Source organism: Pseudochaenichthys georgianus, chromosome 5 (assembly GCF_902827115.2).
Source record: "Pseudochaenichthys georgianus chromosome 5, fPseGeo1.2, whole genome shotgun sequence".
NCBI lineage: Eukaryota > Metazoa > Chordata > Actinopteri > Perciformes > Channichthyidae > Pseudochaenichthys > Pseudochaenichthys georgianus.
Window position 1 is genome coordinate 14,899,793 of NC_047507.1, and position 144,179 is coordinate 15,043,971.

The following is a 144,179-nucleotide window of genomic DNA, read 5'->3' on the forward strand; positions in this document are numbered from 1 at the left end:
GATAGCTACAGTAGACAGTATAAAAGAGAAATAGTGTGCAATGAATTATTGCCTGAGCTGCAGGTCAGGACAGATGTCTCAAACACAATATCTGTACTTGAGCATTCAGGACCTACCTGCAGTGCAAAACACAAGCTCACACACACACACACACACACACACACACACACACACACACACGCACACGCACACGCACACGCACACACACACACACACACACATAATTCACACAGCAAGAGTGAGAGAATCTCAGTGTCTTCACAGTCAATACCAGCTTGATGGTGAAGTGGAGTGACTTAGCGAGTGATGTACCAGTGATTTCATCTGATGGAGCACAGTCAAGTGTTTTGTTGTAGGTGACGGTTTTGCACAAACCTCTGCAAATTCTTCCTGCTGGGCAGTTAGACCTAACAATCATTGATTATGTTGTTTAAGGCAACTTTTCAGAACTTTTGCACGCTCAAATGCATTTTGGTCATCGTAGATGTGTAGGAAGTGCGCTCCTTTTCAGGGCGTGACCAGAGTGTGGTGGCTGTATGTTCAGTTGATCCATATGTTGGATCCAAATGTTTGGAAAACCATTCATTAGCTCTCATTCAGGGCACTATATGAGCAGTCAAGAAGACCTTACAGTAAACACATTCATGCACAATTGGGTATTTGTTAACTTTTTAATCCCAAATAAAGAACATGTTCCTTTCATTTTAAGTATTCAATACTCTGGTGTTCTCCCCATGTTCTTATATTCATTATCATATGTGTATGTGACACTTCGTGGATCTTCCATTCTGTTTGGTTGTGCCTCCTAATGCATCCAAAATCCAGAGTCATAATAAGCAGATTCTTTCATGTGTTGAGGTGAAGTGAGTCCCTGAGGGATTGATGCTCTGCTGCTCAAAGACAAGATTTCCTCTCACAGATGAAAAGGAAATGAAAGTGGGTGGGAAGCAGCGCAAAAGAGGGAGCCGGAGAGCAAACAGAGTGAGTTCAGGGGTAAAACTGAGAGAGAAGTGCCAAGTGAGAAACGAGCAAATGACTGAGTTGGAGGCAAAGAAAAAGAGAGCATGGGAAGATGGTTCATGAATTAGAAAAGGGGGGAGAAGAAAAGGGTGAAAGTGAAAGAAAGTAAAGCAGAGAGGTTAGAATTGTAAAACAGAATACCAACTTCATGTAAATGGGATGGACAAAAAATGAGAAACAAAACTATGTAATGTAATGTATTCCAGTGCAATACCACCTTTAACTATGCTGTGCTATATCAGTAGTAGATTAAGCTCCACGTTTCCAAAAAACATGATGAACTATAAATGCATTTGCAGGCCTGTATACTGTGTTTTTTATATTATTATTATATTCTGCAGCTGGACCGAGTAAAGTTGACAGTGAGACACTTTATTCATATGAAACCATTTTTTACACAAGTTCGTTCATTAACATTTACATTTAAAAACACATATACAAAGTGCAAATCACATACAAGAAAAACATTTATCAAGAATTCATACAAATACAACACACTTATGAATGTAGCAACCAGGTCCCATCCTGATCAACCCTTAAACCTACGGACTTTTTAATATGATGTGTTTATCTGATACGAAATCTTACTCAAAGTGTAAAGTAACCACTAGCTGTAGCTGTGATACAATTGCAGTGGAGTAAACAGTACAATATATCCCTCTTACAGTAAATCACTCCGCAGAACCATCATTATCGTATACACTAGCTGTGCCTGTGATCTTAAACTAGAACATCCTCCTGACACTAGACCATTCTTTGTAGGCTGGCCTTTCTACCCTGAGAAACAGAACAGAGAGAATGACAACAAATGGATCACGGCATCAAATGGAGATGTAAAAGTAATTCAACTGTGTCTATTATATTGAATAGGCAATACAATATCAGGGACACATGTCTAATAAACATAACAAATTATGCGGGTGCACATGCAATGATTTGTCTTTCCTTTTGTTGGACATTTTTCTCAGACATGTAATATCTCAGTACAGCAGACAAGACCTTCATGTTCTTTTATCTAATTAAATTAGTGTCGGTCCTCAGAGAACTGAACGTGTGTGTGTAGGTGTTGAAAAGTGTGTGAACAGAGAATAAATAACAATTAGGGACAGACGGATGGACAGATAGACAGACAGACGGATAGATAGATAGATAGATAAATAAATAGATGGATCGATAGATCGATAGATAGATAGATAGATAGATAGATAGATAGATAGATAGATAGATATACAGACAGACAGACAGACAGACAGACAGACAGACAGACGGATAGATAGATTGATTGATTGATAGATAGATAGATAGATAGATAGATAGATAGATAGATAGATAGATAGATAGATAGATAGATAGATAGATAGATAGATAGATAGATAGATAGATAGATAGAGCCCAATCCAAGTTATTTGGAGCTGTTTGTTTGAAGAATTATCAGTGAATAAAGTGAGATCATCTGGCTTCATTAAAAAAGATTTCACACGGATAACTGAGAACATATTCACAGATATTTTGCAGTACAGTATAAGCTCCCGCTCCCACACCAACAACACTACATGTGTGAAGAATCTCACAGGAAAAGGAAACCAATCCTCTCTTGACCACTATCAGAGCAGAAAGTATGAAATAACACATGTACCCAAATCTGTAAATGAATTAGCTGACCTGAGAATGAAAGGAGAAAGAGAAAGTTAGGGACTTGTTTACAAAAATCACTTGGTGTATGAACCAGTGTGTGTGTGTGTGTGTGTGTGTGTGTGTGTGTGTGTGTGTGTGTGTGTGTGTGTGTGTGTGTGTGTGTGTGTGTGTGTGTGTGTGTGTGTGTGTGTGTGTGTGTGTGTGTGTGTGTGTGTGTGAAAATATATTAAGTAAAATACTAAATATCAGGTAGACACCCACCAAGTAAACAATATTAGAAAAAGTAAGATATCAACACATATTTTAAGCAAAACATGTATCTTTTAGTCTAAATTACAAATGAATAATTCTAGATGATTTGAGCTAAATATCTAACACCAGCCTGCTTCTGTTTAAGGTTCATGGAAAATTAGTTATTGTGCAATTTTAAGTCAAAATCATGATGTCCAAATCTTCATATTTTACAATTCTGACTTTCAATCAATCAATCAAAGTTTATTTAGCCCACTATCACAAATGTTACATTTGTCTCAGTGGGCTTTACAGTTTGTACAGATTATGAATGATTTCAATGGGTATTTCAATCAAGTTTGATCAATAACTATACATGTGTAAGACTCATCCTTAATGTTTTTGTGTGTATGAAAGAGCTCTCTACTGCACATTAAAGAGTTAAGGCTTATATGGAAAGGAAAACAGCAACTAAGTTATGAGAGGAAAGATAGGAAGGATACAATTCTGTTTACATTGTGACATATCTTTTTGGATAAAGAGACACACTGGGGATCCCCTTGTGTTTGTACCCCTGAAAATTATTTATTAATTAATTATTTTAGTGAAGGCAGGTAAGATGTGTATACCTGTAATATATTGTGTTCTTTTTGCCACACGCACGCACGCACGCACGCACGCACGCACGCACGCACACACACACACACACACACACACACACACACACACACACACACACACACACACACACTGGCTGTCATATATGTGTGCACAGGGTGACATCATGTGGTCAGTTGAGGGCTCTCACCGGTAGTTCCATAAACCATCTGCAGGCGGCGCTGATCTCATAATCTTCTTCTTCTTCTTCTGCGGGGTCAAGTTTTCTTCCTTTTCCGGTTGTCGTCTGTTCGTGTGGCAGGTACAGAGTTTTCCCATCTATGTGCACTTTTAAAATCTTCATCAATCTTCGTGTATTTTACACTCAAATACACAAACAGCTACCGAGTGTGATACATCACCTTATTGTTCATATGTATATGGCAATATGTATAAGATTTGATCATCATTAATGGTTACATTTTACATTTGAAAAGTGCTAACGCCGCCGAAAGCCAAGCAGCTAGCGTTCAGTTCAACGCAGGGCACTACAATGCTCACTTGTAGTATAATAGCATATTTTTGGTCTTATATGTACATTTACAATTACACTTCCCTGCTATAATTGTTGCTAGTTTGTCTTTGAACCAACGCATCTGTTTATATGCTGCAAAGCTTCCTGTGCTACCGGCTAGCGATTCAAACATTAGCAAACATGCACAAAACATGCTGAATAAAGACTAACGTCTACTTTTTCCTTTCTTCAGATAAACAAGTGTCGAAATGGCCAAGTCAAAGAATCACACAACCCACAACCAGTGTAAGTATTATTGCAGTGTGAAGTTTACTCTTTGAGGAGCTTACTTTTGAAAGCTGTTACACAAATGTCTGACTGACTTTACATGCACCACCACCATCTTGTCAAGTGGTCTTTGCAGAAGTGGATGTTGCAAGGTTTGGTATAAACTGTTAGTGTAATTGTGTCTCCTTTTCTTAACAGCTCGTAAGGCCCATAGGAATGGCATCAAGAAGCCCACATCTCAGCGATATGAGTCTCTGAAGGGGGTACGTACTGTTTCTGTTGTATGTGAAATCAGGTTTTAGTGAGAACCTGGACATTTGAAGTGTTTGCATGAAAGGTGATTTGTTTGTGTATTTGGACTAACTAATCTGCGAAGCACAGACTCGTTGAGCAATCACCCCCGCCCTAGACCTTATTTTCAGTCCATATGTGGATTCCAGATTGATTGAGACTATTCTGTTGAAGTGGCTGTCTTGGGTCGTCTTTTTATTCAGTTATTTTTAAGTTGATGAGGCCTCCCAACAAGTTATAGGCTCATATCCATGTATCTTTTTTTAAACAACAAATCACAAGTCTCCTCACGATGCAATATTCTTTGAAAGGGTTGATCTTTACACTTCTATAGAATGGCAAACTTAGCCAGAAAAGGAGCTTTATTTGAAAGAAATGATGTTGGCGAAATCAATTATCTTAAAATTCTTAAATTAGAGAACGTGGGTTTTCACATACATGATATTAAGTGTAAGGAAGATCCTTAGTTCTACGTGTTGTTTAGTCACTATGATAATGTCAAACCTTGTCTGGAGAATTGTGAAAGTTACGTTTTCTTCCACTAAGCAAAAATATATGTTCTTAGTTGGAAGCTGATCTGATTGTGTGCTCATTTATAAGAAACTATGCTACTTCATCCATCTTCCATGTGGATAACATATTGCACACAAGTGCCTGGAAAATTCTGCTACTATTATTATCAAGGTTGTTGTCATTTATAAAGGGTTTAGAATGATTTGGCTGAAGACGGACTGCTGTGTCTGAATGAGAGTACGTCTGATCTTTGCCACTGGTCAGTCAGTGTTCAACAGTGGCAGCAACTGCAAATGATGTGTTAGGTCTGTAAGTTAAAAAGATCTGCTATCATGTCGTTTTTCTTTTTACCCTGATATGAACATATGACGAAGACTAAAATGCAAACTAACAAGTGTTTTGTTTGTTTTTTGTCAGCTTGAGCCTTTGTGTCTTTCGCTCCGTTTAATTATTATTTTGCTTTAAAACGCATCTTGGAATTGTTCATTACTTCAACACTATAATTCAACACTCACTTTAATTTTCTTTCTTTGCTGCAGGTGGACCCTAAGTTCCTGAAGAACATGCGCTTTGCTAAGAAGCACAACAAGAAGGGCGCGAAGCAGGGACAGAAGACAGAGAAGGCAGTGCAGTCTAAATAGTCATCCGGTCCCCGCCACGTTGTCAATGTTCCATAGACTGTTTCCACCATCACAATAAAGCTATGCTTTGTTAACAAACCAACATCACTTGTTTTCCTTTTTTATTGAATGTGCCTCACTGATTGTATGTAACAAGTCATTTGATTGGGTGCCTGGGATTTGGCTTAATTCATCAAAATTGGGAATGAAGATTTTAATTTACGTTTTTTAAATATCGTCAGGTAGCTAATTAATTATACAAATGTAAAAAGCTAAACAATATAACTGCTGCATCTCGACCATTTCTGGTTAGGATCCTTCTCACAGGGAAAAATCGATTGTTGAAAATAAACCATATATTTAAGTGTTTGACATCTCTTAGAAATGTGGTTCTCTAGTGCCCAACAAGCTCTTAAAATAAAGCCTGATACAATCTTAAATTAGCATAAGAGGCCTGCTATCCTCTACTTAATATTACTGGTTTAGAAATCCCAATCGATCTTGGTTTGTACCTTCCTGTAGGAAACATTGTGGGAAAGGCTGTTGCTGTGCATGGAGTGAACATTATTTCTTTAACAAAATCAGATTCTGTTGGTTTTCCTACTCGGCTGTGATCTTTAAGTTTGCATTACCACTTAGTTAAGCACAATTTTACATTCAAATAATAGAAAACAAGGTCATTGTTTTGTCCACTTTTATTTCAATTCCTTGCTTAGTTTAGTTGCATACTCATGGCTACAGATCTCTTGGTAAAATAAACACTCATCACTGTCAAGGTATAAATAAATTGGGGTTTCTGTCCCTGCAATCCTGCACAAGAAAATAAATAATGGTCTATCTTTTTTATCTAATAGTCCTCGAACAGCAAGAGTCTCACAAGGCAGTAAAGTGAGTCTAGGACAAAAAAGGAGACGCTACCATTAAAAAGAAATGGATTAAAAAGGTACAACGTTTTATTCAAAAAAAAAAGTAATGACTTGATTTTTAGATTCCCCAATATTATAAATAAATAGCCATTAGTAACAAATGAGCTCAGTTATCAGATATGAATAAATACAGCAGAAGTGCACCTGTGCATGTAGGTTGCATTAAGCCCCTAACATTAGTTTTTTTTTACATGTACTGTAAACGTAGTGTGTGCATTATGGACTCACTTAGGTATGACTGTTAGTATTGTTGCTTTGGTTTAATTGCGTCTGGACAGTAAGCAACACAGAGCATATTAAGCATGACAATACAAAAGAAAATTCTAATAAAAAAAATATTTTAAATAAAACGTTTTAGATATAATAATAATAATACATGGGGCTTTTATAGCGCTTTTCATGAAACTCAAAGACGCTTTGACAGAGAATTAAGAAGAGAAAAAAAGACAAGAGAAAACAAAAAAAAATAGACGACAAAGAAATACAAAAAGAGATAAACAAAACAGAAAATAGGGGGGAGGCGGGTTTTGAATGCTGTGAGGGAGGAAGAATCTCTGATGGATTGGGGTAGTGAGTTCCAGAGGGTGGGTGCAGCAACGGAGAAGGCTCTGTCGCCCCAGGACTTGAGGTTGGTCCGGGTGGGGAGGGACAGGAGGTTGGCAAGAGCAGAGGGAGCGAGTGGGAGTGTGTCTGTGGAGGAGGTCAGTCAGGTAGGATGGGGCCAGGTTATGGAGATATAATTTTAAATGACCATATGTACCCCTGTTGAGACAGGGAAAGAGTACACACTTGTCTTTTAAAATCTTGTAGAGTATTCTACTACTTGTAGACCTAGAGAACCTCTCCCACTCCTCCATGCAGAGCTAGTGAAGATGAGGAGCACGTTCAGCCACAGACTCATCCCTCCATGCAGAGCTAGTGAAGATGAGGAGCACGTTCAGCCACAGGCTCATCCCTCCATGCAGAGCTAGTGAAGATGAGGAGCACGTTCAGCCACAGGCTCATCCCTCCATGCAGAGCTAGTGAAGATGAGGAGCACGTTCAGCCACAGGCTCATCCCTCCATGCAGAGCTAGTGAAGATGAGGAGCACGTTCAGCCACAGACTCATCCCTCCTCGGCACAGCACCAAGCGCCTGGGACACTTCTTTGTGCCTGTAGCCATCAGGCTGCACAACAAGGGGTCAACAATGTAACACAAAGTACTGTTCATCAAATCTGCACTGTAACTGTTACAACTTTGCAGTGGAGTTTTTATATGTACAAAAGTGGTGGGGCACAAAAAACGTAGATGTCTATAAGCTTCTGCAGTGAGGTTCATGGCTGGTGAGGCACTGGCACTGACTCTTCAGGTTTACAAATATTATATTTTGACCTAAATCAAAATATATTATTATTTCCAAAAGCTTTTTTTGTCTGATGCTTCAATTAATTTTAAACAGACAGTTCAACAGAAGGATACCCAAAAAATGTAATTTTATCATTTAAATATTGAATTGTTCTCTCTTAGGAAGATCCCATTTTCAATAAAATTGCAGTCTTACCTTGACTTGAAGATTAAGTCCATTTGCCTATCCTTCTGGACAAAAATCTCTATTACTTTTTTGTAAAAGTCCTCCTTATGTTCTTGTAGTTTCAAAAGTCTATCATAAATCGAATCTAATCAATAGATTGATGATTCGAAAATTATAAAAGTAGGGTAGAAATGTGGATATTATCCGGCTGAACAAAACGTGCATTTATCTAACAGGTTTGTTTCCACAGATCTTATTTGGAGCTATTTTCTAAAATCCTATGGAGAAATCTCATTGCTTTTTTGTCGAGGGAAGCCATGCGCAGCTTACTTCCGGGTTTTAGGACGCGTCACTGCAGCTCTCTCGTCTCCTCTTCACACACCACACTTTTCGCGGCACACGTACTTACAGCCAATCAGCTCTGAATTATGTGAGATGACGTATGGTGGGGATGGCAGCACTATGCCCCTATGGTCATTATTTTTTTGCCACACACATTACATAGGAAAATATTCTGAGCATGCGCAGTGTAGTTTTTACAGTCACAGTCACCATTGACTTAGACCAGTGGTTCCCAAACTTGTTGTGCCCAAGGCACACCAAAGGACAAGTAAAAATCTCAAGGCACACCTATTGTGCAAAATAGCCCTTATAACACGTGTTATCACTCATATCATGTAAAATATCTGTAAATGTGCATAATTATTGACTAATGCCAAATAAAATGTGACAAAGACAACTATATTACTCATGAAATATTTATTAACGAAATATTTCAGAAATTAATTTGAAACGTTATCAAATTAGGCTTCATCAAAGCAGCAACACACTCATTTAAACCAGACAGGTCACAACATTAAAAATGAGACAAAGGAAATTCAGCACAGAGAACTGTCAATGCAAGGAAGCTGCATTGTCCATGGTCCTGAACTACAAATTATAAATGTAACATTTCAGCAGAGATGGGGTCGTTACTAAAAAAAAGTAATATATTACATATTACATATTACTTTAAAAAAGTAATATATTACACTACTTCGTTACTTTACTCGTTACTTTACTCGCAGGGCCGGCCCGCCCCTCCCTGCAAGCAGATCACGCAGACTGCTAAAGTTTCAAATGTTCTCTTTAGTTCAGTTTCCATTGTCGCATAAGACTGATCCAGATCCTGAATGTTTTCCTATCTGACCATGGCTGTTCTCTGTCTCCTGCTATCTGTATATTTTGTGCAGTCTATCTCTGCTCACTCTGTTGCGTCGGCGTGTTCTCCTGCGTGTTGGCCATGTGTTGCACTGGAACCAGACACCGCAAAGACTTCAGCCGAGCACGTACGAACTGCGCATGCGTGAGTGGCAATAACTCTCTTACCAGCAGGTGGCGGTAGTGTGTATTCGTCATTCAAAACAGGCAACAACCGGAAGACAGAGAAGAAGAACAGACTGTGATATAAACAAACAACAAATAGCGTGTGCGGTAGCTCCACCTTAGCATGTGTTCTTTGCAGGTGCTTGTTGAGGTTTGACGTGGTGTTTACAGCAGTGGATAACAGCTTCTGGCCTGGACACAGTTTGCACCTCACCGTCACATTCCTGTCTATTCTTCGGATGAACTCAAAGTAATGGGCATACCTCCACCCCTCGAGTTATCGCTGACTCAGCCATGTTTATGCAGCACTGCACGTGGAGATGTGGACGCGCAAATCGCGCAGATTACGTACATATAAACCTACAAAGTACTGATATAGTAAATTACATTTTTTTTATTTTTGTGTAGTTGTATATTGCAATAATAACGTATGGTTGTCACAAAATCCCACGGCACACCCGGACTTGCCTCACGGCACACCAGTGTGCCGCGGCACACCGTTTGGGAACCACTGACTTAGACAGTAAGAGGGAGGGGCAGGATCGGGTTTTGTCCCACATGGCTCTAAACCAGCGTTTCTCAAAGTGTGGGTCGCGCCACACTGGTGGGGCGCAGAGATGTGATAGGTGGGTCGCGAAAAAAAAAATTATTTAAAAGAATAAACAAGTTTAAATGATTTGTTGTGATCATATTCTAAAGATGTTTGGATTATTGAAAAGTATACAGCTCCCTTTCATCTGAGTGTTGAGAGCTGTATCCAAATTCATGTTGGGCTCGAAGTAGGGCTGCTCGATTATGGCAAAAATCATAATCTCGATTATTTGGGTCAATAATTGATATCACAATTATTAAAAACGATTAACCATTTACTTTGAAAAACATCAATTTATTGAAGAAAATAATTTGAAAAGTATGTTTTTAACAGTTGATTACCCTGAACTTTAAGTATAATTCAACTGAAAAACCTATTTAAAAAATAAATAAAATCGTTTTATTTCGATTATGTTGTTTTCATAATCGTTGAAAGCCAAAATCGTAATTGCGATTAAAATACGATTTAATTGAGCAGCCCTAGCTCAAAGTGCACCAGATTGATGCATTCAACTTCAACATTTAAAACAAATCTTCCTGGGGGTGCATGCCCCCGGACCCTCGAGGATGTGACGTCCACCACCAAATAAAGCAGGTTAAAATAATTAAATTGCATACATTTTATTTTAGTAAACACTGAAAACGGGTCCCACAGACCCAAACAGCACTCAAAGGTTAAAGGTAGCATATAATAATGTTAAAATGTGCTAAATATATACACTGCAAAAAAACAAAAAAGAGGAGTAAAAGTAGCTCACGACTTGTTTTATTTTTTGAAAGTAACCCTCATCCTAAAAAAAGTTGGAGACCCCTGTTATAGAACGATACATTTGACAATTTTAAGCTTGGCCTACCATTTTATTGGAGCGATGAGGAACAGGTGGGGCTTGAAAAGGCCCACCTGTTCAAAGTGGGGAATGACAGAAAAAGTTTGAGAACCACTGCTCTAAACAGCTCAATAGGCACACACTGTAGACACTAATTAGAAGAACACAGACTAAAACAGCAATGTACAGACGAATCAGATGATTAAACATGATCTTAAAATATATTTAATATATTTTTAATTTATTTTTTGCATTTTTTTTTGCATCATTATTTGTAATACTTAAACATCATGCAATAACGCTAAGACGTTGATGTGTTAGGTCTACATTTATTTAAATAATAATTTAAAGAAATATAAAGGAAACAGTGATAGAAACAAAAGGTAACATTTCAAGTAAAATATTAATTAAATACACATTTTGATTTGATGTTGCCTTCTTATTTTTATTTTTAATAGTTTGAATAGTGTTGCCATATTGGAATATTAGGTACAAATGTGCAAGATGTGGTCAATCAATATCTTCCTGTGAATGTGACATTTCCCCAAATAGTAAATTAGTTGTATTTTATTCTGTAGTAACAAATCAATTTGCGTCGCATCGTCACTTCCGCTCACGCTGTCTCCAGCTTGCATCATTTTTTGTCTCTCTCTTGCACCCGGTGGCGTACAACATGTGAGTAAATCCATTCAAACTGAAAATGAACAACACAAAAGTTTGATTACAGGCTCACTTCAATGAACACCTGATAGAGGGTGTGAGCAAACACATCTTGCCTTTAACAAACTTTTCTGTCCGATTAGCTACAAGCTAACTACCTGAAGCATTGACCGGCTAGCTTAGCCTGCTAGCTAACAACAAGGAGACGTCATTCTTGGGAACTCACTGCTATGAAAAAGTGATTTATTGGACGCTTTGTGTTAGTTTGGGCATACTTTCTCGGGTTGTATGTTTGTCATGGAAAATCAATTTTAAATAGCCGGATTGTAGCACAGTAAAATGTAAGAAAGATTGCGTGTTCTGTTGCCAAAGTATCGAGCACTGACTGTTTTGACAGCTATTAATAACATCTGAAAGGATCCGAGGAGGGTGTGAGACATTTACTGAGACACATGTTGCATATAATGTAGGTTAAACTTGTCCCTAACAATACTTAGCATTGTTGTTCAACGTGCCAACATTAGATATACTCATGCAGTCTTGGTTCAGTTGTTTGTATCAGCGCCAGTGGTGCAAGAAGTATTCAGATGCTTAACTTGAGGAAAAGATACCAATACATTATTGTCAAAATACTTTTGTGACTTAAGAGTGAGTCCACTAGTTTAATTTTGGAAAATGCATTTTGTTAAAAGTAGCTGTTTAATAAATCGAGTGGAGTAAATGTACATGATATCTATACAGTAGCATTACATGGAAATACTCAAGTAAATTACAAGTACCTCAGAATTGTACTTTAGTACAGTTCTTGAGTAAATATAATATAATATAGTCACATCCCACCTCTGATTAGGGGCCATTTTAAATACAGTATACAACAAGTAAGCTTCATTTATTCTAGTTGGGGCTTCAAAATATGAAACTGTGTTAAAAATATTAGACCTCTGGGATAATGTAGTTCAGAAAAACTGAGACTGTTTTAAAGATTATCTGGCTTCTCTGTCACTATCTTGACCAAGTTGGGTCTTGGTATGGAGGTTTAAAAAAAAAAAAACCTAAATACAAAATCCATTGAAAACCTTTTTATAATAAAAGTTTCAAAAATTGGTTGGTTACAGACAGCATTACGGCTTTACCTAAAATGTCTAACACTCTTTCACAACAATAAGATGTGCAAAAAATTGAGGATTGGTTAATAAGCAATGTAGTTAAGATATCCATTATTTACCCATTAACTGAGCAACCAGAAGCTAATTTAAGGGTTGTATAGTTGAATGGGTAAAAGTCCTACTTTATTTAAATATCAAAGCCATTCATCACATGATCTTTGACGCAGACACTGTTATTTATGACATTGTCTTCCTGGGGCCTATACTACGAAGCTGGTTCAACCTAACCTGGATATGTTTGAGTTAGCTGGTTGGCCTAATCCAAAACATACGCGCTGTCGCTAAACTGTACTACGACGCGGGTTATCAAGTGGATCGCTCAAGCCAGCCGTGTCCTATCTAGTTAGGTGCGCGTTCACATGAAAGGGGTGGTATTTGGAGCATTCGACCAATCACAAACATGGAGAAGCGTACTGACAGCGCAGCGTCATACTTCCTGAATGAAAAGTGAACTTTAATACTAGTCAAATATGAAGAAGTTAAACTTTAAACATCCATGACTTAAACACTTTATCCAGGATAAAAGCCACATAGCTGCACCTGCAAGGTGAACACAGCTGGAACAGAAAAAGTGTTTGAATGCGTACATTAACAGGTTTATGATATCACTGCCCCGTCTAAAACACGAGTGGATCTGACTTTAATTACATTTGTCTCGAGTGTTTCGTCAACTTGATGTGTTGCTTAAAATAATACTTCTGCATACAGTATGTGAGACTGTGAGTGTTGCACGGCCAGATACGGCTCAGCTGACTCAGATAAGGAAATATATCATACATTATGATGTGATATGATGTGATATGAATGATAATGGGAAACATCGACGTCTGCACTCGGTGTACTTATGTTGTGGCAGATATTTAATTAAGCTTTCTTAACGCTAATGTTATAATAGTCAGATTGCTCTGAAGATTGGAGGTGATATTCTATTAATGTTCACGTTCACAAAGTCGGTGATTTTTGCCGGCCGTCTTTCCTGCAACGGCAGCTTTTCTGTATTTCCTTTCTCCTGTAATATGACTTGATCGTAGGGCTGTGCGATTATGGCAAAAATCATAAACACGATTATTTGGGTCAATAATTGATATCACGATTATTTTGACGATTATTCATTGAACTTTAAAACAAATAATATTTTACCAATAAACAAGATCAACAAATATGTTGGAGCGCACTTCCAAAACCATACTAAACATATATTATTAATATGATAAATAAAAATAAATTAGACCAAAATAAATTAAATCAAATATGTTGCAGTGCACTGTCACAACCTACTGAAAACTCCTTAACATATAGCCAACATTTTGGTAAAACATATTCAACATATTCCACTCAGTTAAACGTTGAAGGCTGGCCAACCGTCATGGTCCAGAAGTAACAGGAAATAAATGTTGAACTACAATTTAAGACCAAATAAAAATGTTTAGGCCACCATGGCAAATGCTGGTAGGGCTGCTCATGTCATCTCTTAAAGATTTTTTGCAAGAAACACCAGCCTGTTTACATGGTCTGGTCTCAGAGATGAGCGCAGGCAGGTGACAAGCCACCTGTACTGAAGACCCTCAGCCACGCCCCGACACATGGGGTGACGCCGGCCAATCACAAAGCTTTGATGCGTTCAAGTGCATTATTCTGGCACAGGAAGATTATGTTACAGGACATTAACGATAAAACAGAATATTGTTGTTCTATTTTTAGACACATCTCGCGATCGACTGGTTGGGCACCCCTGGGCTAGACCATAGGTCTGTTGTGGTAGCAAAGTAGTCAGCTGAAGCCACATCTCTCTCAACTTCCCCACGGCATTTGTCATATAGTGCAGGCAGCGCAGACCTGCTGAAATAATACCGAGACGGCATCGCGTAATGCTTGTCCAACGTGTTGACAAGTGGCTTGCAGCCCTGGTTGCTAACAGTGCTAACTGGGCACATATCTTTAGCGATGTGAAATGTAATGACAAAGTACTTGCAAATAGTGGAAATAGTTTTACCCTTCTTTTTAACGAGTTGCTGCTCTTGTTCTGACATCTTCGCTCGCGCTGAACACTCACAACACATGTCACTCCCACGTGGCCGAGTGGGCTTTTAGGGAGGGGCGAAAGCGCACCCAGCAAAATAATCGTATTTTGTCAATTATGCTGTTTTCATAATCGTCGCAAGCCATAATCGTAATCGCGATTAAAATACGATTGATTGCACAGCCCTACTTGATCGCTTTAAACTCCGCACACTGAGCTCTGATTGGTCAGCAGGCGGTGCTTTCACTGAGTTGAGCTCTTAGCCTGCAACCTAACCTGGTCCCGACCAGGTTAGCCGCTAAGTATAAGTTACCATGGAGATCTAGCCTGCTAAAAAGAGAACCAGCTTCGTAGGACCGGAAAGCCGGAGTTTTCCCTGAATTTAGCCGGCTAAGCGAAAATCCTGCTTCGTAGTATACCCCCCTGGTCCACAAGTCTAACAACAAAAAAATGTTCCTGTTGTTTTGCAGACACCATGGTGGAGCGAGTCCCTGAGTCCATCAACTTTCCCTCTGAGGAGGAGAAGATCATGACGTTCTGGAAAGATAAGGACTGCTTCCAGGAATGCCTCAAACAGTCCAAGAACCGGCCAAAGTAAATCCAACTGTTTCTTCTTTATATTTGTTTTTTATACGAAGAATGTATCTCTACAACTTGTTGTTTAAGTGTGAGATGAGTTGATCATATTTGTTAAAAATGTACTTTAATGAGAAATGATTATGAACATTTATTCAGTGGTTCAGTACAGTCACACCTTTCTACATCTTTCAATTCTGGCAGTGGTTAGGAATTTTATAAGGGATTATTAGTCAAGCTATTCTGCTGCCAAGTAAAGAAGTGGCTTCTCCTGACCAACCGGTTACCATTTAATACGTTCAGAATTTGATCATCATGACTATCAGTACTTGTTTTTTCACAAGTTTCAACACAATACAGTTTTTTTTATTATCTATTATGTTTCCTTTCAAGCCATCAACATATTTAAATGTGTTGATGACATTTGATCATTTTCAAAATGGCAGTGAATAAGCAAACCCTCCCCAACACTACAATGATTTAACACGGTATTTGCTTAATAACACTTCCAAATCACCTGCTCTGAAATGAACACAGAATCAAACCACTGATGTGACAGTGTCAATAAAAGGGAACAGCATGACCTTTTTAAACATGGCAAACACACACGGCTTTTCTTCATTTTTCTTGCTGCAAGCTAAAAACAAAGATGGCAGTGAATGTAATTTTCTATACAATGAAACCATGAATAGACTTCATAACTTGACTGAAAAGGTTTACAGTCATCATCGTCATATTGCCTTAACCTCTCACATTCACTTTCAAGCTTTTTATTCAAATAAGGCTACATCCCATTTCCCGACCAGGTACACCTTCTACGATGGCCCTCCCTTTGCCACGGGTCTCCCTCACTACGGGCACATCCTGGCCGGCACCATCAAGGACGTCGTTACTCGCTTCGCCCACCAGAGCGGCTTCCATGTGGACCGGCGCTTCGGCTGGGACTGTCACGGCCTGCCTGTGGTAAGAATCTGTCTCTCTGAATACTGTTCAAATCACTTACTACTGAAAGTTTGGCGTGGATTATCAGATGTATTCTTGGGTTTCTGTTTTTCTCATTCTCCTTTCTTTCTTTGTAGGAGTATGAGATTGACAAGACTTTGGGGATCAAGGGGCCTGCCGATGTGGCCAAGATGGGCATCGCTGAGTACAACAAGCAGTGCAGAGGCATTGTCATGAGATACTCCAGCGAGTGGGAGGTGAGCATTCAGGAAGGAACAATGTGTGAACATGTTTTTTTTAGAAGTGTGAAACTTTTAGAGTCTCACAATTGTAAATCAATTTAGATTCAAAACTGATTCTTGGATTCAGTTAAAATATGTGATAATTTTAGAAACTGCTCAAGACTGTGTTCCAATGAAGGCGGTGTGGGAAATTATGGCTTTGAAGCAGCTTCGATGAGCATTAAGAAGATAGTAAAGTTATAATATTTGAAAAAGTGATATCAACAATATCAAGTTGTATTAATCAAGAAAAACCTAAGACAAGGTTATAATTTATTCATTCTAAACTTGCAAAAACCTTTCAATTCTCAGTGACTTAAAGGTGGGGTAGGTAAGTTTCAGAAACCGGCTCGAGATACACTTTTTGTTATATTCCATGGAATGCTCTTAACATCCCGATAGCAATGAATATCTTAAGTGCTTTGACAAAAAATCCATAAAAAAGTCATCTGTGGAAGCCGTAGTACTGTAAAAAGTACAACCAATCGGCTAAACGGATTGGATTGCCGCCTTGTCTGTCAGCCTTCCATCTCGTGCACGCACAAATGTATCTCGTGCCGTCATTGGGCGTGCCGTCATTGGGCGTGCATTGCAGCAGTACTTCAATGACTCGCCAGCAACAGGCGGCCACTTTCACCAGTCTGCTGACGTCATGTGCGCGTTCATGTGTGTTGGAGGAGGTGCTCTGTAAGGAAGTCTGAAGGAAAGGGCGGATTCTTTTCAGCTGTGTACTTTCAAATTTTAGTGCACTCGAGCCGGTTTCTGAAACTTACCTACCCCACCTTTAAGGTATAACAAGGTCATCTTTTTATATATTTTTAAGAAACTTGCCAATTTTAAAGATAAATTGTAAACAAATAAAACGGTAAAACTGTTTGTTTTTTGTGATTTTTCAACAAATCACACAATAATGCTCAACATTACTTTGAAATGGGATTTGGGGATTTAAGTCCATCAGTAGCAATATCAATTGAAGAATGAAAAAGTTATGAAAATAAAGATATTCTTGGATGTTGTGAGTGAAACAAAAAAAGAGCAATTTTTGTTGTTTTTAATTGAGTTTCATATCCCTTACCCATTCAACCAATGCTTATTATTTTCCTTTCCAGACTGCAGTGAAGCGAATGGGAAGGTGGATTGACTTTGACAACGACTACAAGACTCTCTACCCATGGTTCATGGAGACTGTCTGGTAAGAATTTGGCATTTTACATGTACAAGTGTGCGCCTGAAGACACATCATTTATATTGTACTTGGATACAAGGAATTCAATCAAGGCAAAAATGTGATCTCTAAGAAACACAAAATCATTTTTATCTGAGATTTCTTTAAATTTAAAGTATTCATTACGGCAGATTTAACTTTGTTATCCAAAAGTAAATATGGGTTCCAGCCATGTTTTAAACAGTGAGGTCACATGAGTTCAGAGATGTTAATGAAAATCAACATCCTCTTGCAATCTACGCTTCATGTCTCCAGTTTGTCCTCTTGTCTCTCCTTCCTGTCTAAATGTTTAATGTGTATTTTAATCATTGAATAGGTGGGTGTTCAAACAGCTGTACGACAAGGGTATGGTTTACCGAGGAGTCAAAGTCATGCCTTTCTCCACTGCCTGCAACACCCCCCTGTCCAACTTCGAGGCCCACCAGAACTACAAGGTTTGCACACATCCCACCTAGAGTGACAAAGTGCAGCACCACTAACACAATTTACTGTCTGGATGTAAATGCTGAATTGACTTCATCTCTGTTTTTATTTTTGTCTCCAGGACGTTCAAGACCCGTCGGTGATTGTCAACTTCCCGTTGGTGGGGGATGAGGATGTGTCTTTGATCGCCTGGACGACCACACCCTGGACCCTGCCCAGCAACCTGGCCCTCTGTGTCAACCCGGAGTTCTTCTACGTCAAGGTCAAAGGTGAGAGACCAAGACTGACGAGTGCTGTGTCAGTGTGAGCTGCTGCTGCTGAGCTTTACACTGTGCTGGTTATGGATGACATTTGCATCATTAGACGTCAATCAAACTCGGACTTTACAATGCTTATCCCAATTAACTTAAGCTTAGGGACAGCATTTTACCAACAGTTACTTGCAACTTGTTTTTTTATCTTACATGGTCTTGTAGCTGTTTCCCCACAATCCACTATAAGTATACATTTTTGTAAGACTTTATGATTTTGTACAGCTGTTCTTGAAAATCAGTGATTGTTCCCCTGAGCAAACACAAAGGTCCCCTGATGTGCTGATTGGGACTGATTGCTGCTCTGTGGAGCTTGTGTGTTTGTGTTTGAGAACACGTTTTTGTACAAATCTGTTCCCAGTGTTATCCTGTAGTCAGGATACTTTCAGATTATTGCAAGAATTATTGCTGTTGTCTGTACTTTCATGCCATTATAGGGAAACAGCATAACTATTACACATGCTCACACATCCTGCCACAAACATGTTTGTGTTGTGGATTACTAGAGTTACCAGGATGAATTGTTTTGTTTAATGATTCTGCTTGAATTGCCTAGGGCAAACGTTTTATTACTGAAACCCTCGTGAGTGAGTGTTCTGGACTAAAGTATTGGCTGAAGGGCGATTTTAATCAGAAAGAACAAACAAAAACAAATTAACTGCACATTTGCACCACGAGGAAAGGATTTTTAACACAATGTGTTGGCAGAGCTTCCAGCCTTTGGCTTAGTGCTAGCTGATGAAATAAAAAACTTTTGTTGTTGTATGTTGAGGGACTCTGTCACTGGTTCTTTGTGTTATTGTTAAACTAAGAAGCACTTCACATTCAGCATCATGCTGAAGCACAACAGGCCCATGGTTAAATCACCCTGTCGGATTCAGACAAAAGACAATTACATTTAGTTACTTGCTTACAGTTACTACATGCATAAAGGATGCATCAGTGTTTTTGTAATTATAAGTAATGACTTCTTATAGAACTATTCTTATATCATTTTTAAATCATAAATCTATCGATCATAAATCTATCGATTAGATTTATGATTAGAAAATTATAAAAGTAGGGTAGACATGAGGATATTATCCGGCTGAACAAAACGTGATCCGTCTCTTAAATGTGTGTCAACCACAGACCTTATTTCGAGCTATTTTCCAAAATCCTATGGAGAAATTGCATTGCTTTTTTGTTGAAGGAACCCATGCGCAGCTTACTTCCGGGTTTTAGGACGCATCACCGTGGCACTCTATAGGCTTGATCCGAAATCAGTGTTTAATCTGTGATGGAAATCTTGCCTGAAACCTGCAAAATGTCTTAAAAACACACAAAATAAATTGAACATCCTTTTAATACTATAAGAAAATAAAAGTATTCTATCATTGAAATCGACGGTTTTATTCATGTAAATGCACGTCCTCTACATTAGTGTGTGCTACAGACTTGAGAAAATGGGGATGAACCACAAATCGGGTCACGTTAGAATCTGTTGTCCTTGTTCAAATATATAAATAAATGACTCCAGAGAGGTGGCTATTGTTTTTGTGTCGTGCTCCTGCTGTAGTCTTTGGTTCCCGAGGAACTGGTGGGTTTTTAGAAAGGGTGACCTAGATTCATCCCAGCATGCAGCAGCCTCTGTGGGCCTGCAGGGGGCACTGTTGAAGCACACACTGTCGTCTCACTGCACCGCCTGTGCTGTGCTGCATGAGAGACCGCCCCGGAATACCAATGAAGGGTTTTTTCAGCTCAGCCTCTCTTGTTATCTCCCCTCCTCTCTCTCCCTCCATCTCCATCTAATTCTTTCCCTCTCATTTTCTTATCGCTCTCTTTGCATCCACATCCACCTGTTTTTTGTCCTTGGTTGTTCTTATTTTCTGTCCTTTTCTCCTGTCTATCTCTTCCCCTCACTGCCTTTGTCGCTGTTTGAGTTGAGGGCTGTCAGCAGGTCTGAGCTGTGCAGTCATTTGTCACACCACTGAGGGGAAGAAACATCCTGTATTGATGCTGCCCCCTCCTCTCTTGTAATGTGTCTCCCTCCCTGTCTCAGGCCCTTTGGTATTCGCCCTCTTCACAACAGTTGTCCCTGTTCCCAACTTTCCCTCTCTTTTTTCTCCTAAAATCCCCATTTGGCCAGTTTTTTCCGTAGCGTTCAGTTTCCCAAAATGTCAGACCGTTATCCTACATGAGGTGGCAACTTTTCAATAAGCCCACATGCTGGGTGACATGAGAGGGTCTTTACCTGACCTTGACTTTACGTCTCCCTGTATTATTATGAAGCAGGACTTGACCTTGAGCTTTAGCAGATGTGCATGTAGCGCGGCTATTAGATACCTGGATTTGAACCAGGTAGGATGAGCTGTTGTTTATCAAACATGAAATTCAGCTCAATAAACATAAATCATTCTGCAGGGGCTATTTAAGTGGCAGACTTTGAAAAATGGCCCGCACCTCCTTCACAAAAAAAAATCAATCAATATTTATTTTTCACACCTCATTACACATCTGTGAGGTTTGAAGGAAAAGAAGGGAAAAGAAAAAACACAGACACAGTTTCTGCTCCATGAAACACTAAATATACAAAGGCCAATGCAGCAAAAATAAATAAAACACTCAAGAAATATAACAGTTTGCATTAAAAAAGACAATGAATATGCTCAAAATAATGTAAACATAAGTTGATACCAAGAATAATTCAGTGATGCTCTATTTTTTGCAGATTTATATTTGACGACACCTTTTAATGTATATAATGCTTTAAAGCAGTGAAACTAAAGATTTTCATTCTCGTCGCGTCAGTGCATTTGAATTTGTCTTCATGTCATTGTTCAGTGTGCCTCCATGTTACAGAAGCTAGGGTTTCTTTTAGGAAGCTGTGGGATAATTCTGTCCCCTTAACGCAGGCAAGCAGCAAAGTGTGAAAACTCAGTTATTTTTCTCCTCAGATAACGCCACAGAGAAGACCTACATTTTGATGGAAGCCAGGCTGGGAGCTCTGTTTAAGTCGGAGAGCGAGTACACTATCCTGGACAAGTAAGCACACATAAACCTATTGCAAAAATACCCCGTAAAGAATGAATACCTTAAATACTTTTAATTTTAGGTCTGTGTGAAATGTGACAAATCTTTTGATATATTGCCATGACAGATTTATGCTCCCCTCACTTTTTATCCAGTTCAATCAGGTTAAATTAAAATGTGGTTTATGAGCAAATACTTTCTTAACTGATGACACTACCGTCACCCATTGGTTGTGCTTGTGGGGGCTACTTTGCCAATGTTACCCCATTAAAAGTTTAAACTAATACATGTTAAAGAATATACCTGCTGACGTCGCCATGCTAGCATGATTTAGACATGAACCTTTAAGTTTGATGTTATTTAGGTTTATTACCCTCAAAACATGCAGATGAGTTGTTGTCAGTACATTTCTTAATCTCAAGTAGTATCTGCAGACTTCCTTTCATTCTGCAACAGCCTCCTCCAGAGACATTTTGAACAGCTGAACAGTCAGAGGACACTGTTTACGAGGGATTGAATCGTGATTAGATCAAATAAAGTGTGAATGACAGATAATGAAACAATGATATGTTGTGTTGATGTGATCAGATTCCAAGGCAAGACGCTGAAAGGGAAAAAATACAAGCCTCTTTTCCCGTACTTTGCCAAGGTTAGTAGTTTGTGTTCTTGTTCCTGCCTGCTGCATGTGATATATATTGTTTGCCACAATATGAAGACAGACCTATGTCTCACTTTAAGTACCTGTCTGACCACAAATTGGCATCTCAGTTTACTCTCTCTTCATCTGTCTTTTAATCTTTCTTTCTCTCACTATCTGTGGCTCTATTTCTTCCTCACCACTCACCGCTGTTCGTCTGATTCTCCTCTTCCTTGTTCCTCTTCAGTGTGGAGAGCAAGGAGCGTTTCAGGTGGTGTTGGATAACTACGTCAAGGAGGAAGAGGGCACAGGAGTTGTCCACCAGGCACCTTACTTTGGAGCTGTGAGTGTCCTCTTTTATGTTGTCCCACACTGCATGTATTTATTTATTTAGATCAAGAGATGGATCTGTTGGTTTATAAGATATCACAAATAAACAAAATTCACCATAGACATTCTCTATGTCAGGGGTGTCAAACTCAAGGCCCGGGTGCCAAATCTGGCCCACGACTTCATTTCATGTGGCCCGCAAGAGCTTGCAAAGAATATAATATGTTTATTATACGGTTACATGCCACTTTACAGAAGCAGGTTGCCCATAAACTACATGTCCCACAATGCATCTCGTTTTGTGACATGCGCACTGAAGAGACTTACAATTATTTGCCCTGGACTTCTGCTTTCAGACGTAGTTAATTGCTAAGTTATTATCCTATCCGATAATAATCAAATTCAGAGGCAATAATGTAATATAATTATATATATATTATATATTTATATATGTATATTTATATAGTTACAACCGGCCCTTTGAGTGCAACCATAATGTTAATGTGCATGGCCCGCGATGAAATTGAGTTTGACACCCCTGCTCTATGTGAACAAAAAGGCCCAAAGATATTGAAGTTATGATTTGAAACAGAAATAATATGTTTGAGGCACATACTAGCAAATACTTAAGATTTTGACTTGATACATGACTCAATAGTAGTAAGAATGCAGTTTATTGGCTGATAGTTTCAGTACCACTACTGCAGTTTAACAAAATTAGCACCTACTAACAAGTGTTTTTGACAACAAGTTTTCCAGACCAGTCAAATAATAATATAAAATGGATGTAATCTAACAGTTTAGTTTTTAGCTGCACTAGAATAATTGGTTAACAAGATGAGTGCTGTTTTTAAAAAAGGCAATAAGTGAAGGAACAGACAAACCAGTGACACATTTTCCTTTCAAACAAGTGTTTGGTGTTCTGTTTTCTTTATGACAATGTGAAGAGTGGTTCAAGTGGATTTAGAAATTGTCAGATGAATATTTGAGTGACAGTCACCGGTTAAAGCAGTCAACCTCGGGAAACACTGCAGCCTTTGCTGTTGATCCTGCTCCCCTGTCACTGTCATGAGATCCACCTGACTCTGGTGAGCCTCACCCACCTCCTTTTTAAATACTATGTACTTCGTTGAGTGATTTGGAATGAAATTGAGAAACACTTCTGAAACGTTGCTACTAGAAGGCTTGTTAATCCAGTTTTGCAGATGCTTATATGGAGCACACTCTGGAGGAAAACAAGGCCATCTTCTGTCAAGTGTAACTCTGTGGATGGCTTCCCCGGCATCTTATGCTCAAAAAAATCCTGTTTTGTCTTTCATGTCCCTCTATGAGCACATGCAGTCATTGATATCTATCACTTTAAAAGAGGACTAAACTTAACCAGAAACTACATTTGTTCTTGAAATGTATGTGAAACAATAGGATTTTTATTAATGATTGAAACAATTGGTTGTTCAAAGCTTAAGCTCAAGGCAAACATATTTCATTAATTAGGATGATCAGGACCCACTGGTCTTGAATCCTATATCCGTGTTTTTTTTACCTTCCTTCTAGTTTACTTTAACTTTTGTTATGTTTATTTGGGAACTAACCCGGTTACATTTATGTGGATGCTTAAGATAGTTTTATGGGATATTTGTATTGAACCCTGCATCATGTATTTGTACAGTGTAGTCCGGTTTATGAGTCTTGGAATATTTCACATTTACCATACATTTGAAACATAAAGTGGTGTTTATTTATCATTTTTTTAACTCCACTATCAAAATACGGTAAATAGCTGAATTGCTTTGGTATTTTAAGAGTTTCGACATTTTTGCCATGACCAGGTGGCAGTTGCTCAGCTCGTACAGCCTGCCTCATATACTAATATTACACAAACTGTGAAAAGTCTAAGCTTCACAGCGCTGTGCTAAGTCCAAAAACCGTCCCACACAATCCCAAAACAAAAGCTCACTGTCTTGTTTTCCTACGACCCACACAACCCCTAGCCGTATGTGCACTACAGGTGCTCTGAGCAAAAAGATATAGTCTGCAGCACATGAAAAATCCATGTCTCTTACACCTTCAATGTCGCCGAAAGAGAAATGATGACCGGAGGGATGTAAATAAGTCTGACTGTAACAGACTTTCCTTGCTTAAAGAAGGGGTAATAACCAGGTAATGGAAACCCTGGTTACAGTGCTATCAGAGGTATTGGGTTATTTCTAATAGGTGAGATGCCCTTGCCAAAGGCAGATTGAGGCCCCTGCGGCTGTAGCCAGCTGTGGATAAACGCTCAGTCTCTCTGTCTTAGCTTCCTCTTCTGCACTCTGCTTATTTAACTGCAGCTCAGTCCCTATGGGGACGTATAAAGCAGCCCTTCACATCAACATCACACATATACATTAGCATTTAAATGTTAGAATTTGTTCGATTTGGTAACAGTTTTGTTATCCAGTGATCACATTCAAGTGGATTGGTTGTTGAACATTTGAAACATGCATACATTTGCTCTGAAGATATACAGTGAGGAGAAATGCATTTTTCAAGTTTTATGTTGTTATGACTGGATGTGAAATGACCCTGTGGAACATCCACCTTGGATCTTGACAAGGTGTTTGAATAACATAAAAAATACATTTAAAATACAATATGTAAAATACATTTACAGCTGGACAGGACTCCGACCTTTCATGCATAGCTGTCACATGCCAGTGGTGCTTCTTCCAACACGGCAAAGTATGTAGCTCAACAAGGCGTATGATATGAGGTCATAACATATCTCTGAGCGAGTGAAACAAAACCTTACCTTGGAATACAGTGTCACTGTTTATAGATGCAACTTAATTACAATCACAATTTCAAGATGTAGTAAAAGGCTGCAGTCTATGCCTTTTTTTGTTTTTATAATAAGGTCCTCAACTTATACTTTTCATAATTGCTGAAGCTGAAGGATTTACTAATCCATTAACAGTTTTTTTTATATAAAAAAAGAACACTTTGAGTGTAGTTACATCAAACATACCTAGTTCATACTCTCATCTTACTGCTCCACGGTTTAAAGTGTGTTATTTAACAGCAACCTTACTTTGAATGGCCACATCAAATCATCAAATCGAGTGTTTGGCGATGTTTTTTTCAACCTTGGAAAATGTGTAAAAATGAAATAGCTTCTGTCTTATAGAATTACTTAATCAAATTTTTTTTTTTTATTATATATTAATGCATTTTAATATGCATTACTGATGAATGGGAAGTAGAAATGCTTTCAACCACTAAACCCTTTTATCTGTGTATTTTTCTCTCTAGGATGATTTCAGGGTGTGCACTGAATACAAGATCATCGCGAGGGACCAGGCTCCGATCTGCCCTGTGGACGCCTCGGGCTGCTTCACTTCAGAGGTCACCGACTTCGTGGGACAGTATGTCAAAGTGAGTGACACATCAGACATTTACATGTAGATTAGGCAAGCAGAAATTTCCGCCTTCAACCACTGATAAAAGCTGCTGTGGGGATAAAACCCGCAACAATATTGATAGCTGGTGTAATTCGGCATTTCATTTACCGCTTGCTGGGCATCCAATCTCCTATTTTACTCCATTTCCTCTGTGGATATCTGGAAAATACATCTTTCTATAATTATGTTTTCCTCTTTCGTTCTGGTGTTCTGAAACATGCCCTTTCTTCACGGCTTTTTCTAAAATAGTTAGTTTGACATGATAAGACACTGAAATAATTATGTTTGTAATGTAATTGTAAATTATTCTTTATGAGCATGACTTGTTCATTGAGGTGGAGAGAGGTAAGGGAATTATCGTCATTGTCACACAGTTGTGTACAAAACATGCTGCCAAAGCACATTCATTGTTTACCAGAGCACTGGGTTCCCTCCCTGTCACACCCAACTTAATTACCATCCTAAGTGAATAGTAAATGAAAAATAGCAGTTATACATGATGTGATCACTATTTCACATCCTGGCGAAGAAGGCCAGGGAGTGGTCTCCACCCGCCTGGACACTAACAGTACAGCGTTAGCTAATAAAGAGTAAGCAGCCACAGTCTTCTGAGAGTCAGTCATTATCCACTTTTGAAATATGTTAAAACAGAGCGTGAATTTCATTGCTGTCTGAGACATTCTTTATTGCTGCATAAAACCCGGAGGTGTTCTGAGGGAGACACAGTCGGGACTTGAGCCACGCAAAGAGAAGCAGAGAGAGCAGCTGTTCTTCTGTTATTACTGAAAAACAAACCCAGTATTTTGCACAACATGAGAGCTGCTTCTTACAGCCAGAAGAGCCTGCAGGTCAGAGGCTCCAGCAGCAAAGTAAGGGTCCAGAGCCCGTCACCTTCCCGGTGCCGTGGATCCTCCTATGATAACCGCGGACGCGCCGGTAATCGCAGCACTGCCGTTGAGTTGGGCACAGAGATACACGAGCAACATGCCAACGAGAAAGAGGAAATGCAGGAACTCAATGTCAAGTTTGCAGGATACATCGGGAAGGTCCAGGCGCTAGAGCAGAGAAATGCTGCTCTTCAAGCCGAGTTAGCCGCACTGCAGAGCCGCTACAAGGGAGGCCACACAGGCATCGGAGAGGAATACGAGCTCAAGTTTAAAGAGGTGCGTGAGCTGATCGAGGCCCTGACTAATGAGAAGGGAGCGGCTGATATTGAACGAGGCTACATTGAGGAAGAGGTTGAAGTATGGAGACTAAAGCTGGAGGAAGAGCTAGCACTCAAGGAAGAGGCAGAGATGATCCTGAGGGAGTTCCGCCAGGATGTTGACGGCGCCACACTACAGAAGGCTGAGCTGGAGAAGCGCATAGAGCAATTGGTGGCCGAGATAGAGTTCCTCAAGAAGCTGCACGATGAAGAGGTGGCTGACCTCATGAAGCAGATCGAGGACTCAAAGATTACCGCAGAGCTGGATGGCGACCGGCCCGACCTGGCTGCTTATCTGCGCAACATGCGTGCAGAGATAGAATCGGTTGCTGCCCGAAACGTCCAGGAAGCTGAGAAGTGGTACAAGGGCAAGTTTAACACCCTCAAGGAGCACGCTGGCAAAAACGAGGAACACACGAAGACCATGAAAGACGAGATAACGACCTTCCACAACCAAGTGACAGAGCTGCAGAACCAGATTGATGGGCTGAAGGCTCGTAACTCAGCCATGGAGCAGCAGCTGGAGGATATGGAGATGTCCCACATGGATAAGGCGGAGACCCTCGAGGGTGTCATTGCTCAGTTGGAGACCCAGCTCTGCGAAACCAAACTCGAGATGACCAAGTATCTCCATGACTACCAGGAACTGCTGCACATTAAGCTCAAGCTGGATGTGGAGATCGCCACCTACAGGAAGCTGCTGGAAGGAGAGGAAACCAGGCTTGGAATTGCCAAAGATGTCTAAATATTCGTGACGAGAGGATCCGCAAGTCAAAAGCAGCAACAGCGAAGACCAGCAGAGCATTATGGAGAGGAGCCATCAGCTCATACTTGTTAAAAATATTCTTCCCCATCCTTCCCTTCTTCTCTAACCTTGCCCTCTCCACTCCAAGAACTGGGTGTCATTTGAAATGTCTAACTACAAGTGCCAATTCGACACCTCGATCCAACAGACGAGGACTATGATTCATATTTTAAAATTGGCAAGATGTTTTTCAAAGAACGGAGAGAAGAAGTATCACTACTCTACCGAGGTGCTGGCTGGCAGACATACATTTAAAAAGACTGAATGTGGCTTTTTCAAAATGTTGAATTGAATCAGTAAGTGTGTGATCATAGTCTGCTTGCCTACAAGTGCCTCCCAGTCCTTCGTTATTTAAATGTTTACATCATTTTCTTAAAACAACTCTCTTGTCCTTCTTCTTTATTAACCATCTCTACCTTGTCAACCATGTTCCCGTTTCATGGCCCTTCTTAGTTATTCCTTTTTCCTAAAACACACTGGTTGAATTCACCTTTATTTTTTCTGTCAAATCAACCCTACTGTTATACGTCCTTCACCTCCTTTCTAACATCTTTTAGCCACCAGTGCCTCTCTTGATCCAACTTAATGATCCTAGCTCCTTTACAAAAAACACTCGTGTCCTGCTGTGATGCACCACATCTCAACCCATTTAAAGCAGACCTGATTACATCAGGGATTTGCCTGCTCTTAACTCCACATCCTGATTATTCCAACTGTTTAGACAAACAATTATTGACCATTTAAACTAATTCTGACCAACCGTTGCCTAATAAAGATTGAAGTGAGTGCATACCAAATATTGCATTGGCCTTATTTATTTCTCTTGTGAGTTACCTGTTGTACCCTTTATGATGAATCTCTTCTTACTGGTCTACTCCTTCTCTTGCTTTATTTCCCGTCAACTCTCTATCCTTTTCCTCAGTGTATCCTACTTTATTTTAACCCAAAAAACACTACATCTACTAAAGCCTTGTTTTATTGAGTTTTATTGAATTATTTTAGTATTTAGTCGTTAGCTTTATCCCCCAAATAAGAAATAATTCGCTAAGGAATAAAATGGCTGTGTGAATCTAGCCTTAGGTTGCACGCTGGGTCTGCTACTTTAACTGGGTAGGTTCACATTATTAAAAGAGAAGCAGAAACTATGCTGTGTAATTATATAGTTTGTCACAAAAAGAGTCACACATATGTGTGAATAGTCTAGTAAATATAAACCCTTGTTTAATCTCAATTGGCCAGGTGGTGAAATGTTCTCATTTGGTTGTAGGCAAAGGTCCAACGAATCTCCACATCACAGGTGTTCTTTCATGTTTTAATGAGCCTGGGTCAGGGCATAACAACATTTACTCCTGGCTGAGAAACTTTAAAAGCCCTCGATCTACAAAGAAGTCACGACCAACGTTCTCCATACCTCTCGTGAAAAGTCATATTTATGAGCTTCCTGTGAATGGTACTGGGAGCTTCGTTAGAGGTGGATGAAAAGTGTGTTCTAAGGCACAGGGCTGATTGCGTATTAGATTGTTTGTCATAAACAATGAGCTGGATGACAAAATGGCCAATTTCTCCCTACATCTCAGATGGTATACATCAGACCTGAATGAGCAGACTGACCTTTGCTGCAAATTCACCTTCTTTATTTCGTAAAGGGAAGTATAAAGCCACAGGGCTTTTAAGGATCCTGAGCTTTCCTTCCTGAAGGTAAAAATGAATACAAATCTAAACATTCACGCTAGTAATAGAAAGGGGGTCAAATGTTTTCTCCTTAACTCTAACTTTGTTTAGTGAAACAAACTGCCTGTGATTCTCTGTAGGGCAAGAAGTAAATAATACTTTTTTTACCAATTGGCCAATTAGTAACAAACATTTTGTTATAGGTTGCTCTTGAGCAGGGAAACCACTGGTCTGTACTGAACACAAATAATAATGCTTTTTTTTAAAATTATAACTAGGAATATGTACACATGTAGTTGTGTTGCTACACGTTTTGAATTCACAATCTCAGAATCTAACAATAATATATATTTAGTAATTTTTCAAGACAAATATTGAATGTTCTTAATTAAGCACCAAAATGCAAAAAAAAAAAAAAATACATATATTATATTAGGGCTGTCACAAATAAATAAATACATATATTATATTTAGGGCTGTCAAACGATTACAAATTTTAATCAGATTAATCACAGTTTAAAAATTAATTAATCATGATTAATCACCATTCGAACTATGTCCAAAATATGCCATTTCTTTATGTATATTGTTGTGGGAATGGAAAGATAAATGAAAGAAGGCGGATATATCCATTTAACATACAGTATCTATGTTTATTATAACATTTGTCTGCATGTCAAAATGAAAGACAGCCCACACACCTATCAATCATCAAACCGTGGGGTCTTAATTCATTACGTGTTGATTTCTATCAACGGGGGAGTACTTCAGGAAAGTCGACAGGGGGGGGGGGCTAGTGGAGTACTTCGTGACCACAGAGTGTGAACGTTGTGATCAGCTGTTTTAGCGCAGTTCTCCAGTGAAGGGGGGAGTCTCCCTCCGCAGCCGGTTGGCGTAGTTTTGGCACAAGTCCGTTGTACAGACCGACGTTAACAGCAGCCCTGTCTGTGCACACGGAGACCGACTCTGTCGTCCGGTGATCTAACCGCCTTCTGGAAAAGCTTCACAAGTACGTCGGTACGCAAATGCCCTTTGTGACACAAGTGACGGTACGCATTTCAGATTACGCACATAACCTACGTACCAGTTATGTGCACCCCTGTACCAGAGCCATATTATTACTATTATATTCTTTCACACACACATACGGGTTTTGGGCCGAGGGCGACACCGTACTTCCGGTATGCGCCATTTCACGCGAGGTGCAAGCAGAATATCATAGTCTATTGCCTTAATCAATATCTAGTCAACTCTAAAATACCACATATATGCAATGGCATGATAATATTATTGTGACAAGTGGGGTATTCACCTGGTGTTTCCAGAAGATAGACGTAGATGCTGCCAAAATCGACCGAAGGCCACTTTCGAGGGTCGTTTTTCCATACATCTGCAGGCAGTCTGTAAGGGCAATCGGACAACCCACACAGCTCTAGTTACCCTGGTAACGACCTAGAGCACACCCCTCAAGTCCAGAGATGTAATCCGAAGACATGCAGCGATTTCTTCGGTTATTAATTCAGAAAACAAACCTAGTGCGCTCTGCCTGGCTACGTTAGCTAGCTGTTTACGTTAGCTAGCTGTTTACATTAGCACCTCCAGGAAAATGGCGGATTTATATATATATCTATGGCGCGCGTTGCATTGTGGGTAGCTCGTGACGTCACTGTGTGTGAAAGAATGGCTCTGCCCTGTACTACAGCAAAAGTATTCTCCGTCGGGACTTCCTGCAACAACACCACGCCGTTATCAAAGATGTTCTATTGAGAAGACGATCACTACGTGACAAAAGTTTTCAAAACCGTGGCTACTGAAATCAATCTTACTAACTGCTGTCTGTGCAATTTACTCCGCGAGTTGGCAGACTTTATTTTGCTTACTTTAACATCATTTTTCATGGTGGGGCTAAGCCATTTCTTGGTATGGGTGTAGCCTACCCCAGCCATACCCTGGCGCTGCCACTGCTGGCACGTATGGGGCGGGCCATTCTGCACATGCGTTAAATATTTTAACGCAATTAATTCAAAAAATTAATTACCGCCGTTAACGCGATAATTTTGACAGCACTAATTATATTATATTAGGGCTGTCAATCGATTAAAAATATTTAATCACGATTGATCGCATGATGTCCATAGTTAATAGAATCGCGATTAATTTGCGATTAATCGTAAATTAATCGCACATTTTTTATCTGTTCTAAATGTACCTTAGAGGAATATTTTTCAAGTCTTTAATACTCTTATCAACATATGAGTGGACAAATATGCTTTATGCAAATATTTGCTTATTATCATTTGAACAATGACAAATATTCTCAACACAACAACCTGGAACCTCTCTCTCTCTTAAAGGGGAAAGGAAACACCAATTACAGTTATAATATTCCGGTAGTTTATTCATTTTACAATGGATATTGATCGTAATATTTATTGTATATGATATTACTCGCCAAAAGAAAATTAATTATCCGCCCGGCCGGGTGGGGAATTCCGGGACCAGGCCGCCGCCATTAGGGGAGTCCCAAATGGTGACGTCACTGGCTGTGTTTTCGCTCCACCGAAAGTCAACACAACGTAGCAGATATGGCAGCGATGGAGGAATTTTGCAATGAGATCGACGTTTTGAACGATGAATTTGACTATTCGTCGGGAGATGACATTGATGTGGAAGCATCTACAGTTACCAGGCATCCCATGGCCTATGCTTATGAACCGATTCGGTCGAATAGAGTGGCATATGATCCGGAATAAAAAAATGAAAAAAACACAATGCTAACAGTGAGCCTCTGAATTAGCCCCGAGCGAAAATGCTAACCTATTACTGCACCGAAAATCACTCCTAGCTCCCTTATTACTTATCCTAGCCGCACATCCAACACATCGTTTATGATCGCAAGGAGACACAGAATCTAACGGTGCCCACCTCAACACTGAAAGATACAAACTCGCGAGGTTATCCACAAAAACGTACATCAAAACAAGTGGCGCTAGGTACTAACATACGCCAGGCTAACGGCTTACCTTCCTCATTGTCTGGTCTAAACTGGTCTTCAATGGCATTACAACGATAAAAACGATGATGTAGTTAATCCATAGGTTAATATCCAATGGGGCTGTGTCCCCTTTGAAATGTTCTGATAATCTATAAGCAATACAACTGCAATTCCGTTATCTGCTGTCCGCTCTGTGCTCCGTGCGCTTTGGGTCCTGCAATACCATCCATCAATAGCAATACTAGCCTTTTTAGGGCTGTTTTCGACAGATGAGCGTGTGTATGCCAGTTTAATTAGTTGAGCTATAGAACACCCCCAATTCTCTATTGTGCGTCATAATAGCTACCATTTAGTTTGGACGCGATTGCGTTAATTAATAAGGTCACACTGTGTCAGTAAATACATGTGTGAGCTAGTAATCTGGTAGTGCTGCAATATGTACCTCTCTCTCGGCAGCTGAAGCAACTCGTTTGGTGGCTCGAACTTCACGTTTGTTGACACTGTCATTGTCTTGCGCGGCCGACGTGCTGGGACGGTCGGTGTTCCCGACTGCATACGTTGAGAAATCGAATATTGTGGGAACAGATCCTGGCTTCACATCCAATGTTTTGTATTGAACCAGGCATCCAGACTGGACTTTGAGCAGCTTCTCATCCTTTAGTGGCAGCATATGGAAATGTACTTCTTCCTTCTTTGTATAAAATCCATTTGTGCAGCCTGGGGCAATACAATAAACTCCTGACGACGACCGTTTTCTTGTAATGTAAACTACTGGTGCATTGCACGCCATGTTGTTTGTTATTGAGCTTTGGCCCAGGAAGCCGTACCCAATCAGTGACGTCACTGGAAAAGTCCCGGAGCAATGGAAGCGCCCATGGTCATTAGGCACGTATTTCAAAAAGTAAATTCGCGTATCTCGATCGTTTACATTGGAAATAGACTAGATAAATACATTTCCTAATGGTAATATTGTCGCATGGAAAGCAGTTTGAAAAGTGTTTCCATTTCCCTTTAAACTCTCTCCCAACCCTGTGTACTTCTTTGCACTGAGCCAGTTGCTCAAACAGACAAGCCTGTTTACAGTTGTTGGCGAAATGCCGCTCCTCTGTCTTCATCTTCAGTCAAAGCATGAGACTGAAGTTCCCACTATGGGTCAAAATAATGCGCTGTGATGTGCAGTCGACACGTTGGATGCGATCCGAATGATCTAACGCAGCCCCTCGTCCTCCACAATGTTAAGCTGTAGCCACCCATTTAGCTATCGCTGTTGTTGTCCAGGCGTCTCCCCGGCAAACTTTCAAGCGTGGTCTGCCGCAAGCGAGCGGCAGGAGCGGGGCTGTCAGCTTCAGCTGGGTGCTTGGCTTGCTGTTTAAAACACATTTTTTTGTATCCATATCTCTCGCTAGAATCTTCCACCATCCAACTAACAACAACAACAACGTCAAGCCTTTGGGCTCTGAAACTACGGGGCGGGCCGAGGACAAATACAGATGCGTTATTAACGCGTTAACTTGACAGCCCTAATAATAATAATAATTCCTTACATTTATTATAGCGCTTTTCCAGTTGCTCAAAGCACTTTACAAATACACATGTAACGGTCATGTACTGTGGACAATACCCACAGAAGCAAATTCAGGTGAAGTGTCTTGCCCAAGGACACAACGGCTTTACAGACGCAGCGGAGGCGGGTTTCAAACTGGTGTTCCCCAACGCCACCTTGATCTAATGATCAATGCACAGCCCACTGCGCCACTCCGCCCATCTTCACACCTCAAAGTCATCAAGGCGCTTTACATGTACACATTACACACATATCATACATGTAACGGTCATGTACTGTGGACAGTACCCACAGGAGCAAATTCGGGTGAAGTGTCTTGCCCAAGGGCACAACGGCCTGTAATAATAATGTGTGTGTATATATATATATATATATATATAAAGAATGGTGAGATGCAAAATGGATTTATAAAAAAAGAAAGTAACTTCAATTTATTAATCTCCTTTTTTCCAATTTAATGGTATTTTCCCATGATGTTCACCTCCTTCTTTGCTTTCACTTTACACGTTATGAAATAGCAGTCTGGTGTAGTTGGAGGTGCGTCACTGCACACTTCTGCCCACACCCTAATCACTTGGGAACTTACGCTTGTATTTCATTACTTTTTAAAGCTGCATTTTTAAGTCATGTCTAATGTTTTGTTGTTTATTTTTTACAGGATGCTGACAAGAATATCATCAAGTGGCTGAAGGAGAATGGTCGCCTCATCAATGCCAGCAGCTTCAAACATAGTTACCCCTTCTGCTGGAGGTGAGACAAAGAGTCAAACTGTAAAATCTGAACGCTGTGTCACATTAGCAGCTTTGTTTCAGTCGTCCACTGTGGACCCTTTTAAACACAAATAAGAGCAGATGTTTGGCCTGTACAAATTAAACATGGTATTTTTTCTACTTCAATACAGGCAAGCTAATTGTGTGTTAAAGGCACTGAACAGTTCAGTGTCAGAGCAGAGGTTGGGCTTCTTCTGTGTTCATTTTTCCCTCGGGAGCATTAGTGCAGCAAGATGTCATTAGAGGTTTTGTGGTCTCTACTCAGAATCATTTCACATGCAACCTCAAGGTCCCACATTATCACATTGTAACTAACAGCCACATGCAGACCTACACACATACACACATAGTTTTAAGCAGACTAAATCACTGTCTCACTTGAAGCGGCTGCAGACTGACCTGGGCAGGATTAATTAACCCAGTAAATGTGCAGAAATATTCTTTCTAAGCCACAAGGAGACACTGGCTCGTTGAGATGAAACGGTTGTGTTATTAAACACTCGGCCCCTGTACGGTAGAGGAGGGAGCTTGGTTTGGACTGAACTTGAAAATGATGTTCTCTAAACTACAAATAAGTGGTGGAGCTGAAAAGAACAACGCTAATAAGACATGAAGCAGTAAAGAGTCAAACAAGTTAATAGAATTAGGTTCATAAAAAGTGAGATTTACAATTTAATTTGTAAATGACTGACCTTACAGTATATACATTAGGTGCACATTCAACTTGATGTCACTTTGCTTATAATTTCCACAGTTTTTCTGTGGTTGAGAAATAAAAACTTTTTTTCTCAAGATGGAGTCCACAGCTATGCTCATACTCTATGAGGATGATTGAGACTGATGTGAATGTCATTGTTTTTGCAGATTATTGGTGATAAATCAAACTTCTGGACGAATTACACTTTTGACTTGATGATGGCTTGCACTATAAAAGCCCAATTGTTAAATGATACAGATATATCAGTCCAAGACGGTGGACCGACTAGCCGAATGAAAAAGGCAATTTTCATTTTTTTTTTTAAAAAGTCCTTATTTTGTAGCTGATCTTTTATGAAATGTGTTTATGCTTTTTTTTAGGTCTGACACACCCCTGATCTACAAAGCCGTTCCAAGCTGGTTTGTGCGAGTGGAACACATGGTGGACAAACTACTGGCCAACAACGACAAATGCTACTGGTAAACTGGGGATAGTTAGCTTGGCTGCTCAGCTTAGCATCAAGTGATCTAAAAATAACAAATTGTTAAGTTCCCACACAAAAACAGCCATGACTCTGCAGGTTTTATGTCTCTGCAGGAGAGCTCTCTATTACTGGGCGTAGTTTTAATAAAAAAAAATCTGTATTTCTTATTAAATGGTGTTAAAAAACAACTAATTATAGCATTTTATTATAATGCACATGGGACTGATCTGTACTTGAAAACATTAGCATGATGCTAATTGTAAAGGCAGAATGTGGTGCAAAAGAGAGCGTCAGCAGGATGGCTTTGCTAAATGGTATTACCCCTGGTGCTCCCAGTGCTCTTTCCTGAGCCACAGTAACTGCCTCTGGTAATGGGACTGTCAAACTGAGATGAATGACTAGCCGCCAGGAAGCTGGAGACGCACTCATGAACACGGAGGCCTGCACTAACGCACACATTACTTTAAAGGCCATATTCCTTTTCTGAGGGATACAAGTGTTGTATGGTACACATTACCGTACAATACAGTATGTTATTGTGCTTTTGTAATGTAGAATGTGGTATTTATTTCTGCCATTGATTGAATTTATTTTTCTAACTTAACACTTGGTATATAAAATCTCACAATACAGCTACAAAAGGCCATAACAGGTACACAGAGCCCACGGTGAAATCCTCTATCAGCTCAAAACTCCAAACCCCATGATATTACATGTAATATTATATAGATAACTAAAAAAACACAGTAAATATTCACATCCAATGCATTACTAATCGTTCGGCAGTAGAATAAAGGATAATACATTTACAATATTTGTTGACATAATAAAACATGTATTACTTTATTCTTTAGACTGTATATCTAATCTAACCATTTCTATAATTTATAAAGCTGTTATGCTTGGTGAGCCTTGAGGAAATTCAATTTAAAGTATATACACACATTCCCTCACTGTGTCTGTGGGTGCAGGGTTGGTGCTCCTAGAGTTTTCTAATTAAACTTATTCTCCATCATTAATTAATTGATTTTCTTTAAATAAGATTGTTTTTTCTTTTTTGATTGGACTCTACATTCTTACTTTAGTTTTAATCTCAGGAAGAGTGTCTGTCTGTGTGTATGTCTGCTTATAGGGCTCAGTTCATGTTCACTCGTGTGACACTTAAAATAATCCTTGAGAAAGCAAAGTGCTCGTTACCATATTCTTGAAGTGATTTTCATTTTTTTTTTTGGCATTCCTTAAATGGTGCATTGGGTTGACTCAGGCTAAGTATATATTGAGCAGGTTCAGACTGATTTCTCTGTCTTTCTGATAAAATTAAGGGCCAAATTAATGAGTGCTTGCAGGGGGAGCTGGTCCCTTTTGAGGCTGAAGGTGCAGGAAGCTGAGTCACTGGCGCCTGATTTCAGAATGTAGTTTCTTGACCGTAAGTGAGTGTTGAGTGATTGGTCCTAAAATAACTCAGGCTGGATTATTCAATTTTTTCTCCATTGGATTTTTGTCTATTGGATTCAAACCCAACCGTTTGCTAAGTCATTCTTGGCATTTCTATTTAAAACAATGGTTCCTTGATTTTAGACCCTGGTAGACAAAAGTAGGCTTCTCCTTCTCTCTCGACACAGCAACTATTGCAGATTTAAGCTATTTAGCTTATGTTAACATTTCTGCTAACATTAAAGCAGACAAACACACACCTGAGTGGGTTGTAAGAAGAAAGCACCAACCAAACTCTTCATGTACTGACTGTCATTCTTTCTAAAGACTCCTGCTAACAGCTTCATCATGTGATAAAATCCAACGCTTGACAGACCTGTCCGTCACAAAGCCATGTGGGAAAAATCACTGTTCACGAGGAAGGGTTTAGCAAACAGTCAATTATTATATATGTTGCATAATGTTCATTTGCCTTGAATTTTCTACCCTCAGTTATTTTTACTTTTCCATCCTCCTTGCCTCCATCTTGCAAACACTCATTCAGTCCTGACCACAACCTCTGTCTCCCTCTTGTCTCCATCCCCAGCGTCTCTGACTTATAATAGAAGCCTGAACATGTTAAATGGCTCTTCTGTGCGTCTCGAGCACAAGACAGCACACTTTAATTCTACATTTAGCACCAAGCAGGAGTGGGAGGGCGAGGGGGGGAGGAGTGTTCGAGGGGGGCTGGTGAGCAGCAGCAGCAGTAAAAAAAAAAAAAAAATCATTAAATTGATATATTAGGGGCCTAAATAGAAATGCCTCCTACAAATGGGAATTGATTAACTCGTTGCTTAGTGCGTGGATCCAGACGAGTATTTATACCCCCCCTGCTCGGTTCTGCTGAGCAACACGGCCTGGCACAGCAAGAGAGGAAGAGATTGTGAGATAGTGGATTAAAGCTAGAAATCGGTCCAAGCAAAATGGGAAAAGAAGAGAGCAGAGGAGGAGATGCCTTGAAGGTAATGTTAACCTTTGCCGATGAGCTTCATAGAGAGAGCAGTGAAGCGTTTATTTTTAGGGCAAAAACGAGGCAGCAAAGGAAAATAATTCAGCTCAATAGGAACATAAGAGACATTATAGTCATTCTTGCTCTTGTTGGAAGTAATATGTTGTACATTTAATTAACATGGTATCTATAGGGCCTAAAAAGCACCAATAAATATTACCCACAGGTGGGTTTACTCTGATAGTTGGCTGTTCGGTCTTGTTGTTTCAGATTTATACAAAAAACTGTCACTACTGCCTACTACATTAGCTAGAAGGCACATACATTTATAACGAGCAAGTTTAAAGGAACATCAATAAATTGAATCATAGTTGCATTTGATTTATCCATCTATCTTTGAGTACTTATATATATGTATGCCACGTATCCCGATTGCGCTATGTTAAGAAATGATGCGATAGGTAAACATTTTAATTTACAGCTGGCAGGTACTGAAAGAATAAGATTATATTAAAGTATTTGAAGTCACGTCCCTGCTGTTTTCTATTGTATTTTTCAGACATTTTATGGTATGACACTCCCATTAAAATGCAATCTATGCGGTGTGGAAAAGGTGTTTAAAGTCTGTACATAATGAACCCTGCAGAATATAAACGTTAAAACAAGAGTTGATTGCAATATTTGTCTTACGTGTCATTTCAAGCAAATGTTGACCACACACACACACACACACACACACACACACACACACACACACACACACACACACACACACACACACACACACACACACACACACACACACACACACACACACACACACACACACACACACACACACACACATCTTCTGGTGGTTCCAATCATGTTTCATATTTTTAAAGAATAACTAAACCCTAATTCATAATCTTTCTGTCTCTGCAGGGTTCCAGAGTTTGTGCGTGAGAAGCGTTTCGGGAATTGGCTGAGAGACGCACGAGACTGGGCGATTTCCAGGAACCGTTACTGGGGCACGCCGATCCCTCTCTGGGTCAGCGACGACTTTGAGGAGGTCAGGAAAACACACACTTGTTGTGCATTTAATAGAGTGCTTAATCCTTCTAATGCGTCTTTATACTCTGCAGAGATCACAAAATTAGTCTGTGTCATGACCAAATACCAAGACACTTACTCTTTTCACAGGGTTGGCAACACTCACAAATCAATAGGGGCTCTGCATGCGAGAGCATAATTGAAAAGTTGAACATAACTCTCACTTTTATTAACTCATGAAATAAGTCTGGGAGAAAACTATTTTATGTCTCTCCAAAGAGAATTGTAGTCTGCTGCAAGAGTACAGAAATCCAGCTCCTGAGTGAATGTTTCCCACTGACCTCTTTTTGACACTCACATCATTTAGAATATGTGAACCTCTTTGTGTGTGGAGGCTTGTGTAGGAGAGACTTCCCATCAGGATGTCTCATGGTGAGTTGACCATGGTGTCAAACCAGAGAGTGACTCCGTACTGCAGTCAGTCTGCTCCCCTCAGGCACCATTACCCAGTGACTCCGTAAACTCAACACATGAATGATTCATTAATGTAAACAGCAAATAAACTCAAACCAAAATGTGTTGGTTTCTCTTCAAACAGCGATCGGGGGGAGGAAGGGAAGGAAGACGCGGAAAATAAGGGGAGGAGGAAGAGGGGACAGAATAAATTAGCCGTCGAAGAAAATGAGGAAGTGAAATACACAAGACGGGGTTAAGGAGGGGAGCAATGGAAGATGAAAAGTGAGCGAGGAAGATGAATGGAAGAGGATAGAGAGGCAGACAGTGGAGAAGCCAGCCAAACTGTATAAATGTCCGCCTGGTTATGGGTGTTTATTGCCAAACCTATAAGACTGAACTGAATAGAGATGTCAGAATTGGGTTGTTTGAGCATTTGAAACATGAGGTGTGTGTCCCCTGGCTGAAAGAAGAACAGCTAGCGACCTGCTTGCTGGAAATAGCATTGTGACTGTTTCCAGAACACTTGCACTCCCTGGCGCCTCACACACACAACGCTAAAGATGTAAGTGAATGTGTGTGGATCTATGCGTGTGGCAGTATGATAATTCTAACTCTGTGTCTTATTTCTCTCTCTTTCTGAACGTGTTTCTTACTCTGTCCTTATTGTACTTGTCACTGATGCATCAGGCTGTATCTGGGCCATGTTACCTGGTGATCTGGTAAAACTAGAGCAGAGCGGCAGGTTAACTCTCTGAGGAGGCCAGATAACACACTTAACCAGGGTAGGAATTTCATGACGGCCATGGCCGTCGTTGCTCCTTGGTCTGGCCGTTATGCCCCACAAATGATTGTACGTCCTACGGCCACCATGGACTGTTAAAATCTCGAAGTTGCTCTAAAAGCGTCAGAGCAGTGGTCTGGTCTCTGAATTGCGTTATGCTGCGTTCACAACGGACGCAATATTCGCATTGCTCTAATCGCTGGAGTTTCACTGTGGCTGTCAGCTGTGTTTATTCCTGTCATTCAAACAGGACGCACTGGAGATGGGACAGGGCTTATATCCATGTAAATACTGTGGTAGAAACCAACTACAACAAAATTAACATATTTTACCGTGATTTAATTGTTGACAAGTCTGCAGACAAAACGGCAGGCGAAAAACCTTTAAAATGCATTTTCTGAATGGAGATCGGATCGATCAGGCTAAACTAACCTAGTCCAAACTCACAACGTCCTAAAGACAGAAATAAACACAGACGGTCTGTGGTTTGTACCAGGGTTTCCGCTAGGATTTTTTTCTCGCCGGTCAAATGTCCGTGCATAATTTATTTTACCGTACACATTTTAAATTTACCGGTCATATTTCAATAATAATAATAAGAGTTGTGTAGCAGAGTTTCCGTTAGCAGGTAATTACCGGACTATAAGCAGATATGCTTCAGTTTAAAACTCAGTTCACGGGGCTCATTTTTATATTGCTTCAGTTTATAATCGTAACAGATCGAAATATTCAGATTCATTTTTCAATAAATGATTCCACAAACAACAAACATAATTATTACATTCAAACAAACTACTTGTAGATAACGTACATTATTCAAAAGTTTACATTAACTTTGAATAATAACACGAGAAACGGATCCTCTCTTTTCCCCTCTCCCTCCCTCTCTCTCCTGACAGCACATCAGTTTCTCAAGCAGCTCCTGCAGCTCGCTAAACAGAGGGCGGGGCTTCAGGTGATTATGCAGAGCTGCGTGTCTCGGTCAGACTCAGCAGCTGATCTGATCTCTCTCTCGCGTCCGGTTATACTTCACTCGCATTTATGTCCATATCGATCAGATCCAGCTCTCCTGGTCGGCCTTTATAGAGAGCACCGATCAAACTATTAAGAGTGAATATCGGCCGATAATGACCGGCGGCCGATCGATCGAAGCCTCCCTAATTATTACCAGACATTTTGACCGGCAAGTTTTGAATTTACCGGTTTTGAATAAATTGTACCAGCTAAAAACCGGTAACCCTGGTAACCCTGGTTTGTACATGTTTAACTTTCGTCCAGTTTCTGACAGAGATGGAGTACTCGAGTGCCGATTTTTGGGACTCGTGACTCGACTCGGACTCGCGCACTGATTGACGCGACTCGGACTTGGACTCGTGAATTCTCGCTCACGTTGACTTGAACTCTGACTCGGACTCGTGAATTCCCCCCCCCACAATGACTCGGACTCGACTTGTACATTGACGCTCTGACTTGGACTCGGAGTCGAGCAAGTTTTCTCTGGAGTCTGATGTCCTCTATCCTGGCTTGTGCACCTGTGAGGCGAGTTCACGTACTGGCCCCCGCTGTTCCAGTCTAAACATGTCTAGGACACACCCCGCATCATGCTGTATGCTTTCACACATTCTGCTTCCACATTGGAAAAGAGCAGCGCAAAATGCTTGTTATGTGGAAACAAGATTGAAGAGAAGGCTCCGTAACACATTACTCTAAGGATCGAGTTCAGACATATAGGCTGTGTTGAACACTATCATCAGAGTAACGTGATCTAATCAATAAATAAAGATTCAGCTGATAACACGAAAGCACATGGCTACTTAACATGCAGAATGATGTAATTTTGCATGCTAATTAGCCATGTGCTTTCTGGGGCAAAATCTTTATCAGTAAACTGATTTAACCTTAAAAGTTCCTTCAAAATAAGAGTCCCGATCTTATTACTATCAAAATAAAAGTGCAAAACGAAAACTTTACCATAGGAAAATATTGGCATACAAATATAATCACTTCTCTAAAAGTTAACTCATTTTAAATATAGTTGGACATATTAAAGGTAATTTACAATAATAATATTAATATAAGTAATAAGCTTTATATTTGTATAGCACCTACTGTATTACAAGAATTGTAGCCAAACTCGCTTCACAGTAGTTCAATAGACAGATTAGTATAACATGACAGGATAAAAGCAATGTAGAGGAGCAGCTACATTTCAACACATATATCCACGAAGATTAATACATGAAGACTTGTGACTCGGACTCGACTCGGACACTCCTTGGGTGACTTGGACTCGGACTTGACTGCGACTCTCCCTTGGTGACTCGGACTTGGACTCGGACTCGACTACGACTCTCCCTAGGTGACTCAGACTTGGACTCGGACTTGACTGCGACTCTCCCTTGGTGACTCGGACTTGGACTCGAAGAGTGGTGACTCGAGAGTGGTGACTCGAGAGTGACTTGGACTCGTGAATTGGTGACTTGACTACAACACTGGTTTCTGAACAGATATGAGGAGCTGTGAGCTCTGTGTGCTAACAGCTAACGACTGATGTTTTGGTTTTCTGATTCAACGTCAGTGGCTGAGATCCTCACTGCTGATTGGCTACCGTGAGAAAGCGTCATACATTTATTAAAGAGACTCTCACACACACACACACACACACACACACACACACACACACACACACACACACACACACACACACACACACACACACACACACACACACACACACACACACACACACACTTTTGCATTTCAAGTATTGCTTGTTCATACAGTTGGATGTTGGAGCTTCACTGTGCACTGCTGAATGATGTATGTGCAGAGTTTGACCCTTGAAGGCTGCTTCTTCTGCTCTGAAATGGAATATATTTGTTACATATTAATAGAATTTTAGATTTTTTGATTTGATTTCGGATTTGTGAATGGGAGAAGTAGTAGATGGAAAACATACCAAACACTAATTATTCAAAGTAGAGTATTTCCTTTTATATACGGTAATACTAAGGAGGCATAGGCCTATATGATTTTAATGTTTGACATTATTGATATTAAAAAAGTGATTTATTTGTAAGCTCCAAATCCAAATGTTTCCTTCAATGGCCTTTGTGCCCTGACATGTGGCCTTTGTGCCCTAAACAAATGTGTGACACCAAAGGCCAAATGGCCTTGCCCCTAAAATGACGAAATGCCAAGCCTGCACTTAACCATACTGTACTTTCTAAGGGAAAGTCACTCAGGAAGTCTGTAAAAGTAGGCCTACTTCATCAATACTTTTGTGAAATGTGTGCCTGAATGCTGTTTTAGGACATTTCTTAATAAGAGTGTGTTTGTGTGTGTCCGTCAGGTGGTGTGTATAGGGTCCATTGCTGAACTGGAGGAACTGTCCGGAGTCAAAGTAACTGATCTGCATCGGGAGAGGTGAGTCACTGATCCAACAGGCAACCACCTGAGCATGCACTCAGTGGAGTGTGACTGCTGGGGTAGTGTGATACCCTCAGATTCACAGACTGTGTGTGTGTGTGTGTGTGTGTGTGTGTACATGAAACGATACGTTTACAATGTGATGTTTGTGCTTGTATGTCAAGTTCATGGTCAAGGTCAAATGTAATTATAGAACGTATTTAAAACAACAAACGTGCTGAAAAGGATCAAAATCGAAAGGCTTTACAGCGTACTTCTTTGCAATGATAACCCAGAAATTACCCACTCTCCTCAGACAATGCAACATACAAATAGTGCAAGAGAAAATTAGTGCAATAATGTAAAAAGGCTAAATAAATTACAGGAAATGTAAATATATACATATAAAATATATAATAATATATTGTATTTATAAGCGCACTTTTCATTTGCGTAAACAAAACTCAAAGTGCTACAAAATTAAAAAGGGTGAAACAAAACAATAAAAAACAATTTAAAAACAATTAAAACAACATAATAAAAGCTGTGACATTCATGCCGGCATGGCATAATGTGGGGGATTTAAAAATCTAGTTAAAAGGCTATTCTAAAAAGATGCGTTTTTAGGCCTTTTTTTAAAAGCCTCCACAGTCTGTGGTGTCCTCAGCTGGTTTGGGAGGGCATTCCACAGTCTCGGAGCAGCGGAGCAGAAGGCTCGGTCTCCCATGGTCTTCAGTTTTGTCCTTGGTGGGATGAGGAGGTAGATGTCTATATATATATATATATATATATATATACAACATAAGAATGAAAGACTACATTAACCGAATAATAGACGCATTCACACCGAAGTACTTTTCCCACAAAGATTCATGAGAACTCTTTAGTTCTCATGAACTAAGTTCAGATCGCGTTCAGATCGCGTTCAGATCGCGTTCACACCGGAATAAGTTCCCGAGGGAGGATTAGGCAAATGAAGCCGCTGATGTCACTTCTTCTTCTGCTTTGGGTTTACTGGCAGGCCGCAAACCACTTCACGGCGTATACTGCCACCCGAAGTCCCCCGCCGGAAGTCCCCGGAGTTGGGGACTGGCTTCAGTAGAAGTTGCTGGGACTCCCAGCAGCTTCTACTGAAGCCTTCCGAGTAAATCGCCAGAACGCCGACACCTCCTCATCTCCACCGCTCCCATGTTTTCTTTTGTGTTGCCATAAGTTAGTCTCTCTGTGTTTGTACGCTATGCTAATGCTAATAATGCTAATGCAAGGATAATAAAATGGCGGCTTCACAAAACCTTTTGGGAGTTTTACGGGGCGTGGTTTACATTCCGCCCAGCCAATCAAACATAGGAACCCTTTCGGAACCCCGAAAGTACCTGCTCTCTAGCAGGGACGGAAAAGGGGGTAAAAAGGTTCTGATTAACTAATTTTAGTTCCAGCTCTTTTTGGTGTGAACGCGACATTTCGGAACTAAAGTGGGAAAAGTACTGCGGTGTGAAAAGATGATATGGTGTATGAAGTGTCTGTGTTACATCTGCCCTCGGCCTCTCTAATGTGACCTGTCAGCCTGAACCAGCCGTGTGCTGTGGAACACAGATTACTTCACTCTTCCGCTCTTCTTCCCTAATTACCTTTAATCACTTCCATGGCTTTAGACATCTTTAATTGATGGGGGAGAAAGAGGTCGCCTTTGTCCAATCCTGTGTTTGGCCTGTGTGTTTACAGGGAGCTTATAGGCAGTTTGACCTCTAGCTACAGTGTAGTTTGGGCAATGGAAATCTTATGTCCTTGGCTCTTCCAACAATGCAACATAAATGTATATATATTTATACATAAAACAATACAAATAGTACAAGAAGATAAATAAATATAAATAAAATAGTGCAAGAGAAAAAATATGAAAAATCGTATAAGACGAAAGAAACACAGAATGTTATATAATACTGTACAGTGGAAGAAAATACTGCTTTTTGAAACTAAACTAAATGCTAAATATGTATGTATCTCTGACAACTAAGTGGACAGAAAATTCCCAGAGGTGATGACTCGGCACACATTGCGAAAATTATCGCGACATTTTAACAACACCCCACACAATCTGAAACTACTCAAAATGCACTCAGCAGTGCACTTCTTTTTAGAAAATGACTCCTTAACACTCTCCCTTTTCTAAATGGGCCCAGGAGCAGAGAGCTCTCTGCAGCAGAGTACTGCAGATTTAGGGGCCAACAGCAGATTATTAAAGGTGTAATCTGCAGTTTATAGGCCTGAGTGTTAATGATTCAAAAAGGTTGTTGAAGTAGGTGAAAAGAAAAGTGTGCTTAATCATCTTTATGTGGATATATGATGTTACATCTAAGGGGACTCTCCATGCATATGAATTTAAACTAGATTTAGTGGGCAGCTTGACAATTTATAGGTTCATCTTTTTTGCCTGAGGTTATAACGAAAGAAACAAAGATTTTGTTCATGGGCTTTATCTGTGTGAGTCAGAAAATTGAGTAAATTAATCCATATCCGTGTCTGAACTTTAGTTTTTCATCCAAAGCAATAACCAAGCTTATTCTAGTGGGTGTCAGCACAATTTAAGCACCACAGTACCTTTCTTAAACCTCGTTCCCAGAGGTGAAAGATTAAACAATCGTTGCTTTGGCCTGCAGCCAAACTGCCTATAGACCCCTGCATCCACATAGTGTACAAATAGCTCCCTGTGGCAATAATAAAACCCTTAAATAAGAAAGAACTGGTCAAATTATTATTGCTGCCATTTGTCTTAAAAATGGTTCCTCCTTATTCTTTGTTCTTTCTCCGTTTCGTTCCATTTTGCTCTGCCCAGCATCGATGGTCTGACCATCCCGTCCCGCTGTGGTAAGGGGGCGCTGCGCAGGATCACAGAGGTGTTCGACTGCTGGTTTGAGAGCGGCAGCATGCCGTACGCCCAGGCCCACTACCCCTTTGAAAACAGGAAGGAGTTCGAGGACACTTTCCCAGCGGACTTCATCGCCGAAGGCATTGACCAAACGAGGGGGTGGTAAGCATCGGAAGACATGAGAGATCGAAGAGGTCAACAAATGAGGGATAGGGACATTGAGAGCCTGCTGAGTTCATTGATGAAATTGACAAGACAGAGCATGAATGCATGGACACGAGTGGTGTTCTAAAACACTTCATTATACATCTTTTTTAATTGAATAGACAAGTATCAAATAATGGGAAATGACTGAATAAAAATGGATAGTTTAATTGTATTTTTTCTCAGTTCTACTCCATACAAGGATTCAATTGTAAAAATATACTGCTCATTACCCTGACCTTGTGTAATGTCATTGTGTATCCTCCTGCAGGTTTTACACCCTGTTGGTGCTCTCCACAGCGCTGTTCGGAAAACCGCCCTTCAAGAATGTCATCGTTAACGGACTGGTCCTTGCTAGGTAAGGTTTATTAACAAACTCCTCTTCCTCGTCTTCCTTTAATTTGCGGATATACATATTTTTTTGTTTAATTTAAAGGCTGATTTATGTTTTTCTTACTGTCACCCAATGCTGTGAGAAGATCACAACCAAGCATCTTGATACTTTCCAATTACTAGTCCCTTCAATTGCCTAAGCTTGCCATAGCTACACAGGCAATACTCAATAACAGGGTGCATGTTTGGTTCAAGCCTTCAATGGGTTTCGTTAAAACATGTGCAAACTGTATATTTCAGTCAATTTCAAAAACATTTAAGCTGTTTTTTATGTAACTCAGTCCTGTTTGTTTGTTTCCTTTCTTCTTCACCTGTCCATTCATCTCCTATTGTTTTGCCGTTTCCATTCCTAGTGTGGTATGTGTGCCATAACATTTAGCCTTAGAGCTGCTCGACAATAGGGCTACTTGTCCTCAGCCCCGGGGTCTAAACGCAGCACTGTGCTCGTAGGCCTGATGACCTGGAAGGACTTGACTCATTTGAATACCAAGTGCATGGTTTCTAACATGCACTTTTGGGCATGCATGCGTGTGGATGTGCATTAATGCCTTTGCTTGTCCCACTCCTACAGTGATGGACAGAAGATGAGCAAGCGCAAGAAGAACTACCCGGATCCAGGCCTGGTAGTGCAGCAATATGGAGCCGATGCCCTCAGGTTAGCTTCGTGCTCCACTGTGAATGAGTGTGTCTCTGAAGCATGAATGCGTGTGTGCCGGTGGCAGGGTTCTGTTTGTTAACTTACCTTATGTTATTAGCAGGCATGGTTTTAAAAGGTTTAAAACGCTATCCACGCTTATCTAGGCTCTTTCTTTGTCCCACAAACACACGCATCCTGTACATACACATTCATATACATGTTGTTTGTACAATCATTCAATACATCATACAATCGCTCCCTTGCCCTGAGCGGTGAGAGTGCCACGGCCATATGGTCCTTATGAATAAAGCACTATGCAGTTTCGCCATATGCTCACCTATATAGTGATGAAGAGTGAGCTGCACAGATAAAAGGAGACATGGTAAAGTTCCTCTTTAAAGCTTTACCATATGTAAACACAATCACTCTTTTGTCCCTAAAACTTCACTCAGTGTTATGGTACAGCAAGCTTCTTAGTATGTTTACTCTTACATTATATGGAAACTGAACCAGAGACTGAAGTATAGACTGTGAGGGTGTTTTGTATTTACAGTAGCTACCAGCAAACCGTTCATATGTGCCCATGTTGCCCTCTTTGTAGACTGTACCTCATCAACTCTCCTGTAGTGAGAGCAGAGAATCTGCGTTTCAAAGAGGAGGGTGTGCGTGACGTGTTGAAGGATGTCTTCCTGCCGTGGTATAATGCCTACCGCTTCCTGGTGCAGAATGTACAGCGGTTACAGAAGGTAATGAACACATTCCCTACCCCCCTAATCAAGGTCTAAAAATCACAATGCAGAGAGTACAGAACATTGTTACTATTATTCATCATTTAAATATAGTTAGTGCCATGAAATAATGTTGATTTTGTTGGTTAACTGATGACTGGTTATATGGGTCCACATTGGATACAATTTAGAAGCAGACATTTTTCTTTTGATCTGCACATTGAAGCTATATTTTTAGAGCAACTTTAAAAATATATTAAGAAGAGAATGATGCTTAAACAGGCAGATTCTTCTCAAAGGGTGACTGCAGTAGCTAGTAATACACTACACATCTAAACATATCAATGTTGACACCTACAATCAAAGAAAGTAACATCTGCTGCAGCTACATGAACAACCTGTCCCCTTGATTCCCGTCATCTGTCTTAATCAGTTATAGTAAATGGCATAAGATCCTGTTGTTATGTGTGTCGATTATACGTGTTTGTGTGTGTTCAATCTTGTGTATGTTTGCGTCAGGAGGATCTCATTCAGTTCCTGTACAATGAAAACACGGCAAAGCAGAGCGACAACATCATGGACAAATGGGTTCTGTCCTTCACACAGTCCCTCATCCAGTTCTTCAAGGCTGAGATGGACGGTGAGACAGACATCCTCAAAACACACACACTCTGGTGTTATTATTTGATATAGACAATGACTAAGACATTACATTACATTACATTGCATTTAGCTGACGCTTTTATCCAAAGCGACTTACGTCGACCAACAAAATACAAACTTGAAGAAATCATATAAGTACATCAGGTTTCATAGAGCAAAAACATTTCAAGTGCTACTCAACTGGCTTTAGGTAAGCCAGTCCTTTATTAGTATATTAAGTGCTTTGTTAATAGTTCTATCGCTCGAAGTGGAGTCGAAAGAGATGAGTTTTCTGTCTGCGCCGGAAGGTGTGTAAGCTATCTGCTGTCCTGAAGTCAATGGGGAGCTCATTCCACCATTTTGAAGCCAGGATAGCAAACCCACGTGTTTTTGCTGATGGGAACTTGGGTCCCCTTCGCAGCGAGGGTGCAGCGAGCCGTTTTGTTGATGCAGAGCGGAGTGCACGTGCTGGGGTGTACGGTTTAACCATGTCCTGGATGTAGGAAGGGCCAGATCCATTCGCAGCATGGTATGCAAGTACCATTGTCTTGAAGTGGATTCTAGCAGTTACCGGAAGCCAGTGGAGGGAGCGGAGGAGCGGAGTGGTGTGGGAGAATTTAGGAAGGTTGAAGACCAGGCGAGCCGCTGCATTCTGGATGAGCTGCAGAGGTCGGATGGCACATGCAGGTAGACCAGCCAGGGGGGAGTTGCAGTAGTCTAGGCGTGAGATGACGAGAGCCTGGACCAGAACCTGCGCCGCTTTCTGGGTCAGCTGGGGAAGTATCCTCCTGATGTTGTAAAGCGTGTATCTGCAGCAGCGGGTTGTAGCAGCGATATTTGCAGTGAAGGACAGGTTGTTATCTAGGGTCACACCCAGATTCCTTGCAGTCTGAGTCGGGGAAACAACAGAGGTGCCGATGTTGATTGTTAGGTCAAGAGTGGGACTTATCTTTTCCCGGAAGGAAAAGCAGTTCAGTCTTGTCAAGGTTGAGCTTGAGGTGATGATCAGACATCCACTGAGAGATGTCAGCTAGACAAGCAGAGATGCGTGCGACGACCTGGGTCTCTGAGCGGGGAAAAGACAGAATTAATTGGGTGTCGTCAGCGTAGCAGTGGTATGAAAAACCATGTGGGCTAATGACAGATCCGAGCGAGTTTGTGTACAAGGAGAAGAGGAGGGGACCAAGAACAGAGCCCTGAGGGACCCCTGTAGTTAATTGACAAGGGTCAGACTCGGACCCTCTCCAAGTTACCCTGTAGGTACGGTCTTTGAGGTATGAGGTGAGGAGGGAAAGTGCAGAGCCTGAAACTCCAAGTTCTTGGAGAGTGTGAAGGAGGATCTGATGATTCACCATGTCGAATGCAGCAGACAGGTCCAAAAGGATGATGACAGAGGAGAGGGAGGCTGCTTTAGCCGTGTGCAGTTCCTCAGTGACAGCAAGGAGGACAGTTTCTGTGGAGTGACCTGCCTTGAAACCAGACTGGTGCGGATCCAGAAGGTTGTTCTGATGGAGATAACAGGAGAGTTGTTTAAAGACAGCGCGTTCAAGTGTTTTAGACAGGAACGGGAGGAGAGAGACAGGCCCGTAGTTTATAACATCAGACGGGTTGAGAGTGGGTTTCTTTAGGAGAGGGTTTACTCTTGCCTCCTTGAGACTGTTTGGAAAGTGACCAGAAGTTAGAGAAGTGTTGATGAAATGGGTGAGAAACGGTAGAATATCAGGAGCGATAGTCTGAAGGAGGTTTGAAGGGATAGGTTCCAGAGGACAGGTGGTAGGGCGGGCAGAGGTAATGAGGGTAAGAACCTCACTTGGAGAGAGAGGGGAAAAGGAGGTTAGTGTGTGGGTGAAAGGAGGGTCCAGCGGTGAGTAAAGGTGAGTCAGAAAAAGAAGAGCGAATATCATCAACCTTTTTTTCAAAGTGGTTAACAAAGTCGCTTGACTAAGACAATAAGAACTAGGCGTAGCACACCATATTGCCATTGCGATGTGTTTATGCTTAATATTCATTTTGCAAGACTTTATAACTATTTAGCTGTCTGATACCAAAGGGAATTATCAATGATTATTTGAGTGTTTCAAAATTAATAACCTACAGACTCGGCATACCCACCACATTTATTTATTTAATTAACTTTATATAATGTTTCAGCGTACCGCCTGTACACTGTCGTGCCTCGCCTGGTCAAGTTTGTGGACATGCTCACCAACTGGTATGTGAGGACCAACAGACGCCGACTGAAGGTGAGAACACAGCTCCGAATTAGTGCCTGTTTAGAGTCAACATTGTTATGTAAGGCAGATGCAAGGTGCAGCTAATGACTCAAATGTATGCAGTCCCAGGATCTGATGAGTCGCATTAATGCAGACGATGCTTCTTTAAAGTTGATGTCCTGTATCTTTAGTTTTTGATGTTGTTTTGTTAAGCTCATACACATAGTTAAAGGGAAAACTGATTTAAGCTACCCCTAAGTCTCTTCATCGTCCGCAGATATTTTGTAACTATCAGTTTGTGGCACTCCTGGTCAAAATGTGGTCTAATTGAATTGGGGATACATGCACTGATGCGTGCTCAGGCACTTTTATCTATTTACTGTTCCAAGGGGACTGACTCTTTGTGTATGTGCGTGCACTTTGTAGGGAGAGAGTGGCACTGAGGACTGCCTGTGGGCGCTGGAAACCCTCTTCAGTGTTCTGTTCTCCATGTGCAGGCTGATGGTGAGTCATACTGTGTGTGTGTTGTGGTTTTGCTTTTCTGTATGCAGAGCACTAAGAAATAATGCTGTTATGGAAGAGGTGTGCATGCATGGCGATGAATTATGCATGAACAGTAGGAGTTTTTATTTATAACACATTAAAGATGTTTGCATGTTAGGCGAGATGCACGCTAAAAGCCAGTTAGCCTAACCTGGATCAATACGGATCAGCTGTTTGCTGCACAAATTAATTAGCCGTGGTTGAAATGGAAGGGAATTACATTAGAAATGAACTTGCTCTGGCAAGGGTGCATGACCTTTTGCGTCATTAAGGAAAAATAAATACAGTAAAAATGTGTTTTTTAGAGCAACAAGGAATGCATATTAAATACAGTCCAGAGCATCTACTAATCTTCTCTTTTCCCCTTTCTCTTATGTCTACTTACTTCCTTCCATTATTACCCTCAGGCTCCTTTCACACCCTTCATTACAGAGATGATGTACCAAAACCTGCGTCACCTCATTGACCCAGCCTCTGTGGAGGAGAAGGACAGCAGCAGCATCCACTATCTCATGCTGCCCCAAGTCAGGTGAGAGAAATCTTCCAACAAAGCAAAAAAGATCACTTATATTAAAAAGACAAAGGTGGCCTGAGAATTGTTGCTAACAAGTAGCCGAAAGTGGAAATTGTGAAAGTCAAGGGCATATGAGGGGGACAGAGAGTAGAGAACGTCCTCTTCTCACTTACAGAGCTGAGCGTTCCCTCTGCTCCCACGCTCCAGCTCGTATCATTCCTGCTCAACTCAGAGCCTTCACACCAGTACATATTTAATACAGCAGAACATTGCTTGGGATAAAGATATGTTGTACATTCTCATAATGAGCACCTTTTGTAGATACAATAGAGTGGTGCAGTGACGAGTCCTAAAACCCGGAAGTGAGTTAGCATTTTACCACTACCGGTTCCCTCGTCTCAGAGCCAATGGGATTTCTCATAGGACTTTGGAAAATAGCTGGAAATAAGGTCTGTGGTTGACACACATTGAAGAGACGCATCACGTTTTGATCTACGACATTAAATACATCAGCAGTGACCAGTGTTTCCGCCAGACCAGGGCTGAGAGGGCGTCCACCCCGAGAAGAGGAGGGGGGGGGGGGTGCTTGAATTTTGACTTGAGCCGTCCCTTATTATAGATACTGTCTTTTTACATCAGTGAGCCGGATCATTTGGCTCGGCTCTCTTAAAGCGCCGGCTGTTTCGGCACCCAAACGGCTCTTCATGTTACCACAGTTTACCACGGAGCCTCAGTTTCGCCACTGCGAGGCTCCGGCGCTCGCAGCTCACGCGCGTGCTCCACTAAAACCCCCCCGCTCATCGCGTCCAAATCGCGCACGTTCCGTGTTGTCCTGTAGGAGGCACCTTCGATGTCGGGGAAACGATCTTCAATACTCCGAAAAGAATCCCACCAGACTCCTTTGCCCCTCCAATAGAAGGATGTCCTTGTCCTTTTTCCTTTTCGTCATTTCAAGCGATAAAAACTCGATCTTCTCTCGAATTATTAATATTTTTGGACGCCCTCGGCTCGCGTTCAGGGCGTCCCGAGCTGAATAAGGGCGTCAAATGACGGCAAGACGCCCCCCTGGCGGAAACGCTGGCAGTGACCCCACTGGTGATTTTTGAAGAGTTTACGTGTCTGAAAAACTATGGTTGTCAACAAGTGGCTGAATAGGACTACAGAAGTTGTCGAGGACGTTGTATGTCATTACGCCGAACACTAACACTAACTTTGTTTTCCCCTGTTCTGCTTGAAAGCAAGTACCTGCGCTCTTGCAAACTGTTAAAACAAACGCTTCAACTTGTACAATTATCGAATTATAATCGAAAATTATAAAAGTAGGGTAGACATGTGGAGATTATCCGGCTGATCAAAATGTGCATTCATCAAATAGATTCGTTGTCCACAGACCTTATTTCGATCTATTTTCCAAAATCCTATCGAGAAATCCCATTGTTTTTTCGTCGATGGAACCCATGTGCAGCTTACTTCCGGGTGAATACGTCATCCCTGCACCACTCTGTGTAGATCACATGTAATGGAAAACCGAGGTGATGTGGTTTAAAAGCTCCCGCTCCTTCCCGCTCCTCACACGGTAAACCCCCCTTTGTGTTAGCGCCTTTCCTCACAGGATATCCACTACTGGTTCAGAGCCTAATCCGTTTCAGCCAGAGTGCATGGCCTTACTTTACCCCAATTTGATCACACTGAATTCCTCAAAGAGTAGAAAATGTTGAAGCTGCAGAGTCCACAGCAGTGGTTTCTAGATAACGGCAGGCTTCACCATTTATTCCCTTTAACACCTGCTGTTCACTGCTCTCTGTGTTGTCAGTTTATACTATACCCTTCTTATCAAAGGTTCCATTTTAATATGTATGACCATACCTGTCCTCTTATATGATTGATTGGTTCTGTAGATAGAGATGAGAGTAGTTTCTGAGCAGATTTTCTGTTCATGTGTCAAAAAGATGGCTCTTTTTTCCAAAGCAATACGGAATTGGTTCAAAGCAAGAAGACATACGTGAAAAATACATTGAAATCTTTGTGCACATCCTCTCAAGTTCTTTCCAAAAAGCAGCTTAGCCCTATTTGTATTTTTGGCTTAGAACTGTCGATACCTTCTTTTAGAGCGTCACAGGTGATGTAGGGAACAGTTTGTGCTTCATTAGAGCAGAAATATACACAGCAGTGCACAGGTCTTTCCTTTTTCAGCCCTGCAAATAGATCTTGTTCTCAAATATGATTCACTTTAATTACTTCAGTAAAATGTGTACCTTGGTGGCTGATCAGTTCTCTATAATGCCTGAGAGGAATTTCTAATTGCCCAAACTTAATTGCATCATCTTTAACTAAAACACAAGTTCTGACATGATTAAACATCCATTTGATTTAGCGTAAGGAAAATAGTTTATGTAATGGTTCATATAATTCCCCCTGTCACTTTGGCAGCGCTCGGTGCTGCGGCTTTATTAGCCGCCTGTCCTTCCTGCTGCCGAATGGGACTACTTCACCCCCCTCCCAAAGGTCAGCCACCAATCAAGCGGAGGAAGAGCTGCTCCTCAATCAGCTCATTAAATAATTGGCTCTCCCTGGAGTCCTCTCCTCTCTCATTTGACTGCACTGTTGTGTGCACACATGGAGAAGCAGACTGCTGGAGTAAAAGAATGAGCGTAGTGCACGTACACACACACACAGTCTGTGTTCCTGCACACTGTTAAGGCTAATATAGCTATTATGCGTGATTAGTGGCTGTACAGCTCTAATTTGAATTCAGAGGTGGAGGTCTCAGTGTACCTTATTAGTGGATGCTCCGGAGTTAAGCCGGGGGTTCTGAACTCTGTCTTTATTTAGATGAACCTTGTAACCTTCTATTATACATTTACCTCAACAGAATAGCAATTTAAATTTCTAAACCCCTGAAAACCACTGGGGTGTCCACTGCCTGCGAGTTATTGCAGAAGTGCACCTACATTCCCTAACAGTGCCCTGAAAGTTTACTATTTTCTCAGAATACAAAGTCATTTTCATTTGAAGATCGGTTAGTTTGAAAGAGGTTCGTCTCATTCTCCTTCATCAACATATTATAACAAGGCAGCTCGGTCAGATGACACCAACTGGTTATAGTTTTCTCCTTCATGATCAACCTGCAGAATTAAGAGCATATTCAAATGCTCATACCCAGGTATTTTAACACTACTTAGTTTTCAGCCATTGTCAGATTTGCATGTTTTCATCTCTGTTTCTCAGGGAGAGTGTGATTGACAAGCGCATTGAGAGTGCCGTCTGTCAGATGCAGTCTGTGATCGAGCTGGGCCGAGTGATCCGGGACAGGAGGACCCTTCCCGTTAAGGTAAATCATTAACCTTACTCAAACCCTTCATACAATCCAGTGTAAAAGGTGGGGTCAATTAAAACTCTTGTGTTTTTGTTTAACACAAAAGAGTGTACATTTCATATCTATGAAATAACCAACACATTACTTTCTTAGTGGATCCCTGTCAAAAATGATGGTTATTTATTTATGTAAAACAGATTAAAAAAAAGCCTTGAATATATTCCTTTGAGTCGTTTCTGGCTTGCAACTATCAATGTTAGTAGCCATTGTTAGCTTAAAAACTGCAGTCAAAACCTTATATAGATTGAAGTGTATCTGGATGTGTCGGTTTTTATTACAACGACCCTATTTGTGTGTCTTGGTGCTGCAGTTATTGACCCGCAGTAACACTGGTGTGTATTTCAGTACCCATTAAAGGAGGTGGTGGTTATCCACCAGGACCCAGAGGCTTTGAAAGACATCCAGTCCCTGCAGAAATACATCCTGGAAGTAAGTAAACCAAGGACACTTTTTGTCATGTATATTCTGTGATCATTTATCTGGTCTTGAGTCGCCTTGGTATCACAGTGTAATTTCACCAGTGTTCTGCTTCACCGCAAGAAGTGCATTTTCTTCTCATCTTCCCTTTAAGTGTTTTTATTTTCTTCTGTTGACTGTGCTTTGATCTAGTTAAAAAGAAACCTCTCCTAGAACCTTGTTGACATTAAAAAGCCAGTGTACTTGACAGAGGGGATGTACAAAAGAGAGAGCATATCTTCACACAGCGTTTGTATCTTCAGCTGTAATTGAAATGTCTGTGCTTGGTTTCATTTAAAAGGGGGTGGAGCAGATGCCTCGGAAAATGTTCTCACATTTGATCTACTTCAATTGCCACACATTCTAACTCTTGATCAAATATCAAATGCAGACACAAGCAGCACATGGGAACTCTATATTACTGTTAATGTGTCAGTCATTTGAGGCATTTAAGTGCACGCCAATTTTCACTTCACAAACAGAGGCATACAGTGTTTCTTTTTTCTATATTAAAATAGTTTTTATAAAAACAAGAAATAGGTTTCAACGATGTCAAATGCACTTTCTGTAACATTTAAGACTTAATCAGTGTGTAATTATGCACCAAAAAGTGAAAATGATTTACAAAAGAGTGACGGGTGAAGTCCGAAAGACTGGAAAAATGTCTTCTCAGGCAGACTAATTGTTATAGCCTTCAGTGCAGGAAGCCATTAAACTGACAATATCCCTTTGTCTTTGATTTTCCACCAACAAAGCTAAAGAATTCAATGCTCTTCCACAGATAACCCCACTACTCTCTTAAAGGAATGGTCCACTCATTAGATAATTAATCAAAACTTCAGTATTTAGTGAAACGTTATGTTTAAACCATACCCTGAAGAAATCAGCGATATTCCCCGGTAAATAATGATTTTATAGCTCTTTTTATCAAGACCTGTATATTCCGTCTGGCCGCCGCCATGTTTGCCATTTTCAGTAGTCACGTGATGGTCGTGACGTCATCCATGCGTTCACTTTGTCAACACACGGAAATATGGTGGAGTATTTCAGTTCGGACTCGTCAGCAGAGGAACAAGTTTTGACCAATGTGAAGAGATTGGATGGGGGAATTCATCCATACATATCAGTATTACAATACGACACCCTCTGTCCTAAAACCCTCACATCGTACAAGGAAAAACTTCAGAAGAAAACCCACAGTTTAAAGGGAACATGGGAGAAACCTCAGGGAGAGCAACAGAGGAGGGATCCCTCTCCCAGGACGGACAGATGTGCAATAGTCGTGCCGTGTGTAAATTGAAAAGATAATACATTTGCAACATAGGTAGTCCAAATGTTTGTAAATGCATGTGTGTATAATGGGAAGATGATATAAGATACTATATGTATGCATGTAGTACCACCCTTGCTAGCGATTCCCTCTCTAGTTTAGCATACTCAGCTTCGTTGTCCCTGGCCATAGAATCACGATTTTATGGGGCCGGAAAAAACTGGGGTAAAATACACACTAGCCGGTACTACGCTATATGGAAAGGCCACCAAAAACTGTCCTGGCCTGGACGTTAAAACGGGGCTAGCCGCTGCAATGGAAATGCGCTATAACATACCTTATTCTTACTCCGAGCACTACTTCTGCTCCTCCGTCGCTTCACACTTGCAGAGGGCGATTTCTCTACTGGCCGAACTGGTGTCCTGGTCGGTGATGACACCAGAAAGACCGATGGTACTGCATCTCCATTGAGTAATGGTTGTTCTTTAAATCCCATGTTATGTTTGATCATACTCTCAGAGTAGTCGTCCGGAAATGTGAAATGTTCGCTGCATACATGAGCCTGTAAATCTCTCGGTTCGGGCCGGCCACATTTCGCTAGCCACTGCCTCTGAATGTACTTCTTATGCTTACCTTTTGGCAACAGATGGAACCGAGCATTCCGTGGATTGTTCCTATCCGAATTATGGCAATATTTCGCGATACAGTGAGGCATATTTGAAGAGAGAAACTACAGTAAATAACATGGAGATCAACGTGTCTTCGAAAACCAAACGCATGGATTACGTCACGTCCGGGAAATGGCGGCGCCCACAGTGTTGATGTTATTTCGGTATATAATCAGTTTAAAATCACTGATAATGTCAACGGATTAAAAAAAAAAAAAGAGAGACTGGCAGAGACTGGTCTGTTTTATCGGATGATAATTTTTAAAAAATGAGTGTCATGAGCATACCATTCCTTTAAGTAAGGATGTGCAAACCTTTTTGATGCTTTGCCTGGACATGAAGCTACCTTTGTTCTCTCTGAAGCCAAGTGAAGTCTAAATAGGTCCCAAGCTGAGGAATTACTAATGAATTTTAGATGGAAAATTGATTATTTCTCTTGTTCCCATATGTTGCTGACCAGGAACGTTGACAGAACATATAGAGATTAAGGATTGGGTGCGAAAATGGCTTCTGGTGCAACCTTCTGTTGGATCCTGCAAGATTAATCATAGTCGAGCCACTTCTTATCTCTCACTCTGTTTCATTTCTGGTGAGGAAAACATTTAACCTTGCCGGCTTCTAGCTACTCTCCAGTGAACAAGGTTTATTTGACCAGAATAGAGAGCAGTTTAAGGTCCTGCTGCCCAGGGAAGAACCTTCAAACTCTCTTACTGTTGATGTCGTTTAAGTTGAGCTGACCATTTCAAGTAGGTGAAGTCTGGATTCAAGCTTTCACGGTGGCTTTTAGTTAGATCATGTTATTATTATTCTATTATTATTACCGGCAGTGGCTCAGTTGTCCGGCAGTGGGAGCCGTAGGGTCGCCGGTTCAAGTCCCCGAACAGACTTAAAATATGGAGTGTGGACTGCTACTTGGAGAGGTCCCAGTTCACCTCCTGGGCCCTGCCGTGGTGCCCTTGAGCAAGGCACCGGACCACCTCCCATTGCTCCCCGGGCGTTGTACAATAGCTGCCCACTGCTCTTACTACTAGGATGGGTTAAATGCAGAGAACACATTTCACTGTGGGTGTTTCTCAATGTCAAGGAAGGATGCTCCAGAGCCACTATTTCAAGGATGCTACGTCATCGACTCCCGCCGAACGACTGTTCCAATGTCCAGGCTCCTTGTAATTCTACCGAGCCCGGCGTCCTTCGTAGCGAGACATTTTGATGCTGCACATGTATCCTCCGGTCTTAAAATCCCCACAATGCTTTGCGCACGGATCAATTTCCAAAATCTGTGGTGGAAAATGTAAGGCGGGGCCTCTCATATGACGCACATCTGCACACTTGCTAGCCTGTTCCATTCTTCGTTCTCCGAATGCCAGGAAGGATTCTTGCTTAGCTTCTGAAGGACCTGACTCGGAAGACTTGTCCTACCAAGGAAGCGTCCTCGACATTGAGAAACACCCTCTGTGTGCTCTGCATGTGTGACCATTAAAGAGGGTTTCATCCCTCCAATTCTATCTATCTTCTATCTATTAAGCTAGGTAACATTCTTTATAAATTATTACCGCTTATTTTGCTTCAATGTGCACCAAGTGGGCATCTACTGTTGTCTGCTGGCTCTCTGACTGGTTGATTTCACGGCTGACTTGCTCTCTGAGTGAATTCGACTTTTGATTGTCCCTTCACAGCACATGTCTGAAGCAATTACAGTTTTTATTTTGATCCTACAGGACGTAACTGAGCACTAAGGCTAGCTCAACTTGTAAAGAGTAGTGGATACCATTAGCATTTATTTCATTGGTTTGAATACTTTAATGGAACAGTGCTGAAGTCTTAAGTAAGATACAAAAAGAAGATACATCAACTTGGCATTTCAAACCAAGCAGCAGCAAATCCTTAATGCTGCCGTTTACATTTGTATTGTCTATTTCTTGAGGCAAAACATGAATTTGACAAATTCTCTCACATTTGAAGGGAAACAAGTAGATTAGACACAAAATGGGATTAGCAGTTAGTGGTCAATGACCGTTTACATTTTAGCTTTGGTCAACTCTTCTTTACGGACAAGCGTTTTGATGACTCCACTGTCAGCTGAGCACAAGATGTTCATTGGGAATATCAAATGAATGTCTGTTTTATATGAAAGCAGCCTGTATATAATGTAATGTACAAACATCTCTACTATGCAAACAAAGACATATATGCCTCCAAGATATAAATGGTTCTTTTTTTTCACCCTTGCATTGATTCACTCCTATTTTCACTAACCAAGCTCAGCTCTAACCAGAGGTTGAAAGAACGGTTTCGAGCCCACTCTGCCCTGAAGTGTATTATTGAGTCCTCTTCTGGGGCTTAGCTATGCTCTCTGTCAGCGAGTCAACTAAGCTAAAACTCAGTGGCACGCTTCAGTTTGGTTGACTGAGAGAAGCTGTGCACGGCCGGCCAGCGTGAGCGTCAGTATTTTGGATAACTTTAGTATCTCTAAAGCGTCCCCAACGGCTCACAGACTTCTATCTCCATTTAGATTGAAAAATGAATCGTACTGGAGTGAAGTATTGACTGAATAGAAGGAACATCTTACAGACTTACTGTTTGATTTCATAGAGTGAATGACTCTGTAATCAATTATCGATTGGGTCTTTACAGTACATGCCCAGGGTATTTAAAGTGTTGATTACTTATGTTTAATCTATTATTTTTTCTGTTTAGTTTGAATTTAGTTTTCCATTAAGTTCAGTTTTGAGTTAATGTTCAATATAGATGAACAGTTTTATAAATGCAAGCAGTTTTATTGTAACTAATTGCATTTGGTTGGGGTGGACATATGTGGGTGCAGGAAGAGCTAAGTAAAGTTTAAACTGGACAAATGCTGTCAGATCCCTTAACTTTCACGCTGATGCCAGGAAAGCTTTGTCCATAAGCTAACTTTTGGGAATAAAATGGTTTCGCAGCATCTAATAAAAAACCCAGAGGCTTATAAGTACTTGTATGCATAATTTATATCCCTTTTAGTTGTGCAATGCACATTACAGTTTCAGTTTAGTTAATTTGTTTCAATTTTTTGTAATACTTTTGTTCATGTTTGTATATACAATAGTAGCCCAGTTAACTACTACCCATTGGTATATTTGGGCTTGTCACACAGGAAACAACAACGCTGATTTACCTTTTCTAAGACATAAGTTGTATTTTTCCCTCTAGGAGCTTAATGTCCGACAGTTGACGCTGTCTACGGACAAAGACAAGTACGGCATCCGTCTGAGAGCCGAGCCCGACCACATGGTGCTGGGCAAAAGACTGAAGGCGGCCTTCAAATCCATCACCGCCTCTATCAAGGAGCTCAGCAACGAACAGCTGGAGGCCTTCCAGAAGACGGGTATGGCTGTGTGCTCAAAAATAAAAAGACGTGATCTCATATCTTAAGAATCACATTTGGGGGCGCAAAGGGAAGTCCCCGAGCCGTCGGCACCCTAGTGTATTTCACTTGTTTGTATTAACATGAGACAAAACTGCATATATTATCTTCATAATTGAAAACCTACAATTATTTTTGTGTAATAATTCTTCATCAATTACTTACAAAAAAAGGAACCATTAGTTGAATATTTGTCAACCAAACAATAAATGAGTAAAGAGTAGTAGGTGAATGTTAGGATATTACACACAATTATACAAAATTGTGTTGACATCGTATATATTATTTCTAGGGCTGTCAGTCGATTAAAATATGTAATCGCGATTAATCGCATGATGTCCATAGTTAATCGCGATTAATCGCACATTTTTGATCTGTTCTAAATGTACCTTAGAGGAATATTTTTCAAGTTTTTAATACTCTTGTCAACATATGAGTGGACAAATATGCTTTATGCAAATGTTTGTTTATTATCATTGGAACAATGACAAATATTCTGCTGAATATTCTCAACACAACAACCTGGAACCTCTCTCTCTCTCTTAAACTCTCTCCCAACCCTGTGTACTTCTTTGCACTGAGCCAGTTGCTCAAACAGACAAGCCTGTTTACAGTTGTCGGCGAAATGCCGCTCCTCTGTCTTCATCTTCAGTCAAAGCATGAGACTGAAGTTCCCACTATGGGTCAAAATAATGCGCTGTGATGTGCAGTCGACACGTTGGATGCGATCCGAATGATCTAACGCAGCCCCTCGTCCTCCACAATGTTAAGCTGTAGCCACCCATTTAGCTATCGCTGTTGTTGTCCAGGCGTCTCCCCGGCAAACTTTCAAGTGTGGTCTGCCGCAAGCGAGCGGTCAGCTTCAGCTGGGTGCTTGGCTTGCTGTTTAAAACACATTTTTTTGTATCCATATCTCTCGCTAGAATCTTCCACCATCCAACTAACAACAACAACGTCAAGCCTTTGGGCTCTGAAACTACGGGGCGGGCCGAGGACAAATACACATGCGTTAATCGCACGTTAAAATAATCAGTGGCGTTAATTTTTTTTGTTATTAACGTTTTAACTTGACAGCCCTAATTATTTCACCAAAAATTCTACTAGGAATCCTTGCATTGAGGTCTGGACACAGACAGTCGGGCAGTTTATCGTCAGAAAGTAAACCCTAACCCTTTTGAAACTGTAATCAGAGCTGGAGTATGGATCAAAGCAGTGCAAGGTATCCTGTCTCTCCAATTATAGAGAGACGAGGAGAGCCCCCAGAGTCTCGGGGGAAGGAAGCAGTGGAGGTCAGCTGGGTTGTGGGAACTTAACATTTCCAATTTGACTTCCAGTTTGAAGTCTAGCCAATTGGAAGGGAAAAAGGAGGATGAGCGAGAAGGAAAGACATAGATGTGGTGGAGGATGGTGAAAAGAGATGGAGAGTGTAGGGAAACTACTGCTGTGGAACCAAGTAGCATTACACTGACTCAGGTTCACAGGAGAGATGGGATGTTTGAGTGCACAACACCTCCTTTCTAAGATGCTAAACTGTATTATTTATGTTGGATCAAAGGTATGGAGCTTGCTGGAAGTTTGACTATTTGAGCAAAAATAATGGAAGCAGGGGAAAAAGACTAGTCTTGCTCTATCCGATGGTAAAAATTATCATACATATGGGAGAAATATCTGGTAACTGGTCAGTCATCCACCCATGGAAAAGCTCACACTCACTTTTAACCTTTTTGAGCCATTTCTAGCTGAGAATCTGTGACACAAAAAAAACCTTTTAGACTAGAGGGGGCAATTTGGCTAGCAACTGATTGTGTGTTCAAGGCCATTTGTTGTATTGCCCATTATTCCTTAGCAGTACCTTTTGATCCCATCATTTTGATGGTCAGAGGAAAAAGAGGTTAAGAAAGAAGGTGGAGAAGAGCAGAGAAGCAGGGAAGGACACAGGAAACCAAAGCATGGAAATAAAAGATTAGAGAGAAAAAGGAGTGACTGTTTCACCCAGCCTCTGGGGGTGGAGAAGTGAAGTGAAGTGGAGAGGAGAAAATGGTCACGGTTCTTAGTCAGAACACAGATGTGAGTAATTGCTGCCACTGGCAAAATGATTTTAAACCTGACTACAATGGGTTTGCTGTAATGTTTAAAAGTTCAGATCTGGCCGGATGACTGAAATGTAAGGAATCACAACATGCGAGCAAATACTGATCCAATCCATAGCTCATTCAAAAATAAAGCCTTGGCCTGCATGTTGTTAGGAGAGCACTTAATTCAGTTTTATTGGCTGTAATTGAAACCATTTCTAGAATTCTTCTAAAGAGACAAACACCAAAATAAAGACTAATTTCACACAATCAGTTGGCAATTTATTCAAATCTAAATAGGAGAATTGTGGGACACTAAGTAGTTTATCATTACATTTGCATTAATGTCTGTTGTCAGCATTGATTGAATTATAATGGCAATCAATATAAACTATTTTGGATGCCTTTTCATCCTCTTGAATGATTGATTTTCTGGTATAAGACTGGTCTGGTGATATTATAGATTTTCACAGGAAAACGTCTGAAAAGGGTTTTACTTGTCTAGTTGAATTTCTATGCTAATTTACAATTTAATTATTAAGTATTAAAGTGAATAGGGCTGTGGGCAATCTTTCTAATGATCAATTAACCAACCAATTATTTTCTGGATTTTCCTTTTTGTTTATATTTCAGAAAAATGTCCATCCCAAGTCATAAGTGATGTTTTTTAATGCATTGTTTCATTAGCCCACCACCCAAAGATATTCACATAAATATGGGATATAAATTAAAAAGCAAGTTATCCACATTGTGCCAGGGCTAAAACAATCATTGTTACTTGTCTTTTTAGCTATTATTGCATGAAAAATAACTTCAATATCTATTAGTTTATCAAAACAAGTAGGTATTTTGAGGAATAGACTTGATGCAGGGAGTGATCTGAAAAACATAATAGTGTCATCATTGTTATTAAACATCCAACTGACTTTGTATGTATTTATTTATTATTGCATTTTCAGTACCATAACTTTGGATTCGCACATTTTAAAATTGTGGTTTTTAATTTGAAGGATCCATCACGGTGGACGGCCATGAGCTTCATGAGGACGATCTGAGGCTCATGTACAGCTTTGACCAGAGCTCTGGCTCCGCAACACAATATGAAGCGCACTCTGATGCACAGGTACGCTCTATGTTCCTAAATACATTTGATTTCTCATTTTAGATGTATTATTTGACTTCAATGAACTTAAAGAAACAATGACCTCATATGGTGCATTATAACAACCTGTAATGAATCCTAGTCAGTGAGGGACTGGCAATTATGAAGTATTATGATACTTGATCTTATAATTCATTATGAAATGGTTCAAATGTATTATTATTGTCATAATGCATCATGAGTACTTATGTGTGCTTATAACAATGATTATACAGTGGTATCAGCAGGTAATAATGCATTATGAAAATCGGCATCCATGATTATGGATCGTATCGTGACTTAATACATCTTGTGGACCAATCATGTATTTTTATTATCCAGAAACTGGTTATGGGAAATGTGTAAATGTTATTTGTTAACACCCATGAAAAGGTTTAGAAATACACACACACACACACACACACACACACACACACACACCACACACACACACACACACCACACACACACACACACACCAACCACACACACACACACACACACACACACACACACACACACACACACACACACACACACACACACACACACACACACACACACACACACACACACACACACACACACACACACAGCCATAGCCATGCACAACTGATGAGTCAGTCCTTGTCGTTGTTATAGCTGCCATTAATCTGTAGTTTGAGGGTTTGTCAGTGTTTTTGTCGGTATTTGTGTGTAAGCATTTTGTTTTTGAGGTGTTGGCAAACTGTAGATGACACACACACACACACACACACACACACACACACACACACACACACACACACACACACACACACACACACACACACACACACACACACACACACACACACATATACAGTACATACCCCCTTTCTCTTTACTGCTACAATACTATTGAATAGATCTTGCTGCAAAGTGTATTGTAACCTTATCTGCTGCTCCTGCACTAAGCTGCCATATACTGTGAATGCATGTATATGTCTTTACTGTGAGTGTGATGTATGAAATAATTTCACGACTAAGTGGAAACCAGCATGTATGCGTTTCCCAGAGGCTCTCTCTCTAATCAGTGCTCCTCCAACCGTATACACACCACACGGCCGCACCTTAATACCAGTTTACTGAGCTGGCGTTTTAATTCTCGCTCGCTCGCACCGACCTCCCAGCTCCCATCTGTCCGCCTCTCTGTTCTTTCTCTTTCTATTCATTTTGCTTTTTGTGTACTTTACTCTGTCGCCCTGTCATCTCCCTCCCTTCCTCCCATGGTGAAGTGTTTGAGGCTGGCAGCAGCCTTACACAACGTGACACTCATTTTACTTTAGTGACTCACACAGAGTACAATATTGTCGCTATTTCTGCCGGGTTGTTTCTTCATCACTTTTAACTTTGAACAAAAAGTCTAAGACAGATTCATTGCTCTGTGGATTTTACCCTCTTTTCAAATAAATAGTTTGTAGCCTGTTACTGAGGGAGTTTGGTTACTCATGAGGGAACATTCTGTCACTATCTGCTAGCGTTCTGTCAGATACATATTGCAATATATGTGCAGTAAGAGCACACTGTCTGTTGTTACAGTAACTGAAAGGTTAAACCTTAACTTTATCGTTCTGGATTTGAGGTCAACAGGCTATTTTTCCCAACTTAAAATGGACTAATGTTCAAGCTTAGCTGGTTAAAAAAATCAAACAATATTCAAACATCTTGATAAAAGTATACCTCAGTATTATACATTTCAATTCGCCCAAATATTAGAACTTAATGTCGGAATTGTGGGCAATTGTGCTCATATAAAAAATCTATCCTCCGGGCACACACTTATTTGTTGGAACCCTTTTATTTTAAATATTTTGCTAGTCGTCAGGAATCCATACATTTGGTATTTAAACATTGTATTTAAATGAGAACATGCAGGATATGACCTTCAAATATGAGCATATGACATGTTGATTAAGGCAGGTACATTTAAGACCCACTCCCCTCCTCAAAAAAATAATAACTTTTAATGGGTAATAACCATATATACAGTCTATGGTAAGAACAGTCTATGGTAATAACAGGTCAAATGGAAAAAACTAAAGTTTTCTAAGACTGTGATGACTTTTGGGATCAGTTAAATGTTTTGCTAAGACCCTCCTTTTTTCTTTCAGGTCCTGGTGCTGCTGGACGTCAGCCCCGACCAATCCATGATGGATGAAGGCGTCGCCCGTGAGGTCATCAACCGCATTCAGAAACTACGCAAGAAGGTGGGACGATTATTTCAGGAGCACTACTAGCTCTGGAAACTAGAGTGACACACTAATAGTGAATTTTACAATCTAGTGTCTAATGAATAAAATATGACGTATTAGAAACTGTCGGTCAACACGTGTAATCAGAGCTGAGGCAGCTTAAGGAGTGCTGCACGGTGAGGAAGACAGTTAAATTGACTGAGTACAAGAAGCATTTAGGAGCATCAGGGCTGTAAACACTTCTGACACAAACTGTGTGGTATTTTTAAGTATGATGACAGCCTGCAGATCCTCTAATGGAATATTTGTATGGCACTGCATACTATTAATAATTAGAACCAAATATTATATAGCTCTGGTCAAAAATACTTGAACCTTTTCAGGAGGTTTATTTACCTTGTTTCCTCTGAATACATTTCTCCCGATATAATATAAAAGTAACCTTATGCCTCAATTATTTTTCAGTGGCCCTTATCCTAATGTTTCCTAATCCCTACCACACACTCCTAACTCCCCGTATGTTTTGTCATCAACAACATGCAAACCCAGCATAGTAAATGTTTTGTGATGTGTTATTTAGTTTCATTTCCCTCCCTTTGGGCACCCCGTGCTGCCCCCTTCCTCTTTATGTCCCATGCTAATTTTGTCAGGGCAGTTTTGAAATCTTTCCACTGCAGCGTCACAGTTAGAAGTTTCTCCATCATAAGGCAGGCTTAATGGAAGCTTAATTACAGTCTGGCCCCTTTCAGATTCTAATGTTGGAGCTTTGAAGTGGTCTTGGGAGTAAAGACGGATTAGCCCCTTGTTTTCACAAGCAACAAACCGTTTTTTCCGTCCCCCTATAGCAGTGGTGCGCACTGGCTCCCAGCCAGGCTAAATTCCTCCAGTTATTTCAAACTGAGATCTGTTAGGAATTTTCCAACCTGGGGATTGGAATTATTTTAAAACAATTCTACCACATGTTTGGTAGTAGTTTGAGGGTTTGTCAGTGTTTTTGTCGGTATTTGTGTGTAAGCATTTAGTTGTTGAGGTGTTGGCAAACTGTTGATGACACACACACACACACACACACACACACACACACACACACACACACACACACACACACACACACACACACACACACACACACACACACACACACACACACACACACACACACACACACACACACACACACACACACACACACACACACCCCCCTTCAGGGTAGGGTCAGTACCTTGACTTGGCAGGAAAAGCCTATAAACCTTCCTCCATTGATTGACTGCTCCTCTGTATCTAGCTAACGTTACTCCTCCGCCCTTGAGCCACATACTGCAATTGGAGTGTGTGCATGTTCGTGTGTACTTTACAGTCAATACCATTTGTGTGTACGGCTGTGCACACTGCAGATTAGGATGAGATCAATGTGTTTGAATGTGTCAAGGTTAGAAGAAGCTGTCAGCACACATTGCCAAAATAGAATGGCATTCATCCAATAGAAAATCTCCCCTTGTTCCCTTCTGCCTTTATTTTTTCCTACACTGTCTGTGTTTTACTTTTTAATCTCCCCGCTCCCTTCTTTATGTCGGCCTTTCTATCGTTTTTTACCCATCCCCCTTACATCCTTCTTTCAGGTAATTGTTAACATCATTTTCAGATTCTGAATAATGCTTAGTTAAGTATTTACTACCTGTGTCTAAATCCTTTGAATTACAGGGTCATTTGGTGCCTTCCGATGAAATAACTGTGTACTACCGCTGCCAGCCAGAGGGGCAGTACCTGGGCTCTGTGATTCAGGCGCACACTGACTTCATCCTAGCCACCACCAAGGCTCCCATGATGCCCTTCCCTGTCCCTAAGAATGCCACTGTCATTATCGAAGAAAAGACTCAGGTATAAGGACACAGCCGGGTTTAACATGTATAAAATGGGCTGGTAACAGATAATGAGGGTTATGATAAGCACAACACTTTGGTGTGGAGTTGATTGATTATTATGCCCAAATTGTCAATTTAATCTCATGTTGACAATGTCCCTCTTTGTAATCCCTGTGTAACTATTAACTGAATGTATTTGTTGTACAAGTACCTCTTTTTTGGTTTAAATAAAGAATGTCAGTATGTTTTGGTCATATTCTTGTATTTGTGTTGCAGCTGAAGGGATCAGACCTGGAGTTAACCATAGTGAAGGGGTCTTCAGCCCCTCGCGCTCCTCTAAAGGGACCAGCTTGCAGCTACGTGAACATCAGGGTGAAGGTCAACAATAAAGAACAAGGTAAAGCGAAAAATACAATCAGTTTTTCCAGCCAGAAATGTTTTTAAAGAATATGTATGTAATGTTAAAGTGTTGCTATGTTGCTAATCATGTCTGCCTGGTTTCCTGTTCAGAGGGGGTGGTGCTGTTGGAGAACCCCAAAGGGGATAACAGACTAGACTTGGACAAGCTGAAGAAAGTGTGCAGCAGCATATTTGGAACCAATAACACCCAGCTCAGATTCTTCAATAGTGGCACTGGTAAGGACTGGGTTTGGCCATAACTGCAGCGAATCACTGTTATCGTAGTAACACCTGCCATGTCATATTACTGCTGACGAAATGTAGCAAAAATGTTTTCAATAATAGTTTATCAAAAAATGTAAAACTAAATACTTAAAGGTGGGGTATGTAATTTTGGAGAAACCAGCTCGAGTGCGCTAGAATTTGAAAATACACAACCGGAAAAATCTGCCACTTCCTTAGAGAGCCCCTCCTCCAACACACACGAACGCGCACATGACCAATGAGGGCAAGAGATAAGTTTGTGCACAGATGGAAAGCTGACAGGCAGGTAGGCCATCCAGTTACTTTAGCCGGCTCAGATGATTGGTCATGCTTTTTACAGTACTACGGCTTCCACAGATGACATTTTGTTATGTATTTTTTGTCAAAGCACTTAAGATATTCATTGCTATCGGGATGTTAAGAGCATTCCATGGAATATAACAAAAAGTGTATCTTGAGCCGGTGTCTCAAACTCACCTACCCCACCTTTAACTAAATACGTAAAACTCTGAGTTAAACACTTTTATGAAGTAATGAATGTAAAGCGTTGTGCTTTTTTCTGTATCATTTCATTAAAACGTTATGTATTTTTATTACTACATTTTCTATTACTACTTTTCCCACTCACTTTTGGAATTTTCCTAATGCCTATATATTAATAATAGTATGTGATAATAAGAGCAATAATTCATCCAGTGTTTGTGTGTGTAACTGGACTCCTGGGCCAGCTAGCTTAATCGACAACACTACCTATTCAAACTGAGAACCTTCTTTTCAGCTAGCCAAATCACTAACTTTTGTAGTTAAAAAAGAGCAGCCATTGAAGTTAATGTAAATCCAGATACTGCACTGCAGACTAGTGTAGCATTAACATCTATGTGACAGTAGGTAAAGTGTTTAAGCTGTCAAGCTAATCACCACCATTTGTTTTTTATTACAGAGTTGACGAGCAAAATAGACCTTCAGGCGTTGAGCGGTAAAACTTTGTCAGTGACAACAGGCTCCGCCCCTGGCCCCGCCCCCACCACTGACTCCCTCCTCTGTCCTTATGTTAACCTCCTGCTCTGCAATGCACAACCAGCTGGTGAGACACACACACACACACACACACACACACACACACACACACACACACACACACACACACACACACACACACACACACACACACACACACACACACACACACACACACACACACACACACACACACACACACACACACACACACACACACACACACACACACAACTGATGAGTCAGTCCTTGTCGTTGTTATAAGGCTGCCATTAATCTTTTTTAATTATAATCAATAAATCCCACGGAGAGACTAAAACTTAGAATGAAATTATACAGATACTGTTGAAATGAGTTTGTATATTATGGTTGCTGAGCTTTTATGATTCTCTCCTGATTTTGTTATGCCTATGTATTTATATCTTCTTTTTCTCGGGCTATATTTAATATTTCAAAAAATGTACTTTTCTTCTAAGTCTTGGTGTACCACTTGACTGTTTTGGCTAGATGGCTATGTGTTGTTTTAAGCTCATTACAGATGTGGCAGCACTATAGCCAGGGGTGCACATAACAGGTACGCATGCGTGGCAAAAATCTGAAATGCGTACCGTCACTTGTGTCACTAAGCGCTACTTGTGAAGCTTTTCCAGAGTCGGACTCCGTGTGCACAGACGGGGCGGGGCTGCTGTTAACGTCGGTCTGTACAACGGAATTGTGCCAAAACTACGCCAATCCGGCTGCGGAGGGAGACTCCCCTGTGCACATTCTGTGCCCCGCACACACAATGGAGAACTGCGCAAAATCAGCTGATCACAACGTTCACGGCATGCCCACCACCGCATCCACCCCCCCGTTCCCGAAATAGGCCTACTCCGCTAGCACAAGAAACCGTTTTGTAAATATATGTTGTATGCTTGATGTTTTACGACTCAAACCATAGAGAACTTGGGAACTTGATTCACTGATTAATGTGTTTATTATGCTTTTCTGCCCTATACTCTGCCAATCTCATGGATGTACAGTAAATTTGAGGCTGAAGCCAGAAATCCCTTAACTGAGCCATGGACAAATATTGGAAATAGGACAAAACATTTAGCCTGGCTCAGTTCAAATAAACAGTCCAACATGTTGTTTTTGTACAGATTATAAAGCATCTGTGAGCTTTAGAGCCTGGCCATCTTTTTGCTGTTTTCATTGTTAACATTTCACTAACCAAGTTCAGGTTGTAACTAAACTTGTTTAAACTAAAACAATCCATCCTATTTAACATGTTGATCATATCAGTAACAGTTACTAGAAACTGTAATTCTAAATAAATGTGCTTAGGTACTCTGCACCACTAGAATCAAGTCGACTCATTGTGTGTTGGACTGTGTACTGGAGGAAATGTACCACAATCCAGCTTTATCCTTTAAGTCATCCACACTCAAACCCTTTCACCTTGCCCTTCTGACCCGACGTCTACCAATTGATCAGCCTGGCTCTCACTCGCACTTCCTCTCTTTTTGATCTATTATTCCTGCTCTCCTTCTCCTCCATTTTCCCATGGCTGGGGCTTAGGCTTGATACCTTTCCTGGACTTGTGAACAAGCTTCACTAACAAGCCAATGATTTCTTAATTTGTTAAGGAAGTGTAATGTCTGGTTCACTTCTCTTCAACACTCTTCCTATTTCCTCCAGAGTGCCAGACAGGAGAGGTGGGCACCCTCCTGCTGCTGAACCCAGTGGGCCAGAATGGGCTCGACTTCTCGGGCCTGTTGTCTGAGGCTGGGAAGGTGTTCGGCCTCCGCAGCAGACGGCTCAAACTCTACCTGGACGAGGACCTGACCCAGGGTAAGATGAAAGGATGGTGCTTATCATATTGACTTCGGCAGCCACATAGATAATTCAAAACTGAGTTAAGGCCAATGTTTCTGGGCGAATAAACAGCAAGTGGATCATCTGATTTATGCCAACTCTATGCTTTTACATTAGATGAACATTTTACATAAATTTCACTTCACAAGTTGATGCTCATGTGCAAAACATGCACATGACGGTAACCTTTTAAATACCATTAATATCACTTTTACTTTACCCTACATGTGTTTCAGTTCTGTATAGTTCAGGAGGGTCATATCTTATTATTAGGTCAGTGAGAAAGTGGCTAATATATGATGGCACAATTTGGAATACATAAATTTACATAAACTTACAGCAAATTCTTTAATTACTTTTCAGGTTGAAATAAACTTACCTAACCTCCTAAATTGAGTAGTTTTGAAGCTATCTTTAGAGTTTTAATGAAAACAGAGTTTTTTTTATTTTGGAACATTTGTCCCCACCAACATTGAGCCATAAATACAAACTTTCTTTGTAACTGATTAATGTTTCTATGTTTTTCAGAGTTGCCAGCTGATTCATCAGTCAAATCTCTCGACACCAAAACTCTGTTTGTGAGAGTTCTTCCTACAACTGCCGAAGCATAAATCCAGGGGTGACATCTTTAGGCACATTTATCACAGATGGCCCATTTATCACAGATGGCCCACAGGTTCCCTGAAACAAGTTTTTTTTACCAGTCAAATCCCACCAACAGCCCCTTTGATGATATGCTATTTGTTTAAATCCCTTTGTGGGAATCCTGATGCAAAGCAGTCTTGTCTGTCAAGTTCACAACTGTTAATCCATGGAGTCACCCATGTCTTGAAATGTCTTAAGACGAATTTAAGCAAAACATAAGCGTGCCTCAAGAGATCACAGGATCTTCATGTGTTTTAAAGCATTCCAAGATGTGATGATCGCGCTAATGAATCATCGTTTTTAGCAGTTTATTTCCCCCGTACTGTTTTTAATTTGTCACCAATTATAAGTGACAGTTTTCTAAGAAAGCACAGTGTGTTGCTAGGCTATATTTATTCTGGACAGAGAATAGATTTACATAAATTCTACACTAGAAAGTGGATGCAATTCAAGAACAGAATAATTGTTCATACATAACAGCTAAATGGTGCCGCTGGATGGGTGTCAAAGTGTGGTCATGGAAACTGGAAATTGTGTGATGAAAGGAACACCTGACATTAAACTACCCAGAAAGAAATGCCAAGGGTTCATTTACCTCAGATTTTATTCAGTCTTGTTTTTAAATCTCTTCTTAGAAATTTAAATTCCAGGGAACTGTCTAGCTGTCAATATAACCAATGGACGTTTTTTGTCTTTATTATGTTAATGACAACAATTATGAAAACTACTTCTCTAAAAGGCTTACATGAGGTGAGCTTAGTCCAGGGTAATTATTGCTTTGGCTCATCACCGTGGAACCAATTTGGCCTATTGTGCTCTCACACAATTTTGAATTTGACAGATAAGACTATTCTGTTCACTGCTTTAGGAATCCTTTGACAATTATAGGGATTTCAAAGGTGACATTTATTTGCTGGCTGCTGTACCATAAGGACAAAAGGATTCTCTAATAAAAAGAGCAACAAATGGATAATATACTATGTAAAGTAACAAATGGAATAAATCAAAGGTGACTAAGAATCAACATGTTCTTTTTGTATTTCTGCTCATACCGCTGATTGGCAGGAAGGCATACATTATGTTTGGGACTGACGTCGCTGCATCTGATTGCCTCAGATGTTTTTACACACTCATGGTACTTTACCATGCAAAAAGTGTCAGCCTTGTTAAATAATTGGGACCTGCTTTGTCACAATAACTGTTTAAAAAAATCTACTGAAATGAATTGTGGTTTAACGGCAAATACGAGGGGATTTGGCAGTAGGAGAATGCACTGTCTAGTTTTTCCTGGTTTCATCTTAAATAAGCCTTTAGAAAGCAGCTACTCTGTTACTCTATCACTGTAGCAACTTGATAAACCCTAATTGTATATATTGGGCTCCTGGCATTCCGTTTTTGAGAAACATTGTGACGGTTGCTTTTTACCGTCTTATTGTTTGTGACCTAAGGATTGCTAATATCAACTGATGGAGTCATAAACATGCATGGTCCTTTTTCTAGTTTCATTTTGAGAATTGAAAGCTACTGTTTCATATGTCCTTTCTGTGGCTGACCCAGTAAATACATGGCCATGGAAAGAGACATTTATCATCCACTGGGTCATTCTTGGAGCCCCTTTTTTATTTTAAGAATGCCTCAGTCCTAGTTTTTAGTCTCAAACCCAGAGTGAACCAGAGGTTTACTGTAGACATGATGTGATGTCACTTTAAGAGTCAAAGAGACACCAATGTCATTAGACTCCATGCTTTCATCCATTTTACCTTATTCTTGTCTTAGGTTAGTGACCTTGAGGTTGGGGAATTAAAGTAGATCTGAATGTGTTCATTAGTGAAGAGTCTCAGAGGGATAACTTCTTGAAGGCAGTTCAGGTAACTCTCAATTGGGGGCGCTGCTGCAGAACCTCTCTCTCCTTTGACACTCACAGTACTATACTCTGAATGTACTACTTATTTGCATCCCAATTAAACTCTTGGATACAATATTAATCTTACTGATCACAAACATTTAGTTTCTGCAGGCTGATGGCACCAGTACAGAATTTTTAATTGCATCTCCCCTTACAAATAATGAATCATTTTTTAGATTTCACACAGATGTGAAACAATTACTTAAATCCTTAACCTTAATTAACACTATCCAAAAAATACTAAATAAAATGTTGAGAGGTTACATGTATATAGATTAAGGTAAAAAAAGTGTGGTTACTATAGTTCTTTATACCGATCTATTCACGATATACTGTACATTGTTTACATTGTAATACACATAATCTAATACTTTAAAGAAAGGATTTTATCAACTTATATAGGGCCTATATCACATCATTGTGACTGCTTGTTTTCCTCTTGCATGATATCTTGTGTCTTCAGTATTTGGGAACTTTGAGGGGAGATGTTTACACTAATACTGTAATTTTATTTGAAAAATGTTCGAGAAGATCAGCCTATTAAAGGCTTAGGAAAAAGTGCCACTTCAAATGTGAGAAGAAGACTATAAAGTACTTTCCACCTGTGAATTTAAGCATCTCCATAATCAGTGTCACTTCAGTTTGATGGTTTTATCCTCCCCCCTCCTGGGCGGAGCAGCATGCTGCTTCACTGGTTAAATATTAAGCACACAGCTCTTGTCTCATCCTCCTTTCATCCGTCTCGCTCCCATCTGCTCCTGCTGCTCCATTTGTGCCTCTGCACACCCCGGCCTGGGTAAGAGAGCAGGTCAGCGACACATCTGCTGATAGAAATCACAGAAATACTCTTTGCATCATGGGCGATGTGAACATGACCCCTTTCATCTTCCTCTAATAATGGACAGCAAAACTCATCACAGTGGGCTGCAGTGACAGTCAGCATAGAACAAAAGTTTCTCCACAGGGCAGAATAAAGACAGGTGTGTTTTCAAGAATACAACGACCAATAAGGGCTTTTTCCAACCAACCCACCCTGGCAACATGCGTGTGCTGCGTAATGGAAAAATGTAAATCTCTGCCAGTAAATCCATTTTCAGGCCCTGCATGTTGCTCACTGCAGAAAGACAGCAGCAAATACAACTTCAAAGAAGCAAGCCTTAGTAAAGATGGTTAAAAGAAAACAAAAGATCGAGACAGTACTGTATCTGATCTTACACAAATTCACCTGACTCAGTAAACATACATTGCTGCATCTAAAATTTACAAAGAAATATTTTATTTTATATTTTTATTTTATTTTACACCCAAGCAACCAAGGCTAGTTTTGTCAAAAGGATATCCATAAAGCAAAGTTGAGTTAGGATTATGTATTCTTTAACTCCAATTGTCATATACTCTATTTTAAATTAAAATGTAACATTTCTCAACTCTGTGTTTACTACATTACAAACAATACATCTGGATTTAACATCTACAGTGCATTTTTTTCTTTCTTAGCCAGTAGGTCCAGATTGTCCAGAATCTCTTTATAAGCAGTGACCTACATAATGTGACCTCTGTTCCACATATGTTAATGTAAAGATTACATAAATTACATCCTGCAATAATGCAAATAAAGATCTTGTAGATTTTCTTATATTCCACATAAGAGCAGGGGTTGGCAATCCTTTTCATATGGAGTGCCATTTAAAATGTTCTTGTCAATCAGTGTACCATGATAACATTAAGGTTAACATTCAGTTAAATTATGACCCAACATCAATATATTAAAAAGAAAACTTTAAGGCTACATAAATGCCGCAGATAATAATTGTTTTAGATTACAACTTTTTTCCTTTTATCCAATGTAGCCTGTTTTTCTTATGAGGCCCCCTTAAAAAACTGTTTTGGTGTTTTCTTCTTCGAGTGTTAATTTGGCATTGCCCTTTTCCGTCGGCCATCTTTATCATGTTAAAGAAGCACGTGTCAGGAGTTTTCTTTAATATCAAGATAAGCATAATTATGCGGACATTTTTCATTTGCCAACAATTGCAGAATTCATGAGGAATGGAAATGTATTGAAACTGCGGTAAGTGTTGTTTTCAAAGTTTTCCTTTTTAAGTACAACAAATACAAACTGATGCTAACAAGCTAGCCACAAGTTAGCTTACATCTCGAATGCTCATTCATTTCAGATCAGCTAATCACAACCAACATCTCAAACGTTAAAACAATATAATGCTAAGGCTACGTTATATGAGGCACAAACTGAGCCAGTCAAGGAAAGCAAAAGGTAAGTGGAAAAACGGTTTATTATTAATACTGTAATTCAATGAATGGCTTGTGAACCGATTTGCAAACATTCGTAATTCACCAGACACCTGCACTGCTAACGTAGAAAGCTAACTTTGTGTAGCATATTAAGGAAAGTCCCGTCTATTGTAAAAGTTTGAAATGTAACATTAAAGCTATCTTAATTAAATCCCTTGTGTTGGTGGTTTATACTGTTGTTAAGGCTGTTTATTAACAATGATGTATGAATTGTGACATTGCACAGCACACTGCAGCTCACTTTTGGTAACTAAAACTGTGTTCATGGTTTGCCCTCCTTTTAATTAAATGACTGGTTAGACCCTTTTCTGAACATCACAGGCAAATCAGTACTAATTTCGAACAATAATGTATAACAATTATGCTCCTCGCCTGCACTTAGGAGACTGCGCCAAAAGTAACTAAGTGTCGGGAGGTGCGTGGTGACTGAAGGGGGAGCACCACCTCGTCTCTGCTACAACTTGCTCTCTCCTGATCTTCTGAATGCGGCACCTATCTTCATCCTGATGCGCCTGCTCCTCCTCTTCTTCCTCCTGGAACAGCAGAAACAGGTAGGACACGTTTCCGATTTGGTAAAAAAAGAACCCACACTTCCCGTTAATGGGAGTGAAATAGTTGATCATATTCCACCACTTGACTAGCCTTTTTTAGTTTGTCCATGTCATGGTTGTAGATAATGGGAAATGCCCTAGCATCCGTAGTGAGATGCGTCGGCAGAAAGGCACACTGTTGCTACCCTCTCCGTCTGCTTTTGCCACAGAGTTGTGCAATCTGCCGCAGGTATGCAGTGGAACAGAGGGGAAGGATGCAACCAATTACTTGTTTTATTACACTCTTCTATACTGCTGGATGTGAGCTGCACATGGTGCATAATCTCTTAAATTATACAATTTGAAGATATACTTGTGGCTTGATGATATAAAAGGTGACCCATTTTCAGTTCAAATACGTTCCACTGAGAGCAGCAGTACTCAAAGTAGCCCCAGTTTGTGCCTCCATGTTAACAGTTGCGATTGAATCACAGTGCTAAGCATCAGATTGTATGAAAACAGTTACCAATGATTCAAATATCTTTCCAGGATCTTCTACATTTCTGAAAGAAAAACATATTATTTTGTTGCCGTTTCTTTTCAATGTTTTATATTTTCATATACATTTTTTTCACAATTTATTGTAAGCAAGGTCATATGACATTTTCAGATACTTGTAATAGGATATTGTTTCACAACTTGAGATTCTAGATGGCAAATATTATTATTTTTGTGCAACTGACAGGTGTGATATTAAACACCCTTTCGTGTTTTTCAAAGAAGCCAGCTCTGCCTTTCAAAAATATGCAATCTCACAAATAGGGTAAACTTAAAGAAGCCCAACTGAAGCTGTAATCAGGGATTCACTAAATGTGTTTACCTGTCTTTTTACTGACGGTTACCTAATTTGTTGAAAATCAAAAGTATTAAGTAAAACAATTCGTTTATGGTAATGATAATTGTTGTTGACTTTTGTGATGATAGCCAATTAACCATTACTTGGATTAAAAGAGCCCCTGGCATTATTGTTTGTATTATACTTTAGTTGTGTAACTGTTATGACCAGTTGTGGATCAGTATTTGTGATTTTTGCAAGGTTAATTGTTCCATTTGTCAGCAGTCACAGTGTTCAAGGTGAACTAATGCAAATCACGAAAACGCACTCCACATAATGATACCTACTGTAAAAGGAGCCTGCTCTCAAAAGTGAAATACCTTGGTCTCAAAATACAATTTATATTAGGTGGTTTGTATAGGGTGAGAAATGTAACCATGTGAACACATTTACTTTTTTTTTTTAAACAAACCACTTCATATCTACATTACAGTTCTCAAACCACCTATTTTTAAGTTAGAAGACAGGTGGGCCAGGCTTTGGTTGGTTACCTACAACTATAGTCTAGTAGTTACTGCACTTCCAAATATAAGATGCATGTTCCTGACTCCATGATGAACGTGTGGCTACCAGGGTTGCAATGTTCCCAGAATCCTGCAGAGAAACTAGTTAGAACATCCTATAATACCCACAGGAGTATTGTTCAAAACTATAGAATAATCTGAGGTTGATAGGCAGACCCATTCATTTTCTTCACAAACCATATAGCTCCATTACTACTGCTCCTCTGACGCCTTCAATTAATGATGTGTTCCCCATGTTTTTTTGTGTTTGCAATGTAGTAGGAGCAGTGTTGTGCTAGTTACTGAAAACCAGTAACTAGTTACCATTACTAGTTACTTCATTTCAAAAGTAACTCAGTTACTTTACTGATTACTTACACCAGAAAGTAATGCGTTACTGTGAAAAGTAACGTTTTAGTTACTTAAAAAAGGGCTCCCATTATATGAATGCCCTTATAGCCTTCATTTCAGTACTGTTATTGCATTGCAGAATAATACAATCTGTTGATCAACTTGACATGCATTATATGCAATCTGGATAGCATCGATATTAGCTGGCTTTACATTTTTGTATATTCTTTCTCCAGGTAGTTGGAACAAGTTTTCCGTTTCATATGCCGTGTGCCGCCCGGACATGCTATCATGCTAACTAGCTCCCTGAAAGCGGGTGACTCCAATGTAGCAATAGCCTGCATGTGTTCTACAACGTACCGTGCAATGGCTTTATCGACTTGTCCCTGGCTAGCAGTCCCTCGGTTAAAATCCAGCCGCTGTTGCTTAGGTGCAGGTGGAGGTGGAGTGGCGTCGGCTGAGTCTCTGTGGTGTTAGCTACTAGCTTCGTCCCAGCATGTTGTTTTTGCAGATGTTTTAAGAGATTTGAATGACTGGTTTGGGCAGTAGATAGGCTCTTTGACCCGCCAGGACACAACTTACATTTAACTAAAACGTTATTTTCTTTGTGCTCGACAAAAGTGAAATAGTGAGAATATCTCCAGGTGGAGAAACTCGACTTGAGCTCCGCCGCCGCCGCCATGACAGTCTTGTTAGTAAACAACACAAACACGCCCACAGCCCGTCTCCGCATGTGACACAGGAAGTATCTAAGTACATTTACTCAAGTGCTGTACTTAAGTACAGTTCTCATCTCTGTTCGCCTGGCTGTTGACTATATAAAAAAACTAACGCAGTAACGGAGTAACGCACCATGTAGTAACGGTAACTGAGTTACTGAATTTAAAAAGTAATGCGTTAGAGTACTAGTTACTGCCAAAAATAACGGCGTTACAGTAACGCGTTACTTGTAACGCGTTAGTCCCAACACTGAGTAGGAGTGGACATTATTTTGTGTCGTTACTTATAGAGGTAGTGTAGCTCCAATACTGAGGTTGGTTGAGCAATTGATCCAGAAATGTGGCCTAAATAAGACACTCAATTCAGCATTTGGTTGAGTCTGAAAAAAGGCATTATGTTTACACAATTTACGCACATTAAATACTTGATTAGCTATTCAAATCATGAATTCTAATGAGCCATTTAGGACTGTTCATTACTGTTGCAGATTCAGTGTTCCATCTGTCATTTGCATACCATGCCACAGTTAGAAGAGATTTAACCGTGACCAATTTTACTGCAAAAATCAAAAACACAATTGCAGGCATTATGGTCCTCACAGAATCTCTGGACAGATGGATGGAAAATCAGTCCCTCATTATCTTTCTTGTGTGTTTTTCTCTCTGTTCATCTCCATCCCCCCCACCCTCTCTATCTTGCTCAGTAGCTTGATTGAATGCATGTTTTCCACCGAGTAATCTCACAGTGAGAAATGGCACCATTGTTTCAGCTGTCTAGATGTGTTAATTAAAAACATGTGATCACAGCTATTTTTTTATTATAAATCTTTTTGGTGAACAGTTTTATAGCAAAATGGGTACAGTGTTTCCCACAGATCTGAAATATACTTGGGGGGGTGGTGGTAGCGGGGGGGGGGGGGGGGGGGTTTGAGGTGACGTGACGTGCAACAACATTAACCTTTCTGTTGGTCGCTTGTTAGCAGACCCTTCACGCGGTGGCAGAGTGAACAGGTACAGGCAGGGCCCATAGTGATAGCCCTATAGTTTAAATCTACTACCCACAAATAACCATATGGACATGGGTTACTATTTTAAAAAAAATGGTAAATGTATTTAGGAACCTATCGTGGGGGTGGACCTCAAATCTTCTAGGGGGGTCCGGGGGTATGCTCCCCCGGTAAGATTGTTTTTTACATTTTGGAGTTAAATGCATCAATCTGGTGCATTTTGAGGGGAAAATAAAGATACTAGATCTATGGAAACACCTATATGAAAAATAACTGTATACATTTCAATAATCAATCAAAAAAAACACTGAAACTTGTTTATTTATTTATTTCTGGTTCATTTATAGTTGTGAGTGTGTCTGTGCTCCTGAATCAGCCTCTCCTGTCTCCCTCCTCTCCCTCTGCTCTTTGAGGCAGCAGCAAAGACTAGTTTTAGCTCTCAACAAGTTTTAAAAGTGTATCTTACCTTTTTTCACCTAATTAACTTTTTATTTATTTATTCGTGCATATTTTACTAATCACTACCCTCTCAAATGGAAATATGTGTTTACATAAATGGTGTCCAAACCGTTTGAGACCCACTGAGAACTTAGACTAAGGCCCAATCCCAAACCACTCCCTCGACCCTACCCCTCCGTGACGGGGTGAACTCCGTCTGTAGCCACACTCGCAGCTCAACGAGGCTCCCTCCTGTCAGATGGAGGGAGTAAATACAGCAGCAAGCTTTGGGACGGCCTCCCCTCTCTCCGGCAGAAACAGGAAATGCCGTAACTGTATGTAACAACGGTTTCAAATCAGTATCTCTTAGACAAAAAATGTAAATTAATAACTCAAATAAAACTCCAAACATCTTTAATTGTGTTTTTTGTAAAGCTCTTTTAGTTTTAAACCTGATGTTTATAAGCTTCTTAGTTTTTGCAACAGTCTGTAAATATACACAACTTTATAATAAAATGCACACATTTACCTTTTTCTAGACTAAACACAGGTATGATCCTAAGTTAAAAACATATGCGGTTATCATGAGGTTGTTAACATCGCAGTTTATCAGTGGATGTTTGCTGGAACTACTTGTAAACAGCGTGTTTCTTGACGGACACACACAGCGTTGACTCCGGTCAGGTAGAGACCGGTCTCAAGTCAGCACCGATGCAGACTCGCTGTTTGAGGGCTTGATAGCCCTCTCCCCCCTCCTCGATATGCTCCACACTCGTTGGTTTGGAACAGCCCTCAATATGGCGGACCCTCCGTGTGAACGCTCAAACGGAGGGGTAGGGTAGGGGGCGGTTTGGAATGGGCCTACGTTAACTATCTAAACACTCAGAGAGTCCTTTACCTCACCTGAGCTGAGGTTATCCCGAGCTTGAATGACACACAGAGACCAATCAAGGGCTTTGATTTATGATCTGTATGACAGTGGCCATGTCGGCAGGCCACATCATGTAGACAGCCAGTCACCCTGTGTGAGGCAGGCCACTTAACAGGCCAGGCCATCGGGAAATCCCCCGGTCCTCCCGATGGCCAGTCCGGGACTGGGTACAGGAGGCGAGGGATCATTGTCCACAAGTTAATCGGTCGCAGATGGTCACGGACGGAAAAAAAGAAAAAAAAAAAAAGAAGAAAAAAAAACGACATGGGTCGTGACATTTTCATGTTAGAAGTACTGCCTCCAAAAGACTTGGTTGTTGGACTGCTCACATTATACCCTGAAAGAAACGGCTGCTTTTTATATTTCCATATTTAGCTTTGCGCTACTGTTTACCTTATTATGTAGGAAATGTCTAATTAGGCTATTGTTGGCCTTGCTGGCTTTACTGGCCGGATTTCCAAGTCTTTGCAAAAGTGGACTTTCAGCACTTGCAGTTAAATAATCTAGACTCCAGAGTAAAGCGCATATTAAAGAGCTTACAGTAGGCTGTTTGTATTGGATGCATTCAGGCCAAACCTTTGCTCAAGAAAGCCTTCAGTGCACTAAAGGAACTTGCAGGATGTAATGTAAGTAACAAACATATATGTAACCAACTTGTAATGGAATAGAAATCAGTCCATACCATTTGAAATGCTTTTATCATAGTGTGTTTCTGTATGTTTTATACATGCATTGTTTTGGGGATTTTTGATACTCCTACCTCCTAGGCTTAAAATTCCTGCCTCGTATGAAACACAGCAGGAACCTCCTGACTGGCCACCTAAGTTCCCTCCTGCTGACTTGCTGTTCTGTGTTGCACTCCCCCAGAATTCACTGTGCATTTCTGTGTGGCATTAGAAAGAAGAGAGAGATTTTTACATTTTATAGTGGGAGTGCACACACCCTGTTTTTGATAGAACGCTTATTTCCAATGCAGAGTGGCAGGAACACATTTGAATCACTGTTTTCTTTGGTATGAAGGATAGATTAGGCTCCAGAAATGAATGATCAAACCAGTTTTCTGAGATGTTTTAGGACGGATGGATCCTCCTCTGTATTTGCTGCTGTGTTCTGAAAGGGTCAGCCTATCTGTATGGGAAAGCATTTTTATTTTTAGAAAACTACAAACTATAGAGGTCAACATGAAGCAGGATGCATGTATTTAATCAGAAGTCAAGTTACTATAATTTCCAGTATCACAGAAAATAAGCAATCAGTGAAGCTATAGTGAAACAGTAACATGTATTGACTGAAACTGCCCTCTTTATTTTCCCATGCTGTTTCATTTACTGTCTACTTTGAGACAAATATGGTCCCAAATATAATCCAAGAAACAAACTGAATTATCAATGAATTACTTTTATCTGTGAACATCTTGCCAATTGGCAATGACAAAAAAAATGTTGTTAAGTTCGGTTGTAGTTTATATGTGTTTGTAATATGATTTAGTTAGTGCTAGCCAAAACTGTCCTCCCAAGATAATAGAGAGCGTAAATCATTTCAGAAAAGAACCCATAACAACATATATTTATGTTCAATCTACAAAGCTCTCTAGCAGAAAAAAGATGATGATTGGAGTCTATAGGGAGCAAAAGAGGAAATCCTGTTAAGTTGTTAAAGAGCTGCGATGTCCGTCCGCAGAGAGAGAAGGTCTGTGTGGTAGGAAGGGTCGACAACATGTTGGGAGACCAGCGTTTGCTTCCTGTATTCTACAAACAGTAAATCAGAATCAGAAACAGGTTTATTACCAGGTAGGTTTACACGTGCAAGGAATTTGACTTGGTGTCGTGGTGCATAAAAAAACAAGAATTAAAAACGGGTAGAGAACTAGAAAAATATAAAAAATAAAATATAACAGTATTTACATTGCAATGGAATAGAAAGAATAAAATATGGAATACAAATCAGCAGTAATACACAATATTGTAATTATGATTAAAATCAATCCCTAACTATAACCAGGCTGTTATCATTTAAACCATGTCCAGAAAGACCCACAATCTAATAGTGATTTTGACCAACAACCCGATTTTTCCCTGACCATAACCAAGTTATTTTCCCTGAACATGATTAAACCTTAACCACAGGGTTCAATACATAAGTTTCCCCATGAGTTTCACCATGCACGTAGTTATACATATGTATCAGGACCCTGTGTGAGGTAGTGTTGCACGGTGTACCGATACTTGAAAGGTACCGCGATACCCTGCCGTTAAAAACGGTACGATTCCTCCGTTTCATTAGTATCGGTACTTTAAGAATGACGGGGAAAAGTACTCCCGTGAAAAAGCGCCGTTTTAATAAGAGCCGTGTGTGTTCAGCGCTCTGCTTCCACTCCCTGCACTGCAGACGTGCCTGCAGTCCCGCCCCTCTCAAGCACGCTCAAGTGCCTCCCCTCTCTCGTGCACGCGGCCACGCGCTAGCTGCCAGAGCATGTGAAAAAACGAGAAGCATGGCTGAAAGAGGGAGTGCAACTGCCGCTGCGCCTCGGCTTGTTGACAAAAAAGACGCCAGAAGTCTGTGAACGGGCGGTTCAGGTGTTCAGAGCAGAGCTCCCTGTCGGAGCGGCAGAGCATGATGTGCACTGAAAAGTTTTTCTGTCGCAATATTATGGTTGAGCAAACTTAACTAGCAACCTAGCATCACTATCTGCTAACGTTAGCTTTAGCCTTCGTTTTCTATTAGTTTTTTTCATAGTGTATAAACGGAGGTGGTATAAGTATATATCTTGTACTTGAGTAAAAGTAGAAGTACCCAGGTCTTGTACTTGAGTTAAAGTAGAAGTACCAGAATGTAGGAACAATCCTGCAATCAAAATGATCCTCAAATAAAAGTACAAAAGTATTATCATCAAAATATAGTTAAAGTAGCGACAGTAAAAGTATAAGTACTCAGGTCTTGTACTAGAAGCACCAGAGTGTAGGAATACTCTGTTACAGTAAAAGTAAAAAGTAGCGACAGTAAAAGTAGTCATTGTGCAGATTGGTCCATTTCAGAATAATATATATGATATGTTTTATAATGATTGATCATGAAAGTGTTCTCAAAGCTGGTGAAGGTGCAGCTAGTCTGAAGTACTTTGTAGACTGCAGGGTAGCTGGTGGATTTACTCCAGGTGGAACTAAAGTCTGATTCAACACTTGGTTATATTTCACATCATTCATCCACATCTGTAAAGTAACTAAAGGTATTAATACATGTAGTGGAGGAAAAGTACACCATGTACCTCTGAACTGTAGTGGATTAGAAGTACAAAGTAGCAAAAGAAACATTGAAATACTTAAATAAAGTACAAGTATCTCAAAATTGTACCCAAGTAGTACTTGAGTTTATGAACTTAGTTACTTTACACCAGTGGCCATAAAGATAGAAAGACTAAGCCTTGCACAGAGGCATGAAAATACATTTTCAAAATGCTCAACAGTGCTGCCAAAATGTTAAACTCACTGCGACACAATTCAAATAAATGCTTTTATATATATTTATATTAGATGTGACTCTTTGGCGTTTCTGTTATTATTACCTGCTGCTTTAGTTGTTCTGACTGCTAAAATCATCTGTTATTCCTAATTTTAAAGCCGATATTCCGTGGGTCGGGGGGCTCGGATCCTTGTCACCTTTTTCATACCTGATGAGTTTGCATCCCTGTTTATATTTAAGACTGTTTCCCTTTTTTTAAGAAAAGTATCGAAAAAGAATCGGAATCGCAATTCTTGACTTGGTATCGGTATCGAAACCAAAATGTTGGTATCGTGACAACACTAGTGTGAGGCAGGCCACTTAACAGGCCAGAAGGAGGCGAGATCAGAGCAAGGGAGCGAGGGATCATTGTCCACAAGTTAATCGATCGCAGATGGCATCGTGGTCACGGACGAATAAAAAAAACAAAAAAATATATACTTGGGCGTAGGGGTGGGCGATATTGAAAAATATGTTATCACGATATTTTCAGGCAGTATCACGATAGACGATATATATCACGATATTTTTTCATGTCGGTTATTATGGTTGTTTTTCAAGTTACTTAACAGTACAAGCACCTACAAGGTAACAGAAACTAAAACAAAAAGGAGTAACAGACCAAAATAGCATTTCAAGCTGGTTTTATTTGAGAAATGAATCCCTGAATGAACAAGTGAGCAGTGAACATCAATAAACATGAAAGGGAGGGTAAAACATAACTAAGTAAAACATAAAATATCAATGAGGAAAAGTCAGTGCCAAACAATTAAAATGTAAACTTTAGAGTAGACTTGAAGTGTAATAAAAGACTTTAGCATAACTGAAGGGAAAAACATAAAACGCCACAGCGTCAGTTATGTCTTTCCACCGTTTGCTAGTCTTTTGATAAGGAGCCCCTTTATGAAATGCCTGCCCTATGGTTGCTCGCTGCAAAGAAAGGGGGCGGGGACTTTGGGAGCGTGTCAAACAACTCGGACTGAACGAAAGCAGAGGTGCGCTGACATTGTGAAATCGATCGGGCTTGATATATGGTGAAATAAAAATCAGTAGGTGAGGCTGGGGGAGCGGGAGGGGAAGAGGCTCTCCGTCCGCTGTCATAGCCCCCTGCGCCGCGCACGGAGAGCCTCTTCCCCTCCCGCTATTTTTTTTTGTTCAAATTTTTTTTTCAATTTTATTTTATCACGATAGGACGATATCTCTGAAAAAGCATATCGTGGAGACCTAATATCGTCATATCGCCCACCCCTACTTGGGCGGCAGTTAATATACCTGGGCGGCCCGCCCAAGTATAGTCTATGTGTGGGAAACTCTGACATATGTATCAGGATGGTTTTGCACTCGCAGCTAATGTTCTGTTCAGTGAAGTGCCTGGCCTGGTTGTTTATGTGTGCGGGTTTCACACTTGTTAAGCACCATACATTTTTCCGTAGTGGCATAGAACTTTACCAACAATCCGTTTAGCTGTGTGTTTCAAAATGTAAGTGACCTTTTTCTTACTATTAACAATATGTGTGAACTCATGATCAAAGTATAGCAGGGAGTAATTTACTGTACAACAGTACGGTCATACAGGAGACACAATCATATGTCATTGTGTGGAATTGTTGTGGCATTGAAGTTGTTGTTGTTGTTGTTGTTATCAGTCTTCTTCCAGAACACATATTGTTAGTCATCGTGGCAACCCTTCTATAGCGCTTGTATGCTGATAATTTTTTTATATCTTAAATCTCAATGAATTTTGCTGAAGGACCAATGCTTAAACAACATAGATTCTCTAAATACCACTAAAGCTGTGCAACAGGATTCTTGCAGGGTGAAAGGGATTTGGAAATCCATCTGTGCTCACAGTGTACCTTGGCAATCATGTTTCTCTTGTATCTTTGTTCTCTTTTTCTCTCTATGTCCACTCTTCATCAATTAGCAAGCAATGCTGGTTCCTATTAATAATGTAGCTACAGACCCATGTAAGAATAGACAGCCTTAGCAAGGTTAGCTAACCCTAACCCATGTGTTTAAATTCAGATATAAGATACTGATGGGTCATGGCTGATTGACTGACAGCTGGACGGTTTCCATTGGTGGCTGGACCACTGCATCTCTACTAAGTAGTTAATGGACTTAAATTCCTACAGTTATTCTTATGATCATTTTAAAACCCTAAAATGTAGGCTAAAAGTAAAAAGACACCCCACTTTCTTTCTGACAATTTCTGGCAATTTTGTAACCAATGTTGCTATAGCATGTGACACTTGTTTTGTGGGATTGAGTAACACACTTAGTGCTTGCTGTCAATATCAGTGGATTTTGTGTAGAGCGGGGGATGCTCTCCAAACGCAACTTTATTTATTTGGCAGCACAATACACACACATACAGTCATATACAATATTCACACACCTATTATTGTCCTCCTTGCACATTCAGTTCACCTAACTTGTAAAGGTGCAGGGAACGTCTAATGAGTTGTGGTTCACTAAAAGTGAATCAATGTATACTATTGATGCAGAGTAGGGCTGTCCCGAATACCATTTTCCGGGCTCCGGATATTCGGTAGTAATCAGCAGCGAATATTCGGTGCGGAAAGATCTTTTTTTTTAAATAACGTTTTTTTTTTTACAAACAAATTTAATAACACGCTCCGAGACACCTGACAACATGCTGTTAAGCAGAAGTGCAGAAAGAGCATACTATTACGATTTATATTTATTTATTGTCTCAGTAGTCGCATACATTAAAACTAAATGTGTCCTCTGCATTTAACCGAGCCGCAGTGCAGCGCCTGGGGACCAAATCTGGTTCCAAATTACGTTTTACAACCTGAAGATACAAAACACATATTTATGTTATAACAACAATGCTTTTAATAACATAGCCGTAACAGTAGGCCTAACAGTGTAATACTTGTTACCGATACAGTAAACAGTATTTAAATAAATGAAGAACGAAAAATAAATGAACGAACTGTATGCCAATAATTGCCTTAGTCCCAGATGTTCCCACATTGCTCCTATTATTTTCACTATTCGGATCAAATTGAAAAACTAATATAAAAAAACTATTCGGTTGCTTGCTTGCAACTATTTTCCAAGCAAAGTAAGTGCACGATTTTATCATGTGTAACGTTACTGTTTAAACGGCGGATAAAGCAGCTTCATCATGGCAACTTGACAACAGCTAAGCTAAGCTAAGCTAGGCTAGTACTTACAGCATCCGGTGACTTTTCAGAGTTGTTGTGCCACCGTGGTAGGCCAGTTTCTTGTCGCATATTTGGCACACTGCCTTCTTCTTACCATCGTCCAATTTAAAATGGTCCCACACAGCTGAAGTCTTCGGCATTTTGTGTTCAGGTGTGTGAAACGAGGTGAAGCGAGGTGAAGCGTGCCGTTTGCGTTCGTGAGTGAACGCGATGTCAGGAGCACGGGCTGAGATTGTATATATTTCCGCATTTTAACAGTGCAATTCAAAAGTATAAATATAGTATAAGAATATGGAAATTCGCCTTTATTGATAGCATACATTTAGGAAAAAATTTGAATTGAAAATAAATAAAAAAAACGAATATCCGAATAATGAAATTAAAACCCGAATAGTTGACCAACGAACGAATATTCGAATAGTCGAATATTCGGGTACAGCCCTAATGCAGAGTTAATAAGTCAGTACCAAATTGGCAGGATCAGTATTCAGTTGGTTATCTAAAAAGCATGGTTAGCTTTTCTGAATACACAAATTCCTTTTGAATGGCAGAAACTTTAAAAAACATGTATGCACTTTAAATGCTATCACCCAGGGCAACTTATAACCTATTATTAGCAACATTATCAGGATGTATTGCATTTTCCATTGCATTTGACCTGCCTCTGGATTGTATCAAGCCTTAGGTATAGCTGTTGTTGACGTCTCACTTCTCCTGCAAGGTCACAGTACAACAACAAATGCTGCACTGCAGTGTAATGGTAAATGTTTTAAAGCCTCTCAGTATTCTTAAATACTAACTGAAATAAGTGATTGTCAGTCAATCCTGATTGCTTGGTTTCGCTATCTTCTTTAGTAAAGTTTACTTGGAAGTAATTGGCTGCAGTGGATGCTGGTGGACTACAAGTAAATAGATGCATGATGATGGGTACCACTGTTTTCTGCAAAATAACATCCATGTCCCAGTAGGGTTGGGAACCAAAATTCGGTTCCAGGTGAGAACCGATAAGAAAATGCCGGGTACCAGGTACCCATACAAAATACACAATTTTGGTTGTGCTTAACGGTTCCTAAATGCGGTAGACCCTGTATTCCACCGGGTCCGTCTGCGCTGCGGTGGAATACAGGGTAAGGGCGGACTGGCCACCTGTGTGTTCTGGAGAATCACAGAACGGCCGGCTCGGTTTGCTGACGGCCGGCACTGCCCCTTAATAATTAACGGCATCATGTAAGTTGCGCTGACAGGCAACAGAGGTCCACAGTTTCCCCGCAGCGAGGCTCCCCCCGCCCTCCCGTAGACAGTTCACGAGCTCAGTCACTTCATAACACCAACGATGGATCGCGGTAAACGCTCGGAAGTGAGGCTCCACTACACTAAAAAAGAAAAAGACAAGGCACAGTGTAATGCCTGTTAATAGCTTGCCACAAGCATAGCTCAGTTAAAATAAAGCACAGCTATTGTGCAATACATTTGTATTGCATGTATATTTTTTATTTGTAAAAATGTCATTTAAGCTTAAAAGAATAAAGATATTTTTGTTATCTAAACGTTTGACCTCTTTTACAATTTTGGAATCGAAACGGGGAATCGATAAGAATCGGAATCGATAAATTTCAAACGATACCCATCCCTATGTCCCAGCTTTGAGCAGACATATTCAATTATTCACTTCCTCTTGATCTCCTGTAGTAAATATATTACTTAAAGTGGAAAGGAGGGGGGCGAGGCACGAGCGTCATGTTACCATGCTGTTACCATGCTGTTACCATGCTGTTACCATGCTGTTACCATGCCACGCAACCTCTCATTCCCCTGATAGGTGGAGAGTTGCCCATATAGGCTGAGCTCCCTGTTTCTGACGTCAGAACAATTTCAAATCTGTATCGGTCTGTATCAGATCCGTTGCAGCCCCGTTTTTAGAGATTTGGGTATGGAGGAAAAGAGAGAGGGTTGTGTTTTATGACACTTGGTGAGTTCCCTGACACACCGGGGATACATATTCATGTATAAAAGATGTACAAAAGTGAATTTAGCATGATAGGTCCCCTTTAAGTTCTGCCTCAATTTCACTGACCTGTCCTAATAAGCTTATGAACATTTATTTAGTGCTTTTTTGGCTGGAGGGATCAGATTATATGTCAAGATATCTTTGTGTCTGTGTGACGTAATGTGTTTGCATGTGTTCCCCATACCATCTCACACCAGACGGTAACAATAAAATCCACCTAAAGAGCAATATCTTAGACTACACTCATTTATGGCACCTTACTGTTACTGTGCAATACTTGAATTGGTTCCCTCCTGACAAATGGTTCGATAAACCCTTGTTTCTGTGTTGTGGTTTAGCTATTAGACCCCTCTTGACATATCATAAACTCTTCCTGTGATGTTTAGTCTTTTACGGTTACATATGTTCTGTCAGCTTGCCAGCGAGGATGGAAGCTGCCCAGCAAGTAGTACTGTATACTTTACTTTTTCAGACCTCCCCAGGTCAATGTGTGCAAAACTTTCTCACGTTTTTTTTTATTTTAAGTTAATTTCAAATGTGATCTTGCTGTAGTGAATATGTAGCTTTTCCTCGGTTTAGAGTCAAAAGTTTGAATATATGGTGTCAGGCCAGAGTATTAGGCAGTTAAATAGAGGTGTGTGTGTGTGTGTGTGTGTGTGTGTGTGTGTGTGTGTGTGTGTGTGTGTGTGTGTGTGTGTGTGTGTGTGTGTGTGTGTGTGTGTGTGTGTGTGTGTGTGTGTGTGTGTGTGTGTGTGTGTGTGTGTGTGTGTGTGTGTGTGTGTGTGTGTGTGTGTGTGTGTGTGTGTGTGTGTGTGTGTGTGTGTGTGTGTGTGTGTGTGTGTGTGTGTGTGTGTGTGTGTGTGTGTGTGTGTGTGTGTGTGTGTGTGTGTGTGTGTGTGTGTGTGTGTGTGTGTGTGTGTGTGTGTGTGTGTGTGTGTAGGTTTTTGGGGTACTGTCTATTTACAGCTCAGTCTGTGGGAGATGTCCAAGTCCACCAGAAAGGGCAGGGGGGGCATGGGAAGACCTCCACTCTGCCTCATGTGTCGTCATTTTCTGCTCTATATAAGCACTGTGTGTGTGTAGTTGTGTGTTAGTGGTTGCGCGCACTGTGTGTTGTGTCACGGTTTCTGAAAATAGTCTCAGTGCATATCTCAAGGAATATGACACTCTTGTTCATGCACACACACAATTGTTCAGGGGGGGATTGTCTAACGTGATTACCCTTGTGGCTCGCCTCACAGCTTGTTGTTTGTATGGCCAAATACTTTCTCTTCCACTTATCATGCATGCAAATTAGTCGCTTTTCGGCACCTCCTGCTTTTTTAACGCTGATTTGTGTAATTTTGTTTTTTCTTAAACAAAAAATGTTTAAGAAATCTAGCCCGCAAAATAATTAAACAAGCGAGTGCCTGTTTTTCCTGGCCAAGGACAGGTTCCTTGAACACAACACGAGCGTAAGGTGTCATCACGTGGTGTAGTGCTGACGGAACCCCGCTCCAGCACTTCAAATATTTCAGTACCCATAAGGAGCCGTACACATGCCGCAGTTTTTACCTGGCTTTTAGTTGTAAGCCCAGTGGCGATCTGATAGCTTTTTCTATGACCAGGTGGAAGATTGCTCTCTCCGAGTCCTGACAGACTGAGAGGCTCAAATAACCTCAGCTAAGTGAAGTTAAGGCACACCTTGATATGATCATTATAGTTATAAAAAAATAAGAGACTAAATGAAAAACAGGTATAAAATACTATATGACAGTAACAAAAAAGGGTACCACTTTACAATAAGACTACCCTTGTAAAGGATTCATAAAGGGTTTATAATTAGGTTATTAATTAGGTTGTAAACACTTTATTAATCATTAAGAACCATTTGTAAACCAGTTCTAACATAGTTTTCATACATCAACACAGGCTCACTATTTGGCAAGATGACTAAGCCTTATATTGGCTCTAGCTTACTCCGTCTTCTTAATCAGCCAGCATCCTTGGTATCTGTCGTTCACTGAGTTGATTCCCCCTTCCATCTTGATGTTTCTTGGCATCTCTTTATGACCATTTATTTACGAGTTACTAACATTTATAGTTGCCAAAAGGGAGCCTTATTGTAAAGTGTAAAACACATTCCCATTTGTTAATGGTACTACCATTTCTAATAAGGCTTAGGAGTACAGATACGTGTGGGCTCACTATTTGGCAAGCAAACGGTCACAGTTGCCCTGTTTATCTCATGTCTTATAAAAGCTTATTCATGATTTATAAAGTGTTCACAACCTAATTAATAAATGAATTACAAACTATTCGTAAACCCTTTATAAGGGTAGTCTTATTGTGAAATGGTACCCAAAAAAGTTGTTAAAAACAACAAGAATAAAGTTTAATAGGGGAGTAATTTGTAAAATATCCATTAAGAAAAATAAAAATCTGCTTACAGTTCTGTTTCATATGCAAGATGTATCCATAGACCTCTTAATTTTGCCCTCAAAGTGCACCAGATTGATGCTTTTGACTTCAACATTAAAAAAAAATCTTCCTGGGGGAAGAATTGTTTTGCTCCCGGACCCCCCTAGAGGATGTGAGGTCCCCCCCCCACTTAAATGATGTCCACATAGATAGGATACTAAATACATTTGCACAGGTCTTGTGTCCATATATTTCTGTTTTGGTGGTCATGCCACAACCGTGCACATGCAGTCGTGTTCAGTCGTGTGATTTTTGTTTTTTTAAGCAGAGGTTGAGTTCAATCATTTGTACGGCCCTCGGAGGATGTTGTAAAAATTGAAATGGCCCTTGAGAGGAAAAAGGTTCCCCACCCCTGGTGTAAATAATAATAAAAACCTTTTATTTATAACTTAACATCTCTGTCTCCTATTGATCTGAGTATATTATAAAGAATAGCCAGTTAATTGAAGCATTATAGTATAGGCCTTTGTCAGATGGTATATTACGCAGTTTTTTTTCTTCTTCGAATAGTTCTCTCTTTTTTCACCATACGTGTGTTTGCATCCCTGACTTATAGTGATTCCTTATTTTCAGAGAGCGAGAGAGAGCAAGAAGAACAATGGAGACACTCTTATTTGACATTTAATGAACACATGCTTCAATAGCCAGATTACTTCACATTGACCCTGAATTGTAACCCAACAAAGCAGTTGAGATTGATACTTTTTTTTTTTCTGTCTGATTCCCAACAAATAAATCCCTCTCAAAAAGATACCCTGCCCACATATTCCTTGTTGTCGTGGCTTTTAAATACCGGGGACTTCCCCTTCCAGTTGTGGTAATTGAAGTTTTACTTGAAAATGTTCAGTTGCCAAGCTCGAAGACATTCTTCTAGAGCTGGCCACTAGGCTTCCTCTTGGGAGTAGTTTCCCTACTATACTCAAGGGAGCCTAAACAGCTAGTGGGTCTGTGTAGGTTTGAGTGTATAGATGCTCACATTCATTTAGCTTAACAATATATTTCTCAGGACGACACAAAACTGAACAACATTCTCTATTTACAACCATCCTACTATAAACACTTGGAAGCCAATGTGGGGCAGCACTCAAAGAAAATGTAAACCACCATCTAACCACTGTAGTGACTAAAGAGCTAGTAAACCATTTACTTCTAATAGACTTTCTGGACCACCACGCTTGAATATCAACCAGATTGACTGATTGTTCATAGTAGTATTGGCTTTTCATTTATTTTTACATTTGACTAATTGTTACACCCCTACTGTATTTTGAGATACAGAATTTTGCACAAACATAAAAATAATGCGACAATGCTCTTGATTCCCACTGCTATATCTAAACACGCATGCAGCATCCACTTTTGCACACCGTTGCATACAGCGCAGTTCTTTAGGATATCCAGTCCTGGGGTCGTATACCGAGTCCTGACCACAGTGGTCTCGGATTGGATCCCCCCCGTCTTTTGTCCCCTCTTTCCCCCGCTTCCCTGTCTATAATCTGTTCTATCTAACGGCAAAAAGCCAATCAAATAATCTTACAGGTGACACCTGTATGACTAGGGATGGGTACCGAGCCCCGGTATTAAACGGGCCCCGGGGCTGAATTATTAAAGACTGTGGTACCGTTAAGCTCCGACGTTATCGGTCTTTTTATCGGTACTGGAGACATCTAAAAAATATGTCATATATATTATTGCTACACAAACATTATATTGCAGTTTTAGTGTAGCCAACTCTGTTTCTAATATGCAAAAAGACTGCAAAATGCGTTATTTTTAGTATTTTCGATCTTTCCAATCCAGACGAGAGATCTCTCTCTCCCCTGTCTGTGTGCGAGGGGGCGGGGCAGTTTACACACACACACACACACACACACACACACACACACACACACACACACACACACACACACACACACACACACACACACACACACACACACACACACACACACACACACACACACACACACACACACACACACACACACACACACACACACACACACACACACACACACACACACAGCTGCTACATGCAACACACACACACACACACACACACACACACACACACACACACACACACACACACACACACACACACACACACACACACACACACACACACACACACACAGGAAATGGCGGAGAGAACGCACTCCGAGGTGTGGTTAAACTTTACCCGTCTCGATGTGGACAATGCTTGTTGCCAAAAGTGAAATAAGAGTGTAGGGCGGTAACACGAGCAATTTGTCTACACATCTTGCAAAAGTGCACCACATTCAGACGGAGAAATGCACCGGGTTCGACTGTCTTTCTAGTAGCTCTGTAGCCCCATCCACGAGTAACTTTTCCACGTCAGGTATTATGTATGCTAGCAGCAACACACAGAGTTAACTCAATTATACAAACATGGGTTAATGATTAGAGGTAACCGAGTTATTTATTTTGTTGAAGTTTCAGCTATTCTGTTTGCAGTTCTGTCATCAGATAATTTAATACAATTTGTGAAAACATTGTTTCTTTTGATGTGAAATATTATTTATTTAATTTAAATAATAAGCAATGCTAATTTTGTTCGCAATTTGTTTAGTTAATTTACCTTTTTTTTTTCTCTCCAAAAGAACCGATAAGTGTACCGGATCGATAAGCAAGCGTTATCGATAAAAGTAGTAGTACCGTTAAAACCTTAACGATGATACCCATCCCTACGTATGACACAGGGTCAATTTGACAATTTGACAATTGATCCATCAGATAACCTCCAACTAACATCTCTGCTAACCGCCTTTGCTTTCTCACTGTATCCATCCCCACCAACTCATAAAGCTGGCAATGTCCTTGATCTCATATTCTCAAGGAACTGCTCTACTTCTAACCTCTATGTAAACCCGCTCCACACCTCCGATCACTTCTTCATTTCATTCTCTCTACCCCTTTCCAAACATAACAAACTAATCTCTTCGCATCCTGCACTTGTCTGCCGTAACCTCCGTTCCCTCTCCCCCTCTACTTTTGCCTCCTCGGTGCTCTCAGCCCTCCCTTCCTCTGACTCCTTCCAACTCCTGCCTCCAAACTCTGCTGCAGAAACTCTCCTCTCTACTCTCTCTTCCTCTCTGGACTCTCTCTGTCCTCTCACATCTCGGCAGGCTCGTCAGTCTCCTCCTGCTCCCTGGCTAAATGACGCACTGCGTGCTTATAGAACCGTCCTTCGGGCAGCAGAGCGGAAATGGTGGAAATCCAAACACCGCGACGACCTCCTAACCTATCAGGCTCTCCTCTCCTCTTTCTCTTCTTCGATCTCTCAGGCAAAAAGCACTTTCTTTCAAGACAAGATCCAATCTTCCTATTCCAATCCTAAAAAACTATTTTCCATCTTCTCCACCCTCTTGGACCCTCCCAAAGCCCCTCCCCCCTCCTTCCTTCTGTCAAGCGACTTTGTTAACTACTTTGAAAAAAAGGTTGAAAAAGGTATTCGCTCGTCTTTTTCTGACTCACCTTTACTCACCGCTGGATCACCTGACCGACGGTCAACCGGCACACTAACTACTTTTTCCCCTCTCTCGCCAAGTGAGGTTCTTACCCTCGTTACCTCTGCCCGCCCTACCACCTGTCCTCTGGACCCTATCCCTTCTAACCTCCTTCAGACTATCGCTCCTGATATTCTACCGTTTCTCACCCATTTCATCAACACTTCTCTAACTTCTGGTCACTTTCCAAACAGTCTCAAGGAGGCAAGAGTAGACCCTCTCCTAAAGAAACCCACTCTCAACCCGTCTGATGTTATAAACTACAGGCCTGTCTCTCTCCTCCCGTTCCTGTCTAAAACACTTGAACGCGCTGTCTTTAAACAACTCTCCTGCTATCTCCATCAGAACAACCTTCTGGATCCGCACCAGTCTGGTTTCAAGGCAGGTCACTCCACAGAAACTGCCCTCCTTGACGCAGTTCACTGAGGAACTGCACACTGCTAAAGCAGCCTCCCTCTCCTCTGTCATCATCCTGTTGGACCTGTCTGCTGCATTCGACACGGTGAACCATCAGATCCTCCTTCGCACTCTCCAAGAACTTGGAGTTTCAGGCTCTGCACTTTCCCTCCTCACCTCATACCTCAAAGACCGCACCTACAGGGTAACTTGGAGAGGGTCCGAGTCCGACCCTTGTCAATTAACTACAGGGGTCCCTCAGGGCTCTGTTCTTGGTCCCCTCCTCTTCTCCCTGTACACAAACTCGCTCGGATCTGTCATTACCCTGCATGGTTTTTCATACCACTGCTACGCTGACGACACCCAACTAATTCTGTCCTTTCCCCGCTCAGAGACCCAGGTGGTCGCTCGCATCTCTGCTTGTTTAGCTGATATCTCTCAGTGGATGTCCGCTCATCATCTCAAGCTCAACCTTGACAAAACTGAAGTGCTTTTCCTTCCGGGAAAAGATTGTCCTACTCTTGACCTGACCATCAACATCGGCACCTCTGTTGTCTCCCCGACCCTGACTGCAAGGAATCTGGGTGTGATCCTGGATAACAACCTGTCCTTCACTGCAAATATCGCTGCTACTACCCGCTGCTGCAGATACACGCTTTTCAACATCAGGAAGATACGTCCCCAGCTGACCCAGAAAGCGACGCAGGTTCTGGTCCAGGCTCTCGTCATCTCACGCCTAGACTACTGCAACTCCCTCCTGGCTGGTCTACCTGCATGTGCCATCCGACCTCTGCAGCTCATCCAGAATGCAGCGGCTCGTCTGGTCTTCAACCTTCCTAAATGTTCCCACACCACTCTGCTCCTCCGCTCCCTCCACTGGCTTCCGGTAACTGCTAGAATTCACTTCAAGACACTGGTGCTTGCGTACCATGCTGCGAATGGATCTGGCCCTTCCTACATCCAGGACATGGTTAAACCGTACACCCCAGCGCGTGCCCTTCGCTCTGCATCAGCCAAACGACTCGCTGCACCCTCGCTGCAAGGGGGACCCAAGTTCCCATCAGCAAAAACACGTGGATTTGCTATCCTGGCTCCTAAATGGTGGAATGAGCTCCCCATTGACATCAGGACGGCAGAAAGCTTACACACCTTCCGGCGCAGACTGAAAACTCATCTCTTTCGACTCCACTTCGAGCAATAGAATGACTAACAAAGAACTGCTAACAGAGCACTTATATACTAATAAAGGACTGGCTTATCTAAAGCCAGTTGAGTAGCACTTGATTGATTGGCTCTATGAAACCTGATGTACTTATATGATTCTGTTTTCCTCAAGGTTGTGTCTTCCTGGTCGAATGTACTTATTGTAAGTCGCTTTGGATAAAAGCGTCAGCTAAATGCAATGTAATGTAAAGATAGGCCGATGATGCACGTTTCACCAGCAATACTCTGTCTCTGTCTGAAAAGAGTGTAACAGTGGGTGGAAATTGAACAGATGGGACTGATTCCCAACACATTCCCAAATTCAAATTGCGAGAAACAAATGTTGGCAGGGAGAGGTTTGCGCTCTGCTATCTCCAGTGAGTGTATGCTCATCTGTAAATATGCTACAGTATGCTTAGTATTCTTCGTTTTAATTAAAGGGGACCTATCATGCAAAATGCACTCTTGTACGTCTTTTATACATGAATATGTATCCCCGGTGTGTCAGGGAACTCACCAAGTGTCAGAAAACACAACCCTCTCTCTTTTCCTCCATACCCAAATCTCTAAAAACGGGGCTGCAACGGATCTGATACAGACCGATACAGATTTGAAATTGTTCTGATATCAGAAACAGGGAGCTCCGCCTATATGGGCAACTCTCCACCTATCAGGGGAATGAGAGGTTGCGTGGCATGGTAACAGCATGGTAACAGCATGGTAACATGACGCTCATGCCTCGCCCCCCTCCTTTGCAAGGGGGCGTGGTTAGCTGCAGCTCATTTGCCACAGAATCAGCCCTTGTGAAGACAGGGCTGGAATAACGCAAATAGAGCGAAATGAGGCATGGCTAAAATGCATGATCTGTTTGGTATTTTGAAAAAAAAACTTCACAGACATGTTTTATATAGGTACAGTATGCTTAGAATTCTTCGTTTTAATTAAAGGGGACCTATCATGCAAAATGCACTCTTGTACGTCTTTTATACATGAATATGTGTGTCAGGGAACTCACCAAGTGTCAGAAAATACAACCCTCTCTCTTTTCCTCTATACCCAAATCTCTAAAAAAGGGGCTGTAACGGATCTGATACAGACTGTATTTTCTACGTCACAAAAGGGGTGCTCCGCTTACATTACATTACATTGCATTTAGCTGACGCTTTTATCCAAAGCGACTTACAATAAGTGCGTTCGACCAACAAAATACAAACTTGAAGAAAACAGAATCATATAAGTACATCAGGTTTCATAGAGCTAAACATTTCAAGTAGGGCCGGGACTTTAACGCGTTAATTAAGATTAATTAATTACACAAAAATTAACGCGTTAAAAAAATTAACGCATTTTAATCGCACTTTAATCGCACTTATTTTTGCACAGCGGAACGTTTCTCACTGGATGAGTTTCAGGCGTACCGATTATACTGGAGCACCAACTAACATAACCAACTAACTAATTTTCATGACTTCAGCATGGGACTTCAAACAACAACAAACCACGGTGATCAATAGTCAAACATGAACGAACAAGCTGATGAGACCGCTTTGGTCGGCCCCGTGGATGGGAAATGTTGTTTTAAAAGCCCGACTCCGAGTGCAAGGAACCACACCCTGACCCAACCCACACTCAACCAGATGACTGGTTTCAGGGCCAGGATAAGTAAGTCCACGTCTAAGAAAATAACCAACTCCCTGGCTCACTGGATGGGCTCGACATTAAGGACTGCCCGATGGCCCGGGGCCATTTAGTATTTAGCTCGGGCAATGAAGCCTCACCTGCTGGTTGCCCGATCGGGCAATCTATTATGCCAGTATCATGCAGCTCGCGGATCTAGTAATGAGTGACCCGACAGTAAAACTAAACATATCTATAACTAGTTTAGGTAGTTTGAGAGGTAATTAAAATAGCTACGTGTGATATTCTAACCTGAAGTGTGTGTTTTGTTCCACTCACCGCTGTATGTGGTTATGCAGAGCTGCGTGTCGAGTCTCGACTCGTCAGCAGCAGCTGATCTCTCTCTCCCGTCAGATTAGACTTCACTCGCGTTTATGTCCATATCGATCAGATCCAGCTAGTTCTAGCTAATGATAGGACTACCTGCTTATTAAAAGACAACTACACAATAAGTGTCGCTATGCAACTGGATGAGGCCGCAAAGTATAGCGCAGCATTATGCATTTGTTTACATGCCCACCGGAAGCCCGAGGCATTACCAACAGATCAACGCACAATCAACCCATCCAGGACATCTCTTTCTCCACATTACGTGTTAATTTGATTGATTGATTGATTGATTGATTGATTGATTGATTGATTGATATACTTTATTTATCCCCGTGGGGAAATTGTTTCTCTGCATTTGACCCATCCTAGTGTTAGGAGCAGTGGGCAGCCATTTTTGAACAGCGCCCGGGGAGCAGTGTAGGGAACGGTGCCTTGCTCAGGGACACCTCGGTAGCACTTGGTCTTGCCGGGACTTGAACTGGTGAAGTCCCTATAGACTTCGCCACCACCGCCCGTGTTAGACATTAGAGTTGACTATTCTTGTCTGTCACATCCTCTTCTTGTCTGTCACATAAGTGGCGCAACTGAAGCGGTATTGCTCTAAAGGGAAATTATTTTGACCGAAGATATTTAGATTTGCCGGCTAACGGGAACTCTGACGTGTGCTTCGCGGATGCGCTCGGCTCCTCTCGACTGCTGCTCGGGTCTGCTCGACCAATTTACAGTAGTTAACATTACAAACATTTTTAACAGGGGCCATAATAGTGTAAATAATGTTTGTTTTGGCAGTTATAACTGAATGTAATGTTTTCTACTTTTTTCCATCTGGGAAGGCATTTGCCTTCATCAGATGGAAAGTTTTTTGACCAACAACTTAAGTATTTCTTAAAGCTATGCAGGGCATGCAAGCGAGCAAACACAAACAAGAACAAACAAACAAGTGAAATGAAGAATACAATTGAAAATGTACAATATAATATTGTGGTGGTTCATCTTATAATTCAGTCTAGAGAATGCACCAGACAGCATCTAAGACCTGCAAAAATTAAAAAATGTCTAGGGGGACAGAGGCCCCCCAAATCCTTCGTGCCATTTCGTCCGCGTGCATTTTTCAGGGCAATCTCTATTGGGCTCAGGTCCATCTGTAAATTAGCTTAGATGGCCCTGTGCTTAAAAATGCGATTTTTAAAAATGCTATTAATTTCGATTAATTCATTACAAAGCCTCTAATTAATAAGATACATTTTTTTAATCGAGTCCCGGCTCTAATTTCAAGTGCTACTCAACTGGCTTTACAGATGTAGCACTCCAGATAGGACTCACATGGGTGTGTCCCAGTCAAAAGCCCAGCGGATCCCAGTGGCTGGGGGTGTTGCCAAATTGCTAGAGGGCGTTGCCAAATTTCCCCATTTGTTCAATTACAGGATTTAACCATGAGATGGCGCTTCATTCACAAATACACAAAGACAACTGGGTGTTGTAGAACTTAGTCTGTTTGCAATGTTTGCAGCTCTGCAGTTGTGTTTGTTGAATAATGTAGCATTTAATCACTTATTTGTTATGGTTTTCACAGGATACTATAATGAAAGAACATCAGTTTTAGATCAAATAAAGTATATAGTTTGCTTTATGCAGTATATTTTTTGTAATATTGTTGGGGTGTTTTTACACAGTACAGTAGATTGAAGGAAATCAACTTATACATTAAGATAAGATAAGATAAGATGGACCTTTATTAATCCCTGTGGGGAAATTCAGTAGTTCAAACAGCAACAGAGTAAGAGTGAAAAACAGGATAGCACAGATTCACACAGATTAATAAAATCAAAAATAAGATGAGCGATACAAATAATAATAATGAGAAACTATGTAATAAGAAATGAATAAAACTAAAATATAATTATCATATCATATATTATAATGTATTGTATTATTAAGTAATATCATACATTAACCCCATTATAGCAGATGCCACATTGAATGGATGAACACATTTATGCATCAATAATTACAACAGAGTATTTCTAAATACAAGTTGTAAAAATTAGGGGTCGACCGATTATCGGCCAGGCCGATTATCGGGGCCGATATTCATAATTTGACCGATTATCGGTATCGGCCTTTTTTTTATAAAATTGCCGATAACACTTTGGCTCTGATGCGGCCGTTTCTCTGTCTGCAGTCACCACTCTCTGTACACGAGCAATGTCCCGCCCACAGCGCTATCTGATAGGCTATTACTGAAGTGTCAATCAACACTGAAGATTTTCCGGGCGGGAGCCAGCCAGAGAGGCGGGACCTTCTCAGATTACAGGCAGGTGCGAAGAACGCAGACACAGACAGAGGCAAGCAGCAGCGCTGAGCGGCAGAGCCATACATGTGTTTCGAAGGTAAATCAGTTGAAAGCCGAAGTTCAATAAACATCCCAATCCCCTATGCTGAAGTTGCAAAAACAGCACGATCTATTGATCCAATTCTATCAGCTTCCCAGTTACACAGGGACGCGGGAAGTCAGTCAGCGTGCAGCGTCTCACAGCGGAACTGTGGTGCGGAGGGGGGGCTGCGAGTGAAGCCTCGCAGTTTTTCAGGTTGATATGTGAAGCTCATTAGCTAATGTATTTAGCAAATGTTTAGCAACATATTAGAGGTGAGGCTACTAGTCTAACGTTAGGTCTACTGTAATAGCCTCACTTTTAATAGTTTGCAAAACATTAGCTAGCACTAGTGTTTTGCAGTTGCTAGCAGTTTATTGGGATGTTATGCTAGACAGACAGGCATTGGTTTGATATAATAAATTAAGCATTATTGTTAGTTAAGCATGTCAGCCTGCTGCCCCACTTCTTGTCTCTCTCTAACTCATAGCAGATGGCTGCACTAAAGAAAAGGGCACGGAGAGGAAACCAGTTGTAAGATTTTTAAAAGTTCATTAAACATAATATAGGCTATGCTTATATATGCATTTCAAAGAAGTTGTGTTGGAGTTTGTGTTATTCTACATTTTGACACCAAGATTTTCTGATTTTACTGCAAATGTATATCGGTTCCAAATATCGGTTATCGGTCTCCTTGATTACTAATAATCGGTATCGGCCTTGAAAAAGCCATATCGGTCGATCCCTAGTAAAAATACTTATATGTATTTAATATTAATAACATAATTACGGTGGCCCTGAAGTGCAAGACACCACAGCATTTCAGAAAACACTACAGCATTTCAGAAAACACCACAGCATTTCAGAAAACACCACAGCATTTCACAAAACGCCACTGCATTTCACAAAATGCCACAGCATTTCACAAAACGCTACAGCATTTCAGAAAACGCCACAGCATTTCACAAAACGCCACATCATTTCACAAAACGCCGCAGCATTTCACAAAACACAACAGCATTTCACAAAACGCCGCAGCATTTCAGAAAACGCCACAGCATTTCACAAAACGCTACAGCATTTCACAAAACGCTACAGCATTTCACAAAACGCTACAGCATTTCACAAAACACTACAGCATTTCACAAAACACAACAGCATTTCTGAAAACGCCACAGCATTTCACAAAACGCTACAGCATTTCACAAAACGCTACAGCATTTCAGAACACACCACAGCATTTCACAAAATGCTACAGCATTTCACAAAACACAACAGCATTTCTGAAAACGCCACAGCATTTCACAAAACGCCACAGCATTTCACAAAACCCAACAGTATTTCAGAAAACGCCACAGCTTTTCACAAAACACAACAGTATTTCACAAAACGCCACAGCATTTCACAAAACACAACAGCATTTCACAAAACGCCACAGCATTTCACAAAACGCCACAGCATTTCACAAAACCCAACAGCATTTCAGAAAACGCCACAGCTTTTCACAAAACACAACAGTATTTCACAAAACGCCACAGCATTTCACAAAACACAACAGCATTTCACAAAACGCCACAGCATTTCACAAAACGCCACAGCATTTCACAAAACGCCGCAGCATTTCACAAAACGCCACAGCATTTCACAAAACGCCACAGCATTTCACAAAACGCAACAGCATTTCAGAAAACGCCACAGCCTTTCACAAAACACAACCGCATTTCACAAAACGCCGCAGCGTTTCAGAAAACGCCACAGCATTTCACAAAACGCCGCCGCATTCCGCAGCATTTCACAAAACGCCACAGCATTTCAGAAAACGCCGCAGCATTTCACAAAACGCGCAGCATTTCACAAAACGCGCAGCATTTCACAAAACACAACAGCATTTCAGAAAACACCACAGCATTTCACATTGGACGGAAAGGGTATTCCTTAGGGAGAACACTTATTGTTTGTGATTGGACAGAGCCAGCCATAGAAGCACTGCTGTGATTGGTTGTTTTTGCTGCCAGTCAAGAAATGACGCTTCGTGATTAGCCCAACACATCAGCCGTTTGCTGTTAGCACACACTCAGAGCTCACAGCTCCTCATATCTGTTCAGAAACTGGACAAAAGTTAAACATGTACAAACCACAGACTGTCTATGTCATGGTGAATACAGTTGCTGCTTTATTTATGTCTGTATGACGTTGTTGTGAGTGTGGACAGAGCTGCTACAGGTTAGTTTAGCCTGATGGATCCGATTCCGATTTACATGGAGATACGGCCCGCCCCCTCTCCAGCGTCTTGTTTGAATGACAGGAGTAAACACAGAATTAATGCTTTATTAATTCATGTTTTTAAGGTGCTTATCTCCATGTAAATACTATGGTAGACCACCCAATATTCGCATCGCTCTAATCGCTCGAGTTTCACCGCGGCTGTCAGCTGTGTTTGCTCCTGTCATTCAAACAAGAGGCGCTGGAAAGGGGGCGGGGCGTATATCCATGTAAATTCTATGGGAGATACCAACTACAACAAAATGAACATATTTGACCGTGATTTAATTGTAATACACGTTTCAAAGTGATGCCGAAGTAACTACATACTGATAACGGTTAGTAAAAACCATGAATTAACACTTTGACAAGTCTGCAGACAGACGGCAGGCGAAAATCTTTTAAAATGCGTGTTTTCTGAATGGAATCGGATCCATCAGGCTAAACTAACCTGTAGCTGCTCCGTCCACACTCACAACAATGTCATACAGACATAAATAAAGCAGCGACTGTATTCGCCATGACATAGACAGTCTGGGGTTTGTACATGTTTAACTTGTGTCCAGTTTCTGAACAGATATGAGGAGCTGTGAGCTCTGAGTGTGTGCTAACGGCTGATGTGTCATGTGTTGGGACATATTTCACTGTCGGGTTTTGACCAATCACGAAGCGTCATTTCTTGACTGGCAGCAAAAACAACCAATCACAGCAGTGCTTCTCTGGCTGGCTCTGTCCAATCACAAACAAGAAGTGTTCTCCCTAAAGGAATACCCTTTCCGTCCAATGTGAAATGCTGTGGTGTTTTGTGAAATGCTGTGGTGTTTTGTGAAATGCTGTTGTGTTTTGTGAAATGCTGTTGTGTTTTGTGAAATGCTGTGGCGTTTTGTGAAATGCTGTGGTGTTTTGTGAAATGCTGTTGTGTTTTGTGAAATGCTGTGGCGTTTTGTGAAATGCTGTGGCGTTTTGTGAAATGCTGTGGCGTTTTGTGAAATGCTGTTGTGTTTTCTGAAATGCTGTAGTGTTTTCTGAAATGCTGTGGCGTTTTGTGAAATGCTGTTGTGTTTTCTGAAATGCTGTGGCGTTTTGTGAAATGCTGTTGTGTTTTCTGAAATGCTGTGGCGTTTTGTGAAATGCTGTAGTGTTTTCTGAAATGCTGTAGTGTTTTCTGAAATGCTGTGGTGTCTTGCACTTCAGGGCCACCGTACATAATGCTTTATTTCAGATGATAATACTTTTCAGGGTTAGGTCCGGTCTGACAGCGCTTAGCTCTCTGCTGCAGAGAAGATCACTGCTCCAAACAAAGTCAAAAATCCTACATCCAAACGGAATAAATATAATTAATTAAGATGAATACGTTAAGTCTTGTTCATTGTTTTTCACTTTTATTAAATGTTTGATATTTCCGGCACAGACCCTTTTATACCGGCAATGCGCGATAGAAACAACAGAAAGTGCGACAGTTTAAATATGCCAGTGTTAATTTCGTCAACGAAAACCATGACGAAAAATGTTCGTCAACAACCTTTTTTACATGACTAAGACGAGACGATGACGAGCTAAAAATTCTCGATAACGAAAACTATGACGAAATGTATATTTAGTTTGCGTTGACGAGACGAGACGGGACTAAGGTGTTAATGGTGGACTATCGGACATTCAAAATGCAGCATATTTTCCCCCAAGTGTCCATCTTGTCTGTCAAAATGCATCTTACGTTTCTAACTTGCAATAACATTATTTCCGCTCTCTTCACTCCAGAAGAGCGATCTCCCTGTGTTTCTCTGTGTTTGCGGGGGGCGGGGCCTAACAGACATGCTGCAGCGGACACAGAGATCTGCCGGGGACGGAGCATTCAGAGAGTATAGAGACACATTTTGACTAAAAGTTGACTAAAAAGTAATTTTCCATCGACTAAAAGTTGACTAAAACGTTTTGAGTTTTCGTCGACTAAAACTACGAAGGATAGGAATGACTAAAATGTGACTAAAACTAATAACCATTTTCTAAGACTAAGACTAAATCAAAAACAGCTGCCAAAATGAACACTGAAATATGCAAACACAAACCTACAGACTGGGCGTTGGGAGATCACAGGAGGGGGGGGGGGGGGAGAGCTGTGGAATGTGCTTGGGAGACTTACTCCACACATTCCGATGGCCAATTAGTTTTAAACAAAGAGTTTGCAGCATACAGCACAGGCAACATGGGGGGTGGGGGCTTCTCAAAATATTTTTGTTTGTTATTGTTTTGTGTCAGTTTTACGTCGCCACTTCCATTCACATTTTTCATCATTGTTCCACAATGTTTATCATGAAATTAATATCCATATATTTTATACTATACTTGCACTGCTTACCGTTTTCATACTTTATATATCTTGGCATATTCATACACACTGTTAATACTGCTCACAGGCTGCTAGTGTATTCATACCCAAGCTCACTGTTTATTCATCATTCAATTCATTCTATATTTTATTCTGTAGATTGTGTACATTACTTTTCACTTTACTGCTTGTTGCACCGTTAGAAGCTAAACTGCATTTCGTTGTCTCAGTACCTGTAATCTGTGCAATAACAATAAAGTTGAATCTAATCTTGAGCAGGAACTAATGTAGGCTATTTACTTAGTACATATCTGACATTAACGATTAAACACGTTTGTGCATTCTTTATGAATGCAAACCGAGTCAACCAACCCCCCATGTGTCCTATGTATGTTGGGGACCCTTTGTTTAAAACTAATTGGCCATCGGAATGTGTGGAGTCACATTCCACAGCTCTCTGCCCTCCTGTGATCCCCCGCACACAGAGAGAGAGAGAGGGAGATCGCTCTTCTGGAGTGAAGAGAGCGGAAATAATGATATTGCAAGTTAGAAACGTAAAATGCATTTTGACAGACACTTGGGGGAAATATGCTGCATTTTGAATGTCCGATAGTCCACCATTAACACCTTAGTCCGTCTCGTCTCATCAACGAAAACTAAATATACATGTAGATTTCGCATGAGAGCAAAAGGAGAATATCCGTGTGTAAGAGTGAAAATGTATGTATGTAAAATGAGAATATATGTGTGTAAGAGTGAAAATATGCTGCATTTTGAATGTCCGATAGTCCACCATTTCCACCGGAAATATCAAACATTTAATAAAAGTGAAAAACAATGAACAAGACTTAACGTATTCATCATAATTAATTATATTTATTTCGTTTGGATGTAGGATTTTTGACTTTGTTTAGAGCAGTGATCTTCTACTATATGAACATGTTGGACCCAAAATCACAAAAAAAACGTAAAAACAGATTTTGAAAATGATTTTATTTTTCATAACACAAACATACACAACGAAACCATTTAAAAGCTGGAAATATATAGGGCTACATGGGATGTGACTATGATAATGTGAAAGTTTGATTGAGGTAGCATGGGATTTCATTCTGATAAGGCAAAAGTGTTATTATAAATATAATACACATATATATATATATATACACATTATGTACAACAATCTGTTTTTTCTGTCTTTATCTGTGCCACGCTTCAAAGCGGTTTCTGTCAACTACGACACAGAGGGCAACATCACAGATTCCTCCTCCTCCATGTCAAAAAACAAGCTTAAAGCTTGACTCACGTTCAGAGTTCTCTTCATCATAGTTGAGTCTTCAAAACTCAAAATCTATCTAACTATATCTAAATTCTCAATGTTTGTCTGTCACTTTACTTCAATCGCAGTCTCCCGCAGCCTCTCTTCGTCTCCCGCCGCCTCTCTTCGTCTCCCGCCGCCTGTCTTCGTATATCTTCGTCTCTCTCCATTTCCCGCCGTCTCTCTTCGGTTCCCGCCGTCCCTCTTCGTCTCTTTTCGTCTCGTTTCGTATCACTCCGTTTAACTGATTACCTCACCCCCTCCCTGGTAAATACATCCTGTTGAGCAGAATCTACAGTTTCCAGTATTTTCCGTTTCGTAAAATGATAAAATACGGCGAAGATATTAAAATATGTGCTTCCATTATTCATACTTTTGAAATATATCTGTATTAACTTTATATCATCATATGTCCGTGTTTATTGGGTATTTTTGCATGAAACAAAGACTGGCATATAGTTTCAAGCCAGTACTTTCGACAGAAATACACATATACATCCTGTTGAGCAGGATCTACAGTTTCCAGTATTTTCCGTTTCGTAAAATGATAAAATACGTCGAAGATATTAAAATATGTGCGTCCATTATTCATACTTCTGAAATATATCTGTATTAACTTTATATCATCATATGTCCGTGTTTATTGGGTATTTTTGCATGAAACAAAGACTGGCATATAGTTTCAAGCCAGTATTTTCGACGGAAATACACATATACATCCTGTTGAGCAGGATCTACAGTTTCCAGTATTTTCCGTTTCGTAAAATGATAAAATACGGCAAAGATATTAAAATATGTGCTTCCATTATTCATACTTCTGAAATATATCTGTATTAACTTTATATCATCATATGTCCGTGTTTATTGGGTATTTTTGCATGAAACAAAGACTGGCATATAGTTTCAAGCCAGTACTTTCGACAGAAATACACATATACATCCTGTTGAGCAGGATCTACAGTTTCCAGTATTTTCCGTTTCGTAAAATGATAAAATACGTCGAAGATATTAAAATATGTGCGTCCATTATTCATACTTCTGAAATATATCTGTATTAACTTTATATCATCATATGTCCGTGTTTATTGGGTATTTTTGCATGAAACAAAGACTGGCATATAGTTTCAAGCCAGTAGTTTCGACCGAAATACACATATACATCCTGTTGAGCAGGATCTACAGTTTCCAGTATTTTCCGTTTCGTAAAATGATAAAATACGGCGAAGATATTAAAATATGTGCTTCCATTATTCATACTTCTGAAATATATCTGTATTAACTTTATATCATCATATGTCCGTGTTTATTGGGTATTTTTGCATGAAACAAAGACTGGCATATAGTTTCAAGCCAGTACTTTCGACAGAAATACACATATACATCCTGTTGAGCAGGATCTACAGTTTCCAGTATTTTCCGTTTCGTAAAATGATAAAATACGGCGAAGATATTAAAATATGTGCTTCCATTATTCATACTTCTGAAATATATCTGTATTAACTTTATATCACCGTATCTCCGTGTTTACTGGGTCTTTTTGCATGAAACAAAGACTGGGATATAGTTTCAAGCCAGTACTTTCGACAGAAACACACGGCAATGTTGTCCGGACTGTTGTTTTTAGGCGGCACCGGCTTGAACAGGACATGTGTGATCTGATCACGCCGGCGTGACGGTCGACTCCAAAGGGTTAATATTAAATACATATAAGTATTTTTACAACTTGTATTTAGAAATACTCTGTTGTAATTATTGATGCATACATGTGTTCATCCATTCAATGTGGCATCTGCTATAATGGGGTTAATGTATGATATTACTTAATAATACAATACATTATAATATATGATATGATAATTACATTTTAGTTTTATTCATTTCTTATTTCATAGTTTCTCATTATTATTATTTTTATCGCTCATTTTATTTTTGATTTTATTAATCTGTGTGAATCTGTGCTGTCCTGTTTTTCACTCTCACCCTGTTGCTGTTTGAACTACTGAATTTCCCCACGGGATTAATAAAGGTCCATCTTATCTTATCTTAATGTATAAGTTGATTTACTTCAATCTACTGTACAATATTACAAGAAATATACTGCATAAAGCAAACTATATACTTTATTTGATCTAAAATATTGATGTTTCTACAACACCCATTGTGTATTTTGTGAATTAAGCGCCATCTCATGGTTAAATCCTGTAATTGAACAAATAGGGAAATTGGGCAACGCCCTCTAGCAATTTGGCAACACCCCCAGCCACTGGCATCCACTGGGCTTTTGACTGGGACACACCCATTTGAGTCTGATCTGGAGTGCTACATCTGTAGAGCGAAATGAGGCATGGCTAAAATGCAGGATCTGTTTGGTATTTTGAAAAAAATACTATATTTATATACTTCATATAGGTATATATATATATATATAGAGTTCCCGTTAGAATATTTTTTCGCCGGTCAACATGTTCGTTAAAGTTTAAATCTTCCGGACAGCATTTGAAAAGTGCCGGTCAAAGGTCTTCTTTGTTATTTATTGAGCTTTAAAACAAATTGATATGATTCGATATTAAACAAACTAATTATAGTAGATTAACTACATTATTCAAAAGTGTACAGTAATTTACAATAACACAGGAATAATAAACGGGGCGCTCTCCTTCTCCTGACAGCCCGTCAGCATGGAGCTCGCGGATCAGTAATGAGTGACCCGACAGTAAAAACTAAACATATCTATAACTAGTTTAGGTAGTTTGAGAGGTAATTAAAATAGCTACGTGTGATATTCTAACCTGAAGTGTGTGTTTTGCTGATCTCTCTCTCCCGTCAGATTAGACTTTACTCGCGTTTATGTCCATATCGATCAGATCTAGCTAGTTCTAGATAATGATATGACTACTTGCTTATTAAAAGACACCTAAACAATAAGTGTCGCTATGCAACCGGGTGAAGCCACAAAGTATAGCACAGCATTATGCATTTGTTTCCATGCCCACCGGAACCCCGAAACATTACCAACAGATCAACGCACAATCAACCCATACAGGACATCTCTTTTTCCACATTAAGTGTTACACATTAGAATTGACTATTCTTGTCTGTCACATACTCTTTTGTCTGTCACATAAGTGGCGCAAGTTGCGCAACTGATGCGGTATTGCGCTAAACGGAAATGATTTTGACCGGACACTTTGACCAGAGAGATTTAGATTTGCCGGTCTTCAGCATATTTTACCGGTCATAGTCCGGTAATTACCGGCTAACGGGAACTCTGTATGGCCCTACAATATATTGTTCAAATATAGCATGATATGTCCCCTTTAAGAGACTGTTTTGATCAGGGATGGCAAACATACGGGCCGGACCCGGTCCGGGAGGCATTCCAGCTTGGCCCACGAAGCTGAAGGATTTTGCTAATTAGGCTATGAGAGGAGGGGGAAAAAACTGCTATTTTAAATCCGTCCACTAGTGGGCGCACTACCGCACCGGTACCAGTGAGAGCGCAGCCAGACTATAAAACGATTAATGAGTGAGAGTAGTGATTGCAGTCAATAACCTCTCACACCCTCATCCCCAAATGTCTCTGCCAAAAAAGAGAAAAGTGGACACGGAGTGCCAAGTTTTCCAAGAAAAATGGACCGCATCCTATTTTTTTACAGAGGTAAATGGAAAACCTGTATGCTTGGTAAGTTGCTGTGCCCAAATAATATAATATTCGCCGCCATAATGAGACTCACCATGGAGAGAAATACGACTGCTTGCAAGGACAACGGAGAAAAGAGAAGATAAATGACCTGCTATCAGGTCTAAAGAAACAACAGGCCGTTTTTACCCGGAACCGAGATATAAGTGACGCAGCAGTGAAAGCCAGCTATCTCATCGCTAACAAAATAGCATCAGCCTCAAAGCCATACTCTGAGGGTGAGTTTGTGAAAACATGCATGCTGAAGGCTGCAGAAATCGTGTGCCCTGAGAAGCGACAGGCTTTTGCCAACATTAGTCTAACGAGGAATACAGTGAAGGATAGGATTGCCGATCTTTCAGCAGATTTGGATAGCCAGAAAAAAACAAAAGTCAAGTCATTCGTATAATTTTCAGTTGCAATCGATGAGAGCACTGACATTACAGATGTTGCTCAACTGGCCATATTCATTCGTGGTGTTGATGAGACTTTGACGGTCACCGAAGAGTTCCTTGAGTTGGTTCCATATGACAGACGCCACTAAAGCGGATGACATTTTTAACGCTCTCGTTGAAGCACTGGACAGGGTCGGAGTGGACTGGACCTGTGCTGTCAGTCTGGCTACAGACGGCGCACCATCAATGATCGGGAAAAAAGCAGGTGTTGCGACGAAATTCAGGGATAAAGTACAAGCAGCAAATGGAGGAGATCGTTTTTGGACATTCCACTGTATTTTACACCAGGAGGCATTGTGTTGCAAGACGTTAAAAATGGATCACGTCATGAAAGTGGTTGTCCAAACTGTTAATTTCATCCGAGCCAGAGGGCCGACATCACCTGTAGCCTACCATATCACACACCGAGGTGACGTGCTGAAGTGTTTTTCTGATCTACGAGAGGAAATTGGACAGTTCATGGAGAAAAAGGGTAAGCCAGTGCATGAATAAAAAAAAAAAACAGAATGGCTGCAGGACCTTGCATTTATGGTGGATATTTCAGAGCACTTGAATAATCTGAACAAAACAATGCAAGGTCGCAAAAAAGTTGTCACAGAATATTATGACAGCATTCGCGCATTTAAGTTGAAGCTGGCTTTGTGAGAGACACAGCTCTCAAGTAGTGACCCTGCTCATTTCCCTCATCTAAGAAATGTGCATATGACCGGAGTTACTGCTGACATGAGTCGGTACAAAGACAAAATTACGGAATTGCTGTAGGAGTTTGAGCGGCGGTTTCAGGTCTTTGGTGAGCTTGAGAGTTTGCAGTTTTTCGCTCGCCATTTGCAGTTAAAGGTGGGGTAGGTAAGTTTCAGAAACCGGCTCGAGATACACTTTTTGTTATATTCCATGGAATGCTCTTAACATCCCGATAGCAATGAATATCTTAAGTGCTTTGACAAAAAATCCATACAAAAATGTCATCTGTGAACTGCCCTGTCTGTCAGCCTTCCATCTCGTGCACGCAGAAATGTATCTCGTGCCCTCATTGGGCGTGCCGTCATTGGGCGTGCATTGCAGCAGTACTTCAATGACTCGCCAGCAACAGGCGGCCACTTTCACTGGTCTGCTGACGTCATGTGCGCGTTCATGTGTGTTGGAGGAGGTGCTCTGTAAGGAAGTCTGAAGGAAGGGGCGGATTCTTTTCGGCTGTGTACTTTCAAATTGTAGTGCACTCGAGCCGGTTTCTGAAACGTACCTACCCCACCTTTAAGGCTGCCCCTCAACATACAACTTGAGATAATCAACTTATATGTGATCAGGATTTAAAGGACACATTTGCCTCGTCGGACTTGGGCACATTTTATCGGTATCTTTTGCCAGGATACCCCAAATTGACAGCCCTGGCAGCAAACGTTTTGAGCATGTTTGGGACCACCTACCTTTGTGAACAGGTTTTCTCTGTAATGAACATTACTAAAACAAAGCTGCGCTCAAGACTCACACAAGTGCCTGAATGAAATAATTAAATTGGCTGCTAGTCAGGATTTTAAGCCTGATATTGATGCCCTTTGTAAGGGCTAAAAGATGTCAAGTTTCAGGAGCAAATTAATCAGTGAGTTGACTTACTGTTCTGTGACCTCAGTTCTGTGAAAATAAGAACCTACTGAAATATTTGAACATTTTATATTATTATGTCACTGAACATTGTGTATTATAATGTCAATCAGCAGCTTCATTAGGCAACAAATAGTTTGATTTGATGTGACACTGTGGCTGCACTGCCACAACTTTTTTTCAATATAGAAATTCTATATTTCCAAGGCAAGGGAGGTAACTCAAACTCCTCACTTAATAGCTCCCATGTTTTTATTTGTATTTTGTGGTGAGTCATTTCAGGTGGAAACTGTGATCTGTTGTAAAGAACATGTGTGTAGCACTTCAAATTGCACTTGTTTGTCTTAATAGATTTCAGTTTGTTCATAACGTTTTGCGTCTCATTACATGTGGACATTTTCTGAATGTACTTGGAGCCTACTTATTTGCACTTCAACAGAAATATTGTCGTTATGTAGGGCCTGTGGGTTATTAATGCTATGATTTTACTGGTCCGGCCCACTTTAGATCAAAGTGGGCAGTATGTGGGCCCTTAACTGAAATGAGTTTGCCACCCCTGGTTTAGATATTACTTTTCTTTTCACTTGTCAACCCTCCATTACTGTCTCCTACTCTCTTTTTTGTGTATTTTTTATAAAGCTTACCTGATTTTAAAATTAACTAAACATTATCTAAAGGTAATAACTAATTTGAGAAAATTGTAATTGTGTTTTTTAGAGTTAAATTAAGTTTGCAAATAAAATGTTATTATTGCTAAAACTAAATCAAGTAAAATGAAATTGGTTTGTTACCGTAACTTATTACCCTCATCTAATTCATGACTGCTGGCAATTTTGATATTCCTGTTCCAAGATATTGAAAATGTAAGAGGTGTGTGTCAGCTCCTTAGCTTCGTCCACATTTTGGTCTTGATAGTAAAGTGATAAATTGCAGTCAGGGATAAAGCCAAGTTTTAAGCTTCATAGCCTTGAGGGTGAAATGACACTCACATTACCAGTTTTTCAACGCTCTATGTTTCTTTATTTCATCTTCATGCTGGTAATAAAAAGGAATACATCAAAGCAAGGTTGAGAACTGAGCAAAAGTCTGGCAGTGATTCTTTCTTTGCTGTGTCAACATTACCTTACAGGAACAGGAAGCAGGACAGGTAGCAACATCACCTCAAGCAAAGAGCCTAATGATGAGTGGTCTTAATTATGAGAAACATTATGAAACAATGCACTTTGGCCATGATTTAGAAATCTAATTTTACTTTTATTTTTGTAAGTCAAACAACTACCCCTAAACCCCAGAATCCCCAGATACCTTAAATCAAACATATACTCACCGCCTGCAGAATAAGAGGAATCCCTGTAAGTACAATGTTGATATTTGTCAAGATTGACTGGCTCTGACTGTGTGTGTCAGTTTGTGGTTTCATTACAAGAGGTCTTGCTCGCAAGTCCTATATATACACAACACCAGCTCTGTCCCTCCCTGCCCCTCTCTCCCGCTCTCTTCCTTCATCTCTCTCTCCCTCCCTCCTTTTCTCCCTCCCTCCCTCCTTTCATTTGTTCTAGGGATAGAGCCCTAGTGTGAAGCTTCTTGTTCTTATACTTTCTTGTGCTGTGCAGCTTTCCAGTCTTTCAGAATGAGTTGGCTTATGGAAAATACACTGTCCATGCGGCGTGGAAAAGCCCAGTTCGGCCTGCTGTCTGCTGCTGCTACAAGCTCTCCAGGTTATATTTAGTCTTGGACAGGCCGCCCTGCTACTACAACTATCATCAGCACCAAAAGGGATATCTGGAAAAACTGTACTTTTCAGCGTCACTGCATTTCTCTCTCTCTCTGCCGATTCACTGTAAGTAAATTATTTTAAAACAATGACATTTCTGTTTAATTTGAGTCTGTGTTTTCTACTATGGAGAAGGCACAAAGGGATTAGTTGTACTTACCATGTTACAGTGGTAACACTTAACATCTCTGTATGCCTTAATGTATCAAACTACATTTGCAATGGGTTCAATAATCGGCATTGCTTTAGACTGGAATGTGAAGAAATATGAGGTTCATCACTTTGTCAGCTCTTTTCTTGTTCCCTTAAAGCAATGAATGGTTTGTGAGTGACTTTGTGGGATATAAAGCATTACAATTTGGACTATTATGACAGTGTCAATGTATAGAATTAAAAACATTCTTGACCTGTACAAAAACTTAGTTAGATATGCTAAACACAACTGCGTGTTATAACAAGGCTTATTGAAACAAAAAATTCAATACGGCATTATTTTAGTGTCACTGTCTTTTTAATCCTTACTTGACTGCTTTTGATTCCATGCTAAAACGCCATGCTTTCCATTTGTTGTAATAGGGAAATGTTAGAGGAAGATACCCATTTTTCTGCAGCTAAAACATTTCTCTTACTCATCAGTTACAAAGGGAAAGGGGGGGGGGGGATTTGGGCCGTGTTTGTGTTTGCATTTGACAGAGGAAGCAGACTGCAAGACATGGAAAGTTTCAAAGTAAGTTTCTCATCCCTGAAAATGGAAAGTCATAGAGTAGGCAGACATAAAAAAAAGAGAGAGACAGGATGGTGGGAACATCTGGAGAAACAAGACCAGGGCCAAACCCTGTGACAACATGAAGGGACTGGAAAGTCTCCTGAGAGAGGCTTGAACACACACTCTCTCACAGTCACACATGTGCATACATGTCTTAAGTGGATGTTAGTTGGATGATAGTTTGAATACATTGGCTAATGGTGATGAGTTTATGGCCAATTAACTTTATTTTGGAAGATTTCAATTACCAAAAGAAGTGTCTTTTATTCATGCATTGTCACTATTATGATGATAAATAAGATTAAATGTGTTACGAAATGTGTGCCCAAGCCTCATTTTGCCCCTACATGGGAAGTTGCAATGTGATCTGCTGCTCCATTCATTGCCTGCGCCGCACACTGTTGTACACAGCCCGCCTGCTGCGCTCTACTCTGGTCTTTAAGGAGACATCATGTGGCTATATGTTCTGTTTCAAGGCTTTGTAATCTAATGGCATACCACAGGGGGCTTCCTGAATAGTAACAGGAGTTACCTTTTTAATCAAAATGTAATTAATATCATCTGTTCTAGATTTCTGTTTGTATTCTTAGATTCTGGACAGGAACTATTCAGCATTTACATTCAGTTTTCCGATTTTTCACTACGAAAGTATTCAACATACTTTTAATTCTCAACCATTAGGAAGGCCGGTTTCCTTTTTTTAGGATTCTCAATATTTCTTATTGACTATCAAGAAGAATCATTGGGTTAGGACAGATCTGTGCAGTTAGTGGACTGAAGATGCTTGAAAAGTGCAGCACCGAATGCCCCCGAGGGATGGGAGTGGAGGGCAGGGAGAAGGTGGGGTGAGGGGTCGAAGTGTAATACTACCTTCTGGTGGACTGGCAGACACTAATTATTTTCAGTGCATAGTGTGTGTTTGTGTGTGATTGTGTGTAGAGCAATTCATCCTTTACTGCAGGGGAGAAACTGCTCGATGGAGCACTACTACTTCAATTTTCCCTCTTGTCTTTTTTATTTATTTGTCCCCATTCTCACTTACCCTCCCAACCTTCTCCTGAACTTCAAGCTATTTTTCGTCAATCTTCCTTTATCCGTGTATAGGAGATTCAGCAATCTTATTGTATAATTGTTGATGTTTTGTAGATACCTTTGATTGTGGTGCACTTTACAATAGTCTGTGCAGGCTTTATTTTCATCTGCATTCCACCATAACATATACATTTGTGGATTTAATTTTGACTAGTCCTTCATATGATAAAAATATGCTGGGGTTCAGTATGATAAAGTGAACTTGATTCATTGACCTTGAAAATAGTTAGACATTAAATGTTTCTGCACAAGGCCCATTCACTGGAAATGTTCCAGAGCTTTCAACTTCATCTCATGGCCTAAGTTATTATTTGTTATTAAGTGCTGGGCACCCTGTATCACTAGGCAGTGTACAGGAAATAATGGAAAAACCCAGCTTACCGTTTTCTTGTACTACTTTGAAGGAGTGAACGGAAAAATCCTGTTCGGTCAGTGGAAATAGCCCCTGAGAGGAAATAACTTGACCATGCTAATGCCGGGTCCAGAGACGAGTGTACCACGGCCATTAAAGTGCCAGGAGAGAGATACAATCAATGAACCCACGCACTCAGTGCACCAAAGAACAGCGCAGGACGGAGCACAGAGAGGAGCTACCTGCACGCTCGTGCTCACTCAGAGTTCCTGCTCCACAGAAATACAGGGATTTAGATATTCCTCTCTGCCAGCTGTATTTGTTTCTGATTGGGCTGAGGAATGATGTCCAATCTATGCATAGTATCTCTATGCTGACTTAAGAGCAAACTTTTCCTAAAATAGCCACCTGCCCCAGTCTGCTCATGGGGTTACTCAGTTCAGTCATATGGCCTAGTTAATTAGCTTCTTGTAATGATTGCAGCTACTGTAGAAGGTGAACGAGAGACATGTAGAAAAATTGAAGAATAGTATGATGTTGTAGAAGTGAAGAAGAGGAAGGAGAGTTTCTTAACTGTTCAGTGTGAATAACAAGAGCATTTTACATGCATTTCATTGGCCAAAACATGTTGTAACCTTCCCTTAATTGATTTTCCCTCTCTTTTGGATTATTTAGAGGACGGCACCAATGTCAGTAAACAATAACTGTAACAAAATCAACATGCAATATCGTTGAAAATGTAGTTTACTAAATAAAAACGTTGCCAAAATCTCTCTTTACTTTCGTTGACGAAAAAGGAGGAGACGAAATATAATCAAAGATAACGTTACATCTGATAGTCAGTTGTTCTCCCAGCAGTTCCATTTCCGGTGCCGCGGCTGGGCAGCAGTTATGTGTCTGTGCTGCGCGCGGCGGTACATTTGAATTACACCAGGCAGCGGCACAATATGAACTGTCAGGAAGACTCAGATCTAATGAACCTTATTTAACAGAAAGGAAAATGGCAGCAACAGGGCTTGGGAGCAGTGGTCGCGTTAACCCCCCGTAATATTCCCCCCCGTCAGCGCGAGTGAGTGACGTGTTGTGTACAGACCCGACGGGTAATAATGGATTATGACGGAAATGTTACGATCCTGTCCGTCAAAATGACTGACAACGAAACAGTCTAACGCTACCACTGCTTGGGAGAAAGAAACAAGGCGATATTTGGGCCCATTTTCGCTACAATGAGGCGGAGAAAAAAAGCGAATGCATTGTTTTATCAGAAGGGAAGCAATGTGGCCATAACACAGCTGGTAAAAACACCACAAACCTGACCAGATACTCTCTGCAAAGCGGAATTCTTAATCATTCAACCTGTTTTTTTTTCATCAAATAAGGATAAGATATAATCTTATTGTGAAATAAGTTTGACTAAAATACCAAATTATTGGTTTTGGCTAGACTAGTTTGACTGAAATGTTCTATATAATCTGATGACAAAAAAGACTCAAATGTCAACAGTTTTCATTAACAAAAAGTAGATTAAAATAGTTAGTTTTCTTTGACTAAAATAAGACTAAAATGTTCAGACTTTTAGTCGACTAAAGCTTGAATAAATAAAAACAGGAGGAAGGTGACTAAATATGACTAAAACTAAAGGACATTTGATACAGGACTAAGACTTAAACTAAATAAAAAAATAGCTGACAAAATTAACACTAGTGGATACACAATGTTTGGTTTGAACCAGTTTTCACCAGTTTCCGTACCTTATTCCGATAATGTTGCTTTATGCTTGTTTGTTTAATGCTTCATTGATACTTAAAAGTTTGTTTAGATTTGTTTTATTCCAGACAAGCAATTATTTTAAATGTAAAAGATTCAATGTGGCAGTAGAGGAGATTTCATGATAAAACTAATGTCTGTGGTCGCGGCCTTTTGGTTTGTTTGGAAGAGCCCTTCAGAGTTCTCCGGATCCATATTCCCAAATACACTCGGCAATTAATTGGAGCCTAACATCCTTTGAATAATTAGTGTAAATGGATTGGACCATGCCCTTAAGGAAGAATCTGTAAAAGTAAATCTAAAAAAGTAACTTCTAAGGCAGGCATCCTCAAAGTCCGGACTCCGGTCCGGGTCCGGACCGAACCACAACTATCTCTGGACTCTGAGCAAATTATACTTTTCATATGTATTATCTGATAAGAAAACCAAGCTCCGAACCTGGGGGGATAGAGCCTTCTCCATCGCTGCCCCCACCCTCTGGAACTCCCTCCCACAACACATCAGAGACTGCACTGACCCCCCCACTTTCAAAACACTGACCAAAACACACCTCTTCAGACTGGCTTTTAATCTGTGAATTATGCTGTATTGCTGTTTTAATAACTTTTAAATGTTATTTTATCTTGTTCTAATAACTTTTAAATTCTATTTTATCATGTTTTATCACCACTGTAAAGCGTCTTTGAGCACCTGGAAAAGCGCTTTGAAATGCAATGTATTATTATTATTATTATTATCTGTGTTATCTGCGAGACATCGCCACAAAACAACGAGTCAAAATTCTCCGCTATGTCCACTGCAAACAGCGCTCTGCATGTCCAACTGTTCCACTGTCTGTGTGTGTCTGTCAACGGCACGCATTGGTCCAATCACATTCAGCATCCCGTCAGCGTTTTTTTCCCCCACCAACAGTCTGCGAATCAGAGGCACAGTAGGGCGGGTCTTCGCGGAATGCCGGTGGGAAAACTGTGTGTGTCGTCTCTTTCAACCTGTCTGAGTCAGAGCGAGAGTTATGGGGTGGCAACTGCCACCCTAAAAATAGGCCTTGCCACCCCAGTTGGCAGCTTTGTTTTGAAAGAAAAGTTGTGGCTCATCGGAAATTTATGAGAGAAAGACTCTAATGTCCGAGTGCAATTGAATGCAGCACAAGACGCACGTCTTGTAACTCCTCCCCCGGCTCTGGCGCGAGCGTGGAAATATGATTGACGGCGATTTCATTTGAACAGGACGGTGCAAAACGAGAAGCATTCTGACCATAGACGATTCTGACCCAAGCACTGAAGGAATGAGGTATTTGAGGTCTACAATGACAGAGAAGAGACTGTCAAGTTTGGCTGTACTCGGCATTGAATCAAAACGCACTAAAGCTGTTGATCTTAATAAGTTTGTGAGGTGTTTTGCTGAACAAAATGGTCATCGCCGCATTCAGCTGTAATAGACATGTCAACTTGATGCTCTGCTCATGGATGAGCATACAAAACTGTTAAGATAATGACCTTACGTGTGTAAATATATATTTTTCTTTGAGGGGGTCTGCCCCCAAAAAACAGTTTTTTTTTTTATACTTATGTTTTTATTGAGTTTTCACAACAATAATAACAGAACAACAAAACATAATACACACAAATCAGTTGTAAAATAAAACACAATAAATACTAGTTGTCTGAAGACCTTCAATATTCACACATACCGTACAAGATTGAATTAGTCATTCACTTACTCATTGGTGTCAACCATGTAAATATTCCACTTTTCCCATTTCCTATTGAATGCATTCTCTTGGATTCTCAAAACATATGTCAACTTTTCCATGACAGAAATATCTTCAACAATTTCCAGCCACTGCTCCTGAGTTGGAGCGTTCACATTAAGCCAATTTCTGGTTATAGCTTTCTTACTCGCTGCAAGTAAAACCTTAATCAAATATAGATCGCCTCCCATCACAACATCCTTAATGTTCCCAAGATACATCACCGGGCAGGTATTTGGGATTCCATAACCCAAAATAATTTTGACAACTGCATTAACCTTCTCCCAATATGACCTTATCTTTCTACAGTTCCAGAAAATGTGCGAGTGGTCAGCCTCCATGTTCCCACACAACCTCCAACACTGTTGCTGTACACCAAGTTGCCTGCTCTTTATTTTGGGTGTTATGAAAAAGCGAGTCAGGTTCTTCCAGCAGAATTCCCTCCATACTAATGAGTTTGTGGATGTAAATTGCGTCTCGAACATTTGAAACCATTCTTCCTCTGAAATTTGTATTTGTAACTCCGCTTCCCATTTTGCTTTTATGTAGATAGTCGATTCCCGCCTGTTTCCCCAAAAAACAGTTTTATATCCTGAGAAAGTCAAATAAGTCGGTGTGTAAAACTACACTGCCCAGCCAAAAAAAGTAACCACTTTGATTTAACTAGGCCAGTAGGTAAGGGCATTGCACTGGATAATAACTGAAGTATAAAAGAATGCATGACTGAAGTGATGGAGACCATGTTGAAGGGAAATAACAGGTCAAATCAAGCAAATTCCCCTCTCAGATTCCACAGCAACCAGAAGAACATAAATACTGGCTGGTGATTTGATTAATCAGCTTTGTGATGGAATAAAAATGCACAGTGCATTTCCTTAGCTGTGGGTGAGTCCACTGACACCACTGACGATGCTCAGTTGCTGGTGTTTGTGAGTTTTTATGATGAGGCACAGGGGGAGTTTGTTGAAGATGTGTTGGGCCTACCAAACCTCAGTGGACACAATCCTAGGAAATTTTGGAAAGCAATAAAATCGATATCCACCGGTGAGATCCGTAATGAGCTACCTCCGTGCCTTACCACAGCATCTGGCACTATATCGGACAGGGCTACTATGCTAAATTGCTTTAATGAGCATTTTGTGTCCTGCGGTTCTATGTTTGATTCTGTCACTAACTCTGCTTCTGTGAACACCCCAATCCGTGACTCTGAACAATGTGGTCTGGAAAACCCTTTCAGTTTTACTCCTTTTACTGTCAATGTTGTTCATGAAGCCTTATCTAAGCTAGATCCTAGGAAACCGGCTGGCCCGGACAACTTGGAACCTTTCTTTTTAAAGATAGCTGCAGATTTTATTGCTCCACCTCTTACTTCTCTTTTTAACCTCTCCCTCAGCACAAATACAATTCCAAAAGTATGGAAGTCTGCTTATGTCTTGCCTTTACTGAAAGGAGGGGAGGCAACTATTTTAAATAACTATAGGCCAATCTCTAAATTGTCAGTTCTGGCTAAGGTGCTCGAACGACTTGTGAGTGAACAGGTAAAGGAGTTTTTATGTACAAATGACATCCTGTCTAAGCATCAGTCAGGATTCAGAAAGAAACACAGCACCATCACTGCGACAATGAAAGTGGTGAATGACATTACTAGTATTTTAGATAATAAGCAGAGTTGTGCAGCTCTGTTTATTGACCTTTCCAAAGCATTTGACACCGTTGATCATCGCATTTTAAAGCAGAGGCTACTCAGTATTGGCATATCCAGCCTTGCAGTGGGGTGGTTTGTGAACTACCTCTCTGAAAGGTCCCAATGTGTCCATTTTGATGGACTGTCTTCTGAGTGGTTAAACATTTCTAATGGTGTACCACAAGCTTCTGTTTTAGGACCACTTTTATTCTCCATATATATTAACAGTTTAGGTGATAATGTGGATGAAGCTACTTTACATTTTTATGTGGATGATACTGTAATGTATTGTGCAGGTCCCTCCATTAAAGAGGCTGTTGTTAAATTACAGGCTGTTTTTAACACTATTCTACGGTGGCCCTGAAGTGCAAGACACCACAGCATTTCACAAAACACCACAGCATTTCACAAAACACTACAGCATTTAAGAAAACACCACAGCATTTCAGAAAACACCACAGCATTTCACAAAACACCACAGCATTTCACAAAACACCACAGCATTTCACAAAACACCACAGCATTTCACAAAACACCACAGCATTTCACATTGGACGGAACGGGTATTCCTTTAGGGAGAACACTTCTTGTTTGTGATTGGACAGAGCCAGCCAGAGAAGCACTGCTGTGATTGGTTGTTTTTTCTGCCAGTCAAGAAATGACGCTTCGTGATTGGTCAACACCCGACAGCGAAATATATCCCAACCATGGTCCCACAACGTATGGTCCCAACACATCAGCCGTTAGCACACACTCAGATCTCACAGCTCCTCATATCTGTTCAGAAACTGGACAAAAGTTAAACATGTACAAACCACAGACTGTCTATGTCATGGCGAATACAGTCGCTGCTTTATTTATGTCTGTATGATGTTGCTGTGAGTATGGACGGAGCAGCTACAGGTTAGTTTAGCCTGATGAATCCGATTCAGAAAACACGCATTTTAAAAGCTTTTCGCCTGCCGTCTTGTCTGCAGACTTGTCAAAGCGTTAATTCATTGTTTTTACTAACTGTTATTACAATTAATTACGGTCAAATATGTTCATTTTGTTGTAGGATTTACATGGAGATACGCCCCGTCCCCTCTCCAGCGCCTCTTGTTTGAATGACAGCATTGACAGGAGCAAACACAGCTGACAGCCGCGGTGAAACTCGAGCGATTAGAGCGATGCGAATATTGGGTGGTCTACCATAGTATTTACATGGAGATAAGCCCCTTAAAAACCATGAGTTAATAAAGCATTAATTCTGTGTTTACTCCTGTCATTCAAACAAGACGCTGGAGAGGGGGCGGGCCGTATCTCCATGTAAATCGGAATCGGATCCATCAGGCTAAACTAACCTGTAGCAGCTCTGTCCACACTCACAACAACGTCATACAGACATAAATAAAGCAGCGACTGTATTCACCATGACATAGACAGTCTGTGGTTTGTACATGTTTAACTTTTGTCCAGTTTCTGAACAGATATGAGGAGCTGTGAGCTCTGAGTGTGTGCTAACAGCAAACGGCTGATGTGTTGGGCTAATCACGAAGCGTCATTTCTTGACTGGCAGCAAAAACAACCAATCACAGCAGTGCTTCTCTGGCTGCTCTGTCCAATCACAAACAAGAAGTGTTCTCCCTAAAGGAATACCCTTTCCGTCCAATGTGAAATGCTGTGGTGTTTTCTGAAATGCTGTGGTGTTTTCTGAAATGCTGCGGCGATTTGTGAAATGCTGTGGTGTTTTGTGAAATGCTGTGGCGTTTTGTGAAATGCTGTGGCGTTTTGTGAAATGCTGCGGCGTTTTCTGAAATGCTGTGGCGTTTTCTGAAATGCTGTGGCGTTTTGTGAAATGCTGCGGCGTTTTGTGAAATGCTGCGGCGTTTTGTGAAATGTTGCGGCGTTTTGTGAAATGTTGCGGCGTTTTGTGAAATGCTGCGGCGTTTTGTGAAATGCTGCGGCGTTTTGTGAAATGCTGTGGCGTTTTGTGAAATGCTGTTGTGTTTTGTGAAATACTGTGGTGTCTTGCACTTCAGGGCCACCGTACTATTCAGACTCAGCTCTCTGAATTAAAGCTTCTTTTAAATGTGGATAAAACCAAGGTAATGCTCTTTTCAAAAGCAAAAAAGACACCAGAGCCTGTTTTTGATATTGTAACTACGCAAGGAACAAAACTTGAAGTTGTTGCCTGTTACAAATACCTTGGTATCTGGCTTGATGATTGTCTTACTTTTAAACTTCAGGTCACTAATCTGCTTAAAAAGCTGAAGGTTAGGCTAGGTTTCTTCTACAGGAACAAGTCCTGTTTCTCATTTGAAGCCAGGAAAAGGCTCGTCGCTGTGACCTTTTTACCTGTGCTGGACTATGGTGATTTGATATATATGAATGCACCTGCCCATTGCCTGGAAAAGTTAGATGCCGCGTATCACAGTGCTCTGAGATTTGTTACTAACTGTAAAGCACTTACTCATCACTGTACCCTGTATGCCAAGGCAGGTCTGCCTTCACTAACTGTACGGAGGCTCAGTCATTGGTACATGTTCATTTATAAAGCCATGTTGGGTAAACTACCTTTTTATATCTGCTCTCTGATCTCTCGACGAATTGAAAGTACGTATTTCCTGAGATTTCATGATGTTGTTTTATTAAATGTGCCAAGTGCTAGGACTGTCTTAGGGAAGAAAGCTTTTAGTTGTACAGCTCCACTAAATTGGAACAGTCTGCAAACCTGTTTAAAACTGAGCACTTTGGTTCCCCTGCATCATTTTAAAACTCGGCTGGGTGACATGCTGTTTGATACTCATGGTACCTGTCACTGTAAATAGAGTTTGTAAACTGTACCCTGTACATTATGTTGTATGTCATCCTTATTGTTGTTCTGTTGTTTTTATGTTACATGTGTAACTAATGTCCTACAGGTCACCCTTGAAAAAGAGATCTTTTGATCTCAAGGTGCTTTCACCTGGTTAAATAAAGGCTACAAACAAACAAACACACAAGGGGGCAAGACATTTATAAAGCAATAATGGGAATGCTGAATGAAAGAGGGTGCAGCTGCCTTTATTCATAACTGTGCAGCTCTTACACTGCGACTCTGAGGGATCAAGCACAGACACAACAACAATGAAAACTGCTGCATACAGATTATTTTTGTTTTTGCAACCTCGTGTTAAGAATCTTGTTGCAATTCTTTAAAGGTTTAAATGACCGTAATAAACGGACCTTTGTCTTATTGAAACAATTTTTTTGGACCTTTAAAATTTGTATTTGAGTACCCCTGTTCTAAGGTGTCATTCATTCCACAGTCAACAATGTGCAATTCATCTGTTCACATGTTATAGATACATTTGCTTCGTAATATAATATTCCCAAATTCATGCAATTATATCTGGATGTAAGTAGGGTTTATTGACATGCATACAGTAAGACCACCTCTATCCTGCAAAGAAACACACATTTACTTTTGGTGCTATTCCTTCCAAAAGTAAGTAAGTTCACCTCATTGTCCCTCAGCAGCTCACTTTGTGTGTGTTTGTGAGAGTAAACAGTAAAGAGAGAAAGAGTTATATATCATCCTATTCTGCCGCAGAGGTTATACTGGATGCCTGCCCACCTTCTTTTTGCAATATTGTTGAAACTGTAGTGGAGGGGGCTCTAACTTTCACATAAACCTACTTGCTGCTAATCCCGTTTCTATTCATTTAAACAGATTTTTCTCTCTCATTTTGGACTCCTGTAACTTTTATTTAGATCCAGTTGTGCTGTTTTTACTGTTTACAGACGAACAGCTACTGGAGCTTTGAGAAAGACGAGAACACATCCCTCTGCATCCCCTTCAACCATTTTTTTATTTCGTCTACCACATCTTGCATATTTCTTTGTCTGTTCTTCAATAATGTTTTCCTTCTTGGATGCATAGACCATATCAACCCAAATCTGTTTTGCCAGATTTTTTTTCGTTATCACTTCTGTTGTCTTTATTTTATTTCTTAATGTTTCTGTTCCTGATGTATACCTTATGAATCCCATGGACCATGTTAAGTGTGCATGATATGATGTTGGAAGGTGTAAGACACAAGGTATACACACAAAGATGAAATGGATGCTATTTGTCATATAAATATATATCATGTGAAATTATGCAGGTGTTTAAAGTGTGTACCTCTAAGATACTACATCCTCTTACTAAAGGGAACATTTGCACTTTTTTGTAAATGTGATTATCGTCTTACTCATACAAGAACATTTCTCAAATATATTTTATTTCCTATTTGCACAGAGATGGTGCCGGGAGCTATGTACCTTGGTTCAGTTTAACGACTAAAACTAGGGGCAAACAGTTCGACTTGTCAGAAATGGAAAATAACTTATTTACATTTTGTCTCTGGGGTTTTGGTTGGCATTTTTCCCAAATCTTTATCTGCTAAATGATCAATTACGAAAATCATAACCAATTCCTTTCTGCATGTATTAAAATAGTGTATACGTTGATTGGTATATATACATTTGTTCCTTTTGGAAGGACTCGTTTTGACTGTCTTGCAACGGGTGCATTTTGTCACCTTTTCCGCTCTTGATGAGTTTGCATGCAGGATAAGAGAACCCTTATAGCTAAAGGGGTGAAAGGTCTATACAACAAAGACCTCGCCTCTTATGTCATACTCACAAAAGGTTTCAAAGAGAAGCCTAGCTTGCTTTGGGCCAGACTTACACTGTATGCTAAATGTGCAGCATATTTTCTACGCTGTTCTTGCGTATACTGCCAAAGATAAATATAGCCATGCTGCTGTTCATTTTTTGTAAGTATTGGCATTACGAGGGAGCTGCTCGTTGGGGTGTGAGATGATGTTCTCGTTCTATAAGGTCATGAAAGATGTGTCACGCAATGGGACACTCATGGCATTTAAATCTTTTATATTTTTGATAGGGCTTCCTTCATTATGTCAGACCTTAAGTCATCATGGCTTTGGTGAGTATACTTTTGAATCCATTAATGGAGCTTTTGCACTTAGGAACATTTCTTTCTGAGCTGCGCCTTCTTAAATGTGTTTCTATGTAGGGACGTCAGGACTATCTTGACATCCTAAATTAGAGAGTTTACCTCTTTTATATTTTTTACCTTGTTTACTTTCTTATAGTTTCAACGCTTATTGGATGATTTATAATACTTTTTTAAGTAAGACAGTAGCACACTGGCAACAGGCAAACAGGCAATGGGTAAGGTTGCGTATGGCTTGGCGTGTTAGTCGGTTTTACTCACGGTTGATTGGTGTTGCACGATATTTGGGCATATGTCAATTACACTTTAATTATGCCTTTGTTTAAATAAATAAAAACAATTTAGTATATTGGCGTGTTTCATTGGCAGAAAGAAACTATGAACACCCTAACAACAATGAGCCCCGCAGAGGAAAAGCTTGACCAGACATCTAACATTGGAGATCAAAGTAATCACTCTTTAGGTATTAAAGCGTCATTGACCAATAACTTTACCTGCATAATGCCCAATAGGAAAGAAATATTCTAAAATAATTCAATATATCAACTTGCTTACAGTATTGTGATATATTAAATTGTTGCCCCTGAATTAAGGCCGCTCGATTATGGTAAAAATCATAATCATGATTATTTTGGTCAATAATTGATATCACGATTATTAAATACGATTATTCATTGACTTTGAAAACATCCATTTATTGAACTTTAAAACAATACAAATAATAATTTGAACAGTATATTTTTAACTGTTGAACGTATAATTCAACTGAAAAACCAATACAAAAATAAATAAAATAAATGATACATTTACATAAATAATAAATACCAATAAACAAGATCAACAAATATTTTGGAGCTCACTTCCACAAGCTATTAAACATATATTAATATGATAAATAAAAATAAATTAGACCAAAATAAATTAGATCAAATATGTTGCAGTCACAACCCAGCAAAGCAAAATAATCGCTTTTTTCGATTATGTTGTTTTCGTAATTGTGGCAGGCCAAAATCGTAATTGCGATGAAAATACGATTAATTGCACAGCCCTATCCTGAATCATAATACTCTTTGTCACAGGAGCCTGGACAATACACAACACTAGTTGCATTGAAGATGAGATTGTTCATTTTTCATTATTTTCTCCTCTCTGCTTTAGTTAGTCTTGAGGGAACGACAACATGTGAGATGATTGGCTTCGCTGTAGGTTCAGAAGGAGTTCAACTGTAACATCAAAGATGCTTTCATGTCGGATGCTCTGTCAAGCTTTGTTTTTTGACATTGTTTGAGAATTTTGTGGAATTGGACAGTGATCAGTACTGATAGGTTGAACTGGGTTGAAACTACTGAACATAGTTTACTAGCTTTTGTCATTCCATCAATATTGCAGGTATATGGCTGGTGGCTTGGAAGTATGCTATTTAAATCATACTTCATACATTCATGATGAAGATGTGTGTGTTTTTTAAAAATGATTGATTGTAATAAACATAGATATGTGAATGTGACCACGTGAACAAGTAGTTTAGTCAAGCATCATCTTTCTGCACCATCAGCCTCATCTTAGTTTAGATCTCAACATCTTCTTCCTCCCTTTCTTCCCCCCTCCTTTTCTAATGCTAATCTCCTCATCGTCTCCCTCCCTCCTCCTCTTCTTCTTTTCTTTTCTCGCGTCTCTCTTCCTCTAATCTGCCTGTCCTCTACCACCTTATTTTCCTTCTTCTTTTACTCCTTCTTCCTGCAGTTTGCTGCAGTGCATCAGTAGCAAGCACATTAACATCTCCATTACCCAGCAATGTCCTGCCCTCTTTCGCTTCCTTAATACCTTCTTCTTTCTTGCTTTTACCTGCATCGTTTCCACCCATCATCTCTTAATGTTCATTATATTTTCAGGATTTGCATATTTTTATAAAAGGACCACCTCACCTCCTCTCCTCCCCTCTCCTCTCTCTGTGCTGTGCTGTTTCAAGGGAGTGAATGCCCTTGGTTTGACCGTGAGAGAGATGGGCTAAAGCTCTGCAGTGGCAAGCCAGTGAGTGAGCAAATCGCTCTCACTTTGTATGTGTGCAAGTATTTTTACCAATAGTAAGAGCTTGAGAGTGAATGTAGCACAGCCTGCATGTGTGTCTCCTTAGCAGCACCAGTTGGTGTTATATGCGTAACGCAACTAAACCAGGCAGGTCTGGTTAAAATGCAACCCTGACAGTGTGTCCTCTAAAGCTCAGCATTCCCAGAGCAGCCTAATTTCTCCTCTTTACTCCATCGCTCTTCATCACACGCTTCCTGGTCACCTAATCTGACTCTCTTCTCCTCCCTTGACAGGATTTAGGAGCTAATCCTGCTTTTTACTGTTTTGTTGACTCTGTATTCTGTTGCTCACAAACAAAGCTTGGCCTTATTGAGTCTTTTTAAGGTCAGTGTAGACTGTATTTTGAAGTAATCGAGAATCAAATTGGCAGAATGCAGATAGATAAGGGATTTAAAAAAAAGGGTGAAAATAGATTGTATATACAGTAGACGCTATATTAGGACGCCGTCTTAAACTGCAGCCTTAAACCAGGAGTAAGTATGCAAGACTCATCCTGAGAACCGCCATCTGAATAGAAATGGCTTAAAACTGAGTGATACATGTTATGACTTCAAAGGATTTGGTCTCTATCTGATTACTTCCTTGAGGGTGTCATTCAATATTAGTATCTCTCTCTTGATTTCGATTAGCATGTTACATTTGTTAGTGTTTGATTCAACAAAATACACCTCTTTTTAAGAGAAAACATATCATGTGGTTCATTGCAAACTAAAGTGATTCTTGCCAGCGATAACGTTTTGTGAAACTAAATCATGTTTTTATTATTTCTTGCTTCACTCTTATGGATATCAAAGTATATTCACAACAAAATAGCAGAAATCAGCTGAAAATCTTTTGGAAATATAACTTTGTAAAATAAAAGCATGCTGATACTCACAGGCATGTTGAAATGTTTTTGATAATCCATCATAACAGCACCTTTCTCCATTGCTCATATGAATACATGTGACAGTATACATGGCTTTTTAATCGTTTTGCCTTTTTTGAAGAAACATTTAAATCACTCTAATGTAAGAGACTTATTCAGTAAAATACAATACAGATTGAAGATGTTTTGTTGGTAGTAACTTAATAGTCCAATTCCTTTTTTTGTTTTTACAAGCACAGGTTGTAGGCTAAAAGTGGTGTGTGTGTGTGTGTGTGTGTGTGTGTGTGTGTGTGAGCATTATTCTCAGTGCCAGGCAGATCAGTTGCATAGCAACAAGAACTTTTTTAGGGCAGGAATTCTATCACCAGAGGAATGTGTCGATGCAAAAATGGAAAGTGAGAGATGCATAGGCTTACTGAATAGATCCCTATATCCAAGTTATAAGAGAGATGGAATATTGTTGATATAACTAAAATCATAGCATTCCTGCACTACAAGCAGTTGAGGTAATATTAAGCAGTTGAACACTGTTGCATAAAGCTATTGCAGTAACTCATTGACATTTATAAAGGATTATATGTAAATATAGTCTCATTATTTAACTCCAATACCGCCCTCTATTATTTTTCTTACATATCCACAGTGCTCGCTGGAACATATGTTTAGTTTGAATGTTAACAACAGTCGGTAGAAGAGAGAGACACTTTCAAACTTTGAGAGAGCACGGAGAGGTTAGCTGAAGCGTACTACAACAGAAGTAACATCAAGTCTTTCAGTGGTAATTACTAGAGAACATTTTGCCATGGGATCACAGCCGTGAAGCCAAATCCAGCCAGAGGCTTTAAAGGCTAATGTATTTCCAAGAACTCAAGGCTATAGGTAGAGGTCCTTTCACACTGAATGGTTTAAAATAAATGTTGAATTAGTTATTTAGTTTGTTCTCTTTATTGGATTGATTGGTTGTGATTCAACCTCAAGATAGCACTATAATGTGTTGGCAGACACAGTGCAGGGTGCCAGAATGATGTCATTATTCTATTTGATGTCTGTCACTGTTTTAATATGAATAACCCATTTTCTGTTTTAATAATGCAATAATTGAATTGTATGATAAGTAATTTCATTTGAATTAATGTTCTTATATAATTGCATCCATTTTTGCAGTAATTCCCCCCCCAAAAAAAGATTAACAATTCAACATAGTATACCTTGGTGGAGGGCCCAAATACATACTGTAGCTTGGTCGACAGACATATATTTTTTCAATGTTTGTTATAAGAAGAGAGTGCATGCTTTTCTATGCGGCCGCTTCGGTGAAAAGCACTGGTTTTCAACACTTTAGAAATTTGAGGCGAAGCTCTGAAGTGATGTTGCCACTTCACATGACACATTGTCAAGAAATCTCTCTTGTCAGTGCTGGGATGCTGCACAGAAGCCTTCATTGAAATGTCTGCTTTTTACATTGTTACCTCTACACCAGAGCTGTAGTCAAAGGCTATGAGTCATACAATTTATATTTGAAATAAAGCAATGTTTATGGATATGATGTCAAATGTGCATATCTTGGTAGAATTTAAAAGGCAGAATATTGACTTTGTATTGGCAGACAGGATGCATTAGTGGGCTCTTAAAACAAACTATGAAAACATATTTGACTTGTTTCTTATTCCGTACTCATTCAAAATTGCCCATTGCTTTTCGTTGAACATAAATTAGTCCTATTAAGTATGTCTGGCTGTCAGGGACCAAGCAGTAAGACAACAGGACACAGGAGTGGTTTAAATAAACTAGGGTTTTTATTTACCTAAAAATCCACAAAACATCATACATCAAACATCAAGGCCTATAAAAGAGGTCAACAGAAAATACCTCAAAGAAACATAACAGGTGTTAACTCAACAAAACGGACCTCCTACAATGAAAAACCAAGGAACCTATATAGTGGCTTGGCCAAACCAAGTTCAACCCAAGGGATAAGTAATAGTCACATCATACACAAAGGACAATGACAAAACCCAAATCCCCCCTTTGACATGGAAGCAGGTGGTTTGTCCCAATCTGTCCCAATTGCCTCCTTGCAGTATTTATGAGTCCTCAGCGCTCGGCCACACCCTTTGCTGAACCAGGAAGTAACCTCCCCCAATGGACATGGTAACATTTAGAGCAAATGTGTGGTGTTAATTGGCATGTTTTATTGTAGCTGCACTGTAGAAAAACTACTGAAGATGAGGATGCAGTGTAGTAGGTTTACCCTGTGTGGCTGTGGCCATCACACTGGCCAAAATGAAATTCAACTTAAACTGCACAAGCCATTTTCATTGAAGCATGCCGATTTTGAAAATAGTAAGAGAAACTAGAGAATGCAATTCCTGAAGAAATTGCTAGTGGGAATGCTTTATGCTGAAAAGCTGACGCTGAATTGCTATGCTGAAATGTAATGTGTAAGAAGAAAGTGAAGAATTTAGATTGAAATGATACATGAATACTGGGGGCTTGAATGTGTGATGAGAGAAGAAAATAAAGTAAAATGGCTTGGAAAAGCAGCAGAATATTTGAACTGCAAACTTTTGAACTAACATGATGGCGAATGATCTGTCGCCATGCTAACGGCATTTTATGACATCCCATAATACGCTTAGGTGCGTTGATGGCTGCATCGTTACCAAATCTGTGAAGTTTTGGTCCGTTTGGAGCATTTTCACTGAAGTTATGAGAAAACCGTGTTTCATGGTGAGCCTTGTGTTACCATGGCAACTGCATTTGAAGAAATCTCAAAACTCTCACGTAGATGTCTTCACGACTGGACTGTTGGCACACATGTGAAGTTTGAGCACTTTTTGAAAATTTTCATAGGAGTTTTGCAACATCGTGTTTTATGGTGAGGGATGCGTTTCCATGGAAACGGCATATGGTGAGATCTCAGATTTGTTGTAGAGCTGTTGAGGCATGGACCGGTGATATACAATTGAAGATTGCGGGACGATTGGACCGTGTCCATTGGACTTACAGCGACATCGTGTTTCATGGCGAGTGGTCTATCGCCATGGCAACGGCATTTGATGACACCCCATAATATGCTTAGATGCGTTGATGGCTGCATCGTTACCAAACCTGTGAAGTTTTGGGCCGTTTGGAGCATTTTCACTGAAGTTATGAGAAAACCGTGTTTCATGGCGAGCATTGTGTTGCCATGGCAACTGCATTTGAAGACATCTCAAAACTGTCCCGTAGATGTCTTCACGGCTGGACTGTTAGCACACATGTGAAGTTTGAGCACTTTTTGAACATTTTCATAGGAGTTAATGTTTAGCGACATTGTCTTTTATGGCGATCCATGGAAACGGCATTTGATGACACCCCATAATTGACGTAGAGCTGTTGAGGGCAGGACCATTATCTGAAGTCTGCTACTCTGAGCATGTCAGTTGGAGTTATGACATCATCGTGTTCCATGACACCATCGTGTTCCATGACACAGGTGTTTATATTTGATCTAACGAGGTGTCCAGAGATCAAAGGTTTCCATTGTTCTGAATGAGAGATAAACCTCTTACATGTGAACGTTTTGTTGAAGAACCGTAGCAGATATCGGTAAAATTTCAAAGGGTGAAGCATGTCAAGGAAGTTGAGTATCTGAAGTGTGCTTTTTGTGTACTTTCGGGCCAGTAATGTGGCCTTTTTGGCAGATTAACTAAAGGTGTGCAGGCTTTAATGGAGACATGTTGAAAGTTGTTGTCACTTTATGCCCTCAAGAGGCATTTTGTTTAATTATTTTCTTTAATTATTTGTCATTTTTCAAGCTACGAGATGTTTCCCTACGTTTGTCATAAGAATTATGTCTCAGGAATGTAGGGTTTGGGAATTATTTTTATTTAAAAAAAAAATAGGCAAAAAAAAAAGGCAAATTTCAAGATGTCTTACACTCTAGCTGTGACATCACGCACTCTAGTTAATGTTAACATCTGAAGAAGGCCTCTGTACCAAGGTCTGAACAATGTTTAATATCTCTAAAAGTAAGTATCAGATTTAAAAGTTGTGTTACATGAATAATGTCAGAAAGATGTGTTAACAGCATTCCGACTAAAAAAACTGTGTCCATTGCTGGCAGCAGAGTTCCATACTGAGGGTCATTTGGCATTATCTTCACCGGCCATCAGTCATTTGAAGAGTGGCACTATATCATTTTGATATATTGAACACTGTTATGTGTCTGCAAAATTGATGACTCATAAGTTTCAAAGTTTTTAAAAACTTGTGTACAGCTTTAGGTACCATTATTTCACTATTACACAGGCTCACCACATTACTGATACAGCAGTAGAATCTAGTTGACCCCACTTTACAATTGGTGGAGGGATTATAGATTAGCTTGTCTTGTCAGTCAAACACGGAGCTGACAAACTTTAAGAAACCTCTGGGAATAATGCATGTCATTAGTCATTTCTGACATTCTCTAAATTACACGGATTGGCCTTAGGGGGCACTGCAATATTTGTTAAATTATCTTTGTCGGGCTCAGTATATCCCTTGCTGCTGATCAGATTACAATTACTATTCTTTTTAATAATAAATAATCACAATAATTATCTGTCATTAATCATGACTGATCTATTGACATTGACATATGTGACCTGCTCTATCGAAATCAGTCGCATTGACCCGAAGACACATTTTGAGTTGTATACACTGTTGGAAAGAGGAGATTCCTAGCTTTCTAATGATATCAGGATTGTTTTTGTACTCCAAATATTAAGCGAAATATGTCACATTATATAATGACTGTCACCGAGTCATCATTTTGAGAAAAAGGCCTTTAAAGTCTCCTCTTCTCTGGAATCCATCGATCTGATTGATTATTATATATTTTCGTTTGGATTACTGGTCTGGGGGAAACTCGCGAGTGTGTGTATACTGTATACGTGTGTGTGTGTGTGTGTGTGTGTGTGTGTGTGTGTGTGTGTGTGTGTGTGTGTGTGTGTGTGTGTGTGTGTGTGTGTGTGTGTGTGTGTGTGTGTGTGTGTGTGTGTGTGTGTGTGTGTGTGTGTGTGTGTGTGTGTGTGTGTGTGTGTGTGTGTGTGTGTGTGTGTGTGTGTGTGTGTGTGTGTGTGTGTGTGTGTGTGTGTGTGTGTGTGTGTGTGTGTGTAATTTTGCTTGTTTCCCGGGGAAAACACTCACGAGAAACACCGGCTGTTATTATGCCTTCTGAGTAACGTTAAGTTACTCTGTTCTCCGCTTGTAATTATGCCGTTACAAGCTTCAAAGTTGTATTTATCATCTGAATTTGCCGAAACAAGTTTAATATTCTGAAAGCCAAGACTTTGTTTATTTGAAATCAGATGAAAACAAACTGTAACGGACCCTGCCGTGTTATTTATGATTACTATACACTTACATTCATAATTTCAGCCGGAGGGAGGGGGGCGGGGCTGCGGAAGAGCAGATTGTGAGTGAGAGGTGCCTCTTCTTCCCTTTACAAGCTTCAAAAATGTATTTATCGTGTGATTTTGGAAATAAAAATGTCATATTCTGAAAGCCAAGACTTTTTGTTTAAAATCAAACAAAACACCCGAACTCCAAACATTTTTTTTTTTACGCAGATCCAAGTTTATTTTGAAATGAGCCGTTGCGACTTCCGACTGATTTCGATAAAGCGGGTCACATACCAACTAGGCGTCGACCGATTATCGGCCAGGCCGATTATCGGGGACGATATTCATCATTTGACCGATTATCGGTATCGGCCTTTTTTTTATAAAATTGCCGATAACACTTTGGCTCTGATGCGGCCGTTTCTCTGTCTGCAGTCACCACTCTCTGTACACGAGCAATGTCCCGCCCACAGCGCTATCTGATAGGCTATTACTGAAGTGTCAATCAACACTGAAGATTTTCCGGGCGGGATCCAGCCATAGAGGCGGGACCTTCTCAGATTACAGGCAGGTGCGAAGAACGCAGACACAGACAGACAGAGGCAAGCAGCAGCGCTGAGCGGCAGAGCCATACATGTGTTTCGAAGGTAAATCAGTTGAAAGCCGAAGTTCAATAAACATCCCAATCCCCTATGCTGAAGTTGCAAAAACAGCACGATCTATTGATCTAATTCTATCAGCTTCCCAGTTACACAGGGACGGGGGAAGTCAGTCAGCGTGCAGCGTCTTGCAGCGGAACTGTGGTGCGGAGGGGGGGCTGCGAGTGAAGCCTCGCAGTTTTTCAGGTTGATATGTGAAGCTCATTAGCTAGCCAACATGTATTTAGCAAATGTTTAGCAAAATATTAGAAGTGAGGCTACTAGTCTAACGTTAGGTCTACTGCAATAGCCTCACTTTTAATAGTTTGCAAAACATTAGCTAGCATAGTGTTTTGCAGTTGCTAGCAGTTTATTGGGATTTTATGCTAGACAGACAGGCATTGGTTTGATATAATAAATTAAGCATTATTGTTAGTTAAGCATGTCAGCCTGCTGCCCCACTTCTTGTCTCTCTAACTCATTGCAGATGGCTGCACTAAAGAAAAGGGCACAGAGAGGAAACCAGTTGTAAGATGTTTTAAAAGTTCATTAAACATAATATAGGCTATGCTTAAATGCATTTCAAAGAAGTTGTGTTGGAGTTTGTGTTATTGTACATTTTGACACCAAGATTTTCTGATTTTACTGCAAATGTATATCGGTTCCAAATATCGGTTATCGGTCTCCTTGATTACTAATAATCGGTATCGGTATCGGCCTTGAAAAAGCCATATCGGTCGATCCCTAATACCAACCCAGTCTCACGGCATTTCGTGTTCACCAACACGATTTTTAATCTATTGATTCGTGTTCACCAACACGATTTGCCCCTTTTTTTCGTGTTGCACAGCACGATTTTAAAAGCAATGTATTTCTACTGGTAATGTGTTTCGTGCCTGCAGGCTGCAGCACGTCTTTTTCTCCGGTCGGGTCGTGGAAGACCGGAAGCTGTGTGGTTCATAAAAACATGTTCTTACTCAATATCAAGCCACAGTTATTGCTTTTATTTTAAATCGTATAATTTCGGACTTTTGTTGCCGTCTGTGAGGAAAATAAATGGGGCTCAGAGCCTCAGGATACTGAAATCTGTATTTTTTAAATCGGTTTTTCCTTCTAATTTGTTATTCTTTTCAAAATAACACACTGTTATTTACTCACCAATAACACACAATTATCCTTGCTTTTATTTATTGGTTTAATTCCATAATCTCGGGCTTTTTTGGCGTCCGTCAGGAACTGAATTTCAAAATAAATATAACCGGAAACAGACGTGGGCATTTCGAGCGTTTACCCAAGATCCTCAGCTATGGTTTTAAGCTCGCTGATTGGATGTGTTATCCGCAATGCATGCTGGGATTTGGTGTTTATATTATATGAAATCCGGAAAACATTTTAAAAGAATAAAATAATACTTAATTCCGAGTGCTCTTGCTTCCAGTCATCACATAACGGCATTGTAATACACGGTTCGGCTGCATTACATATTACAGATCTGCCGTAGTTCTTTATTTAGAGAGCCCTGATGAGAAGACCTTTGGAAAAACTGGAAGAAATGCCGCCGAAACTGAATACTTGACCTGGATCATAAATATATCAACAATTAAACAACATCTTCAATTTCTCTTCACACAATACGTCTCATTGCAGTATCAACACTAATTCGGCTGACTTTTACATTTGATCTAATTCATAGATGGGTTATATTTACACCATAACGGTGCACAGCTGATATAAAAGGACTGTCGTTTTTAAAGATATTACTGATTTTCTTTGAATGTAAGAATGTAAATACTGAGTCTGAAATAGTATAGCAATATGCTGTAAAATTATGTGAAAGCATGCATAAAACTATACATCTTCAGATGTTGTACATACACACTAATAATACAAAGTTATTATGGCTGTGTGTACCTTGTGTACACCTCCTAGTGGTTAAAGCACGTTATTGAATTATTGTTTTTATGGGTTATATTTGATTAAAAAAATATTAAGAGTACATACTTTCATAGGGGGAAAGTATAAATATAGAAATATAGAATATAAAAAATCAAGAAGATACTATAAATGATCTCTACAATAAAACAGTTTAGTGCAGGATGTACAAAGATATTAATAGGAGGAGGTGCAAAACAGAAAAACGAATTAAACTTTATTTAAACATTAAATAACAGATTAAGGTACAAACAAACAAAGTACTTAACGTCTAATATATTGCTTTCCTGCAATGTTAACCATGTTGAAGCACTTATTTGAACTGATATTATACATATGAATTATACTCTTATGTATGTAGATAGAATAAGAAATGTGCAGAATATGACAGTTTAATGGTGGAGGTACACACATATTGATAGATGTCTTGTAATGCACTGTTGAGGAACCGGCTGTGACCCAAGTTTTTCATTCATTGCATAACTACACCGTAGTTGTGTATGATATGTCAATAAACCTTTGAAAATCTTGAAAGGGATGTGCAAAATAGCCATAATATACAGTCTTTAATTAACTATTAGTAGAGAATAACGAGTAATGAATATACTTTATTACTTGTTTCCATTCATGTCAATTGCAGATACATGTTTAGTCTTATCAAGCACCAACTATCAAATATCTCTCCTGATTGTTGGCACTTGACAATCACCTTACCTGAATTTTACTCAGGTGTAACTAAAGTCTGATTTAAGGGTTGTTTATATTTCACATAATTAATCAGAATCTGCAAAGTAACTCAAATAAATGCAGTGGAGTAAAAATACCAGGTTAACCTCTGAATTGTAGTGGAGCTGTCATGTGGGTATATATTAATGCTATATATTAATGCTGCGCATTATGGACACAAGCGATTTTCACCCATTTATTAATTATATAATCATTTGATAACACCAATGTGTTTAATACTGGCAACTTCTAATTGTGGGAAAAACGAAAACGTTCAGTAGAGACGTCCCATAGAACATTTTGCGAAACACAATAGCCAGCATGTGTAGTTCTGGGGGGGTGTTCGATTCCAGTTTTGGATAGACTGGCGTGGTTTCGTTCCATTTCACACAGCTGTTTGACGCTCTGCGTAACCTTACGGGAACTGTAGTCCTAAACGATAGCTGGGGATTATGGGTAGTGTAGTGTCTTCGGCCATCCTAAACTCAGAAATGTTGACAATCGCAATGATGCTCGAAATGTCCCTTATAGGCCTACGTCTGTTTCCGGTTATTTTTATTTTGAAATTCAGTTCCTGACGGACACCAAAAAAGCCCGAGAATATGGAATTAAACCAATAAATAAAAGCAAGGATAATTGTGTGTTATTGGTGAGTAAATAACAGTGTGTTATTTTGAAAAGAATAACAAATTAGAAGGAAAAAATATTTAAAAATACAGATTTCAGTATCCTGAGGCTCTGAGCCCCATTTATTTTCCTCACAGACGGCAACAGAAGTCCGAAATTATACGATTTAAAATAAAAGCAATAATTGTGGCTTGATATTGAGTAAGAACATGTTTTTATGAACCACACAGCTTCCGGTCTTCCACGACCCGACCGGAGAAAAAGACGTGCTGCAGGCAGTCTTAAAAAGTATTAAAAGTTCATAAATCAATTTAGCGAAAATGAAGGCTATTAAAAAGTATTAAACGGCATTTTCCAAGGTATTAAGAAGGTCCACAGCAACGACAACATGAAACACCCTTTAATTTACTGAAACAACATGTCGGGAAACCCCCTCCAGGTGGCCCCATGCATAGCGTGCCATAAAATGCTGCTTCTTATTTTAAGTTTCGTCGCCTTGCTCCGCTCTGTGAGGGGGGGGGGGGGGGGGGGGGGGTGGGGGGGTTTATGTGCTGGTGGACTACCTGAGAGATATACAGCAGGAGAACACTCCGTCCACCGCGGAGAATAAACAGAAGGGCAACCATGACAACCATGCTCCGGGGTCTTCTTCGCTGCTTTTGGTGTATTTTGTGGCGGCAGCAGCGCCACTTACAGGCCTGGCATATGCACTACAGCGTTTCCAGCATTTCCAGCGGTCTAGTGTGAACGGACACGTTAATGAATCGAATGCGTGTGAATGCGTTTTACTGTATGCGTCCTCGTGGGGCCGGGGTCTAAGCCAAACTATATCCGGTCACAGAGATCTGCTATTTTAAAGTAAAGTCAACACATATCGACCCTAAATATAGTCTATATTAAGAACGAGAAAAGTCTTAACATATATATCGTTTTTTGTAAACATATGACAAATGTGTGAGGGTGATGACGTCAGAGCATCGTCCTATGTGCCGGGCTTAGCCCCAGCCCAATTTAACCCCTGGGTATTTGTGAGGGAGCTCCTATATGGCATTACCCCGCTGAAGCTCACCAAAGTTTAATATATTTCATAGTTCAAAGTTTTGTCAATTGTTTTGTTTATTGGTCAAATAATGGTTTCTGATGGTTTTACTGGAATGAAAGAGCACAGAGTACAGAAGCAACAAAGCAGCATACTGCATTAAACCTGACCTTCACAGAGAGGTTGAAGTTCATGTGGAGAGGAGGCTTCAGTAGTCTGTCTGCACTCTGTTTAGTTGTGCTATCTTACAATCAATATAGTAAATGTGCGGTAAAGTCTAACCGGTTAGAACTCGAAGTTGCAATGAGGTCTTAAAATGTATGGAAAGGGTCTTAAAAGGTATTAAATTTGACTTCAGGATTCCTGCATATACCATATATCCTGCGTTCGACAAACTATACTGAAATCATTTGGCAATTTCAAAATCACACGACGAACACAGTTAAAAACATGTTAACCATTGTTTATTTTATTTCCTTGACAAACCAGAAGGCTGATGTTTGGCTGACTATTTGACTAAGATGCAGACATTTTTGACTGTAAGGTTATATTGGCATAGGCACAAAATGGACAACAAGCAAAAGACAATAGACAGCACTATTGGACAGGCATCGATGGAGGTGTGGAACTTGTCTTTTCCATGCGCTCACATCATCTGTCTCCAGCTTTTTTCTCACTCAAGGTCAGAGACAGTCTGCGTTGCCTCTGTCAGCACTCTTTTCTTCTCTTCTCTTATTTCCCTCTGCCTCCCTGTCTATGCGGTCCTGTCCTGCGGTGAAGAGAGCTGGCAATCGTTTAATGTAAATCATTGGCTCTGATTAATTGGCTGTTTTAACAAAAGAACATGGTCCTTGAAAAGTTTCCTCCACTTTAAAACAAATACTTTTAGATGAGTTTCAAGTGTGAAGGTAAAGTGAGCACAGTGAGTTTTCCTGTTTATTATATTGAACTGTGATGTTGAGGCATTTGTTGCACTCCGTCTGTACAGAACACTCATTTAAACCTCCTCATTGTCACACTGGGTATCATTTGGACACTGTAGAGATGAATTAAAACATGCTCTTCCCTATTTAAACAAGCTGGTGTCAGGTAAATAATGGCTTCTGACTTTGATGCATTGGTGATCCAACATTGACCTGGTTCTAAACTCACTGAAGATAAGGGTGTCTTTTTTTACAGTTATCAAAGTGAAGCCAAA

The 144,179-nt window shown here is 40.3% G+C and overlaps 3 protein-coding genes across 4 annotated transcripts; all 3 read left to right on the forward strand.

Annotated features, from left to right (window-relative positions):
* Positions 1-3,747: 3,747 nt before the first annotated feature.
* Positions 3,748-5,812, forward strand: rpl29 (ribosomal protein L29). Its single transcript, XM_034083271.1, has 4 exons — positions 3,748-3,805; positions 4,251-4,303; positions 4,484-4,548; positions 5,629-5,812. The coding sequence occupies exons 2-4, from the start codon at positions 4,267-4,269 to the stop codon at positions 5,728-5,730; spliced, it is 204 nt and encodes a 67-aa protein (XP_033939162.1). The 5' UTR covers positions 3,748-3,805; positions 4,251-4,266; the 3' UTR covers positions 5,731-5,812.
* Positions 5,813-11,531: 5,719 nt separating this feature from the next.
* iars1 (isoleucyl-tRNA synthetase 1) lies at positions 11,532-74,649 on the forward strand. Of its 2 annotated transcripts, none has more exons than XM_034082683.2 (34): positions 11,532-11,605; positions 15,247-15,370; positions 16,159-16,315; positions 16,432-16,551; positions 17,685-17,767; positions 18,117-18,234; positions 18,345-18,492; positions 21,471-21,558; positions 22,135-22,195; positions 22,431-22,526; positions 25,805-25,927; positions 34,851-34,942; positions 36,040-36,138; positions 39,490-39,616; positions 44,187-44,260; positions 47,076-47,270; positions 47,584-47,670; positions 48,277-48,360; positions 48,944-49,088; positions 49,590-49,710; positions 51,864-51,955; positions 52,352-52,429; positions 52,876-52,997; positions 56,211-56,313; positions 56,704-56,787; positions 61,942-62,116; positions 65,238-65,350; positions 67,501-67,596; positions 69,283-69,459; positions 69,720-69,840; positions 69,954-70,079; positions 71,047-71,190; positions 72,804-72,956; positions 73,509-74,649. In XM_034082683.2, exons 2-34 carry the CDS (start codon positions 15,252-15,254, stop codon positions 73,589-73,591), a joined length of 3,804 nt encoding a protein of 1,267 aa, XP_033938574.1. In that variant the 5' UTR covers positions 11,532-11,605; positions 15,247-15,251; the 3' UTR covers positions 73,592-74,649. The 2 variants fall into 2 exon arrangements, with proteins under 2 accessions (XP_033938574.1, XP_033938575.1); XM_034082684.2 differs by having other exon boundaries at positions 49,593-49,710.
* Positions 26,766-27,902, forward strand: LOC117446486 (vimentin-like). The gene has a single exon (XM_034082685.1). The coding sequence runs from the start codon at positions 26,766-26,768 to the stop codon at positions 27,900-27,902; it is 1,137 nt and encodes a 378-aa protein (XP_033938576.1).
* Positions 74,650-144,179: the final 69,530 nt, after the last annotated feature.

Coding starts and splice junctions, on each gene's coding strand:
- rpl29 (XM_034083271.1), top strand. CDS start 4,267: ATGGCCAAGTCAAAGAATCACACAACCCACAACCAGT. Junction 4,304..4,483: donor TCACACAACCCACAACCAGT/GTAAGTATTATT, acceptor TTTTCTTAACAG/CTCGTAAGGCCCATAGGAAT. Junction 4,549..5,628: donor GATATGAGTCTCTGAAGGGG/GTACGTACTGTT, acceptor TCTTTGCTGCAG/GTGGACCCTAAGTTCCTGAA.
- iars1 (XM_034082683.2), top strand. CDS start 15,252: ATGGTGGAGCGAGTCCCTGAGTCCATCAACTTTCCCTCTGAGGAGGAG. Junction 22,527..25,804: donor AGGCACCTTACTTTGGAGCT/GTGAGTGTCCTC, acceptor TTTTCTCTCTAG/GATGATTTCAGGGTGTGCAC. Junction 48,361..48,943: donor TATGGAGCCGATGCCCTCAG/GTTAGCTTCGTG, acceptor CCCTCTTTGTAG/ACTGTACCTCATCAACTCTC.
- LOC117446486 (XM_034082685.1), top strand. CDS start 26,766: ATGAGAGCTGCTTCTTACAGCCAGAAGAGCCTGCAGGTCAGAGGCTCC.